Below are 144179 nucleotides of genomic sequence, written 5' to 3'. Positions count from 1 at the left end.
TTGATGAGAATGAAGATTTTCAACTTAAAGGGCCAGCAAATAGCTTCAACAAAATTATAGAAGAAAACTTCCCAAACCTAAAGAATGATATGCCCATGAACATACAAGAAGCCTACAGAACTCCAAATAGACTGGACCAGAAAAGAAATTCCTCCCGACACATAATAATCAGAACAACAAATACACTAAATAAAGAGAGAATATTAAAAGCAGTAAGGGAGAAAGGTCAAGTAACATATAAAGGCAAGCCTATCAGAATTACACCAGACTCTTCACCAGAGACTATGAAAGCCAGAAGAGCCTGGACAGATGTTCTACAGACACTAAGAGAAAACAAATGCCAGCCCAGGCTACTATACTCGGCCAAACTCTCAATTAGCATAGATTGAGAAACCAAAGTATTCCACGATAAAACCAAATTCACACATTATCTTTCCACGAATCCAGCTTTTCAAAGGATAATAACAGAAAAAAAAAAACAATACAAGGACAGAAATCACACCCTAGAAAAAGCAAGAAAGTAATTCCTCAACAAACTAAAAAGAAGACAGCCACAAGAACAGAATGCCAACTCTAAAAACAAAAATAAAAGGAAGCAACAATTACTTTTCCTTAATATCTCTTAATATCAATGGACTCAATTTCCCAATAAAAAGACATAGACTAACAGACTGGCTACACAAACAGGACCTAACATTCTGCTGCTTACAGGAAACCCATCTCAGGGAAAAAGACAGACACTACCTCAGAGTGAGAGGCTGGAAAACAATTTTCCAAGCAAATGGTCTGAAGAAACAAGCTGGAGTAGCCATTCTAATATCGAATAAAATCGACTTCCAACCCAAAGTTATCAAAAAAGACGAGGGACACTTCATACTCATCAAAGGTAAAATCTTCCAAGAGGAACTCTCAATTCTGAATATCTATGCTCCAAATGCAAGGGCAGCCACATTCATTAAAGACACTTTAGTAAAGCTCAAAGCAGACATTGCACCTCACACAATAATAGTGGGAGACTTCAACATACCACTTTCATCAATGGACAGATCGTGGAAACAGAAACTAAACAGGGACACAGTGAAACTAACAGAAGTGATGAAACGAATGGACTTAACAGATATCTACAGAACATTTTATCCTAAAACAAAAGGATATACCTTCTTCTCAGCACCTCACGGGGCCTTCTCCAAAATTGACCATATACTTGGTCACAAAACAGGCCTTAACAGATACAAAAATATTGAAATTGTCCCATGCATCCTATCAGATCACCATGTACTAAGGCTGATCTTCAATAACAACATAAATAATGGAAAGCCAACATTCACGTGGAAACTGAACAACACTCTTCTCAATGATACCTTGGTCAAGAAAGGAATAAACAAAGAAATTAAAGACTTTTTAGAGTTTAATGAAAATGAAGCCACAACATACCAAACCTATGGGACACAATGAAAGCATTTCTAAGACGGAAACTCATAGCTCTGAGTGCCTCCAAAAAGAAACTAGAGAGAGCACACACTAGCAGCTTGACAACACATCTAAATGCTCTAGAAAAAAAAAGGAAGAAAATTCACCCAAGAGGAGTAGACGGCAGGAAATAATCAAACTCAGGGGTGAAATCAACCAAGTGGAAACAAGAAGAACTATTCAAAGAATTAACCAAACGAGGAGTTGGTTCTTTGAGAAAATCAACAACATAGATATACCCTTAGCTAGACTCACTAGAGGGCACAGGGACAGCATCCTAATTAACAAAATCAGAAATGAAAAGGGAGACATAACAACAGATCCTGAAGAAATCCAAAACACCATCACATCCTTCTACAAAAGGCTATACTCCACAAAACTGGAAATCCTGGACAAAATGGACAAATTTCTAGACAGATACCAGGTACCAAAGTTAAATCAGGATCAACTTAATGATCTAAACAGTCTCATATCCCCTAAAGAAATAGAAGCAGTCATTAATAGTCTCCCAGCCAAAAAAAGCCCAGGAACAGATGGGTTTAGTGGAGAGTTCTATCAGACCTTCAAAGAAGATATAATTCCAATTCTGCACAAACAATTCCACAGAATAGAAGCAGAAGGTACTCTCCCCAACTCATTCTATGAAGCCACAATTACTCTGATACCTAAACCACAGAAAGATCCAACAAAGATAGAGAACTTCAGACCAATTTCTTTTATGAATATCGATGCAAAAATGCTCAATAAAATTCTCGCTAACCGAATCCAAGAACACATTAAAACAATCATCCATCCTGACCAAGTAGGTTTTATTCCAGGGATGCAGGGATGGTTTAAAATACAGAACTCCATCAACATAATCCATTATATAAACAAACTCAAAGACAAAAACCACATGATCATCCCCTTAGATGTGGAGAAAGCATTTGACAAAATCCAACACCCATTCATGATAAAAGTCTTGGAAAGATCAGGATTCAAGGCCCATACCTAAACACGATAAAAGCAATCTACAGCACACAAGTAGCCAACATCAAAGTAAATGGTGAGAAGCTGGAAGCAATCCCACTAAAATCAGGGATTAGACAAGGCTGCCCACCTTCTCCCTACCTATTCAACATAGTACTTGAAGTCCTAGCCAGAGCAATTCGACAACAAAAGGAGATCAAGGGGATATAAATTGGAAAAGATGAAGTCAAACTATCACTTTTGGCAGATGATATGATAGTATATTTAAGTGACCCTAAAAATTCCACCAGAGAACTCCTAATAAACAGCCTCGGTGAAGTAGCTGGATATAAAATTAACTCAAACAAGTCAATGGCCTTTCTCTACACAAAGAATAAACAGGCTGAGAAAGAAATTAGGGAAACAACACCCTTCTCAATAGTCACAAATAATATAAAATATCTTGGCGTGACTCTAAGTAAGGAAGTGAAAGATCTGTATGATAAGAACTTCAAGTCTCTGAAGAAAGAAATTAAAGAAGATCTCAGAAGATGGAAAGATCTCCCATGCTCATGGATTGGAAGGATCAACATAGTAAAAATGGCTATCTTGCCAAAAGCAATCTACAGATTCAATGCAATCCCCATCAAAATTCCAAATCAATTCTTCAACGAATTAGAAAGAGCAATCTGCAAATTCATCTGGAAAAACAAAAAAACCTAGCATAGCAAAAACTCTTCTCAAGGATACAAGAACCTCTGGTGGAATCACCATGCCTGACCTAAAGCTTTACTACAGAGCAATTGTGATAAAAACTGCATAGTACTGGTGTAGTGACAGACAAGTAGACCAATGGAATAGAATTGAAGACCCAGAAATGAACCCATGCACCTATGGTCACGTGATCTTCGACAAGGGAGCTAAAACCATCCAGTGGAAGAAAGACAGCATTTTCAACAAATGGTGCTGGCACAACTGGTGGTTATCATGTAGAAAAATGCGAATTGATCCATTCCTATCTCCTTGTACTAAGGTCAAATCTAAGTGGATCAAGGAACTTCACATAAAACCAGAGACACTGAAACTTATAGAGGAGAAAGTGGGGAAAAGCCTCGAAGATATGGGCACAGGGGAAAAATTCCTGAATAGAACAGCAATGGCTTGTGCTGTAAGATCGAGAATTGACAAATGGGACCTCATGAAACTGCAAAGCTTCTGCAAGGTAAAAGACACACCATCAATAAGACAAAAGGCCACCAACAGATTGGGAAAGGATCTTTACCTATCCTAAATCAGATAGGGGACTAATATCCAATATATATAAAGAACTCAAAAGGTGGACTCCAGAAAATCAAATAACCCCATAAAAAATGGGTCTCAGAGCTAAACAAAGAATTCTCACCTGAGGAATACCAGATGGCTGAGAAGCACCTGAAAAAATGTTCAACATCCTTGATCATCAGAGAGATGCAAATCAAAACAACCCTCAGATTTCATCTCACACCAGTCAGAATGGCTAAGATCAAAAATTCAGGTAACAGCAGATGTTGGCGAGAATGTGTAGAAACAGGAAAACTCCTTCATTGTTGGTGGGATTGCAAGCTTGTACAACCACTCTGGAAATCAGTCTGGCGGTTCCTCAGAAAATTGGACATAGTACTACCGGAGGATCCCGCAATACCTTTCCTGGGCATATATCCAGAAGATGTCCCAACCGGTAAGAAGGACACTTGCTCCACTATGTTCATAGCAGCCTTATTTATAATAGCCAGAAGCTGGAAAGAACCCAGATGCCCCTCAACAGAGGAATGGATACAAAAACTGTGGTACATTTACACAATGGAGTACTACTCAGCTATTAAAAAGAATGAATTAATGAAATTCCTAGGCAAATGGATGGACCTGGAGGGCATCATCCTGAGTGAGATAATACAATCACAAAAGAACTCAAATGATATGTACTCACTGATAAGTGGATATTAGCCCAGAAACTTAGTATGCCCGAGATATAAGAGACAATTTGTAAAACACATGAAACTGAAGAACGAAGACCAAAGTGTGAATTGGAAACAATCACCCACGGAAGGAGTTACAGAGACAAAGTTTGGAGCTGAGAAAAAAGGATGAACCATCTAGAGACTGCCATATCCAGGGATCCATCCCATAATTAGCCTCCAAACAATAACACCAATGCATACACTAGCAAGCATCTGCTGAAAGGAGGCTGATATAGCTGTCTCTTGTGAGAATAGGCCGGGAAACTAGGCAAACACAGAAGTGGATGCTCACAGTCAGCTATTGGATGGATCACAGGGCCCCCAATGGAGGAGCTAGAGAAAGTATCTAAGGAGCTAAAGATATCTGCAACCCTATAGGTGCAACAACATTATGAACTAACCAGTACCCCAGAGCTCTTGACTCTAGCTGCATATGTATCAAAAGATGGCCTAGTCAGCCATCACTGGAAAGAGAGGCCCATTGGACACGCAAACTTTTTATGCCCCAGTACAGGGGAACGCCAGGGCCAAAAAGTGGGAATGGGTGGGTAGGGGAGTGGGGGGGGAGGCTATGGGGGACTTTTGGGATAGCATTGGAAATGTAATTGAGGAAAATACATAATAAAAAAAAAGCTGCTATTACAAGTTGTTCAGGATAATTAAGTAATACAAAATAATAGTCAATCAAACTTATCGTCATGTTAGATACCAGACTGGTTTATCATAAAATCATTTCCAAGGTTAAACAGATAGCAAATAGTTAGAAACAAAGTTTGCCTATTTACATAAACTATAGATAGATGGTCTTCAAACACCTCAGAAACTTACAGAATATGGTATTCAAAGTTGTTTTTATCAATTTAAGCCTTTTTTTTTTCTGGACAATGAGACAGTTCTGCTCTTGGCAGTATCCTCATTTCAAAGAAGATGGTAAGCATCAGGAAACATTCTTCTGGAGTTTGCTTCAAATATGTCAAGCTACCATTGTGCAAAAACTGCCCTTGCTTCAACTGTAGACAGAATGCTGTCTGAAATGGACAAACATGGATGTAATTCAAACATAAATTGACTGCCAAGCTTTGCAAGGAAAAGATAAACTAGTCCTTCATAATTGCTGCTCCACAGATAATATGTCAAATATTCTGGGCCAGAAGGCTGAATCTCCAACATAGATGCTCCAATGCTTTAGAAAAATTCTGAGGCAGCCAACTTTCTCTGTCATCTTTATAATTTTGGAAGCTACTTCTCTACACTTACTACATACACAGGTAATATTTATTTCCTCTCAGGTCTCTGATGGAGTTAAAGACTACATAGTTATAGTGTCATAATTAAGCTTAAGTTTTTCAGCATTTAAGAAACTGTTTTTAGAGCTGGGTGCTGGTGGTGCACGCCTTTAATCTCAGCACTTGGGAGGCAGAGGCAGGGGGATTTCTGAATTTGAGGCCAGCCTGGTCTACAAAGTGAGTTCCAGGACAGCCAGGGCTACACAGAGAAACCCTGTCTCGACAAAAACAAACAAACAAACAAACAAAAGATGTTTTTAGGTCTAAGAAAATATTTTAGGTTAGTATTACAAATTATAATAGAAAATGACTTAAGTACAAAACTTTGAATTCATTGTGATAAGATAGATAATAGAATACTTTATCCAAAGTTGCCAAATGTAAATCTTACCTAATAGTTTTCACAGTTGTTTCATAATTGTTCTTACTGTATCTCATTTATTATTGTAAGAGAAAGAACCTTTTATTTAGGAAAAAAAATGGGGAAATGTTGGGAGTGGGTCTGGTGCTGCTATGTATTCAAATGCTAAATACAGCCCACCCCCGCCCCCCAGTTATCCTCTTTCCTCTTTCCTGCTCCTCTCACACTCAGTCTTCTTCTTCCCTCTCTTCTCCTTCCCTTCCCATTCTCCCTCTTTCTCTATTCTTTCTTCTTCTCACTCCTCATCTTCATTACTCTTCCCTTTTCCCCTTTCCTTTTGTTAGTCTGCAGACCAACAGATACTGAGCTATTCAATAAATGCTGCAGTCTTTCTGTGTGAGAGGGAGGACTTTCATTCTGTAAGAATGATTGCATTCAGATCTGCAGCAACCCTAAGAGGTAGTCTTCATCACTCCTGCTTTACAGAAGGAAATATAGGAAGCAGCTAACCTAAATCACAGGGGTTAGAAACTGAGCATGGTAAGATTCTAATCCAGGCAATTTGGTGTCATTGCCTGCGTTTGTTGTACTTAAACTACACAATAGCTACCCTGACATTCACAATCAATGTTTCTGCAAATAAGTGAGTAAACTAGAATGTCAGGCATAGATTGTTCTTATAAGTCTGTTTGGGAAAAGGAGAGGGGTTTTATTAAGTGCTGAGGTCTCCAAACTGACACATGAAAGAGTACATGTGCTAAGCACACAAATGTGGATGCAAAGATACAGAGGCAGGAAAAGGTGGTACTTTGTCAGGAAGTGCGTTCGGTGCATTCAGAGTATAAAAAGAAGGGTGAGGTAAGTATATTGGTAAATTAAAGTTCATAAAAACCAAGTAGAAAACAAAATGTTTATAAACCATGAGAAACAGTTTTAGTATAAACTTTTTTATAACAAAACAGTTATAACAAATTGTTTAAAAGTTGGGAAGCTACGGGCACCTTTACAAGCAGAAAAGCAAAGGAACGGGTTCTCTGCATGATGCTGGGCTGTCACCTCAGACTAGATCAGGTCTTAGACTAGATCATAAAGCTTGTCCTACCTACAGCTACTTTCACGGGAGAAATGTTTAGATAACTACAGATACATAGATGTGATGAGTACACACGTCAAACGTGCACTGTTAATATATTGTAAAGAAATGTATTTTGAAAGAATTAAAAAAAATTGGGAAGTTACTGAAATTTAATCAAAATGAAGACACATTGTATTTATGATGAAGAAAGTGCCACCTGGCTGTGATGTAAAGTAATGCTTCTTTCTTTCTTTTTTAATATTTTATTTGAGTGTCCACATAGTCCCTGGGAAAGCAGAGTTCAACCAGCTGGAGTGTTCAGATCAGCAGACTGGGTGGCAAAGGATTCATGATCTTGCAGGACCCAAGGCAGTGCTTCTTAAAGTCAAGCAGGCTGTATCCGTTCTGAAGAAAACCCTTGTATGTCTCAGTTTATGATGACATTTTTATTACAAAGTTAGTTAAGTGTCCGCAAATGTACAACAAGATGTAGACTCATAATTCTAGCAGTGTTTGGACAGCTACCTGTCTCAAAAAAAGGAAAAATAAAAAATTAAAATAAATGAATTATAATTTTAAACCAAACAACAAACCAAATTATACTTCATTTCGCAATGGCATTATTTTGATGCCGTTTAAATTCTGTCTCTATGCTAACCTAAAACTGACTTGCATACACATATGATTGGGGGGTGGCGGGGAGGGGGAGGGGAAGCTCAGACTTCAATGCTTTTATTTCCTTTTGATTTATGACTCAAAATTACTACTATTCTAATTATTTTAGATTGACATTAGGAAACAGACTCCTTCCCATTTTAATATACCTCTCCAAAACGTACAACTGAATGAATGGTAAATTATTCAAGGGGTTCTCAAAAAAAAAAGTTTTTTCTTGTTTTTTGTTGTTTTGCTTTGCTTTGTTTATGTTTGTGTCTAAGTGTATGCGAGTTTGCATGCGTGTGGATACACCAGTTGTGTGCAGGTGACTGGGCGTGTGTGTGCGTGTGTGTGTGTGTGTGTGTGTGTGTGTGTGTGTGTGTGTGTGTATACGTTAAGAACGTGTGGAAGCCAGAGGTTAAAGTACGGTGCCTTGCTTGATAGCTACTTATTTTTTGAGGTAGGGTCTCTTGCTGAACCTGGAGCCCTCAGGAAAGTCTAACAAGCCAGGATGATTCATGGATTCATTCTCAGCCTCTGAACGTTGGAATTACAGGTGGCCTTCCATAGACACAAACCTAGATCTTTAGGTAAGAACCAAATAATCATGAGTTGTTCAGTATTTATTTACTGTTACATTTATTAAACACATTGTTCTAAGACTTTCTTTCAAACCGTGATAACACTAGCGCGCACACACACACACACACACACACACACACACACGGCGCGGGAAGTATTAAAGAGCTTTCTTTAAATCTATATAATTTTTTAAGGTAGTATTTATTTTTTCACCGATAAGGGTAGGGGAATAAAAGCTGACTGAAAAAAAAAAAAACGCATTCTGGTGGTTTGACTCTGGCAATTACAGAAAGCCTGCAAGGATTGCTTTCCCGGCAGTTTCCAGGCTCCACGGAAACGAAACTGCGTCCGACTCCGCCCACAGGAGTGCTGGCCAATGAGGCGCTGCCCAGGCCTTCCACGCTCTGGGTGTCATGGCGGCCTGCAGGCTGTGCTGCTTGTGCCTGTGCCTCCGACCGCTGGGCTGCGGCCCCCTCGGCCGGCCCGGGCGGAATCGGGCACTCAGCTATTTGCAGATGCGAGCGCTGTGGAGCAGCACCGGATCCAGAGCGGTGACTGTAGACCTGGGACACAGGTGAGCAACGGTGTGAGTTCGCGGTTTTCACGCGGCGTCTGTCTTGTCCATGCAGCCCTAGTAGTCAAATCCCCCCAGGGTAGGAATCAAGCAGCCTAAGTCTCTTAGATTCTCTACTCCAAACCTAAGGTCGAGATTTTCTTTTCCGGATTTAAAGTCTGTCTCCCTTTCCCAAGCTGGCCGCTGCCTTTTGCCTCTGCATCTTCCTCCTAGCCCTGCGGTGAACTTCCTGAGTCCTATTGCCTGTGCCCCTGACATCCTTTCTCTTATTTTCTGAGACCTCGAGCTCTGAAGTAGGAAACGTACCACTACCACCTCTAGGTAATGCGTTGTCGTTCCGTGCCCCAGGTCCACTGATGGCCAGTGTGAGCCGGAGATGAATGCCAGTTATAAGATGCACATAGTCCTGTTAAACCTGTAGTGAAAGTACAGTTACCATCCAACAAAAGGTCAAAAAGGTAAATTTCTCAGTTAACAAGACACACGGCGGGGGTGTGTATGTGGATATTTTAAATAATAGGTTTTTTAAAAGCTTTCCCCTAAAGCTCTACTTTTGTGGCAGGCCGCTGCCCCGTGTCCTCCCATGGCATCCGTTTACTCTTCCCATCACTGTGTTCTGCTTGTTCATTCTATCAAATCTTCTTGTATATGTTCATAGAGTAGGCATTCACTCACATGGTTTGGCATATGGAAACTTCAGAACTCTTCCACTTATTCCCAAGTGCCTACTTCCAAACCCCAGAGACTAGCTATGCTATGGGTCCACTATGTATTTGGAGGTATTTTATACAATATAATATTGAAAAGTAAATTGTTATGAGACAAAGTAAACAACAACAACAAAACACCATAAATTTAATAGCTTTCTTGGAACAATCAAAATTACATGTACTTCCTACCCTCCAAAATCTTTCTGACTTTCTGCATTATTAGAACTCATTGAATAACATACTGTATCAGTTCTGTTATGGCAATTTGTCAGGTCGTTCAAATTTCCTTTGATATAATCTGGTTGTTGACAAACATGCTTTTATTCCACCATCAATTGCTAACTAATACCAACTCTCTGATTGCACATTATACTTTGTACACTAGTAATATTTGTGTATTTCTATATATTTCTGTGTATATTAAAGATGCTGCATAGTTCAAAGATTTGAAAGACTTACTAGACTAGAGGCAAAGACCTAAGACACAAACTGAGAGACTACAGCTGGTAGTCCCATTCGGAGAGCAGCTGGAGGCCCATAGGGCCAAGCCAGAGGGTAGAGCTCAGCTGAAGATTGAGGGTCAGAACTGGGTCAAGATGGATGGACATATGAGTCTATTTTGAGTTTTTATTTTTGTATGAAGTATGTGACCATCTCAACACCTTTGTTATTAAGTTTTTAAGCATTCTAAATGTTATTTATCAGAAGATAGTCTTTATTATTTTTAACTTAGCATACAAAACACTGTTATATATCAGAACATGAAAGTCTTTGTAGTCGATATTCAAAAGTTTGGTTTTTTTTTCCATAAAGTAATAGAGAAATTTTAAAATTATTTTAACAGGGAAGAGAACATTTTGTGTGTTAGGTTTATACAGCCAACAAAGCAAGGGACAATAAGAGACTGAGCTGAGTCATAAGATGGGAGTTAATAGTTAGGAATCCCATTTTCTCCCTAACATACTTCCTTCTCCAGATGCATCTTTTGCCTTGGTTCTCATTGTCTTTAAGCTGTACTTAAATCTCTTGTGCTTTTGATGGTCACAACTCCTACTTACTTATGCTTCTTTTTCCTGACAATTGGGAGCATTTAATTCTTTTTTTCCCCTAGATTCTCCAATTATTTTTACTTAGCAAAGACTTGTACTGGTATCTTGTATTAAATTTTTCCTTTTAAACAGAAAATTAGAAATATCCTCTGGGAAACTGGCAAGATTTGCTGATGGCTGTGCTGTGGTACAGGTAGGAAACCAGTTTTTGCTTTAATCATGGTGACTGGGTATCTATGTAGCATCATAAGTAATCATTGTGGTATTGGGAACTAGTTCAGACACTACTAAGGGTATTTCTTTTCTTTTTTTTTAAGATTTATTCATTTATGTATGCAAGTACACTGTCACTTTCTTCAGACACACCAGAAGAGGGCATCAGATCCCATCATTAAAGATGGTTGTAAGCCACCATGTGGTTGCTGGGAATTGAACTCAGGACCTCTGGAAGAGCAGTCAGTGCTCTTAACCTCTGAGCCATCTCCTCAACCCCTACTAAGGGTATTTCTAGTGTCAGAACCTCACTAGGCCATCAAAGTCAGTGTTGTGTGTATTAAATACCCTTAAGTTCTCTTCTAAATTGTGGGCAGTATTGTAGTCTGTTAATAAAATCCATTATGTGTTTCTAGAAAAAGCGTTCTCACTATTCTTTTCATTGTAATCCTTGGAAATTTTTCTTTATAGTCTAAATTTCTTCTTAAAGAGTAAAAAATATGATTCAGTCCGTTGATGTGACTAAGCTGTTAGCCATTTCTTCATGTGAAAACATCAGTGAATATTCTAATATTGACCTTGGTCAGATAGAAAGGGTCACGATTGGACTAGTTGTGGTCATATGAAATAAGAGGTCTTTTGTTGAACCAGGCTTGCTGGTGTAAGAATTTAAACCCAGTGTTCTGGACCTCTATTGGTAGAAGTAAGTAGATCTCTGTGAGATTGAGGTCAACATAGTGAATTCCAGGCTAACCAGGGATACATAATGAGACATTATTGAGAGAGAAAGAAAGGGAGAAAGACAGACAGAGAGATGTCTTCCATTGAGTTTATTTGGAGCAGAGAGTCATTCAATTACTGTTTACACATTAATGTCTGATTTCAAAGAAATTTACTGATTTTTTTTTTATATATATATATACACATATCTTCAATCAAGTCAGGTGATACTGCAGTAATGGTCACAGCAGTCAGCAAAATAAAACCTTCACCTTCCCAATTCATGCCATTGGTGGTAAGTATTTGCTTACTTATATGAGCCTCTAGAATAGTATATATGTAGAATTTTCACTACCCTGTTCAAGTGTCTGAAGTTAAAATTAAAATATATGAGAAATGACGGCCTGCAGTGTTTGAGACTATGTGTCAGTTAAGAGAATGAAGTGACTGCTAAGAGTGAGCTTACTTCAGAACATCCAGCTTGATGAGGTCAGTGGGAGTACAGGAGTCCTTTGGTGTTAAGGAAGCAATTAATTCATTGTTTTTGTGGGGTCTGCAACTATATGCTAAGAATTCATTAGGATGTTTGTGCCTGTCTAATATGATAAGCAGAAGGCAGTTATGTCACACAGAGTTGATGCACAGAAAGCAGGGGAAGGGGCACTATTTGACGTGGTTAAGGTAAGCTACTGTAGCCAGTCATGAGACTCGTCAGTCATCTGACTGTTACGTGAAAGGCTTTTTTAAATTAGTTGGTTGAAGTACTCTTTATACTTTTCTTCCTGTGAGCATTTCAAGAGAATGCTAAAAGCAAATAAAATATTATCTACTTGCAGTCTAAAATATGTTGTTGGCAACCTCAGGAAAATTAATACTTCTATAGCAGTTCTTGGGATATACTTTGTTACTTAAAAAAGGAATTGTGTTAACTTTAATTCTTCTTTGCTACTTCAGGTGGACTACCGACAGAAGGCTGCTGCAGCAGGCAGAATCCCCACAAACTACCTTAGAAGGGAGATTGGCTCTTCTGACAAAGAGGTTCTTACAAGTCGAGTAATAGGTAAGCTCTTCGCAGAGGTACTCCCCTTCTGGCACAGTGCTTCTCCAGTCAGCTCAGCTACCTTTCATTGTATGACGGTTACCAGATGTTATTTACTATCTGCTCCCTCAGATGAATGCTTCATGAGAAGGAAAAACTTGTTTTGTCACTGCCAAATCCCAGTACATTGTATAGCCTGATGAAGAGGCAGTCAGTAAACACTGGCTAAATGAATCTACAGAATGTGTGAATCCCGTGCCCATGCCTGTTCTGTTGTTTATTCTTTGTGTTTCTTCATTTTTATGTTCAACTTAGTAACTCCTAAAAGCATTGTATTTATCAGTTATTGAAGTGTATCTATCATCTTCTAGGTCTTTTTTGTGAAAGAAGAGGTACATGTGGAGGAGCAAGAAGAGGAGAGGGTGGTGGTGGTGGTAGTAGTAGTGGTGGTGTTGGTGGTGGTGAAGAAACCCATAGCTATGTAATACTAAGTTATATCACCAGCCAATATTTCAAATCTTTGACATCTGCAAATACTGTGGGATCATTTGTAGTTTATAGCTTTTCCTATCCAATAATTGCTAGCTTATATATATTTACATGTATCCCTCAATCACAGTAAACCAAAGAAATATGTTCTTTTTGTCTGCTGTTAGTATTCAGTCTCTTCCTTGACTTTTTTTTAGATAATGGTCCATATTAATGAAAGTATTAATTAATGCTTTTCTTAACACCTGTTTGTGTCTGTGACATATTCAACAGCTATCTTATTATTTCAATAGGTTTTTGTTCTAAAGCAGCTCTGTCAGGACCATTTAATATCTTTGTCTTGTTTTGACAGATCGTTCAATTCGCCCTCTCTTTCCAGCCGGTTATTTTTATGATACTCAGGTAAATGCTGCTTTGTTTATTACCAGATATTATATTTTTTAAGTTAATTACGTTTTATAATTCTTTCTAGAGAAAGCTAAATTCTAAAGAATTCTGATCATCTTATGCATTCTATTTTAAGTCATTTTAAAAAGCATTACTTTAAAAAACCATGTGATTGGTATCATTTTGAGCTGACACCTGAATATGAATAACAGTAAGTGACTGTTGGGAACTCTGTAGGAAGTTTGAATGAGAATCTAAAAAGCCCTGCATTAAGAAATAAATGAGTAGCCGGGTGTGGTGGCACACGCCTTTAATCCCAGCACTCAGGAGGCAAAGGCAGGCGGATCTCTGAGTTCGAGGCCAGCCTGGTCTACTGAGTGAGTTCCAGGGCTACACAGAGAAACCCTGTCTAACCAGTACCCCCGGAGCTCGTGTCTCTAGCTGCATATGTATCAGAAGATTGCCTAGTTGGCCATCAGTGGAAAGAGAAGCCCATTGGTCTTGCAAACTTTATATGCCTCAGTACAGAGGAACGCCAGGGCCAAGAAGGGGGAGGGGGTAGGGGAGTGGGGGGTATGGGGGACTTTTAGGATAGCATTTGAAATGTAAATGAAGAAAATACCTAATTAAAAAATAATAGAAAGAAAAAAGGAAGAAAGAAAGAAAGAAAGAAAGAAAGAAAGGAGTATACATAAAAGATAGTGTGATAGTCATGAGTAGCCAGATTAGGTGTCTTGGCTTTGTAGGTCAAGTTTATAATAGCCCACTAAGACAATTAACATAACCAATAGTTTGGATTTGGTAAACAAGATCTAACTATATAGCTCAGGCTGGCTTTGAAGTCTATGCCTATCCTAGGCTAGCCTCAAATAAGTGGCAGTCTGTCTGCCTTTGTCTTGCAAGTGTTGAAATTACAGCAGTGAGCCATTATGACCAGCTTGTCACAACTAATTTTTTATAACATGTTTATTTCTAGGCCATGTAAACTTCTGTGGTGATCATATGCTTTAGTCAGGCATACTCACATAACCATTTTATTTAACTGCACTAACTAAGTATACCTTTGAGAGGATATCAGAGCCTCGAGGAAAGAGTTCTTTAAGAATTTAGCATAGGTATCTTTGTAATGTGAACTGATAATAATACAAATTAATAGCTGACATTTACAGGATTCTTGCAGCATACTATGTTTATAGTTCTCAAGTAAGCCCCTTAAGAAGATGCTAAATTTTTTTCTCTCTAAAGGTGAAGAAACAGAGCCAGGGCTTGGTAGTAAAAGCCCTGGGTTCAACAATACCTGGTAAGCCTATACCCTTCAGAAAAAAAAAAAAAAAAAAAAAAAAAAAGGAGGAAACTCAAGTTTTAAATGCCTAGTGTCAAGGATTTAGTTAAATGATAGCCAACTCTAAAGGATTTAGATACTGGATGTTGAGCATATAGGTATTATATTTTAAGTCATTGCCAATTTAAATTATAATCTTATAATATCCTGGGCTTTTTGATGTTCTTGTCTGAATGTCAAAGTTGTTTCCTTTTTTGCCAGGTTCTCTGTAATCTGCTAGCAGTAGATGGCATCAATGAACCTGATATCCTAGCAGTTAATGGTGGTAAGTGTAACACCAACTAAAATGATCACTGCTGATTTTTTTAAAGCAATGACATATTATAACTTCAGTTTTTTATTTTTCTCCGTTTTAAAGCTTCTGTAGCCCTGTCCTTGTCAGATATCCCTTGGAATGGACCTGTTGGTAAGTTGCAGTTTGAAAGCATGAGCCACTGTTCTTTCGGTGACAATGAACTTGTTATTGGGGCTGACTTATTCTAAGATTTCTTGTAGGTCTTTCAGGCATTTTCATCCTTGCTTCGGGTTCTGTTACCAGTGACCCTGTTACAGTGTTATTGATTTTATACCTCTAGATTTCTTGTTCCATGTCTATCTTTCCGTTCTTCACAGTGAGGAATTACCAGAGTCCATACTCTTTCGAGATAAAACAAACATGTTTGTAACTTATAACTCTTGTAAGCAGATAATTCAGGGCAACCATATAGTCTGCAAAGGATTATCGTTTGTAATTATGAAGTGTGCTCAGTGTTAACAATTGGGTTAAGCACTGAGGGAAAAGGCCGTCTGAGTACTAGCAACAGAAAGATTAAAGAGGCTCTTGCTTTTAGCATGGATAAGGGAAAAAGACTAGTATTTATTTACAAACAATACTATTATAATGACATAGACAAGGAGCTTAGAAGAAGATACAGAAGGGCGGGTTGTCAGGAAGGGTTTCCCAGAGTAGCCAGTGTGTAAGTGTAACATTAGTGGGAGGGCTGCAGGCATTTGCTTCGGGCAGAATAGTCTCTATATAGAGGGGAGCAAGAGCATAAACAGGTGTGCAAGTGGTGGCAGTGAGTGATTCAGAGCATCCCACTGAGCCCACAGAGTAGGGTGGAATAGGGTATTTGCTGGACCTTAACTTAACCAGGGGAGAAGTAGAAACTTCATTCTTTTGTCAGAAAGTGGCTTGACCCCTGTATTAGAATAATAATGTGGATGCTGCAAGTTTTAAACAGCTGCCAACATTTTAATATGTTTTAGGGGCAGTACGAATAGGAATGATTGATGGAGAATGTGTCGTTAACCCAACAAGGAAAGAAATGTCTTCTAGCACTTTAAATTTAGTAGTTGCCGGAGCACCTAAAAGCCAAATTGGTAAATAATTTAAATATATTCATTCTGGATTTTACTTGCAAGTTTGCTTTTGTTATTTGTGTCTTTGTTTTTCATTTAAAAAATACTATATCGGTGAAAGGTTCTAAAACAATAACCATCCTCTTACTTTCTCTAACTAGTTATGTTGGAAGCCTCTGCAGAAAATATTCTACAGCAGGACTTTTGCCATGCTATCAAAGTTGGGGTGAAGTATACACAGCAGATAATTCAGGGCATCCAGCAGTTGGTAAAAGAAATCGGTGTTGCCAAGAGGACACCGCAGAAGATATTTACTCCTTCTGCAGAGATTGTGAAGTACACGAAGATGTAAGAACCCCTGTGCAGATGGACAAAGTCACTGGGTTCCGGTTCCTCTAAGGCAATGCGCTTGGTATTGCTTCACATGCAGTGCTTTCCTGCTTTAAGTTATTATCATAAATATCCATCTGATTCGTAAAGGAAGTTGAAGGCCAGTTATAGCATAAACCAAGTCCAAGATAAAAGTTTAAATCTTAAATGAAGAGACATTTGTTGTTTAAAAATCAGATCCTTTATCTCTCCATGTCCAGAGAAAATAAAATCTAGGAAACAGTGGATTTCTCATAAAGATGGGTTTGAACCAACCCTACACCCAGTACTTAGATGGTGCCTAGTAATGCTTAGAACAAACGGAGGCACTGAGCAAATATGAGTGAATCGAAGTTGGAATTACACGAGCAATGAAGAGTAAGGGGCGCATAGAGCCATGTGACTGATTTGCCAGAAAGGCGGAAAGAAATCTGTTCTGTGTAATATTAAGCACATTAGCACTGATATACAACAACATTTGATCTTTGTGAAGTGCTTATTATTTAATTTGTAGTTCACTGCTATTTAATATATTTCAGTTATAAAAACTTCATGGTTCAAATATTGTTTTGCTAACATTTATTTTATACTTAATAGAATTGCCATGGAGAAACTCTATGCCGTTTTTACAGATTATGAACATGACAAAGTAGGTATATCTTAGATTTTGTTTTAAGATCACTTTTGCTGTAATTCATACAACTTTATGCTATTAGTCCTTTGGGGGGTGGGACATGTCCGGGGGCAGAGGAGGTTGGGGGGAATGAGGTGAAGAACTTGGGGAGGAGGGGCCAGGAAGGGAGGCAACTTTTGGAATGTAAATAAATACAATAATTTATTAAAGATTTAAAAAATAAAGATAAATATCACTGAAAAACAAACAAACAAATCTCTTTGGCCATGCCTGGGGATCTGGCTCAGTGGTAGATCAGTTTTCCAGCATTCATGAAGCCCTGTGGCAAATTAGCAGCACTGCAGTAATTAAATAAATCTCTAACCAAACGCTGAATAAAGCAATTCTCTTTTGAGAGCTCACACCCACATTCCCATGTGTATCTTGCTTTCTCCAGTGCCTTTCTTCTTGTTAGCCCTAATGTCTTATCTCCAACTGGACTTTTCTTTATAAAGTTAAGTCTAAGCCTACTTGTTTGCTATTCTTTTGTTGATACACATTTTAAGCAATGTACAAATACATATTTGAATTATTTAAGTCAGGTTTTAATCTTTCAGGAATTGGGTTTTGTTCTTACAGTGTATTATCATGTAACATAGAAAACAAAAATGTGAATGTCATGTTTATGTCTAATGTCAGTGCTGTTTTAGGTTTCCAGGGATGAAGCTGTTAACAAGATAAGATTAGATACAGAGGAGCATCTAAAGGGTAAATTCTGTTTTCATTTTTAAAGGTGTTAAAGAAAGACAGATTTGTTTTTTAAAAACGCATAGATTTGTTTTCAAATTTCAGTGGTAAGACTTTGAAAAACTCAGTTATTCTCATAGTTCATCAGTTTTATCTTAAATTTGTTACGTTAAATCATGGGTGACTGTCACATTATCTTCTAAAAGTATAGTTAACACTTTGCCTGACTAGGCACCTAGGGAATAATGAATGTAAAAGTGTTCTTTTCTTATTTGCATCAGGATCTTAAGGTGCTAGTCCTGTAGCCTATCATTTGAAAATTTAAAAATACCCTTTAGAATTCTTGAGTCAAAAATAAAAGAACAGCCAGGCATTGCAGCACATACACTTTTAATCCCAACACCCAGGAGGCAGAGACAGGAGGGTCTGTTACTTCCATGTCAGCCTGGTCTAAATTCCAGGATAACCAGGGTTATGTAGAGAGACCCTGTCTCGAAACTCAAGAAAAAAATCCCATTGGTTAAGGATACAGCTCAGTGGTAGAGTGTTTTGCCCACCATGCATGAGGCCTATGTGCAGTTTCTAATACTAAAAACAAAAAACATTTACAAGAAATTCTTGAGTCTTATCATCTGTGAGATTATAATACCAATAATACCTGGCTTATGGAGGAGATTAAATGAGTAAGTCATGTAATCTGTACCTGCTACACAGTTATCATTCAGCATGATGCTATTGTTACTAACATTGTCTGGAATCATAAGGGGTAGATTGTTAGAGTAACTCCACACAGTCACTAAGCAGAGTATCTTACTCTACGATTCTTGTAACAAGGAAAGCTTGACATACAGTTCTTGTTCATTTTTCCACCAACAGTAAAGTGCCCTCTTGTGGGAAGGTTTATCAGATTTTAAAATATAAATTCTTTTTGCTGCATTTAATGCCATTACCTGTGATTGTCTCTAAAATAGCTTAGGGTTTTTTCTACCCCTTTTACCAAGAATTTATTGAATAAGCTTGGAATCCTGAGTTTGATATATTGTTTAAATAAACAAAAAGAGCAAGCCAAATGGCTATAACTGGCTTAAGAACATATAATGTAAATGCTTTGTCTGAAGACTAAATGTTTGACTGTCTCCATTGGCTTATCTGCACAATACTTGATTTGATGCTGTGAACATTGGAGAACTTATCTTCCAAAAAGATAAAGCCTTTGTTTTGATTTGCCTCTTTTCTGTAGAAAAATTTCCAGAGGTTGACCAATTTGAAATAATAGAATCCTTCAACATTGTTGCAAAGGAGGTTTTCCGAAGTATTATTTTGAATGAATACAAAAGGTAAATATATCGTCCTGTGGTCAAAGTGAAGCAGCTGCAAGATCCCTTGAAAGTAGCAGTTTGCTTCAAGGAAGGGACTGGTTTCAATTGAAGAATAAGGAATAATAATTTTATAAATGAGCACCTATTGGCAAGTATATGGATTTGTGTGGCGGTAGCGCTCTCAGGTGATGTATAAATTACACACCTCCAGACATGGGTTCTGTGGGACTTAGAGTGGAACCCAAGTATTTATATTACTGTTTAAGAGTCTAACAAGTTACTGTAGGCAGCTGGTGTTTAGAAATTAATGGTAGAGATAAAGAGATCTAATTTTTCTGACTTCACATATGACTTTATTTCTTTATTCCAGGTGTGATGGAAGGGATCTGACTTCACTTAGGAATATAAGTTGTGAGGTAGATATGTTTAAGACACTTCATGGATCAGCATTATTTCAGAGAGGACAAACACAGGTAGTAAATGTTAGAAAACTATTTGTTTAATCATTTCCGCTATGTAGATGCTGTAAGTGTGTGTGTGTGTCCATCCCCATATTTGAAATCAGGGAATCTCTCGTTGTTTACAGCTATATTTGCCATGAAAGCTGGCCTGTAAGTTTATTGTGATTCTGTTGTGTCTGCCCCCTCTCCCCCCATAGATGCACCAGAAGTATAGATGCATACCACTGTGCCCCCTATCTCTCCATAGGTACAACAGAAGTATAGATGCATACCACTGAGCCCAACTTTCTTTCTCTCTCTTTTCTTTTCTTTTCTTTTCTTTTCTTTTCTTTTCTTTTCTTTTCTTTTCTTTTCTTTTCTTTTCTTTTCTTCTCTCTCTCTCTCTCTCTCTCTCTCTCTCTCTCTCTCTCTCTCTCTCTCTCTCTCTCTCTCTCTCTCTCCTTCCTTCCTTCCTTCCTTCCTTCCTTCCTCCCTTCCTCCCTCCCTCCCTCCCTCCCTCCCTCCCTCCCTCCCTCCCTCCTTCCTTCCTTCCTTCCTTCCTTCCTTCCTTTCTGAGACAGGGTATCACTGATGTGTTGTGTTGTGTTGTGTTGTGATGGTTATCACTATGTAACCCAAGCTGGTCTGGAACTCATGAGCTGCCTGCCTTTGAATTCTGAATGCCCAGAGTACCAGCATGCATCACTATACAAAGCCTTAATGTGTTTATTAATATAATTTAAATACTGTTAAGGCATAATTTAATGGAGTAAAGTATATAGTTTAACATGTATGTAATTTTTGTATGTAGTTTTTGTTGTTTTGTTTTTGGAGTCCCATGATGTAGTTCAGGCTGGCGTGGAGCTCTCTGCAGCACAGGCTGGACTCACACTTGTTCTCCTACCTCACTAGTCTGAGTGCACTGCTTAACCTGATGCCTAAAACGTATGATTTGATGTGTTTAAATTTATACACCTGGAAAACATTTGCCATAATTAAAAGAACATCATATTGGTTCAGGGCTGTAGCTCAGTGCTAGAGACTTAACTGGCATGTCAGAAGCCCTGGGTTCAATCCACGGCACCACAAAAAGAAAGCTCACAAACATAATAAGACTCCAGTCAGCTCCTAAAGTATCAGTATGTCTTTGTAGCTCCTTCTTCCTGATATCTCTCTCCAGGAAATGGCTTTTGTTTCCATAAGTTCATTTCATTTTCTAAGACTGTTGGGTATTTTAATTTTTTGTTTTAATATTAAAAGCACCACGTTCAGTTACTTATTCTCCTTGTTTTAGGGTGTATTGTCATTGGTCATCCATTCATGGTCCTTGTTTGTTTTCTACATTTCTGTATTACTGCAAACCTGTCATACTCTTTTTCTTTATGTAGTTCTGGGGTACTTACATTGGTTTCAGTATCCATTTGCTCATTTACCTCTATGTATACCCACTGTTTCTGTACAGTATAATGCTTTATGCCGCTTTTTCTTACATTAATCACTACTTAATTTTTCTAACCTAATAAGTACAAAGTTGTATCTTACTGCTTTAGTTTGTACTTCCCTGCTTCCTGGTGAGACTCTCCTGATGTAATAACCAGTAACTGGGATCACTCTATGAAACACAGCCAGGAAGGGCTGTACACCCTTATTTTCATGTAGGTCATTTCACCTCAAGTTGGGTGACTTGAGGCATTAGTTCAAGATAATTTTTTTCTTCCTGTCCAGATTTCTTGATCAGCATTTGTTTCTTTTTCTATTTTTAACATTGCTTATATTACTATACCTGCTACTTTGCAATAATTTCTTAGAAACTTTAGATATTAATCCCTTTCAGTAACAAACCCCAGTTTATACACATGACTTCATCTTTATCTGCATTTGAACTTTATTAGCCTCTGAAATCTTGAGTTCTGATGTGGTTAGTCCATCTCCTTTTTACTTTTTATTGCGCATCACTCCTTAGTACCAGAGTCAGAAAGGTAGCTACCTATTATTTTCCTTCCGTTAGCTTTCTAGTATTAGCTGTTAAATTTGGACAAGTAATATATCTTGAAACATGTATATGATATGTAGTGAAAGTAATTCACTAATATAACAACTTATATTTATAGTTTATAAGTACATCTTTAAACTATACTCTCTTCATTGTTTTGTGGATTTTTTTCTGGGCCAGTATCATTTTCATTATTAAGCTTTCAGGGTGCATCTTAAAGTCTATGAAGTACATCTTTGCTCTATATATACCCTTCCCCACAAAGCTGTTTTAGCTTTCCATGGTACGTTGGTTTCTTCATTTGAATGTTAGAAGTATGACAGTTCTTAATTGGTATTTCACTGAATTAAATATATTCATTTGAAAAAGCAATGGTATTTTTACAATTTGAATTAGTGCTTACAGTGAATATAGTGTCTCCCACCATTGACTCATTTCCTCTGTGCCTTTCAATAAAGCATTAAAAACATGTCATTAGATGTTCAGGATACTCTCGTCACCTTTTCTCACAGTCTCTACCTTTTAACTGGAGTGCATGATCTATTTATACTTAATTTAATGACTAAAACGTGTGTGTTGGAGGGGCAGTTCCTTTGGGATTTTTGTTGTTATTGTTTGTTTGTTTTTGAGCACTTAAAGATGATGTGGTATTTCTTGTTTTTATTTTTTATCTGATAGGAATCATTTAAATCATTCCCTATATATTGTATTTTTTTTTTTATGCAAGTGATGTTAGGTGTCTGGATTTTAGCATACGACTCTGAAAAGGGTGATTTTCTTGGAATATATCATATTTAGAATTTCAAACTTGGATCACAAATGTGTCTTTTCATTAAGCTTGAGAATTTTCAGTCACTGTTTTTCCAACTTTTCCTCAATCTTCTTTCCTGGCATATGCCAGTCTCTTTCATATTCTCTTACAGGACCATGTGAATATGTTTGTTCCCTTCAGAGTGGGTGACTCCATTTTCCATTTCTTTTCAAATTTCTCTGCCCTCATTCCCATGCTTAAGATCAAACCCAGACCATATTAATAATTAAGTGCTCTGCCAATGAGCTTCCTCTGATCTCTGGATAATTTATAATTTCTGTCTTTTTCTTGACACAATGACTTGTGTCATTGTGCAGTGTCCTCAGTTATAAACCTATAGCTATAAGAAATCCTTGACTGTTAATCTAGACTTCTATTAAAGACCATTCTCTCCCATTCCTTGCCTTTTCTCTTGAGAATGTGGCCTAGTTGCTGCTGATGCCAAACCTTATGAACAGTGAGTGCATTGATGAGTCTCTAGGCTGTGTTTTAAATCTAGAAAGATTAACTTTGTTTTACACAGGAAAGTTTTTATTCTGTTTTATGAAAATGTGAGGAAGCTGCGTTTATGGAATTAATATTGTTAATCTTCCCTCCACTCTCTCACCCCTCGGTCCCACTAGTGAGATGTACTGAGGCCTTTTGGATTGCTGAGATTTATAGTCAGCTTTAGTACTTCAGAGTAAATGTATATTTACTGTAGTAACTGCCATGGCTAGCACTGTGTAATATATATTTACATATTACACTTTTTTTTAGGAAGAGTTAGATAAGTTTATCAAGTATTTTTAGTTTGGGCTGGGAGTGTAGCTCTGTAGTAAAACACATGCTTAGTATTCAAGGCCCTTGGATCAATCCCCAACACACACACACACACACACACACACACACACACACACTCTCTCTAAAACAAAACAATGAAAAAAACAACTAATTACCAAATGAACAAACCAACAAACTATAGTGTGTGTGTGTACACATACACACATATTTCCTTTTTTATTTAATCTTTATTGTTAGAATTTTAAAGCTTAAAGAATAATTTTTTTCTTTTTTTTTTTAAGGTACTCTGTACTGTTACATTTGATTCATTAGAATCCAGTATTAAGTCAGATCAAATTATAACAGCTATAAAGTAAGTTATATTTTTGTTATATTTTGTGTTATTTCACTAAATGGCCTTTTTTTTTTTTTTGTATCCTGGTACTTTATTCTAGTCTTATCAGTAACAAACTCTTAAAGGGCATTGCTATTCTGTTTGTTTGTTCTTTTAAGATAATGCCTCACTGTGTAGTCTAGGCTAACCTCTGATTTACAAAGTGCTGGAATTATAGATCTGAGCCATCATAACCAACTTCATTATTACTTTTATAGCCTTTATAGCCTTTTATAGTTTACACAGAAAATCTTGGATTGCAGAGAACACTTTTCTGTTGGTAAACCATATTTTCTTCTAAATTGTTGTTTTAGAATACATTTAGAAGACATTTGTTCTATAATGTGATTACTTAGCTTATGTTCCTAGAAACACTCCTCAGGACTAACTTCTAAGGTAATCTTGAATAAATTTTGTATTACAAAAGAGAGAACAAATATATGAGTGAAGTCCAGGTGCTAAAAATAAGCCAGAGACTATTAATAAAAAAACTTGTCTCAAATGATATTGTAATTTTGTGCTCAGAAATACTTGGTTTTCTTCCTCTTCCTAAAAATTCAGCAGTAAAACTCTGTCCATCTGGTTAAGATAATGTTTTCTCTACTCCACTACATCATGGTCCTAAAACTTACAGGCTTACTGCCAAACTGATGGTAATAACTCCTGATTGTTTTCAGGATTGCTACCTAACACCCCCCACCCCATTTTTTATGTACATAATTAACAGTTCAGGGACTGGGGATGTATGTATCTCAGTTGGTAGTGTTGCCTAACATATAAAAGATCCTGGATTCAGTCTCCATCACCACCTAAATCGGTCTTAGTGGTATGTATACACCTGCAGTTACAGCACCGAGAAGGTAGAAGCAGGAAGATCAGTAGACTAAGCTATCCTTGACTACATAGCAAATTAGAGGGCAGCCCAGATACATGTTGTATCTAAAACGCAACAACAAAAGATCATTTGGTGGTGGGGGGGGGGAAGGAAAATTATTTTCCTCAATCAGTCTAGAATTCAGGTGTAAGCACCAGCTGTTGGAAGACATCTCTCAGTTTCTCATGGGGCTGAAGCAGGAGCATTACCTAAATAAGGGGTTTGAAACCAACCTGGACAAGCATATATAAAGAGACTATCTCAAAAAAAAAAAATTCCTATTCACCCTCTCTTCTTCAAGTTTTGTGTTTCCAACCAACTTATTAATACTCAACTATTTTTATAAAATCATAATAAATCATTTATAGAAGTAAGTTTGTTTATGCCCTTATAATGGTTTTGGTATTCCTTTTTCTTGTAGTGGGGTAAAAGATAAAAATTTTATGCTGCACTATGAGGTAAGATACATTTTCTCCCCAACATTTTTATTGTGAAAATGTTCTAGGACAGCAAAATTAAAAGAACTTGATAGTGGATCTCTGTGTCTACTCCCTTGGTCCTCCTATAACATTTTATTATGTATCTGTCATATATCAGCCCTAACTCCAGATCCAATACCTTCTGGCTTCCACATGCACCAGCCACACACACATTTACATAGACATACAGACAGACAAAACACATACACAAATAAAATAAAAATAAATCTTTAAGTGAAATAAATTTTCATAACCTTTCCTACCCTCTAATCTACTTACACAAACAAATAGCTAATTTTACTAATCTGATAGATATATGCTTGGGTTTTTTCAATCACCTACCAAATATAAATTAAATGCATATGTAGATAGATTATAGACAGATGGGCAGACTGATGGACGTGCAGGCAGATAGATAATAGGCTTTTTAGAACCAGAGTGGGGTTGTGTTATACTGTAATGTGTTGTACTGTTGCTAATGTATCTGTGGCCTTTCCATGTCACTAACGTGTGTGTGTGTGTGTGTTTATTTTCAAGTTCCCTCCTTATGCAACCAATGAAACCGGCAAAGTTACTGGTGTGAATCGAAGAGAACTTGGACATGGTGAGTACAATTCTAAGCTTGTGTTATAGTCTTAGAGAGACTTATGCTTTTTGCTTACTGTTTCCTATTCTGATTCAGGTGCTCTTGCTGAGAAAGCTTTGTGTCCTGTTATTCCCAAAGATTTTCCTTTTACCATAAGAGTTACATCTGAAGTCCTCGAATCAAATGGTATGATACTGCAATATTTCTTTCTTAGTAGAAAAGACTAGATTCCCTGATGCAGTCTTAACTTTTCTAAAGTTATGTTATGTCATGTTTACTACCACAGGCTCCCAAGCCTTCTGCAGGAAAGAACGTTAAGTTGATCTGTTCTTAGGTACTAAGTTATTGTGAAAGCACTGTAAAGCAAGCATTTCTCCTTTTGCATTTATTATAGTACATCTAGTTTTGGTTACTATTTATTTTTTTCAAACAAGCAACAGAGCAAGTTAAGATTGGAGAGAGTAGCAGCCAAAACAAATGGATCCATCAAACAATCCTCATATCAGAGATAAATAATAAGTGGACGACCCCCAAGAGAGAGACAGAGCTAATAGGTCAATATTAAATAAAATAAATTAGTTCATGAGTCAAGACTAGGTTTTATCACTGAGGCAGAATGGGCACAGAGTTCTTCAGTATCTAGCAGTCATATCAGGTGGTCACAAATTTTAAAGCAACACATTAAAGTAGTTCAAAATCTAAACTAAAGACTTTTCTGTTCTCCACTAATTAAGACTGAACTTCTGGTCCAATGAGAGCTAGGGCTCCTGTATTTATACATTCTGATTCAGGCAACAGAAGTATTGCTAGGCCTTCTGAGGGTTTCATGGGTTCAGAATCTCTGCAGCAAAAGTGCACAATAGCTGGGCGTGGTGGCGCATGCTTTTAATCCCAGCATTCGGGAGGCAGAGGCAAGCGGATTTCTGAGTTTGAGGCCAGCCTAGTCTACAAAGTGAGTCCCAGGACAGCCAGAGCTATACAGAGAAACCCTGTCTCCAAAAACCAAAAAAACAAAAACAAAAAACAAAAAAACAAAAAAACTGCACAATAAAATTCTTTGTAATAATGGGAATTCTGTACATTAGTGGAGAAAATAAATTTATATCAAAGAAAATAAACTTATTTCAATTAATTTAAGTAACTACTTGTTCTCTGTAGCCTTGTCCTTTGTAACTTAAGGAAGATTGACTTAATGCTTTTATATCTTTATTTGTTTGTTTATATATTGGTGTATATTGTTTATATATTAGTGAGTGCTGGGATTGCAAGTGAGAAAAACTTACATCTACAGACACACAGAAGGCAGGGAGAAAATCAGATGTCCTACTCTATCAGTCTCCCCTTGTTCCTGTGATACAAGGTTTCTCACTGAGCTTAGAACGAGGCTGGCAGCCAGCAAGCCTTAGTGATCTCCCTGCCTCTGTACCTGGTTGTTGGGGATCCATGTACGTTTGGCCACACACCCAACTTTTTTTTCTTTTTAAAATGGGTGCTAAGAATTCAAACTCAGCTTCTCATACTGTACAGCATGCACTTTTACCCACTTAGTCATCTCCAGCCCATCAAGTTTGTTATAAAGAAGGATGAGAAGACTGTTGACTGTGTTTAAGAATAGCATTTATAAGGAAATAAGCAATGCTAACATTAAGAAATTAATATATTACAATATAAGTGGTTCTCCTTTTTTATTTTTCCTATCCAATAGGGTCATCTTCTATGGCATCTGCATGTGGTGGAAGTTTGGCATTAATGGATGCAGGTAAAGATTATGTCTCAAAACTTAGTATTTTACATATATATTCATTAGTACAGAATATAAAATTTGTTTAGATTGGATTTAATAAAAGTCAAAACTGTAGGCTAGATACAATATAACTACATCAGAAAGATATTAGCTGAAGTTCTTATTTTCAGCTAAAAGACACTGGAAATTTATAATATACTGAAAATTATAAACACTTGCCTTGGTGACCAAATGCACTTTCTCACCTTCCAAAAGTGGAGACTTCCAGAATTGATTCTAGTCAATAAAGAAGTTTAACTAGTAAACAAAAGCATTAGAATCCATGAGAGAGTGTAACCATGTAGTGTGTGAATAGGTTTATAGTAGCCACTATATTGGAGAGAGCAGCACTCTAAAAGTACCCACAGAATCGTGTCGGAAGGTAAACGGGAAGTAGTTTGATGCAACCCTTGAGTCTGTGACACGAAAAGAGAAAGAGCTCATGTTTTAGGCGATCATGAACTGTTTCTGGTAGTTACAGTGCTACTCAAAAGAGAGAGAGAGAGAGAGAGAGAGAGAGAGAGAGAGAGAGAGAGAGAGAGAGAGAGAGGGCACCCAAAGGTACTACAGAGGACACACAATGATTTCTCTGTTAAGCTTGAACATTTACAACACAGATATAAAATCTAGAAGGGAGCATAACCCAAAGAGGAAGTGAAACAGTCATGTGAGTAGATTTTAATGTTACTTAGAAACAGTAAAGCTTCAATCAGGCCAAAGCGAAAACTGCTAATGATCTTTTCCCAGTTCTATTCACCAGAGGTACATGTATTAAATTTTCTATTGTTTGTCTTCATTCATTTTACAAATCTTCACCTAGAAATCAAACAGTGATCTAAGTCCTTGGGACATAGTGATGAGCAAATAAGTCATTTCTTTAAAAAAAAGTTAATTTCTCAGCCAAGTCTCATATTTAAAAAGAAAAAAAAAAAAAGCAGCCAAGAATCATGGTTTAATTCCAGCACTCCAGAAGTAGAAACAGGCAGATCTCTGAGTTCAAGGCTGACCAGAGTGACTTAATAAGATTCTATCTCAGAAGAACGCTGAGAAAAGATTAACTGAAAGGTAAAAGACTTTTTCCCTAGCTTCAGAGATAGTGTTGTGTAGTTCAGGCTGGCCTAGAACTCCTGATTCTCTGGTCTCTACTTCCCAAGTGGCTGGGATTACAGGACAAAGATCTGTCTAAGGAAATGTAAGGGGATTCTAGGTGTAGACTAATATTGCCAGTGGTGATGCACTGACATGAGGCATAGGCAATTGTTGATTTTACAAGACTACACTTTCTATAAGATAGAACTATAGGACTTCCTAAGACTCTCAAGTACTTCATAAAAGACAGGTGTAGGGCTGGACACATGTAAGAGCACTGGTTACTCTTAGAAAGGACCTTGATATGGTTGGTGCCCAGTACTTATGGAGTGGCTTAAACCCATCTGTAACTCCAGTTCTAGAATATCTTATGCCCTCTAGCCTCCTGGGCACTGGGCCTACATGTGCTGCTCAGACATAAATGCAAGCAAAACACCCATACACATACAGTAATGAAATAAAACTCTCTTTAAAAGGGAATGGGGTGAATATATTTTAGAATGAAAAGTGGCTATAGAAAGGAGCTAGAAGATAATAAAGAGAAATAAATAATGTCTATAACTGACTTTGTTGTTATTTCTGGGTGGAACAAAACCCTAAATTCCAAATGAGGTGGAGGAATACTGTTATCTAGAAATCTGTCTTATCAGGGTAGGTATCTTTTATGTAAATGGTACAGAATTTTATACTAAATAATAGATACATCATCTATGACTACTAATCAGTGTATAAGAGAAAGGTTCCACGGAGAGAGGTACCAGGTAGAATACTTAAAAGATGCTTCATCATCAGCCCATTTCCTTTCCATAACAATAGTGACCTCCCAATATAAGGATGTTAGTAAAAAGGAATAAGGGTAGCTGTAATCCCAGCTCCTGGTGGCAAGATAGCAACTTTGGGACCAGCCAAAGCCACACAGCAAGGCTCTGTCTCAAAAAGAGAAAAAAGAAAAAGAAATGGTAACTAATGTATTAAATGATAAAAGCTATTCATTTCTGACAGAGTCTCACTATGTAACCCTGGCTGTCCTGCAGATCAGTCTGGCCTTGATCTCACAGAGATATGCCTGCCTCTGCTCCACTTCTAGAGTCCTGGGATTAAAAGAGTACACCACCACACCTGCTAAAGTTTATGTCTCTTTTTTAAAAAAAGATGAAAAAATATAGACACATGTAAAAATAATGAATTTGATAAGAATTAAAATCAAGTACTGTAGAAAGGGCCAAGAAAAAGTATGCAGTTTATTTCAAAGAAATGAGTGCTTCTAAGCCCTTTGCCAAGCCTACACACTGGTGACACAAATGGAATGTATTTTTTAAAAAGCTTACAGGTGCCGGGCGTGGTGGCGCACGCCTTTAGTCCCAGCACTGGGGAGGCAGAGGCAGGTGGATTTCTGAGTTCGAGGCCAGTCTTGTCTACAAAGTGAGTTCCAGGACAGCCAGGGCTATCAGAGAAACCCTGTCTCGAAAAACCAAAAACAAAACAAAAAAAAAAAAAAAAAAAAAAAAAGCTTACAGGTACAGAAATTAACATAAAATACCAATGAGCAAATTGATAAGTATGTGTATTGCACAGTGGAAAATAATAAATTAGGTTGAGAGTAACTGAGTTAGAAGCCATGATATTTTACCTAATTTAAAGGTTGAATAGTTAGGTTAGAATGAGGCACATTGAAAACATGGACTGAGTAGCCTGTGCAAAATGATGAAGTTATAAAATAGCATTGTGTGTCTGAATGTATTCAAAGGAACCATTAAGTAATAAGTGAACCAGATTTTGAAGGCCACTTGAGCAGCTTAAACAGGTTTGTTTGTTTTGTTTTACTTCCTCTTTTTTAAAAGATGTTTATTTCTATGTGTGAGTATGTGTATGTGTATATATGAACATCACATACCTGCCTAATATCCTCAAAAGTCAAAAGAAATAGTTGGGTCTCCTGGAACTATCCTTTCAGGTGGTTATTAGCTGCCTGATGTAGGTGTTGGGAATTAAACCCAAATTAGGTCCTCCACAAGAGCAGCAAATGCTCTTAACCACTGAGCCATTTCTTCAACCCTTTGTTTATTCATGTTTATTCATTTATTTATTTGAGATAGGTTTTTGTTTTGTATTTTGAGACAGGGTATGTAGCCTAGGCTGGCCTCAAATTGAGTTTATACAGCTGAGGATGACTTTGAACTCCTGATTCTCTTGCCTTCACTTCCCAAGTGCTGGGATTATAGGCATGAGCCATTATGTCCACCTTAAGCAATTTGTTTAATATAAGTTGAGTAGATTCATTAAGAGCACTGAATCTCTAGGAACAGAATGTATACTATCTATATTAGTTACTTTTCTATTGCTATGATAAAACACCATGACCAAAGCAACTTGTGCAAACTAGAGAATTCCCTTTAGCCTATGATTCCAGACAGATAAAAGAAAGTCCATCGTGACGCATGAAGAAGCATGGCTGCAGAAACAGGAAGCTGAGAGATCACATGTTCAATGGTAGAAACAAAAGAGAAAGAACAAACTGGAAGTGGGGCCAGTCTGTAGACTCTAAACGCCTGCCTCCATTGATATACTTCCTGCAGCATAGTCTAATCAGCTCCCCAGACAGCACCACAAACTGGGGGTGCGGTGTTCAAATACTGAGCGTATGAGGGACATTCTCATTCTAACCACCTCAGTGTCCAGAACATTTTAGGACCCCCACCTTGGAGCTAGAACCTAATTTTGGTTCCCAGCACTCTGAGTGTAACAATCATCTCCAAAGGATTTGATGCCCTCTTATGCTCCCCAAGCCTGCACACTCATACTTACAATTTAAAAGTCTTTTAAAATAACAGTTCTCCAGCTTGAGGGTATAATAGTGAAACAGTGCTTGCTTAGCATGCAGGAGCATTCGCTCTAATCATCCCATCACCACAACCAACACAAATACAAAATTAGGTTATGGAGAACTTAAAGGGTTTTATATTTTATTATTTACTTAACTAGATTCTGTTTTGATAGAAACAAAGTTTCCAGCAAAGTTTGTCTAAGCAAATCTAGGCCTTGGCCAAAAGATCCAGGTGGAAGGACTAGGCAGTTAAGATACAATTGTAGGAGCTGGTGAGATGGCCACTGGTGCTCATTCAGAGGACCTGGATTTGGTCCCAAAACCCATATAGTGGTTTATAACCATCTGTAACTACTTCCAGGGAATCCATTGCCCTCTTATGGCATCTGCATGCAGAGGCAGACACATCTCTGTGAGTTCAAGGCCAGCTAGGACTACACAGAGACATCCTGTCTTTGTTTAAATTGGTTTGTAGCCATACATAGTAGTACATACCTGTGACCATAGCACTTTGAGAGGCTAAGGCAAGAAGCATGTGAGTTTGAGACAACCCAATACCAAGCTATACAGTAAAATCTTATCTCAAAATAACAAAGGAAAGATAGATACGTACTTTTTAATGTTTATTTGTTTATTACATATATGGGGATTAGTGTGCTGTAGGTTTGTTATGAATTAAAAAGGGCAAGATATCAGATAATGTACATAACATGTTTCTCATAAATACGAATTTAAAAATTATGATTACATTTATAGTTGTATACAAAAATTTCCCAGAAGGCTGCTATGGGGAGGTGAACTGAAAGGTTCAGACTTAGAAAATTTAACAAGTATAGAGTCAGAAGAAGGAACCAAAAGCAAAGTAGCAGAGCACAGATAAAAGTCTGCTCCATTGGGATTTTGCCAAGTATAGATAATTACCTGTTGTTTTACAGGTATTGTTTTTATTTATTATTTACGGTAGGTATTTACATTATTAAAGGATCAAAATGAACTGAGATAGAGCCTTTTCAATTCAATTTGATGATTTAGAGAACACCATCTTCTTATATTAAATAAAGTCAACAGAATTTCAGACTGTCTTATGCTACTACATACATAACTTACAAACCTTTTTTTTTATTGTTATTAATTATAGGGGTCCCAATTTCATCTGCTGTTGCAGGTGTAGCAGTGGGATTGGTTACCAAAACCAATCCAGAGAAAGGTGAAATAGAAGACTACCGTTTGCTAACAGATATTCTGGCAAGTATATTCCCAGTTTAAAATATTTACAAGTATATCTAAAAGTACATGCTTAGACCAGGCACATACCTTCATTGGCTGAGGCAGAAAGATGACTAGTCCTAGTCTAACTTAAGACTATATAACAAGTCCCAGGCCAACCTGAGTCATGTGAGGAGACCCTGTCTCAAAAAAAAAAAATTAAAATAATGGTAATAATAATAATAATAAAGACATATAGAAGCCTCAGACTAGAACAGTGGTTCTCATTCTGTATGTCACAATCCCTTTGAGGGGTTAAACATTCCTTTTATAGACCATCAAAAGGCACAAGACCATCAGAAAACACAAATATTTACATTATGATTCATAATAGTAACAAAATTACAGTTATATATAAAGTAGCAATGAAAATGATTTTATGGTTGGGGACCACCACAATAAGGAACTAGCTGTATTAAATAAAGGCTTACAGCATTTGGAAGGTTGAGAACCACTTCGTTTCAGGAATGCAGGAGCAGTGTTTGTTTCCTCTGTTTGCCTTGGATTTTAAAGGATATGTATTGCTACATACTTATCCAGAATGGATCCCTTAGGGTTAATTCTAAAATAATTTTTTATGTATTTTTAGAAGCAGGCATGACTAACCATAAAGTGATATTTGCAGTGACAAGCTTTGTGCGATTGAACAGCAATCAAGCGACAGAGGTGGCTCTTTGCATTTAACGCTAAAGGACACAGCTTACTTCCAGAGCTAGAATTTGAAATTCTTCTACAGTGACTATGGGTGAATTTTGTTTTGTTTAAAACTTTACTGTAATTTCTTAAATTGTTGAAGGGAATTGAAGATTATAATGGTGACATGGATTTCAAAATAGCCGGTACAAATAAAGGAATAACTGCATTACAGGTATTTTTGAAAACCATCCTGTTTCATGTTTTAAATATCTAAATAATGGCATGGGCCACTATTTATTTTTGGCTTTTCTATATTAGGCTGATATTAAGTTACCTGGAGTACCAATTAAAATTATAATGGAAGCCATCCAACAAGCGTCAGGTAAGTCAGTGTGCCTTGTTCCTCTCTTGTTTCTGTCTGTTAATGCTACCTACAATTCCCACTAAGCTTACTATTCAATATTTGCTTTCAAAATCCAGTGTAGCTGACTGGCAGAATGTTGACCTATGATGTATAAAGAATTGGGTTTGCTCCACAGCACCATTAAAACTAGAAGAGTTGCAGCAATGTAACGTAACATGATCAAGTATTAATTATTGATCACATTGACTACTCAAATGAAAGAATATTGAAAGTTTATTATTTACAAAGTAAGCAACTTTCTGAGTCTGGAGAAGTAAGGAAGGAATAGAAGTAACTTTTTAAGATAATTGGAATATAAAGAACTTTCATTAGTGAGCTAGAGTCTGGATTGTACACCAGAGAAACTATTTCAGATCATACTTACTTGAGCAGTTACATTCTTATTGTGTTGCTTTTTCTTCTAGTGGCAAAGAAGGAGATACTGCAGATAATGAACAAAACGATTTCAAAACCTCGAGCATCAAGAAAAGAAAATGGACCAGTTGTAGGTAAGACATTAAAATTATTACCGATAGTTTGATAGTATTAATATTTAAAGATTTACTACTATTTTAAAACATTTTTCTCCTATCAAAATAAGCCTATTTTATTTTATTATTGATAAATATCTTCAAAGAAAAATTTCTTTTACAATTACTCGTCTATTTGTGTGTATATGTAGGTGGGGCATGCATGTGCCATATTGTATGTCCCGAGTCCAACTTGTGGGACTTGACTATATCCTTCCACCATATGAGTCCTGGGGATTGAACTTAGGCTATTAGGCTTAGAAGCACATGCCTTTTCTGACTTTAGCTATTTTCCCAGTCCTAGAAAAAAGATTTTTAAATATTCTTTCCATAAAAATATGGAAAGTGAGAACAGATATATTTACACATGTATACATGTATCAAAAATCACAATACATAAAATTTCTGTGTTCTTATATATTTTTAAAAACATTGTGTATATTGAAAGAAGAGCAAACTTTAAATTTGAGAACATACTCTTTTTTTTTTTAGATTTATTTATTTATTTATTATATATAAGTACACTGTAACTGTCTTTAGACACACCAGAAAAGGGCATCAGATCTCATTACAGATGGTTGTGAGCCACCATGTGGTTGCTGGAATTTGAACTCATAACCTTTGGAAGAGCCATCAGTGCTCTTAACCGCTGAGCCATCTCTCCAGCCCAAGAACATACTCTTGTATATTTTTCATTAATATTACTTAAACAAATTTATCCTAGTTCATAATGAAAGATTTGTACATATGTTTAGGTTCATATATCTTTGCCTTTTTTACATATTTGTCTGCACTGCATTTCAGAAACAGTAAAGGTTCCATTATCAAAACGAGCAAAATTCGTTGGGCCTGGTGGATATCACTTAAAAAAACTCCAGGCTGAGACAGGTAAGAGTTATCTCTAGTTTGAGGGTATTATTAAATCCAAACCATGTAGTTTGCTATTTTATCTCTACTGTGCTATTCTTAATCCTCAACCATATTCAAGAAGGACAAAGCAGCATGTATTGGGATATGCCTGTGATCCAGATATATTTGATGGAGGACAAACATAGCAAGACCCTGCTTCAGATGAAAGAGAAAGTATGACAAAAATTCATCATACTCCTTTCACATTTAAAATTGGAAATTCCCAAACAAATTTTAGTTTCTCACTTGAAAGGGTTATTACACTTTCTTACTTCTACTGCTTTGACTTAGTTTCATTCAGGATCTTTTGTTTAAAGAGTATATATACAGAGGCCAGGTGTGGTCATGTACACCTTAATCCTGCATTCAGGGGCAGAGACAAGTGGATCTCTATGAGTTCAAGGCTAGCCAGAGTTCAAAGACAGACAGTCAAGGCTACATTTATTGAAGGCTGTCTCAAAAAATTCAAAACAAAACAACAAAGAATATATGCAGAGATAGTTATGTTTTGTTTCTTCTAGAGGCGATGTTGTAGATGGCCTAATACTCACTTGGGCGTATAAAGGACAAGAAGCAGCAGAGTTGCCTTAGCCCGTGTTAAGAGTGAGAAACTAACATGATTCATCTATTCATTCTAAAGGATGAAAATGATAAAGCAAGATAATGAAAGTATTCTGGTGTAATTTCTAGTCATAGAGCAAAACGAAAGCCCTAAAAATTGGCCTTAGAAATATGTTAGGACATGGTTTACTGAGCCTGGTAAAACGGCAGGTACCTGGCAGCAGAGCAGCGTATGCTTCATGGTGAGCAGTTCCCTTCACTAAGGAACGAACATTAAGCATACAAAGAACTCAGTCCAATTGCTTTGAGGCCCCTCCCCTATTCTCATATTTGCCTTTTAGATTAGTCACCTTTGGCAATGAGATTGTTAATTTTAATGTATTAAGTTACCTCTTTTTTGTCCCTCCCACTCCTCACCATGACGCTGTTTATTCTAAAGGTGTAACAATTAGTCAGGTTGATGAAGAAACCTTCTCCATATTTGCACCAACACCTACTGCAATGCATGAAGCAAGAGATTTCATTACAGAAATTTGCAGAGATGATGTAAGTGTACATCTCATGATAGTTTTTCCCTATTTTTCCTGGTATCTTTATTAGTCTAATGGTTTATTTTACATTTTACAGCAAGAGCAACAATTAGAATTTGGAGCAGTTTATACCGCGACAATAACTGAAATCAGGTAATTACAAGTAAACAATGGGCTCACTTTTAAAAAACTTTTACTGCAAGCCCAGTTTCACTTTATATTTAGATATATGCCAGTAGCTGGGGGGAGGGAGGGATGGATTTATTTATATATCAAGGTCTCTAGCCCAGACTGGATTAAAAGTCATTATGTAGCTGAGAATGACTCTGAACTATTTTTGCTCTTTATTCTTTTATTATTATTATTATTAGATATTTTCTTCATTTACATTTCAAATGCTTTCCCGAAAGTCCCCTATACCCCCCCCCCGCCCTGCTCCCCTACCCACCCACTCCCGCTTCCTGGCCCTGGCATTGCCCTGTACTGAGGCATATGATCTTCACAAGACCAAGGGCCTCTTTATTAAGTGTATGTATGTTTTGCCTGCGTGTATGTCTATTCACCATGCAGTGCCTGAAGAGGGAAGAGGGTGTTAAATTCCCTGACTGGCGTTAGATGGTTGTGAGCCACCAGGCAGGTGCTAGGAATTTAAACCTAAGTTCTCTGGAAGACCAGGAAGTACACTTAGCCACTGAACTGTGCCTCCAGCCCACACCTTTTTTGTTTTGTTGTGCTTATCATTTGTTTTATATATATGGGGATTTTGCTTACATGTATTTCTTGCGAGTGTGTGTGTGTGTGTGTGAGAGAGAGAGAGAGGGAGGGAGGGAGGGAGACAGACAAAGACAGAGACAGATCTGCAGAGGCCTGAAGAGGGCATCAGAGTCTTTTGAACTAGAGTTACAGACCAATGTGAGTAGCCATGTGGGTGCTGAGACTCAAACCCAGGTCCTCTAGAAAAGCAGCAATACTCTTAATTCCTGAGCCATCTCTCAAACTGACTCTGAACTTCCGATCTTTCTGCTTCTACCACCTTGACTTGTTTATGTAGTGCTGGGAATCAAACTCTGGGCCTTGAGTATATGAGTACTATACCAATTGAAGCTACATCCCTAGCCTCACGCAATTCTTTTTTTTTTTTTTAAGCTAATTTTTTTCTATGCTATTATGTATGTTTTCAGTAACCTGGTTCTATAGTAATAGATTCTTCTGCCAGAATTTTTTCCTTAAACCAAAGTTTCTACCATATTTTATTTTCACAGCACATATTCTGCCAATTTAATTTTCTCTGAAAACAGCCTAAAACATAGATACTATTCCCTTTTCACTATTATTGTTTCTACAGATATTGATAATTAATACATATTTTCAAGTCCATTTCAACCTCAAAGTATTTTTAGCAGCTGAAATTACCTCAGAGTACTATTTCAGGGTGAGGAGGCATAGAATGGGAATGGGACAATTTATTTAACATTACAGGTGAAAAATAAGCAATATAGTTAGTTGCTTTCAGACTAGAGAAAAAAGAAAGAGAACTAACCAGCCATCTGTATATAACTGCAGGTCCAGGATATCTAATGTCCTCTCTGACCTCCACAGGCACTAGGCACACATGTGGTACACAGACTTACCTGTGTGTGTGTGTATATATATACACACACACATGCAAACATTAACACATAAAAAATAAATCTAAAATAATAAAATTTCAAAAATTTTGAAGAGAAACACAGGTTTCTCTTTTTCTCTATCCTTCTTGGCCATTTGATTCACAAATGATTCATAACTATAGGGCATAATTTTCTATTGCAAAATAAGGATTTGGGCTCAGGATATGTAGCTTATTAGAGGTCTTATGTATGAGGTCTTGGGTTCAATCCCAAGCACTGTGAAGACAGGAAAAGGAGGGACAGAGACTAAAAGACAGAGGGAGAGAGGGATGAGAAAAATATATTTGTTACATAGTCATAATTTTTATAATCATGAGCATATATCCTAGAAGCCATGCATGGTGGCACACACCTTTAGTCCCAGCACTTGGATGGCAGAGGCAGGTGGATTTCTTTGAGTTTGAGGCCAGCCTGTTCTACAGAGTGATTTCAAGGACTAGAGAGAGAAACCCTGTCACCAGAAAGAAAAAAAAAAGAAAAATATATCCAAGAATATGGTCAGGGATTTGTTTGATACTCTTCTTTAAGACCATAGATTCTATTTGTTGGTACACATACTACTGTTTTAACCAAGCTGCTATCTTTTTACAGAGACACTGGAGTGATGGTAAAACTATATCCAAACATGACTGCAGTGCTGCTTCATAATTCACAACTTGACCAACGAAAGGTAAAAGGAAAGTCTAATTAATCTGTGTGTGTGGTGGATGTGCACTGAGTGAGTAGAGTACATGCATGTGTGCATGGAGATCAGAAGAAGATATCAAGTATCCTCCTCTGGGTCTCCCCACTTTATTCCCTGGAGACTTGATCTCTCATAACCTGCAGTTTGCCATTTCTCATCTAGTCTGGTGGCTAGCAAGCTCCAACGATCTTGTCTCTCCTCATTCCCCACAGCACTGGTGTCACAGGCACATGCATAACTGTCCCTAGCTTTTTAGAAATGCTGGGGATCTGAACTCAGGTCCTCATTTTTGTGCAACAAGTGTTCTCATCTTCTCAGCTATCTCCTCAGCCCAGATCTCACTATTTCTAATTGTTAAAAACAATTCATATTAAAATCAACCGAATTGTTGAGAATTGTGTATTTTGCCCATTAATAGGTTCAGTATACAGAATACACATAGGCTTTCACTTAGATTCTTCTATTCACTTATAATGTTTCAGTTATTCATTCTTACCATTGAGTGAGCTGCTTCCCTAGTCCATGTTTATCAATGCACACTAAGTAGACATTTGAAAGGCTAGACATTGAAGCAGTAACAATACTTATCTACGAAGAGTTTTGTGTAGCTTTCATTTTCTTCTGACTACTTTGATATTTTTGATTTTGCAGAAAAACAAATACAGCTATTCACTTAGGGAAAGATGTTTACTTCTGTAGTTATTAATTATATAAAACTAATGTATTAACTTTTTTTTCAGATTAAACATCCCACTGCCCTAGGACTAGAGGTTGGCCAAGAAATTCAGGTACCTATGTTCTATATATTATCTTTAAAGGTGTAAATTGTACTTCAAGTTCCATTTAGTCTTTTTGAAAGAGTAGAATAAACACTTTTAACTTGTATCTCTGCACAGTGCTTTTATAAGCTAGGGTGCCTTAACCAGACTTTCTAAGTAAGGATTTAAAATAAGACTCTTTCCCTCAAGGAGATCACAAAAAAAAAGAAAGAAAGAAGGAGAGAGAGGAGATAGAGACAGAGACACTACCATTTGGTGATAGACTTGATAACATGGTTGAAAGCCTTGTCAAGTTTGAGTGGCTGAGCCTTTGTACTTGACATGTTTTTGAACTTACCTAAGAGTAATGTTGCTGGGGCCTAGAATTCTGATAATAAAATTGACCTTGTCCTCTATTAGTGAATAGAAGTTGTTCATAACCTGGTGTGTTGGGTGCACCACATTCTGTTCTGGGTATACCTGAGTAACTAAGACCACGAGTTTATTCCCAATCTGTGCTCCTATCGTTTAAGCAGCTTTGGGGAAAGATGAGACCCAATACAGCATCCATCCATTTCATCCTTGTTTGCCTTTTCCATGGAAAAATATACTCTACTGTAATAGTCCCTGAGTCATAGAGAAAGTATGAGTATGTAAGCACCCTACAGAATTTGTAGAACTGGGTTTAGAATGCCCTTATATAAATCATAACTGTAACTTCTGTCTTATAGTATAGAGATCTAGAGACCATTAAAAGGCACAGCTAGTTTACCAGGAGACTCTAAATTTTTGCTGGTTAGTTAATTGACTTTGGGTTTTCTTTAAATAAGATCTTACTTTAACCAAGTGAGCCATTGTTTGGTAGCTCAGGCTATCCTTGCAAATTCAGCAAGCCTCCTGCCAACAAATGTTAGGATAACAAGCATAGGGAAGTACACATTGATTCTTTTTAATTTTTATAACAGTACTTAACCAGATTATATTTATTGAGTGTATCTCTACATAGAACTAAGCTGTGCTTTTATTAGACACACACAAATATTAATTACTGCCTTATTTGGACAGCGTAAATCTAAACCTATGAAATTACATGTCAACTTTAATCTGTTTCTTTAACATAGGTCAAATACTTTGGCCGTGATCCAGCTGATGGAAGAATGAGGCTTTCTCGTAAAGTACTTCAGTCTCCAGCTACAACTGTTCTCAAAACTCTAAATGATAGAAGCAGCATTGTAATGGGAGAGCCTGTTTCAGAGTCATCATCTAACTCTAACCCTTGACTCCTTTTTGAAATAGTATTCAATGGCGATATTCTGTGGAGCAAATTTTAATAGTCCTGCTTACTGTGTAGATTTATATATAATTTGAATATAATTATTTGTATTAAAATGATCATGTGCCTTTTTTATTTCAGGAGTAACCTATATTTGCTTATTCTTATTTGGATTAAATCAATAAATATTTATTATTAAAAGTAAGCTATTTTTATATCTTAGGAAAGGTTACCTTTCTGTTCCTATAATTGTAAACTATTGAAAAATAATAGATCATTTATGCCTTCCTAAGGATCTTTTTTATACCTTCCTTCTCTTCGTATATAGTAATGGCCACTCTCATTAGTCCAACAACTGTGCTTGTCTACTACTATTTTACACACTAGAAGTTGGCATTTTGAAAGCCAGAACCTAGTTCTTCAAAGCAATTACACGTTTAATTGGGAGGAGCTGATCTGATTCAGTTGCTAATGATTCGTCTTTCAAATTGGTCACAAGATCATAAATACAGTGAAATGAATCCTATAAATGGAATTCTTGCTAGAGTAACTTGGTTTTTTTAATTACCTAATATAAAAATTACACACTCATCAGACAGAACTAAGTCATTCTTCATATTATGTAATTGTCAGTGTGTGAATATTTTTTGTGTAAGAATGGGAGGAATCAGTCAGTATAAAGATTATTGATGTAATGTCTAGAAATAACCTTTGCCATTTTTTTTTTCCCAAGATAGGGTCCCTAGAACCCATTGGATCAGGCAGGCCTTGAACTGAAATCCACCTGTCTGACACCACATCACTCAAAGGAGTGAGCCACCATACCCAGCTAATTGCTGTCATTTAAAACATGCTAATAGACCAGAAAAAGTAAATACTATATAATTTAGATTGTGTTCCTTCTATAAATCTTATAAAAAATATATGTGAATTTTTTATTTGGGATTTATATTAAATATGTACTTGTTCAAGCCAAAGATTTTTAAGGTAGGTTTATACTTAAGTCAGTAAACATTATTCTGTGTAAAACACCATTTTAGACAATATTGATACATGTTAGAAATATTGAAGTAACTGAAAATTAACAATTATTTCTATAATTAATATTATTTAGTAGTAGTGACCACCACCATAATCCTTAATTTAAGGGACAGTAACCTTTAGTGGTAGGATTTTTTAATTTAAATTTGGTTTTCTTAAATTTGCTCTTAATTTCAAAGGCATCAAATGTATGCTAAACTACTAACAATTTGGAAAAAACAAAGCCAATTCTTGGGAGTGCTACAGAATTAAACAGACAGCTCACTAATACCAACAATTGAAGCACCATCACTTCTGCTTAAGACAGGAGCCTACCACTCGTGCCAGCCAGAGCGTCTGCTCATCTTTATTTAAATCATGGTAGTTTTCCATAATTTCTAAGTGTTTAATCTTGGATTATCATATGCCAAAAACATTTATAGTACTTACAGGTTGTTCCTTTATGACCTTTATTTTGACATAAGTTAGTGTTCAATTGTTTTTACATTTATTTATTTTGTGTACTTACAAACTACTGTGCATGGGTGGGAATCAGTACAACTTGTAAGAGTTGGTTTTCTCCTTCCACTTTGTGGGTTCCAAGAAACACATTCAGGTCATCAAACTTACAACAAGCACCTTTACCTGCCAAGCCATCTTCCTCGCTCAAACTATGGGTTTTATTTGACTATTTTCCTTCCCTTCCTAAATATCTTAAATTTCTAGATCTAAGAAGCATGAACATCAGCAGCTGTTCCATTCAGCTTACTTAGCCAAACTGAATTCATTCATTTAACATTTACTATGGACTGAGCACTATGACATGTGCAGTGATGTCAGCAAGCAAAGCTAAACGTTCTAACATGCATGCTTAGTAAACAAGCATGTAACACATGATGGTGTAGTGGCAGATGCTTTAAATTAGACAGACATTTGGGTAAGGGGTTGGACTGATCTGTCCTATATAGTTCGTGATGAACAAAATCACCTTCAGGAAGAAAGGATTTGTTTAGTGGCTTGCTCTCATGCATTCCTCAGCTTATTTTCTTAAGCCATCCAGGATCACCTGTCCAGGGGTGGTACTAATGAGAGAATGCTTCCATCTGATTAGCCTATAGACAAGTCTGTTGGGGCATTTTATTGGTTGATGCTTGATATGCAAGTCTTAGAAGTCAACTAAAACAGTGCTACTTGATTATCTCACGGGGAAGTAGAATATAAAGTTGAAAGAGGAGGAAGCAGTCACACTGCTAACTTTAGCCTGCAGGTTGTAAAGATAATAGATCTGATATCAGTGGACAACTAGCTAATTAAGAGTGAAAGTTATAGAAAGCAGGATTTTTTATGACCTCTTGAGATCTATCCTCCCCCGAGAAAGGATGCCTATGAACCAAAGTAACCAATCCAAGTCAAGTTCATCAGCAAGTGAATTGACTGGGTCTGTGTATGGAAACAATGGCAACAGACATTAAGATACCCCAAAAGAAATTTCCACCCCAGTGGTGAATCTTGTGACGCTTTCCTTTTCAGTTGGAAAATATTAAGAGGCCTTGGCAAAACATAACACACACCCACACCCCAAACAAACATTTTTTAAAAAATTAAAAAGAGTCTTTTATGAGCACAGTGCTACAGTATGTTGTTCTTTGTTTCCTTTGGAAACTTAATGTTTAATATAGTTACTAATTAAGTTGAATTAAGTTGATAGGCACTATAACTAAGACTTCTTATAACCATAACTTCCCTGGAGTTTACTGTAAAACAGGCTGACCTAAATTGAAGCTATCTTTCTGCCTCTACCTCCCAAATGTTGAGAGTTGCTTATATGCATCTTGGCTCTGGTGTTTTTTAAAGTCATGGTAGGAGCTAATAAGATGGCTCAGCAGATACAGATACTTGCCACCAAGTCTTGACAATCTAGGGCCATGTAATAGAAGGAAAGAACTGATTTCCCCTAAGTTGTCCTCTGACCTCATACATACTGTCAAAAAAAGTATAAACATGCACAATAAATATTAAAAGGAAAAAAAGTTTTCAAAAAAAAAATATTGGCCAGCAAGATCCCTCTGTGGATGAAGGCACTTGCCGTCAAGCCTGACTTTAATCTGAGAGACTCACATAGTACAAGGAGAGTATTAACTCATACAAGTCCTGACCTCCACATGTATGTCATGGCATATATATATATATATATATATATATATATATGCATATACACATACTAAATGAATAACAATGTATTTTTATTATGGGCATAACAGTTCAATCCCCAGAACACACATTAAAAAAATCCAAACATGAAGGCTTGAACTTGTAATCCCAATACCAGGGAGATGAAGACAGGTAGAACCTTGGGGCTCACTGGCCAAATTCCAAGCCAGTGAAGAGACCCTATCTCCAAATGAATGATCCCTGAGGTTTAATTGTGTCTGCACATTGATACACAAAGTCATTTTATAGTGATAAGAGTTGATCATAGTGGCAGGCACCTGCAATACCCAAGCTCCAGAGGAGGCTAAAGCAGAAGAATCTCTTAAACACAGATATTTAACCCTTGTCTGGGTAACATAGTACAACCTAATCTTTCCAAAGGGGGCGGGGGGGGGGGGAGGGGAAGCTGGATAGAGAAAACAAGTTATTAACTAGAAGGGGGAAAAAAAAAGTGTAACTTTCTAAGCAGTGGAATTTGAATTGCTTCTTAATATAGAGCGGCCACTAGGTGAGCCTGGCTTTAAGGAATGATGGCAGGAGAGAGGCTCTGTTGAGTAGTAGTAGTTTCATAATCAGATGAAGATAAGAGAATATACAGTAAAGCAGTTTAGAGTTAAGACTGAACTTTATTCAACATGTGCTAGGAGTACTGAAAAACACCATGTTTCATGAAAACTACATTAGCAGTTGCCTACTAATATTTTTAAATTGTGCCTATAAAATTACCATAATTCTCAAGAATTCATAAACTAGAAAGTGATACTAAAAAACAAAGCATAAAGTATGTAGGTAATTATCATAAAATATAAAATAACAAAAATATTGAGGGGAACACATATCACCAGTTCCCAGAGAAGTAACTTACAAAATTCAATGTATACAATGTCAATAATTGGCAAATATCAGTCAAAACTTAGAAATGGGCTGGAGAGACAGCTCAGCAGTTAGGACTGGGTTCCCAGCACCCACATGATGGCTTACAGGGGTAGCTTCTATCAACCACCAGTAAACTACAGTTCCAAGGGATCTGACAACCTCTTCTGCCCTCAGCAGGATCTGAATGCACATGATATATATATATATATATATATATATATATATATATATATATATATATATATATATTAGAAGTATTAGAAACACACACACACACACATATATATATATTAGCTTAAGTATTAGAAACATAACACTATGTCAAAGTCAGGAACAAAACAAGCACCACTATTATTCAACACTTCTGGTGGTTATGAAATTAAAAGGTGTATCAGAGAAAAACACTTTGAGACAACCACCTAAACCACTTAACAAAACAAGTAGGATTCACAAGTGAGCACATCAGAGGAACAAGCTGTCTTCTTCAGGAGTCCAAGGTGCTATGTGGAGAACTCATTTCCACTTTTCTCAGCAAAACCTTTCCAAGCCTTGAAGAGCTAAACCTGCAATGACTTTGTCCTATGCCTGTAGTCTATTTTATGGTTAAATACCTGCTCCCAAAGAGTGCAAGTCAATGAAGCCTCTTAACTGCACACTGAAAATCTAATACCAGGTGTAATCTGACTTCCCAATTCAACATTCTAGCTGATTTTAGTTCCTTTGGTGTGTAATCTTCCCAGCAGTTCCCATAGATTTAAACCTAGTTACCATGGTTTCAGAGCTAGAGAGAAAATAAGCAAGTAGTAAAGGACTTTCAACAGGAAAGAAAGTGCTTGCTTTTATAAGGCTTCATGAGCTGCATCTACAAGGTCTGAGGGTCCAAAAGTCTACAATCCCAAAATCACTAAGGGGCTCTCAACCACATTTTAAGGCTTTGGGTTTTCCCAACAAGAGCCTTGGTTACAAGGCCATGACTAGGCTGAGCATTCAGATATCTTTAAAATATAAAATGGAGCTCCATGTACCTCAAATCCTATATCTACCCTTAAAATTACAAGAAATAAGCTCAAGTCTATCACTTGGGACCTAGATTTAGTCTCTGAAATATCCTAAATACCTCAATTGCAGTCTCTAGCTATTTCCTCCATATTTTTAGGTGCCTGAAATTTTGCACAGGCAACATGGTTATTGTCAGCAAAAAGAGGCCACATTGTGTCAGACACTAAAACCATTCTGCAAAAACAATCTTACTGCTTGTTTTCTTGCCTTAGTATACAACCTGTGATGGCCATTCATGGTTGTCAGCTTGACTACATCTGGAATTAACTAAAACCCAACCAATTGGATAGGTTCCTGTGCTGCTTTGAATGAAAATGGCCCCCATAGGCTAACAGGGAGTGGCACTATTTGAAAATAGTAGGACTTGTCCCCTTGTTGGAATAGGCATGGCCTTGGGGTTGGGCTTTGGAGTTTCAAAAGCCCAAGCTAGGCCCAGTGGCACATTCTCTCTCCCTGCTGCCTGTGAATCAAGATGTAGAACACTCAGCTACCTTTCCAGCACCATGTATACTTGTGTGCTGCCAGGCTTCTGCCATGTTGATAATGGACTGAACTTCTAAGCTGTAAGCCAACCCCAATGAATGTTTTCCCCAAGTATTGTTGTGGTGTTGGTGTTTCTTCACAGCAATAAAACTCCAACTAAGACAGTAACCTGGGTACACAGGGATTTTTTTTTCCTTAATGAAATTATTTGAAGTGGGAAGATCACCTTTAATTTGGGCCACACCTTGCCTGGCAGCTTATGTAAAGGACATGGAAGAAGGAAGTTTGCTCTCTTTGCTTGTTCCTACTCTTGATCTCACTGGCAAGTCCATTCCTTCACTGGAGCCTACTTCTTCAGGATTCTGCCATATACTGAAGACCAGCAGAGTCATAGAGACATACAGCCTCATAGACTAAATTACTAGATTTTTGGGCCTTCCATTCATAGAGAGCCATTGGACTAGCTAGACCATAGGCTGTAAGCCTTTCTATAAATACACACACACACACACACACACACACAAAATCATTCTCAGAGAAGGTCCTCAGAGAACTGAAAGCGGTAACAGCATACATACATACATACATACATACATATTATATACACATTCTACCGAACTCATATGGCTTAGGGGAGGGTTTTTTGGTTTGTTTTTTGTTCCGCATTTTTTTCCTCCTGCAAAAATACCTGTGTGAGGCAGGAGAAAGGGTTCTATGGGCAAATGTGCTTGCCACCAAGACTGACAACCTGACTTTGACTTCCAGGACTGACTTCCACACTATGTTGTAGCACAGCCCCTCCCTTCACCAAATGAATAAATCTCATTTTTTAAAAGCCTCCATGGCAGGGATGAGATGTTTCAGCAGTTAAAGAATTCTGGCGGAGAACCCATCTGGCTATTCACAACTATAACTCTGGTTCTAGAGCATCCAAAACCTTCTGGGAACCACACACATACACATACACACACACACACACACACACACACACACACACACACACGCAATGAAAATCTCTTTTAAAAACGTGTTGCATTTGTATTGTAATATAACTACATAAAGTATTATAGTAATATAATCCAAAAGGATACAAATTATTCTGCAGGACCTTATAGGTTATAAGCAAAACATATGCCATTTTATATGAAAGACTTCATCATACAGATATTGGGATGGATTTGAGTCCCGGAAACAGTCATTTAAATTATCAAAAGACAACTACAGTATATTCACACACACATTTGCACATGCTAAACTATTTCTAAAACAAAGTACAGCATAAAACCTAGTGAAAAGAAAACAATGTTCAAAAATTATTTAACATTTTTAGATGATGATAGCAGCATTAAATCAAATGTACAAATGTATAGGACACACACCAAGGAACTGCCCCCAGTCTAACCTCACACACAGTGAGAATGAGAGGGGAATCTAGTGAGGAGTGATATAGTCACTGTTTTCTGGAGAATAGCTGGAAGCAGGAACTGAAGAGACTTACCTTGCATTGCAGAAGTTCTTTGCCATTTTAATTTTTTTACATATAAAGGTATTACTTGTAAAGATCAAGGACATCAGGGGCTCATTTGGGCTACAACCTTTTGGGGTTGTAGTTTCCTTGTAAAAGACTCTGGGGGAAGGTATGGCTATGGCACGGTGATGCTTCCCGACTACAGCATAAGCTGGATGGACCCTGACCAAAACATTCTACAGAGAATGCTCTGGGCATCTGAAATTTCTGTCCTAAAGGCTGAGTGGGCTTCCAGGATCTATCCAGTGCTCTTGCCAACGTTCTTTTCTCCTTTAGAGTGGGCAATGAAAAGGATGCTTAGACATAATCCTTGGGTGTCCTCTAACATTGGACTAAAACACTGACTGTGGAAAGCTTTCTATGGCCTTCCCAAAACAAGTCATATTTTCCCTGGTTCAAAGTACATTTTGTCCATATCAGTCACAGATTATCGGGAAATTATGTATAGTGATTCAAGTCCTTTTATCATAGGCAGAATCCTGTTACATACCATAGGCTGGCATTTCCATATGCAGTCGTTACAGGCAAATGACAGCAGACCAGGTTAATTTTCGTGGTCCCTCATACATTTAAAGAATAGCAATGATAGTTCAAAATTCGAAATCCTTTTTAATCAAGCGACTATGTACATAAGACACCCTTTTAAACATGAGTTGCCGCCTAACCTCGTCAAATCATAAGCACACTTTGACAAGCATGGTGATGACTACAACTCCCGAAATACACCGCGGGATCAACATGTGCACCTGCCCCGTGTTCACCTTTCAGGTTAGAGCCAAGAGTTGAGGGACCGTATAAGAGAACGGAGAGGCGGCTGAACTACACTGGGAGCGGATGCCTTCGGGCGAGCGTCACGCTCTGAGCGACGTTAACTTAACGCTGGAAACCGTTCTTGAGGCACATGAGGCCGAGAGCTCCCCGAGGATTGTGAGGCTGCACGCCTGTGCTTGCCTCGTCGCTGCCGCCAGTCTCTCTGAACCTTTTAAATGGTCCGTGCTACTAGGCTAACGGAAGAACGCTTCGGCGGGAAATAGGAACTGTCAACGCGTTTGTGGAACATTCGATCGCCCACTGCTCATCGTGGCCATGGAACACCTTCCCGGCAGAAGCCTCGCAGATTCTATAACGGATTTTAGTGGGTGAAGGCTCGATCTCCCATCGTCTTCACGAATGACTCGAACGACCCCCACCCCGCCCCCAGTCCTTTTCGGGCTGACAGCCTACACTTGGCTTCACCTTAGTCCTGTCCACGCATTCCGACTTCTCAGCCTGGCTCTGTTCTGTTGAGAGCAAGTCCAAAGTTGACAACCCGCCACATGACCAACATCAGCCCTACAAATCCCGAAGAACAACTCGGCAACACCATCGCCAAGGCAACCTTCTACACACGCTTCCTCCAGGCGCAGGTAGAAAAGCTCGCGGGACTTCCCCACCCAACTGAGATTTCCCGAATCAGGAGGCGGGGCCGAAAGAGGAGGAAGTCCCTCCTAGGCCGGCTCACCTCGGCGGCGCACTCCTCGCGAGATCGCCGAGGTCTGACTCTCCGGAAGTGTGTTCGGAGGTAAAGGTACTGTGCGTTGGACTCGTCGGCCGCCGTAGCCCCTGCTAGGGCAGCCCGTACGAACCTGCTGGAAGAGGAAGAGAAAGGCAGAGAGTCGGGTTACAAGATGGCGGATCTGTAGTAGTAACCGCGGCGGGCGGCGGCAGCGGGAGAGCGAGAGAGCTCCGGGGCGCAAAAGGAAGGGAGAGTGGTTGTGCGCCGCGGTGAAGGGAGGGGTAGCGGAGACCACGAGCGGAGGGCTCTCGGTGGCTCTGGTCACCCCTTCTCGCGGCTAAACCTTTAGAGCCATGGTAACCTCGGGCCTCTCCAGAGTCGCTGCCACCACCGCCGCTGCCGCCACTACCGGCTCTCAAGAGTGAGGGATACGGGCGAGGTGAGCGAGGAGGTGGCGGCTGGAACGGTGGGGCCAGTAGCCACCATGTCGGATACACGGAGGCGAGTGAAGGTCTATACCCTTAACGAAGACCGGCAATGGGACGACCGAGGCACCGGGCACGTCTCCTCCACTTACGTAGAGGAGCTCAAAGGGATGTCGCTGCTGGTTCGTGCCGAGTCCGACGGTAAGGTTATTGGAACGGTGGGGCAGGGGATAGTGCATCGGTTGCGGCACAACCTGAGGGTTAAGCACTGGCCTCCAGTACTGTATTCTGACTAGCACCACTAGGGACAGCGCATTGGTCTTGAGCCTGCCCTCCTTTACGATAAAAACAAACTGCTGGGCCTGGATTTACTCTCTGTCAGACGTGAACTCGCAGTTCTCCGCCTCCATCCCTATTGAGGATTTGACTCCTTCCCCCTACCCCCCAATCCCAGCCCGGTTGCTGAGGTTTAGAATGTATGAGTGGGAAGTCAGTAGAAGATCAGGTAGGAATATCGCCCATGAGATGACCCCCACTTCCGAGCCGCTAATTTAGGTACAGTCCTGTCGGTTGTACCTATGTAGTATAAAAGGTTTAGAGAAACTCTGCCTTAAAAACAAGTTTCAGTTGTTCCAATCGCCAGGTGCTGGGGAAAACTAAAACGGACTTTCTCTTGGAGTTAGTACAGACCGTTGCCACGAAACACACAAGCACGTACATATTTATTTATTGATCCCTCCAAGGCTGCCATTGTAGGGAGTGAAAAAGTGGGTTCCACAATCTCAGCAAGTTAGAAAACTAAAGCGAACTGTGAAGTTGTATTTGTTGATTGCAGAATTCATAGAAACCATTTTAATATTAAAAACTGACAGCCATAATAAAACAGCTACCACCTATACTCAAGAGCTGCCCAATTGGAGCAGCTAATGCATGCAAGAAATAAAAGAATAGCAATCTTAGATTATTCTGGGCAAATGTTGTACTAGTGCAGAGTCCCCTTTTAGGAGTTAAGAGGCATGTATTTCTACATTATGAGGAGGAGAGTTTGTCAAAGGAAAAGGATAAATATAATTTGTATGGTAAGTCTCTCTGGGGTCCTTGTAATTTGTTTTGTTGGACAGGAAATTCAGTGAAATAGCTTTTGTTAAAGTTTAGTCTTCAAATGGTCAATTAGACCTTAAAGGTTTTAGTTACCACATAGTCTGAATATTGATTTCACATTTCCTTCCTTCTGAGGACATATGGAGGTAGGATGAAACAGTCTAAGTTAACCATGTAGTCTATATTTAGAAACTATGAATTAAAATGCATTTGTAGCTTCAGATGTTCATCTGGTGAGAAGACATGAAATGCTTACTAGATGTGTGCTACTGAAGGTTTTATAATTTCAGACATTTTTTTTTTACTCTTTCAGGATCGCTACTCTTAGAGTCAAAGATAAATCCAAACACTGCATATCAGAAACAGCAGGCAAGTAGTTGTTTATCTTTAATTTGAAAACTTCGTCTGTGATCCAGGATGTATTTATGTGACAAAGATGGGAATACTTTCCAGACAAGAGAAAAAGTTTGGTAACTAAAATTAGGAACCATATATATTTTCCTTCAGTTTGAGAGTTTCAGACTGAAAAGCAGTTTTTATATTGGTGATTTAATGTTGGTTTTTAATTGAGCCACTGTTTGTATTGCAATACAATGTATTCTTCGCGATCTAGAACAGGTCTGTTCTATATGCTCTACACTAAACCTTTTGTTCTAAGTCACATTTGAAAGAAATGGCTTAAAAGAAAATTCAGAGTGTTCACTTACTACCATTAAGAAATAATTCAAAGAGATGTTTTTAAAGCAAGGAGAGCCTGTTTGTGGTATGAAGTTAGATCCTTTGACCAAAGAGAAGAATTTTTTTAAGTAGTATTTAAGTCTGCTTCTAATTGTATGCATATTTTAAAATAATAAATGGGTACTTAATAAATATACACATTGGTAATTATGCAACATTTTCTGTTAATATTGTCACTTTGGGAAAGGAAATCTGTTTTAGTATTTCTAATTAGTTAACATGAAGTCATCTTTTCTTATCTGTGGATGTTTTCACTTTTATTATGAAATACTAACAATATTAAATAGTTTAGAGAATAATATAATAGACTCCATTATATGATAACACCATCAGATTTAATAATATTAACATAATATTTTTTTTCAACCTTTTGTAATGTTTAACATGGATAGAGGTAAAATCTCCTTTGTATCTATCTCATTTTCTCTATTCTCCCTGTGGTAACCCTATTATGAAATTGCTCTGTATTCTGTATACATGCTTTTTATACCCTTCCTGCATATGTATATAGTCATAAATAATATGTAGTCTTTGTGTTTTTAAACTTTTTACAATACACTATTGATAACATACTTTACATGTATTCTAAAAATTTGTGTTTTCACACTTCTTTGAAGATTTATTTGTGTTAGCATAGGGAGTTTTTTTAAATACTGTATTATAATTTTAATATATATAACTGTGAGTCATTTGATTTTTGTGTGGGTGTAGTGTGTTGTGTTTTGTAAATAAAGTCACTATGACAGGCTTTGGAAGGGAAAGACATTTTAGGTTTGTATTTATAGCATCAGGTCTATCTTTTTTTCAAGGTCTATGAGAATTTGGATTCTATAAACACTTCACAGAAGAGATAAAATTACATCTTTTGTAAAGCTTATTAATGGTAAAAATATGAATGTAAATTGTTGATGCATGCAATACATTCTTAGTTCTTCAATATATTAGTATTCAACTGGTGGGTTTTTTCTTGGAAATTTTTTATATGTGTCTATCTTTTTGGTGAAGAATTCAATTAAAACATTTGCCTTAAACTTTTGAGTGTTTCTCTGTATCTTAGATATATTTAAGGACATTTAAATAAATTTAATTTCTAATTCAACTAGGCAGTTAGGTATTCTGTGTTTGCGTTGACTTGGGAGTCTTTGTTTGTGAAGAAATAATAATATTTTGTCATTTTTTTTTCTCCTACCTCTGAATATAAATGATGATGAAGACATTTGCTCGTGTAAGTGTGGGTGCATATTCATGAGCAATTAGCTACACATTTAGTTAAAATAACTTTTCTTGATGTGTTGTGATATTTTAGCTACTATTCCTATTGAAAAGACCATATTGTGCAGAGGCTTATTTGTAAAACAGTATTCCAACACTTTAAAGATATACAGTGGTTCTTCAAATACTTAAAAATTTTAAAGCATACTTTCATGTATAATGATGCTTTCTAAAACACTAGTTCGAAGCCAGGCAGTGGTTGTGCACCCCTTTAATCCCAGGACTCAGGAGTCAGAGGTTAGGTGGATCTCTTGAGTTCCAGGATAGGCAAGGCTATATTGAGAAACCCTGTCTCAGAGAGAGAGAGAGAGAGAGAGAGATACACACACACACACACACACATACATACATACATACACACACACACACACACACACTCACACACAAACACTAAGTGTCTAAAACAGTGGAAAAATATATTTTAAAGATTTATGGCATCTGAAAATGTTTTCTGCAACTGGTCCCATCTAAGTTCAAGTTCAGGGCTACATATCTTTATAGATTACACACACATGAGGGGAATAGTGAAAAGCATGCTGTGAATACTGTCTAGAGTCACCTGTTTTATTTACTTGAAGTTTACTTAAATTAAGAGGACCTTTCTAGTGGAAGTCAGAGCCATTTAAAGTTTTAAGTTTAATTTCTTTGTAATATATACAGGTTTTTTTCCTATTTTAACCAAAGTCGTATTCAATTTGCAGTTTTTACTAAGTCGCACAAGTAAGAATTCTTGAATACAACATTATTTTTATGTTTATTAGAATTATCACATCAGCATTTGTCAACACTTGAGATTTTAGATTATGCTAGAAAGTTATTTCCAAAATTAAAAGAAATATATCATTAACAGATAGATTTTTAAATTAAAATGTGAATGGATGGCTTGTTTATAGAATAATTTACTAAATTAAAATATGTTGAATAGATTCAGAGTAACTAATAGTCACAGTTTCAGTCCTAAAATGACTGCTAAATTGTCTGCTCAGAATAGATGGGTTTTTCTCTCCCAAAATATATTAGAATAAGTACAATTAAGTATCAAATAACTGAATTGTAGAAGGTTATCAGTAATTTACAGTACTTTCCCACCATGTCTAGTTCTGGAAAGGGTGAGAGATGGGAAGGAAGTATACTTTCTCAGTACATTTAAGTATTTAAGGAAACTCATTGGGAAGAAAAGAAAATGATTATCCAGTACAGCGTGAAACAAAGTGTCTGATACATGTTTAAGTAACTTAAAGTCAGTCCTACCATTTTTGAGTAAATCAAAAGTCAAAATCATAGGGATAGAGAGAACTTAGCATATTTAACATAGTTATGTTTTCCTGGGTTTAAAAGATCAGTCCTCACTTCAGTGAAACAATAGTAGACTGATAAGATAGCTAGTGAAAATGGTTTCAGTAAGCCTAGATCTTACTGAAAATGCATGAAAGTGTTTCCTGTGGAGGTAGCTGAGGTCCAGAAAGGGTATGAATGAAAATGCAAAGCAGGAATATTTCAACACAAAGTATTATAAACAGAAAACTTGTATTCCACAGGTGTGGGCAGTAGAAAATTAGAGATAGGAGAAAGCACCAAACAAAAGTGTGCCATTATAAATTCTTGTTGGAGACCCAAAATGATGAAAATGATACTGCCTTTAAGCAAACCAGTATGATAATATCATGAATACTAGATGAGAGGAACATGGAGGAACAAAAAGCTTTGGGTGGGAAACTCTTGTAATAATTGTGATAGACGAAATGAAAGTCTAGTAAATAGACTTGAAAAAATGTAACTCTGATATGTTTTCAAGAAGTTGCTAGAGGACATGGTGAATGATAAAACATCAAAGAAGAAATCAGGCTGCTGTCCTGTTGATTGTTTTGTATTATTACTACTAGTAGGTACTGTTACTATGACTGTAACTATTGCTATTACTATCTAGTGTTCGGGGCCCAGAAAGTCATAGTTCTTTCCAGAAAGTGCATGAAGTTGAGTAGGCTTACATTGAGCTTTTGGTTTGAGGCTTGGTTATCAAAATAAAGTTTTTTTTTTTTAATGTGCATGTGTTGGCATGGGTAATTCAAAAGTATTTATTGAAGTCTCTCCTACCTCTAGTCCATGTGGTTTGTATTACTAACAGTCACCCTCATTACCATTTTCTTTGTTTTTATTATTTTTGGTTGGCTGGGTTTTTTGAAACAGGGTCTCAAAATTTAGCTGTGGCAGTCCTGGAACTTACTATGTAGACTAAGCTGTCCTCAAACTCACAAAGATGGGCCTGTCTCTGCCTCCTAAGTGATACAGTTAAAAGTGTAGGCCACTATGCACATCACCTTTCCGTTTTCTTACAGGCCATCATCTCACATCTCCATTTCTTAAGCACACATAATAAATAGCATTCCATATGCTTCTGGGTCTTAACCCCCCCCCCCCATGTTTTATTTGTTTGTTTGTTTGTTTTAATTTAAGCTTGAAAGTGGGTGAAATAAATGAAGTCTTAACATTAAACATCTAGAGCTGGTGGTAAGGTTTGATTTGGAAAGCAGATCCTCATTTAAGAAACATAAAATGAACTTTTAGCTTCAGCACACCCCCTTCGTAGACAGAGAGTAAGAACAAAACTTAGACAGCATTGTAGAACTGTCCACATTTATTCATTGGACCAGTAGGATGTTGTTTATGGGCTGATCTGAGTCTTCTTTAGGGTTGTTTGTTTTTTTTAATTAAGTTTGAAATTTTTTGAAGACATAACTTATTCTGGGCTTTGTTTGTAGTACCATGGGGGTGGGGGGGTATCAAATCCAGCACTTTGCACATGCACTCTGCCACTGACCTACCTCCCAGTCCTAGAAAGAGTTTTTCAGTTACCTGACAGGGTAGATACCATCATCACAAAGGTGTCTTTCCCAAGATGAGACTTATCCATTGCACTCCAGATGTGCTGACCCCTGCATTTTCCTAATGCGGTAGTGGGGGACTTAGTTTGCACTTTCCTCTGAAACAAACAAACAAACAAGAAATGATCCAAAATCCATAACATCAGTTTGTGGGTGCTGGTGAATGCAATAAATGAAATAATATTTGGGGTTGGGGTCACTCTGTAATCGAAACCAATTAGGCAATCAAATTAGGCAATCATGGGGGTATTAGTATTAGACAGATGGGTTTAAATGATGCTTTTGTATTTTATGTGTATGGTGTTTTGACTTTATCTATCTCTGGGCACTATGTGTCTCCAGCATCCTCAGAAGCCAGGAGAAGGTTTCAGATCCCCTAGATCTGGAGAAGGTGATTGTGAGCTGCCATGTAGGTGTTGGGAATTGAACCCTGGTCCTCCAAAAGAGCAACCAGTGTAACGTCTCTCTAACTCCTAAAATGATTTTCTTTTTTTAAAATCTTAAAGGTTTTTCCTGTTTTGTACAAAGACTAGCATGATCTCCCAGTGGGTAGATGTCGGTGAATATACATCAAAGAAGCTCCGCGCATTACACAGAGAAACAGCTCTAAGGACAAACTATAGAAACGGTGCCTGCAATGATAGTTTTCCTAAGTGGATTTCCCCAATATTTTTTTAAATTAAAATTTTACTTTGTATCCAAAACAACCCTATTCATTTTGTTAGAATATTACATAGTGAATTTAATGTCTGATTGTTTATATGTGTTTAAACTAAAATCTTAACTTTAGTTTCTCCTTACAGAGTTTGACAACCTAACCTTTTTTAAAGTAGAAGCAAAATTGACGATACTCTATGAAGAATAGACCTTAGGTTATTCTTTCTGCAAATTGGTGATGGGCCATACTTCTAAGCCTCCCCATATAGCACCAATATTCAAATGTCAGAGACTAGAAGAGATTTACCACCACATTCTGCTCCCCAGCATCCGTAGTCTCTTGGCCGTGCCATAATGCAAAATGTGTTTAGTTCAACTTAAAAGTCCCTAGTCTTTCACAGTCTTAACACTGTTTAAAAGTTCAAAGTCTGTTCTGAAACTCAAAGCAATCTCTTAACTGCAACTTCCTATAAAACCAAAAACCAAATTACATACTTTGAACATAAAATGGCATAGACTATATAATGTCATTCCAAAAGGGAGGAATGAGAGCATAGTTAAAAAAAAAAAAAAAAAAAAAACCCTGGACCAAAGCAAACTCAGCAAGACAGACTCCAAAGTGCCATGTAGCTTATGTCTGAGCTCAAAAGGGACTAAGTGGCTTCTCCTCTCCAGCTTTGCTCCCTGCCTCTCTTTTGGGCTGTTTCCATTCTCTGTGTACAGCTTTCCTTGGCAGTTATCCCACACTTCTGGCATTTGGCATCTTCAACATTTGGGAGTCTCAACTCAGGCTTCATTTCCACAGCTTCATGCAGTGACCTCTCAGGGGTTCTGTACTATCCTCTGGGTCTGTGAGCCCTCGATTAAATACTTCCTTTTATAAGTTACCTTGGTTGTGTCTCTTCAAAGAAATAGAAAAGTAACTAACACAGCACCCTTTCCTTTATTTAGTGCAGATCAAGCCTCTCTTTAAGTAAGCTCATTTGTTTGTATTGGGTATAACAAGTTTCCTAGTGCTTTTTCTTGTCAAATACTACTACATTTTGTTTTTCTTTTTACTCCACTTACTCTCTTTCATTGTATTCCTGCATAAGAATGTTACTAATAACCATGCCACAGAATCAGTGTTAGGATTAGGTTTGAAATCTCGGGAAAAGAAATTAGTCCATTACCTTTTAATTTAGCCTCAGGCACAGGACAGAAAGCAGCCACCCTCTTACCAAATATCACAAGACCAGTCTCTAGCCCAAGTATTAATATTGTTCCCCTCTGAAACCTCTTTTTTTTTTGGGGGGGGTGGATTTTTGAGAAAGGGTTTCTCTGTGTAGCCCTGGCTATCCTGGAACTCACTCTGTAGACCAGGCTGGCCTCGAACTCAGAAATCCGCCTGCCTCTGCCTTCCGAGTGCTGGGATTAAAGGTGTGCGCCACCAACGCCCTCTGAAACCTCTTGAACCATTCCTCAACTACACCTGGCTCTCAGCATTACTCTGTCAGGCTTCTACTATGATGGTCCATAAAGCTCTGCTTACAATGTCAACTTATTTTTCTAGTCCATCTTCTGAAATTCTTGAGTTTTCTGAAAAAATATAGTCACATAATGAGGTTCTTCACAGCAGTAGTCCATTCCTTGTACCAGTGTCTGTATTACTTTCCTGTTTCTTCAATTAAACACCAGCAACTTACAGAAAGGTTTATTGGGGCTTACAGTTCCCAGTGTGATAAGAGTCCATCACTATTACTGTTAGGAATCATGGCAGCAGGATGCATGGAAAGAACAACTGAGAGCTCAAGGCTCATGTTTCATACCATGAACCAAAAATAGCAAACTGGGAATGATGCTGGTGTTGGGACTCTGAAAGCCTACCTCCACTGCCAGAAAGGCCAGACTTGTAAGCTTTCTGCACACCACCATTGGGCACCAAGTATTCATATGTCGGGCCATTCAAAACACCACACATGCAAACATTCACACATACAGTAAAAATAAGCAAAAAGGTAGGGATGTAAGTTATTGATGAATGGAATGGCTGACTTTCCAGATAACAGAAAATAGATGTTGGAGTATCTGCAATCTTGCTCAAGAAGGATTACCTAGAGCCTGCTAATCTATTTTAGCTTATTTAGAAAATTGTTCAGTGTCATCATTAATATCAAAGTTTCTCTTGCATTGAAAGTATATTACAAAATGTTAACGGCACAGCAGAATACTTTATAGATGTGCACTATCAGGTGAATGTACTTTAACTGTCAGTTCGCTCTTGACTTTTTGTTTATATTTTATAAATACATGTTTTTCCTGTATGGTATTGAGAAGTGTTTTCATTTTTTTTTAAAACAGGATACATTAATTGTTTGGTCAGAAGCTGAAAACTATGATCTGGCTCTAAGTTTTCAAGAAAAAGCTGGCTGTGATGAAATTTGGGAAAAAATTTGTCAAGTAAGGTTTTTTAATATATCTTTATAACTGTGATTATGTACATTATTCATTTTTTTCTTTTCACTTCGGAAGAATGTATTAAAGTATGGAAAGGTAACTGAGATTTTAATGCTCTAACATGGATATTTATATGTATATTTCTTCGGACCTTACTCAGGTCCTAATTCATACTAAAGAAGTGCTCTGACATTGACCTATATCCTCAGTCTTGGACTCTTTATTGCAACTAATTATTTCACTTAAAATTATTAGCAGCAGCAACATCATCATAATTTTTAGGGTTTTTATGTAAACAAAGCTATGAATGTAACTCACTGAGGTAGAGTGCTTACCTAGCATACAGGAGGCCCTGGGGTCAGCTTCAACACTGAGTAAGCCATAATCCCAACAGTCAGGAGGCAAAGTCAAGAGGATCAGAGGCAGAAGGATCAGCTTCATAGGAGGTTTGGTCAGCCTAAGCAGTGAAACCTCAGAAGGGGAATGGGGCTTGGGAAATGAACTAATAGTGTAGTCTTTCTGTATAGCAGACAACACCTGCACTCAGCTACCCCTCACATTGATATGGAACATTACTTGCAGTTGATTCAGTAATAGTAAGTAGTACTATTATCTAAAACCCATGCTTTGTTTACAACTAAGCTTTCCCTTAATGTCTGTTTACTTTTCTTATGCTGCCACATTGTACCACTCACATCTCCTTGTCTTAGATGTTTTTTGGCTATGATACTTGGTAATTGGAATTTTAAATTTTTTTTTATGACACATCAGTTTCAATGACGACCTAGTACAGGTCTTTATTTCCAATGGATTAATTTTATTGTTGTTTGACTGTTACCGTTCTCACTTGAGCTTTTCTCTGTGATTCTATTTGTGATCAAATTTCACTGCACTTTCAGACTGGTTTCCAACTCTCTGTGATCCTCAGTCTTAGCCTCCCAAGAACTGAGGTTACAGGAACCGTTATACCCAGACTCTTCTAGTGATTCTTAATTGAAATCTAATTTTCTTTGGCTATTTTAATTCGTGACACATACTTCAAGAAACTGTAGCCAGGGACACTGATGAAAACCAGAGAATCAAGAGTTTATGGTCATCTCAGGTCAGGGGAGGGGGTGGAGATGAGATTTGAGACCACTCTAGACTACATGAGAAGCTCAAAAAAAAAACAAAACAAAGTGAATGCTCCTATTACCAATGACGTGTAGCCCTTGATCAGTAAAATTTTAGCAGGAAGCTTTCTTTTCCAAAATCTTATTACATATTGTTACTGAACATTATTAATATATACTATTAAATAACAGAACTCTGGTATTCAAACATCCAATACAGTGTTCGTATATTCGTCAAAATATACATGGAATAAAATTGAAATTGTTACTTGTCTTTAAACCTGTGAATAATTTTTATTTTGTTTCTTTCATGTGTTCCTCTAAAAGGCAGCTGTATTTTTAGCATATGAGATTCTCTATAAATTACTATTTCAGACCTAAAAAATGATCAAAATTGTTTACCTGTAATGTATTTTCAGCAAATATTTGACACTCTGGTCTTAGTTTACACTTTAATCCATGAAGTGACATTTATCTATGTAAAAGCACACTTGAAATATAAAACTGTTAAAATCACTAAATTAACAAAAATAAGAGAATACTATGGAAATATTTATAAAGTTGTTTGGAATATAGATTATAACATATAAAAGTAACTTTGTAAAATGATAAGCTTCAAATATTAGAAAAGTATATACAACTTTATTTAGAATTGCAGTGTTGGCTTATCTATATAATACAACATAGATGTGCATAGTAGATAATATTTTTAGTAATCAGCATATTAGATTATACCTTTCCAACTCAACCCTTACTACTTAATATATGGTTTGGAAAAAATATGTATGTGTGTGTGTGTGTGTGTGTGTGTGTGTGTAAATATATATATATATGCGACTTAGAGTTCATACATTTGTACTAATATTTTTAATTATTTCAATTTTTTTTACTTGTCTTTGTATGTATTGTGTGGGCACACATGTGCCACAGAACGTGTATGGAGGTTAGAATACAACTTGGCAGGGATCTGTTCTCTCCTGTAGGTAACAGAGATTGAACTGATGTCATCAGACTTGGAATCAAGTGCCTTTCCCTGCTAAACTAATTTGCTGTCCCCGTCATAGGAATTTTTACTAAAATTTTGTCTTAATGTTTTGACTCAGATAGGTCTGAAGGTTCACAAGACCACTTTTAGGTACAATAGTTGATTGAAAAGATTCAGAAGAACTCAACTGTTTCAGTAACTTTTATTCGCCTAATGTAATTGTTGTCTTTGATGATTACTGCCTCAGTCTGCTAACCTAAGTCTAGTCCTGGAAGCTTCTACCCTCCATATAATGTTTTCAGGCTCTGAGACTTACTAAGCTCACCCTTTCTTTTGCTTTCTGAACTCTGGCTGGTCAACTCTGACATTTTGGCTCTGCTGTTTTCTTTCCAAGCTGATGGATTCAGTCTGACTTCTCTCTTGGCCTCTGACTTTTTGCTCTGTTTGGCCTCAAACGAGCTCTAGCAGTATGTTTTAACCTTTCTCCTCCTTATTCTCTGACTCGTTCTGTCTTCTCCTGTGTCTAGCTTGTTGTCTTTCTGCAGCCTGTCTCTGTAAAACTCTTCCAGTAAAACTGCCTCCTCTCTTTCTCTCTTTTCCTCTTTTCTATGGTGCTCTCTTAAGTAGCCTTTTCTTCTCTGTTCTCATGAGAGTTGAGTATATCCTATTCTGTTGAGTCTTTCTCTGATTCATCACTTTCTCCACAACTCAAGTAGACATCACTTTCAAACTATGGGTGCATCTTGAATTCCAGCCAGAAGGATTAAAGCTCTGTGCTAAGGGCTCAGCCAAACCAGTGGGGGTGGGGGTGGGGAGGTTCAGTAAATAACAGTCTTGTTTCTAATTACAGTTTACTACTATAATAGCACATACAGATTTAAATCACCAAATAGGAAGAAGCTCATAGGGCAAAAGATCCAGGAGACTTCTCTACTTGAGTTTCCAAGTCTTTCTTCTGAATGTCATACAGATAGCATTTAAATCTCTCAGTCCCAGTGTGCAATAGCACAGTGAGCGTTGTCAGCCAGAGCAGTTTACCGAAGCATTTGTGTCCAGGATTGTCACTGGAGATAAGTCACATAAGGTTGGTTGACCTTAGACTCCAGCTCCTTCAGAGGTCAGGATCCTCATAATCTATAGAAACCAAAATAAGATACATTGTATGCATAGAATGATGCCTAGACTGATTACTCCATGTAATCAGTTGCCTTTTTAAATAGGACATTGCAAGTACATAGAAGTTGCCCATCAGGAACTGGGCAAGGGACAAATTTTCCTTTGGGTAACAACATTCCCTTGGCCAGAGTGCTCTTCCACCTAAGTGACCACAGGTGAGGGCTGTGAGATGTCTCAGTGGATGAAGGTGCTTACCACCTTAGTTTCATTCCTCCAAACACATGTAGGAGGAAAGAATCAGCTTGCTCAAGTTATCCTCTGACCTCCACAATATCTCCCGACAGAGAAAAAGTAAAACAATTCTTTTGATGATTAATATGTGTATCATTATGTTTCCTACATCTATGACTCTGTACTATGGGCCTTCAGTGCCTAAGAAGGCCAGAAAGTGTTGGATCTCTTGACCTGGAGTTGGAGATGGTTCAAAAAAATTGCTTAATAAAAAGGCCAGAAATCATAGCACACATTTTAATTCAGTACTAAAGAGACGGGCAAGTGGATCTCTGTGAATTCAAGGCCAGCCAGGACTACAAAGAGAGGCTCTGTCTCAAAAATGAAAGAAAGAAGTGAATCCAGCCCCTGACAAATCTGTGTCTTCCCCAGGCCAAGTCATTTTCTTTTAATATTACATCCTCAGGAAGCTTTAGTTTAAATTTCCAATATATTTGATTATCAGTATCTATCGTACAATTTATGTACATAAAAGTTGAGTCAAGAATATCACTGTTGTATCGTAATAGTATGGTGATAAATGGACCTAAGATGTAAGAGTCACTAGATTTGTTCCAGTTCCTCACTGCTTTGTAGGATGAGATGTCTCAGAGCAGTGTCACTCAGAGTTTAAAGGCTTCCTTTTGCCAGGTTCTAGAAACCTTGATAAATAAGGTTTTTTCCCTTCAGGCATCTGGTATAATTGAGCCAGTGTTAGTTCTTGCTCTTAGCCTTAGAGATGCAACATTGAGTTTCTTACTATATCTTCACTACCCATTTCTTTGCCCTCTGTTGTTATTTCTCCTCTGCATTTTCTTCTCACCCACAGTGGGATTACAAACACATACCCTGCTGTGTCCTGGATTGTTGGTTTCTAGGGCTGCACTTGAGGAGTTAAGGGTCCTCAGGCTTGCGTGGCAAGGGTTTACCAACTGAGTCATTGCCCCAGTCCTGACAGTGTCATTTTCTTAACTAGACTGGCCTTGAATGCCTGAGTCTACTGCCTTAACCTGACAATCCCTGAGCTTACAGGTGAACAAGTGTGCTCAGTGTTCAAGGCATTTTTACTTAAATTCAGTAGTCACTGATACGTGGTTTGATTTCCAGTGTTAATTTACTTTGTATTGTAAGATAACCAGCTTTACTTGGGTATTTTTAGGTTCAAGGTAAGGACCCATCAGTAGAAGTCACACAGGACCTCATTGATGAATCTGAAGAAGAACGATTTGAAGAAATGCCAGAAACTAGTCATCTAATTGACCTGCCCACATGTGAACTCAGTAAACTTGAAGAGATTGCTGACTTAGTTACCTCAGTTCTCTCCTCACCTATCCGTAGGGAAAAGCTGGCTCTGGCCTTGGAAAATGAAGGCTATATCAAAAAACTACTACAGCTATTCCAAGCTTGTGAGAACCTAGAAAACACTGAAGGCTTACACCATCTGTATGAAATTATTAGAGGAATCTTATTCCTAAATAAGGCAACACTTTTTGAGGTAATGTTTTCTGATGAGTGTATCATGGATGTCGTGGGATGCCTTGAATATGATCCTGCTTTGGCTCAGCCAAAAAGACATAGAGAATTCTTAACTAAAACTGCAAAGTTTAAGGAAGTTATACCAATAACAGATTCGGAACTAAGGCAAAAAATACATCAGACTTACAGGGTACAGTACATTCAGGACATCATTTTGCCTACACCATCTGTTTTTGAAGAAAATTTCCTTTCTACTCTTACATCTTTTATTTTCTTCAACAAAGTTGAAATAGTCAGCATGCTGCAGGTAAGTAAATTATTTTTCACATATTTTCAAGTATTTTGCTCCTAATAATTTAATCAGGTGATAAAGATTTATTGTATTTAAATGTTCCACCAAATGTAGAAAAAGCATGGCTGACATGATTGTGTGTGTGTGTGTTTTAGTATAAGGTACTTTTCTATTTTTTAATTACATTTATTATGTATGTGCATGTATACTGCACTTTGTTGGTGGGCATGTCAGGACAGCTTTTAGGAGTTGGTTCTATCCTTCCAACATGAGGCTCCCAAGGATTGAATTTAGGTCATTAGGCCTAACAGCAAGTGCCTTTTTACTCACTGAGCCATCTCCCGGGCCCTGGGTCTAATGAAATCCAAGCTGATCTTGAACTCACAATGCATCTGAGAATAACTCCTAATTTCTGGGATTTCACACATGTACCACCACTCCTGGGCCCTACCTATCAATTTTTCATTATTCTTCAGTAATAGGTATAAGGAAAGTTAAATACATATATTAGGTTATTTTTATGGTAAATAGGATCTGGTATTTTTGTGGTTTCTCTGTGTGTTGTTGCGCTGGCCTCTAATTTTCCTCTCTTAGCTTCCTGAACACAATGATTTGTCATGTGACCTACTGTACATTTCAGGATACTATTTTACTTGCAGACAGAAAATCAGTCTCAGGAAGTTGGAAATAAAGTCATATTGTGGAGTTAATATAAAGGACATCAGATTCTCAAATATAGCTTTCAATTGATTGCCTGACTTTAGAAGTGTTTCCAGATCCACAATAGTAAATCACAACTTTTTTTATATTTGAAAAGTAAGATCTAGAAATGTAGCTGAATGGTAGAGAGTGCATGCCTATCATGTGTAAGGCCCTGATTCAGTTCCCAGTACTGCTAAAAATACGATAAATAGGTTATAGAAACTAAGCTATAAATATTTGTAAAAGTTTGCATGTCACTTTACATATTTAAAATTCTTATTTGTGAAATTTATGATATAAAGCAAAACTTTAAAGGAAGTTTTTTTTTTATTTTTGGTTTGGGGGTTTGTTTGTTTTTGTTAAGACTGGGTCTCACTAGTAGCTTTGACTGGCCTGAAATTCACTATGTAGACTTTGAACTCTTAGTGATTCTGCCTTCTGAGTGCTGGGATTAAAGGCTTATGCTACCTAGCCAAGAAATTTGTATTTATTTATGATCCATGAAATTGTTATTAATTATAAACTACCTGCTGTTTTTCTAAGATTTACCACTTAATTATCTTTTACTTGCCTACAGTGACACTGAAATCTAGTTCCAATAGTGTAGGAGGAAGAAAAAAATTAAGACTGAAGCCAGTTGTCTTTAAATGCTCTTTTTCCCCCTCTAAAATTGATTTCTATTATTTTTAATTGAACCTGTATGCACACACACACACACACATGTGTGCGCGCATGCTGGCACATACATGTAAGTGCTGAGTGCTTATTTTCTAAAGCCCACTTCCAAGGCTTCTATGAAGAAATGTTTCATTAGATACTAGATATTCCCAGATATCATTATAGCTATGTTGTTTGTATACCTATATCTTTTTTTAAGAGTGTTTTAATATGTTGTATGAGTTAAATAAGGGGAGATTGAACACACTATATCTCATTGAAGCAAAATGAGGTAGAGCAAAAGTACATAAGTAATAGCCTGTTAGGTTAGTTATCCAAAACGTAGTTTAAAAAAGTTATATAAACTTAGTATATGTGTGTGTGCGCTCGCGGCCGCGCGCGCGTGTGTGTGTGTGTGTGTGTGTGTGTGTGTGTGTGTGTGCGCGCTCGCGGCCACGCGTGTGTGTGTGTGTGTGTGTGTGTGTGTGTGTGTGTGTGTGTTCGTGTGTGTGTGTATAAAGGAAATATATTAATGAAATGTAAATGCAACAAAGCTGCTCCAGGGTAAGACCACTTTCAGAACAAGAACGTTTCTCTTCCTCCCAGGGATGATACAGGATAGCAATCTTAACTGTTTAATATATACATTTATGAAAGCACTAGTGCACTGGTTTCAACTTCCCTAATGCTATAACCCTCTAAGACTGTTCCTCATGTTGTGGTGACCCTCAACTACAAAATTATTTTTGTTACTACATCATAACTAATTTTGCTACTGTCATGAATCATATATTAAATATCTGATATGCGGCATATGTGACCTGTTAAAGGGTCATTGACCCCCAGAGGGGTCAGGAGCCACAGATTGAGAACCTCTGCACTAGTGTGATTATGAGCTCCTGGTACGTATTGTAATACCTATTGACCTCTCAGCTCATAAGAGGAATATAAGAATTTTCTCTTTTTCTATTTTAGTTTTTCAAGACAGGGTTTCTCAGTGTAGCCCTGGGTGTCCTGAAACTCACTCTGTAGACCAGGCTAACCTTGAACTTAGACAGAGAGATCTGCCTCTTGCTGCCTCCTTTTTTTTTTATTTATTTATTTATTATTATATGTAAGTACACTGTAGCTGTCTTCAGACACTCCAGAAGAGGGCGCCAGAGGGCACCAGATCTCGTTACGGATGGTTGTGAGCCACCATGTGGTTGCTGGGATTTGAACTCTGGACCTTCGGAAGAGCAGTCGGGTGCTCTTACCCACTGAGCCATCTCACCAGCCCTCTTGCTGCCTCCTTATTTGCTCAGATTGAAGGCATATGACACCTCTACCCAGCAGATAAGAATTTTCTTAATGTGAAAATTTTGGCTACAAATGAAAAACCCCAAGGCCCACACTTGAAAAATATACTTCAAACATATTTCATAAATTGCTAACAGCCAGTAAAATAAGGTTATTTTATAAGCAGCTACAAGATAAGATCACTTTCAGAACAGGAAGTTTAAATTTCTCTTTCTCCCAGAAATGATAGAGGACAGCAGTCTTCAAGTGTGACATTTTAACAAATGTCACATATATTCCCAATGTCCACAGGTAAGAGTTGAACTTAATGCCAACCCATCAGAATCTCTGGCCTACACCCTCATTATAGAAAATGAGGTTTCAGCCCTGAGATGTCTCTAATTTTTGATTTTGCTTTCTAGTTAAATATATAAGGTTTTTAAGTGCCTTCTTAAAAACTGATGTGTAAGGTTGTGTCCTTGCATCCAGGGAGTGCTTTAGACCCATTTCATGTTCTTTCCCATATTGACTGATCCTGCTTCTCTTCAGCTCTTATGCTTCAATTTAAGAGCATAGACAAGGAACTTTTATTTTTAAGATGTTCTTTTTATAATCAAGTGGGTCTATATGGGTTTGTGCACATGATAGTAGTGTTCATAGAGACCAGAGTAGGGTATAGGATTCTCTAGAATAAGTCATTGTGAGTTACCTGAGGTAGATGGGAGTTATACTGTTGTCTCTGCAATTGCAATGTGTGTCCTCCCACCAGTTCCAGGAGTAGGTTCTAACTCCATTTCTACCACTCACTAGATCCTATCTCCTGGAATCTAAAATTGGACTGAGCACCTTCAAAGTAGTGTTATTTTTACAACACTGACCACATTTAAAGATGGTTGTTTGTTTGTTTGTTCTACCTGCATTTACATTATTCTAACAAAAGTGGTGCTAAGGATCAATTTCACTGCTAGACAAGCACTCTGAGCTACGTACCAGCCCTGGTCTAGAACTGTTTCCCCACAGGTTTTGTTGTCTAGAAAAGTACCCACATATACTGTGACACTTATGTCTTACAAAAACAAAAGCTTTTAAGACTTACAGAAAAGAAAATTTTAAATGACCTAAAGTGATAATTTTAACAACTTAGAGAAGAAAGGATTTAGGAAAAAGCAGTCAGTTACATGCTTCCTAATAATGAACCCTGAAACATGCTTTGTAATTTAATGAAATCAGAAAAATTATGCCTTATTATAAACTGGAAACATAGACTAGGATTCAACATTCTCCCAGTGAACATATTTGAGATTGCATTTATGAATAGTTCCTGCACTTTTGGCTGTCACCTCATAAGTGCCGAGTTGTTTACAAAGAATTTAGGGAGAAGATTGCATTTACTGAGACATGGGAACTTTCTCCTCTGAAAATATACTGAAACACTAAACACCCTTTAGGAGGAAAGAATGAAAATTTAGTCTAAGATACGTGGCAAAACATAAAGGATGTGAATGGGGGAATACAAACTTGATAGATACTACAATTATATTTTTAGAACAGGCCACTTGAAATGATAGAAATTACATTTCATAGAAGTGGGTTTTAAATTATGCTTGTTCTCTAAATGTATCAAGCCATAATATATAATGTCTAAAAGGATTCTATGAAATACATAAAGAAGCATCATTCTGAGTCAGACTGATTTTAAAATCCTATTTATCTCTTTATACTTTGTCTTTGAGTACTTCCCATTGATGCTTTCTGTGGTACTTGCAAACTACTCGCTTTGTCTTCAAATCATGTCTAAATGTTGTTTTTAATACAAATATGTGTAGTAAATTAGTACAGCTGCTGTTTCTTTATCCTAGCTAGTTCCCAGTAACAACGCAGAGACACAAAGATTTATTTTCAGGCTTTGCCTTAATACCTGGGCAGTTAAATGACCTATCTTAAATCCCCTAAGATAATCTGGTTACCTCCCAGCCAACATACCCACAGTAGGGTCTCCTGTTCTCAAGCTGAACTCTCATGAACTCCTTCCTTCCTCCTCATGACCAATCTGAATTTCTATTCCTCCCCTCCTTCTGTCCTTCCCTCCTTCCCTTCCTCCCTTCTTCTCTCTCTCCCTCCCTCCCCTCTTTTTCTCTCTCCCTCCCTCCCCTCCCTCTCTTCACCCTCCTCCTTCCCCTAGCTGGCAGAAGTCCCTCCCTATTCTCTCTTCTGCCCAGCCATTGGGTGATCAGTTTGTATTGACAAGGCAGAGAATCGATGATAAGAATTGTTTACACAAACTTGAGACATAAGCATTGCAATGTCTTGTCTAATTGAAAAAGATATGAGGGCAGAGAAATCAGTATTTGAACAGATATGTCCTCTACCTAATTTCAGAAACAGTTTAAGGGATCCTTAGTTAATTAATGATCCATATTTTTAAAGGACAAATTCTTGAAATACATCTTTTATATCTGGTAATTTGATTTTACTATTTGTCAGAAATATTACTATTAGAAGTATTTTAAAACATGTTAATTTAACTTAAATTTATAGAAATTACATTTCACAGGGAAGGGTTTTGAGAATATAATGAAAGCTTAAAAGCTTTATTTTTATAAAATAAAATGTTTTATAAAAACATTTCAAAAGTTGTTTTTAGCAAATATCTAAAGTGAATTTCAACATTATATGATTTTACTTCATATTTTTTTATTGTGAAAAATATAGGCAAACTGAAGAAAATTACTTGCCTAACTAAAACAAGCACAATTATGATGTAAATATCACTCCCACAGTTTAGACATATAAATTTATATTAAAAAGTTATCATGCTGGGCAGTGGTGGCGCACGCCTTTAGTCCTAGCACTTGGGAGGCAGACAGGTTTCTGACTTCAAGGCCAGCCTGGCAGTCTGGTCTACAGAATGAGTTCCAGGATAGCTAGGGCTACACAGAGAAACCCTGTCTCAAAAAAAAAAAAAAAAAAAAAAGTCATCAAAATTAATTTTATAATGAAAATAAAAAGGGTGTGTGCGTGTGTGTGTGTGTGTGTATATATATGTACACACACACGCACACATACTTGGTCTGGATCTGTAGGTCAGTGGTAGATTGCTTGCCTAGCATGCACAATGCCATGGGTTTGATCCCATGCTCTATGTATTCTTTTAATGAGCACTTAGAGAAATTAACACCTGTCATCAAAAGACAGACAGATCGGAGTCATCAAAATACAATTACCATAGTGATTTGTCATTTTAGTTTATCCTAGGCCGTGGATTAAAGTGCTCTGTAAATTCCCACCTTAAGACTTTGTACCTGCTGCCATAGTCCAGCTTCCTTCACTGATACACTTAAGCCCCATCGTGTTATTTTCTTTTTTTCTGGTACTATATGAACTGACAGTGAGATCCTCAGATTTATTTGAGATATGTTCAAATTAAGAGTAAGTAAAGATTGAGTTAGAAGTTAGAAAAGTGCTCCAAATGAAAAGTAAATGAATTCACTGTCTACCTCCTGTTGGCCTGGTGTAGCCCTGTGGTAGTATTTCTAGCTGAGTGTGTATTAGCAGGGAACTTAAGTAGCAGTTCTCAGAAAACATTACCTATATTCTCACACTTCAGGTTTCATACTGAAAATGCTTTTGAATTTTAGTCTGTTTGCTATACTTTGTGTAAGGCATATGCATAATGTAACTATTCTTCTGTTGATATTTCATAGTGATTATTTCTTCTCATGTAGGAAGATGAGAAGTTTTTGTCTGAAGTTTTTGCACAATTAACAGATGAAGCTACAGATGATGATAAACGGCGCGAGTTGGTAAGTTCCTTGTTCAAAGTTTCTAAAACTTGTTTTTACATGTTTCAGTAAACTCTTTGAGATATATGTGCTTCATTGTCCCTCCTCAGGGAAATTTGAATACCTTATATCATGACAGAACTACAGATTTTTTTTTATAGTAGTAGGTATTTACATAATGGAGAAGGAAAATACTTCTAAAATAAATGAATGGTAAATTTTTTGGTTCCTTAGAAATATTTAGCTTTTTGATACATTTATAAAGAGGTTTTAGGAGGCATCAAGTTTGTTTTGCCTTTCTTTTAAGAGGTAACTATTTTAGAGGTGAAAGTAACAATTACTGTTAACCAGATGTTGCCTTCTTTGAAATGTAATCAAATTGCAGATTTTACAAAATAATGCAAGACAATTAAAATTGGTGTTGGTGTGATGGTGCACACATTGAATCCTAGCACTTGAAAGGCAAAGGCATTCAGATCTCTGAGTTCAAGGCCAGCTTGATCTACAGAGTGAGTTCCAAGACTGGGCTATACAGAGAAACACTTTGTCCTGAAAAACCAAGACTAAATTTAAAAATTTTAATTATCTTTGGTAGTTATTGAGAGGACTACTAAGTTTTCTGGTTGTAAAATTAGTATTTTGAAGTAGAGAATCATCTGTTCTTGTCAGTACTTAAATCTTCGTTGTGCTTTTTGTAGTACCCTTGGTAAACCAGGCACTGTTTTTTGTAGGATTTTTTTATGCAAATGCCTTACATAACAGTCATATGTTTAGAGCAGATCAATGTTTGACAAATAAAGCTAAGTTTACTTTAAATGTGATGCTTGTTTTGTGAGTATGTATATACACATGCATATATGTGTGATATATGTATATATATATATATATATATCGAGAGAGAGACTTAGACTTATATTTTACAGTTGGAGGAGTAGCGTGCACACCTTCATGCATGAGTGGAAATCAGAGGACAACTTATGGGAGTTGGCCTCTCTTCCTATCATGTGGGTTCTAGGGATTGATAGCAAAAAACTAACCTCTGAGCCATCTGGTCTACCCTGTGCTTTGCTTTTAAAAAGACACAGTTTATCAACTGTTGTCTAGACTCAAACTACTAATTCTTCCACCTCAGTGCTGGGAATATATATAGTATAAGACACTATACTCAGATTAGCTTTTAATATATTTCTTAAATGTAGATTTTGAGGAACCAGTATATGTGAAAAGATAAGATGCTTCAGAATAATGAATTCTGTACTATGCTAGCTAATCTTTTAGTGTGCTTGATTTTATTTTCATGTTTATTGATTTCTTACTTTATTTTACTTTACAGGTTAATTTCTTCAAAGAATTTTGTGCATTTTCTCAGACATTGCAACCTCAGAACAGGGATGCTTTTTTCAAAACCTTAGCAAAATTGGGAATTCTTCCAGCTCTTGAAATTGTAATGGTAATTGTGGTTTCTTCTGTGCTTTTGAAGCAGTAAATTTGTCATAGATTCATATTTTGGATGGTAAAATACTTAACATAGTCCTAACTTATCATTTAGTTATTGATCTGATACTGAGTCATCACAAGAATGATTTCATTTACCAGATTTGTACCATCAGTGTTTGTGTTGGTTTTTCAAAGACTATTGTCTTTCCTTGAGTGACACTATTTCATAGAATTGGGTAAGTTGTCCTCCATTTTCAGTCCAGTTAGCAGAGTGAGGAAGGACTGAACCAATGGGCTTAAGCTTCCATATAAGAGTAGGCTGTAGTTCTCTGATTTCAGTTTGATGGATTTGATTCATAGATGTTCATATGAAAACTTAAATAATAACCTTAAATATTCATTTTAAAATAAGTGTTTTGTTTCTTCATATATGTGTCTATTTACATAAACATATGTTGCATGTGTGCCAGTGCCAGTGGATTACAGGTGTGCACCACTATATTCAGCTCCATGCTGACTTAGGTATAAAGTCTATTTCTTTTGGATGGCAAAACTTATTAAAATTTGTACTGAGCTGCTCCCAAATGCTAACATTTATAGAAAGAAAGGAAGAAAAAGATATTTTGATTCAGTTTAGTGTGTTAGTCTAAAAATTGGGAGATAATAAATCCATTTAGAGAAGGAAACAGATTGTAAATTGAAGTTTATTTTTAATCTAAAAATCTGAGAGGTTATTCATGGATTAGAGAGAGAAGAGGGGAATGCAAGAATAACCTTTGTTAACAGTCTCTAACCTGGTTTTCCTTTTACTAGGGCATGGATGACTTGCAAGTCAGATCAGCTGCTACAGATATATTTTCTTATCTGGTGGAGTTTAGTCCATCCATGGTCCGAGAATTTGTGATGCAAGAAGCCCAGCAGAGTGATGATGTGAGTAACAACCCTGCAGTTTTGTTTTTTTTGTTTTGGTTTTTCGAGACAGGGTTTCTCTGTATAGTCCTGGCTGTCCTGGAACTCACTTTGTAGACCAGGCTGGCCTCGAACTCAGAAATCCGCCTGCCTCTGCCTCCCAAGTGCTGGGATTAAAGGCGTGCGCCACCACGCCCAGCTAACCCTGCAGTTTTACATGTGTTACCATGGAGAAGTGCCTAACTGTTGCAAAAAATTCGTAACCATAATCTTAAATTTCTTAATATACTGATGACTGACATTTTAATCCCTAAGGAAATGTGCAGACCTTGTATAACTAAGAATTTGTTTTTATTTACTCATTTCCTATTTTTAAATAGACTAAAAGTTGAATAATAAGAAAAATGTTATATCTTCCCACTATAAAAATGTTTAAAAATTTGCCCTTAAACTATAGCAGGAACCAAGTGAACATTTAGCTGAAGGTATAAATCTGCCTGCCTCTACGTCCAGAGTGCTGGGATTAAAGGCATGTGCACAGTAATCAGCTAGGTATATTACAGTTTTACATGTTATGTCTTAATATCTGTTAACATTTTTACTTTGTCTTTTCTTGGTTGTTTCCTATGTTTCTTGGTTGGGGAGTGATGTTTGTTTGTTGTTTTTCTGATAGTTGTTTTAAGGTTTGTCTGTATATGTCAAGCAGGTACCACTCTGTGGCCAAGAGATGTCCTTAGATCCTTTGAGTCTAGAATTACAAACAGCTGTCAGCTACCCAGCTTTGGTGCTGGGAAACAAACTTGAGCCCTCTGCTTTTACTTTGAGCCACTTAACATGTGCACCAGATTGTCTGAATTCACAGCCCTGCCTGCTTCAGCCTCTCAAGTGCTGTGATGCAGACATGTGTCACCATTACTGCTTCCATCTTTTTACAAAGTTTGTAGTAGTGCTATAATTTAGACAATAAAGAAGTCATATTTTGGGCATTGCGTCCCATACTTCAGCATTTCTTGGGGCTGAAACAAAAGGATTACCACAAGCTGAGGGCCAGCCCACGCTTTCTAACATCCTCTGTAGAGTAAGACAAGACCCTGTGTGAATCCACCCCGAAAAGACTTTTTAGAAGTATGTTACTGTGGTGGGGGTTTTATGTTTTGTTTGGGGATGTTTGTTTGTTTGTTTGTTTGTTTTTTGGAGGGTTCCATCCTCAGAACCCATATAAAGGTGGAAAGCAATCATCATCCTTGATCTCCGTGATTTACACACACATACACACACCAGAACAAAAAGGCTTTCAAACACACATACACTGCACACAGATATGCTAAGAACATAACACACTTGTATTGCAGTAAAGGTAGTAGTAAGTCACTTGATGACACTGTCCTCAAATCTTGTAAAAAGTCTCGAGCTGAGTTGCTGCTAGTCCTTTTTCTAGGAAGAGTTTTCTGTTTAAAGATTGAAATGAAAGGTTTTAGGGTCACATATTCTGTGATCATAAATGTTTGATCAACCTCTTGATTTATACTGGAGCTAAAACCTAGAATGCTAACAGTAAACAGTCTCTCTCTCCCTCCCTCCGTCCCTCCGTGTGTGTGTGTGTGTGTGTGTGTGTGTTTTCACTCTAAATATTTTCAGAACATTGGAAAATGAAGAAAACTTCTAAGAAGCTATTCGATGCTTTGTTTTTTCTATGCTCTGGTTTTATTCTTTGAGTTGGTGTGTTTGTCTTATATCAAGGTCTTATGGAAGCATATTTTCTTTCAGGATGTACTTCTTATTAATGTGGTGATTGAACAGATGATTTGTGATACTGACCCTGAGCTAGGAGGTGCTGTTCAGTTAATGGGACTTCTTCGTACTCTCATTGATCCAGAGAACATGTTGGCTACAACTAATGTAAGAACTCATACCGAGATTAAAAATGTTCTGGCCCAATCAGTCTTAAAGAGTTCTAAAATAAGATTTTTAGAAACAGCACATACTTTGATAAGTATTTGTATTTAAAAAGCAATGATATCTTTATAACAATTTTTAGTAAATACAGCATTGTTATCTGTTTAATTCCTTTTTTCTTGTTAACTTTTTCCTTTATTTACTCGGGGTAGAAGGCATGCCGTGAGATATGCATGCAGGTTCAAGGATAACTTGCAGGCATTAGCTCTGTACTTCTTCTACCAAACTCAGACTTGATCATGCTTGCCAGCAAATGCTATTTTTTTTTTCAACCTGCTGAGCCACCTCACTGGCCCAGAAATGTTAATTGGATTAATTTAGTTTTTGTTTCTTGTCTTTTGTATGCTAACTAGTTTTTAAAACTTGTGCATAGCAGTGTGAACATATTAATACTGCATTGTATTTTAAGCAGATAAGGTGGCAGCTTTATGTTATCACAATAAAAAGCAAGAAAATTGATATAAACCCAGTGTGGTTAATTAAATAAATCATGAAAAGTTCAAGGATTCCAGAATATTAGTAGTGTGGCTATTTCAGTATAAAAGACCATTTTTCCTTAGTAAAATTTCCTCATAATTAAAAAATATGTATATTATTTTTAAATTGCTATAAATTAAGAGGCCCAGTTATTTAATAAAATAGTGATAGAAATTAGGAATTGTTTTCTAAATTAAAACTTTTAGTCTTTAAGGAACAGATTTGAATTTCATCTTTTCTAAGATGATAAATTGCTTCAGTAGGTTTTCAGATTCAGATAGGTAAAGCAGCAGTGCCTCTTCTCTATCACTCACACACACACTCACGTCTTGGGGAATGAACCCTCAAGACCTACACATTGTATGTAGTCAAATGCTTAAGCATCAAAGTACATTCACCAGTTGTCATGCTCCAATTTTTAATCATCCAAAATATTTAAAATTTGTATTTCCCAGTTTTAGAAAGGTGACTCGGCAGATTTAAATATTTGGTACTCTTGCAGAAAAGTACAGTTCAGTTCCCTGAAGCCATGTTAGGCAGTTGAAAACCACCAGAGAAACCAGTCCCCCTTCCGGCCTTTATAGGCATCCACATACATGTGTACACATGCAACAACCTGAATGAAAATACAATTTTAAAATCATGACCCTCACAGCTTCCAAGTCCCAGTGCATTGCTATTAGTTGTGATCACTATGCTGTTCAGGAAGTTGGTGTCTTCTTCATTACACTTAAGATCTCCAGCATTTTTGAAAAAACAGTTGTTCTGAATTTCCTTGGAAAAACTTTCTACTGTTGTATGGGTTTCTTTCACCGTTAATGTCTATCTAATTTGAGTTATTAGACTTCATATCTGTGGGATTGAGATTGAAGTCTATGTATCTAAGTTTGCTTCTATCACTCTAGGTAGTTAAAGTACTGTTGTTAGAGTCTGACCTTCACTGCGAACTCTTGAAGATGTCTTTTAAATGCAAAGGTAATGAAGTACTCTACTAAACTTTTTTTTTTTTCCAGAAAACTGAAAAGAGTGAGTTCTTAAATTTCTTCTACAACCATTGTATGCATGTTCTCACAGCTCCACTTTTGACCAATACGTCAGAAGACAAATGCGAGAAAGGTAAGTTCTCCTGTTTATTTCCTTATAATGGCCATCAAGTATTACTTGGTACTTTATATTATAGGGAAATTATTACTGAGAGATTTAATGTGCATTATGAAGTCATGGTTGTCCTTGTTTCTGGGTATCTTTGGTAAGAACTATCAGTGCATAATATGTGGAACAGGGTTTTCTTCTTACGTGTTTTTGTTGCTTCTCCATATTTGTTGCATAAGTTATACTCAAAGCTTACAAATGCCATTTTCTAGTTTATAAATCAAAGCGGAATAAAGACAAAGATAGTTTCAAAATAATCTGAAAACAGAACTATTTAGACATTTGTAGCTGTATGGATCTATTTAGGCAGCAATTATTAGTTTATTAGAATAAACAATGAAGGAAGCCCATGGCCAGATATGGTGGCAACAGCCTTATAATCTCAGTACTAAAAGGTGGAGGCAAGATCAGGAATTCAAAGCTAAGTAGCTTAGTAGCTAAGGCCAGTCTGGGCTCTGAGTCACTGTCTTAAAGGTGGTGAGTGAAGACAGTCAAGATAATGTTTATGAAATTAGTAAAAATTATAACTTAGGCATACCTTATTTAGTAATTCTCGTTGTTTTGCGATTATATTCCCTAAGGAGTATTTTTACATTTTCATGCTTAGTTCAGCACTGTTACTATATTACTTATGATATCAAAATGAACATAGTGTAGAATATGTAAAAACTGCCGTTAAAATAATTAAAATGAAGCTGGGCAGTGGCGGCGCACGCCTTTGATCCCAGCACTTGGGAGGCAGAGGCAGGCTGATTTCTGAGTTCAAGGCCAGCCTGGTGTACAGAGTGAGTTCCAGGACAGCCAAGGCTAAACAGAGAAACCCTGTCTCGAACAAAATAATAATAATAATAATAATAATAATAATAAAATGAATTTTGATGTAGCAGCTTATTAAAAACCACCAAATTAAGTAAGAAAAAGCATATGCATATACCAGATTTTTGGTGCAGTATGTAAGTTAAAATAATGCATTTTAATGTTCATTTTAACAATTCTACCACATACAAAATATAGCTAATTCTATTAATAGATATGTATGTACAACCTTTATCTCAAAACTAACTTAACATACTTCTTTTCTGATTCAGAAAAAAAATCTATAGAGTTAGAGTTGGCCCTTGAACTTCTCGGTCCTACTGCAGCACAGTGGAGTTTCTAAGGATATACTCAAGAGTTTTGTCTCTTGTGCTGGTTTATGTTCTTGTGGCATGCGCAATGTATTGTTTTTCAGTTTCAATTTTGATTTACATTTATTTCTATTTTAGGTATAACTCTGTTTTTAAGATCTATTCATGGTGATGTCTAGGATTCTGAGATGCTTTAAATCTTGCTTAGTATTCTTTGCCTATTAGTATTCTTCTTCCTGTACATTGTTTCAACCTTTCTTCAGTTGTAAACAATGCCCCTGTATATGTTCCTTCACTTCCCTGTGCAAATGAGCTTATAGGGCTCTAGGAACTATCCTTTTGCCAGACACATATTTTTAAGCATAAACACATTGTTAATGTATGTGTTGCTCTGAAGTTTTAAACTTACAGTATTTTGTGGTTTTTTTATTTTGTGATATGGAAACATATCCTAATTGTTAAATGTTGAGTAAAAGGAAGCAAAATAATCTTAATATTTTTAACCACACATTTTTGTCAGAGTGCTTCATTCTTTTTTACTTTTTCACTTTTTTTCTGGTATTTGTAATGTGCTCCTTCCTTGCTGTCCTGAAATTCACTGTGTAGACCAGGCTGGCCTCAAACTAACAAAAAAGCTGCCTGCAACTGCCACCCAAGGGCTGAGATTGAATGTGTGCACCACTATACCATGCTCACTGTTACTATATTTTAATAATCTACCTCTCGGTACCAAATTCTGTAAAAGGTACATAATATTTGACCAAACAAACTACTCAATAATTATTATGAAATTAAAAAGAAATTATGATTGAATGTGTTTGTATACTTTAAAACATTAAGTAAATATAAGATACTGTTAATCAAAGTAGTTGATTTCAATTTTTTTTTTTTTTTAAAGATAATATGCTTGGATCTAACAAAACCAATACAATTTGCCCTGGTAAGTATAAATCCATAATTTAAGAGTATAATAAGGTTTTTTTTTGTCTTAATCAGTATATATTTATGAAGAGACAAGCAAAACATTTTTAACATAAAAATAAAATAAAGGCATGGATTTGCTTCATTATTATAAAGAAGTTCTAACCCTCCAACTATAAAAGATGAGAAACAGATTGTTTTCTCTGTAAATTTGTTGTTGTTTGACATTGTTTTGAGAAATCATTATCTGTAGTTCTTGTATGTTATAGGTAATTGACTATGATCAGTTAGGATCCATACTTTAGCACACGAGTATACTTGTTTATGAGCCTACATCTTTTGTTTTGTTTTGTTTTTTGTTTTTCAAGACAGGGTTTCTCTGTGTAGCCCTTGCTGTCCTGGAACTCATTTTGTAGACCAGGCTAGATTAAACTCAGAAATCTGCCTGCCTCTGCCTGGGATTGAGTGCTGGGATTAAAGACGTGTGCCACCACGCCCAGCTGAGCCTACATCTTTTACCACCTGCTTCTCCATAGAATATGCATTCAATGCATGGCCCTGTGATATTGAAGCTATTGTGTACCATTACATTCTTTCTACCAAGCTTATCAAAGGAAACAATAGAATCCTCTAGGTGAGCTTACACAGAAGAATGCTAAGAATTTTAATTAAAGTGATAGATCACTATTAAAAAATTTCTTTTGTCCTTAGCTGGGAAGATGGCTTAGCACATGAAGATGTTTGCCATATAAACTTGATGACCTGAATTCTATCTCCAGAGCGTACATAAATGGGAACAGGAGGCATTATCCTTTGACCCACATGTAATTTACACACATACAATAGTGTTTAAAACTTTTTGTAGAGCTGTAGAGATAGATCGGCAGTTAAGATCATCCTGCTCTTGCAGAAGATCTGAGTTCACTTTCCAGCCTTCATTCCTCAAACTTCCTGTAATCATTTCCATAGTACGAGATACCCTCTTCTGGCCTTCAAAGGTACTACACTCCTGTGTACAAATTGACACAGATATACACATATTTAAAAATAAAATAAATCTTACATAAATAAATTTGAAAAATATGAAAAAGTCTAATGGTTTCTAGTTCCAGGGCCTAGAGAGATGGCTTACCAGTTAAAAGCACTGGCTGCTCTTCCAGAGGATGCAGCTTCAACTCCTAGCACTCCCATGGCAGCTCACCACTGTCTGTAACTTCAGCCCCACCTTCACGTAGATACACATGTAGGCACATAAAATTGTATATATATGTGTGTGTGTGTGTGTGTATTAATTTTAAAAGATTCTAATTTTGGCTCTGATATTTTTCTTTCACTTGATGTAAAATCAGTGTCTGAAGCACTAGTTTTATTTTCATGTGAAGACCACTTTGTTAAATAAAAGAATGCTGCATTATTTCCAGTAGGATCCTAGAACCTCAAAAAACATTTTTTAAAAAGATTTATTTTATTATTTATTTTATGTATGTGAGTTCATTGTCACTTTCTTCAGACACACCAGAAGAGGGCATTGGATCCCATTACAGATGGTTGTGAGCCACCATGTGGGTGCTGGGAATTGAACTCTGGAAGAGCAGTCAGTGCTCTAAACCGCTGAGCCATCTCCAGCCCCACAAAAATATTTAACCATGAACTAGAGAGACTCTTCTCTTCCAGAGAAACAGTTCAATTCCTAGCACCCACATTGGACAGGTCACAGCTGCCTGTACTCCAGTCCCTTATCTGGCCTTCATGGGCACCTGTACACATGCGGCATGATGTTGAGCAGGGGGCGTATTTTTAGTGTTCCTGTTCATGTAAAATAGTTACACTAGATGGTAGTTTACTATTAACTCTTTATGAGGCTGTGATTCTGTAATTTCCTCTCAGAGTAGGCTTATTTAAAAAAAAAAAACATATCTATATTACGTCCTTGGTGGACATCAAAATATGATATACAAATTGAAGTCATTTCATGAAGCAGAATGTCTAGAAGACTAACCAAGAAGTAATTTCAGGTATCCGAATGTCAAGAGTTGGTGTATTCAAGATTATTACTAATAAAATCTCAATGAAATAGTTTTTGCTTGGTACTTAAACAGCACAAATAGCATTTTTTAAAAGATGGATATCTTAATGTTAATTCACACTGGGGGCTTCTATGCGGGCTCAGTTGGTAGAGTAGCTTACATGTAGGTCTATGCTCTTGTCCCCAGATCCCATGGGAGAGAACCCACTTGCAAATACTATTCTCTGCAACCATGTTTGTACTCCTACACACATGCAGAAACAAGTTTAAAAGAAATTCGTATTGAGACACTTCAGGCAAGAGCTTTGAGGCTTGTTGTCCTTGACCTCTCTGTTGTGCCATTTCATGGATTGGCTCATATTTGCATATTTGTGACAAAAGCTTTATTATCACATTTGTAGATTGCTTTTTTCTTTCTGTTATTACATTTTTCACACAAGAACCTTAAAATGTAATATTTTGAGACTCTACATATATAAAAGTAATATATATTTATGTACATACCCTTTTTAAATAATATAAAATATACTTTTGCCCTAAGATGCAGGATATATTTATTCTATTTAGATGTATTATATTTATTCTCACAAAATACCTTTCTTTTGTAGACAATTATCAAACAGCACAGCTGCTTGCCTTAATTTTAGAGTTACTCACATTTTGTGTGGAACATCACACATACCACATAAAAAACTACATCATGAACAAGGACTTGCTAAGAAGAGTCTTGGTGTTGATGAATTCAAAGCACACTTTTCTGGCCTTGTGTAAGTAACCATTTAAATGAACATTTTTGTAAAAATGGTTTAAGAAATACTTTTAGTACAGGTAAAAGCCAGTTAACCATATGAAGTCATCTGCTTATTAACAACATGTGTGATGTTAATAAGATAGCTGAGAAACGAAAGTATTTCACTTTCATATTCTTTTATTTTTAAAGGAGCAAGAGCATGTGAAGTAGAAGCAGTGGATTCCAATATACATGTTGCTAACATTTAGATTGAGTTGAATTAACCTAGGTTTTGTTGGAATACAATACCATGTACAATAACAGCATTGTGTCATAGAACTGTTGTGCTGTGTTGGAACTTTATCAAACTATCATGTTTTGCATGTGCATGCATGTATGCATGTGCTGATCTCAAACTCATTATTTAGCCAAGGTGGCCTTGATTTTTTCAATATCCTTCATCCCTGGGACATGAGATCTAATCTCAAAAGAACAAAACAAACAAGCAAAAACTTAAAACAGTGTTATTAACAGCCTGTTAATGTTTATTTTGTTTCTGTCCCTGTACTAATGTACATAAGCATATCCGTATGCACATACAGGTTTTTACTTTTGTCTTTATGAAAATTAGAGCATACTAGTATATTTCTCTGCCCTTCAGCACTACTATAAATCATTTGGTCTTATTTTTTTCTTTTTAAGGTTAAATAACATTTCATAGTATGATTTCCACAGATGTTTTATCATTCTCTAAAGCAAAGATTACTGAGTTTCTACTTTTTCACTACTCCAATCTACACTGTCTAGTACAAGAATGTTTTATATGCTAATGTATTTTTATAAGATCCATAATAGAATTGGCAGACAAAATGTTTGTCTCTTTTATATATTCTTTTTAAATTTTAACATCTGCTTATCTACCTGGTTACTTTCCAAAAGCACTTGGCGTGCTCGCTTCGGCAGCACATATACTAAAATTGGAACGATACAGAGAAGATTAGCATGGCCCCTGTGCAAGGATGACACCCAAAAGCACTTGGCATTTTCCCAGCACCCTGTAATGCCATACTAATAAATAAACGGGAAAAACACAGAACTTCGCTCAGTCCTAAGCTAGCTTGGTATACATTACATAGCTCAGGCTTATGTGAACCCTTCTACCTCAGCCCCGTGCTATGTCAAGCCACTACACTCAGCTATTTTGCTAATTTAAAAATTGTCCAGTGATAAAAATGTGTTACAGGTTTATTCTTTTTTTTCCCTTATAGGATATTTTCATATATTAATATAATTTATTAATTTTTTGAGACAGTAACCCATCAGACCTCAGATTTGCTATTGTAGGTCTGGATGATCCTTACACTTCTGCCTTTACCCCCAAAATGATGGGATTTAGGTCCAAGTCAACATGTTCATCCTAATTTACATTTTCATCTGATGTGAACTACAGGTTTTCTTTTTCATAGAACCTTTGTGTACTAAATTTATTTCTTAGGAAGAGGTGTCGTAGTCTTGCTTCCCTTCTGTTTATAATGTTTTCCATGTAACTTTTTTTAAAAGATCTTTACCAGAGCTGGAGAATGGCTCAGTTGAGATTTTTAAGAACAAAGACCTTAATTTGATTCCCAGAACCCATGGGCAGGGCTGGTCGTATGCACACTTACACTACCTCAAGGGAGGCAGAAGCAAAAGGATCTCTGAGGTTTGTTGGCTGGCCAGTCTCTACGAACTTGTGGGCTTCAGGCCAATGAGAGATCATATCCCAAAGAAGGTAGATGACACCTGAGATTCTCCTTCAGATGTTCCATGAACACTTCACACACACAAACATAACATACCTATTATGGTACATATACATTTTAAAATGCTTCATGAATTTTTACAAATTCATTTTACCTTTTATTTACTTTTGGAGGAGTTGTCTTGCTTAGGAATATTTCTGTGTTCTAAGATTACACAAATATGCTCTTCAATAGTTTCCAGTATTTTTATTATTTGTTTTATGTTTAATATGTAATATATATGAAATGTATTTTAGGATATAGTCTAACATGATAGTCTAGGTAGCTAGCCGCCTATTACTAACACCTTCATTAACTACCATAGGATGAAAATGCTATTTTTGCTACACAGTAAACTAAGAAGACACTTGTACTTTATTTCTTTAATATCTATTTCGTAATCTCATCAGATTAAATAGTAACAATGTTTTCTTTTCATTTCATATTTTTGTAAAAGATTTAAATGCCTTCCTTTTGAGTTTGCCCCTATTTTTCATAATTTTCTTGGTTATTTATAGCCATTATTCAGTTCATCTTATTTGGCATTACATTTCTGTAATAATTTTGGAAGGATTTGTGTTCTCTTGATAGATTTTTCATAAATAATCCCTAAATAGGATTGTAGACTAAATAGGATTGTGGATCATACCCACTGATCTCTATATCCTGAGTAGATGTAGATAGTAAGCCTTGCCTTGTTGCAGGCTCTCTATCATAATAAAGCCAGGTTGTCGTAGCTGTAGCTTATAAGTCTTTAGATTCATTTATCATTAGCAGCAACAGCGTATGACTCTTTATACTCGGACCTTCCCAGTGCTTCATTCTGCTTCATTTTTTTTTTTTAATTTTTACATGTGTATATGATGTGAGTGTGTGTGTGTATGAGAGAGAGAGAGAGAGAAAGAATGTTTTACACTAGGTACAGTTTCTCATTTATGGAGTTATGTCTTAATTAAAATAAGAGATACATAAAATTTGAAAATTAGTGATATCTATTAAAAAATTAAGCTAAAGGGGAAGTTATATTAAAGTACCAACACATAAAAATAAAGGATTAAAGTTGAAGTGTTGGTATTTTATAACCATTTTAACAATAATATTACTAATTTTTTTATCTAGTAAAAGCTAGTTAAAGAAGAGAATGCCTTTTTAAAAATATTTTAAAATATGAAATGCCATTCAGTACATAGTTCTTACTCTGGTATTTTTGTTAGCAAATGCAATCTGATCTACTAGATTCATACATAATTGATAATCAAAGAAATAGTGTCATAATGTGAATGTAGTATTGATTCAGAAGTGATATTTCTAAAGCAAGAGCAGAGGAATAGTAGGAGATCTATGGCCTCCATTCAAACCATTTAAAAGGTTAGATCTGCTCTTTAAGCTCTCACTTTTCTTACTCTCTAGCCCTCCTCTCTCTCCCTTCTCCCCTCTCTCCACGTGGCCATGGCCGATCTCTCTCTCTCTTTCTACAGTCTCTCTTTCTCCCTACCATTCTACAATAAAGCACTAAAACCATTTAAAAAAAAAAAACAAAGTTAGGTCTGTTATGTTACTGAGAGCTCCTTTGTATTTGAAGAAAGCTAAACACAAATATCTGCCTCCATAGATTCCTACCTTAGAAATAGCCCCGAATTCTAAGCTTCCTCTACTGCAACACTTAACTTTGCTCCAAGTGTTACTAGCAGGAGATTTTATAGATACTGATTTCTTTAATTATCACTATTTTGTGTGTGCATGATGTTAGAGAATTAACTTTGTGGAGTCAGCTCTTTCCACCTTCATGTGGGTTCTAGGTATTGAATTTGGTTACCAAGCCCTTATCCACTGAGCCAAGCCAGTTGTCATTCCTAAACTTTTTGTTTTCAAAGTCCTCTTCTTTTTTTAATATACCATCTTTTTATTTTAGAAAGACTTAAACATTGTTTATCTGTAAAATAATTTTAGTAGATTCATTAACCTCTTCTTTTTTTTAATTAGGTGCTCTTCGCTTTATGAGGCGAATAATTGGCCTGAAAGATGAATTTTATAATCGTTACATTACCAAAGGAAATCTTTTTGAGCCAGTTATAAATGCCCTTTTGGATAATGGAACTCGGTACAATCTTTTAAATTCAGCTGTTATTGAATTGTTTGAATTTATAAGAGTGGTAAGTTTATGATTTACTAAGATCTCTTAGTAATCATATATAAACAATTTTATGTAATTTTATATAAAAGTAAAACAATTGTATGTAATCAGATTGATTTCTTCATTCCTATTTTCCTGAAATTGTTCATTCCATGTGTCTTAGAGTCTATTTCTAATAAACTGAAATTTTAAAAATCACTTTTTTTTTATTCTTACTTATACATGGTTGATGGTTGAATGATAGTAGTTTCTTTTATTTGTGGGATTATATGGATCCTTCTGTGTGGTAGGTGAGCTGTACCAAGTCAGTCCCCAAACCACTATTGAAAATTGTGAAGTTCAAGGAGTTGGTAACACATAAGAGTAATAATAAAAAATGAATACAAAAATTAAAATTTTTCTTTCTTAGAATTTTATACAAGATACCTAAGCAGTAGGATGGAATTTTAAATTTTTAAGTATGAAAAGAATTGGGAGGTTAAAAGTAGGCCAACTGCCTTTTATTACAGGCAAAGGAACTGAGACAGCAGAAATGATTCAGTAGCCTGTTACAGCATCCACAGTTTGCAGCACATTCAGTGCCTGCTGCTACACCCTAGCACTTTCATACAAACTTTTCTCATAAGACGGGTTGGAGACAGCAAGCACAAATAACAGAGATAGCTGATTACTATAATCAGCAGAACACATTTACCTCTTATGCATGCATATATATACTCAAATAATTTCCTCAAGGAAACGGCCATGTGAAAAGAATGTGAAAGAGGAAAACTAAAAAATCATTTTTTGTTTGTTTCTGACCAGTCAGATTTCTGAGAGTCACCATTTGCCAAGACTATGATTTTTTAATAGGTGAAGAGGATAGACATGAGGTTTTAGCTTAGACAAGTGGCAGTGTTGGTTACCTCCATCACTGTCTGTTTTGATGACTCAGAGCCTTTCATAGGCTTTCTTATGGACTTAGATGTCTTTTCCTTTAACAGTTACATAAGATGAATTGGGTTCACACCTCTATCCCAACTCCTTTGTTAGAATTTTCTTTCTTTTTTTTTTTTTTTTGAAAATTGGTAAGCTTAGTACACTAAATCTTCAACCTTAACATGTCTTTATTCCATGTACAACAGTCTACTGCCAAAGTACAAAATACAGACTTCCAGTTAAGTAGTTCACCCAATCTGTATGTACAGTATAATCAAAGGAATCTCTTCTTATGTACTTAGATAAGACTGTTTTGACAGCATTAAATAGGAAATCATTAACATTTACTGAATATATGGGCTTAATACTGTTCTATAATAAGCTTTCAAGGCCTAAATTTTGTCTTTTGGTAAAATGGTAAAATATTCATAGGATTATGATAATTATATATAAAACTATAAAAGTTTTCTTAAAATTATGAAGTACTGTATAAAGCACTAAGACATAAACTAAATCCATTGCTTTTCAAATGTTCCTTATAGCCCCCTAAAGGGCTCCAGTGAATTGCCTCTCCTTGTTCCAAGTTTTCTGTGGAGTCCTGTCCTGGCTCATGTATAAGGAATCTAGGACATTTATTTTTAGAAGGTGATTTTGAAAAACCTTTTTTGATCAATTTTGGAACTATACAAGTTTTTGTTTTTGTTTTTCTCAACAAGTATTATATTGTTTTATAATGTGAATTTTGTGCCTATACAGGAAGATATCAAGTCTCTTACTGCACATATAGTTGAAAACTTTTATAAAGCACTTGAATCGATTGAATATGTTCAGACATTCAAAGGATTGAAGACTAAATATGAACAAGAAAAAGACAGACAAAATCAGAAACTGAACAGGTATTGTCTAAGTGTATTATAACATTTGTAGCAAGCAAAATTAAGTATAAAATTGTACACAGTTTAGATCTTACCCAGTGAAATTTTCTCTATTAGCAGAGCATAGAGTAAACTGTCTTTCTGCCACATCAATTAATTATATGACGACTTGATACTGCATATAGTAATTTCGATAGAGTCTTAATTTGCAACATACAAAAACATTTGAAGATTTCTCTAGCTACATCTTATTTGATATGCTGTACATGCTAAGTTAAACTACATTAGTTCATCTTGGTTAGTCATTCTTCCCAAAGTTTATCTAGTTATGACCTTGTAGTCATTACTCAGCATCTGACATATTTCTTACAGTGTACCATCTATATTGCGTAGTAACCGATTTCGCAGAGATGCAAAAGCCTTGGAAGAGGATGAAGAAATGTGGTTTAATGAAGATGATGATGAAGAAGGAAAGGCAGTCATAACACCAGTTGAAAAATCTAAGACTGAAGATGATTTTCCAGATAGTTATGAAAAATTTATGGAAACTAAAAAAGGTACTAATGTTCGTAATTTTCATATATCACCACTTAGTAAAACAATTATACAGCCTGAGTTTGATCCTTAACACTGTACACACACACACAAACACATATAAAATAATAACATTTTACTGATTTAAAAAAATCTGGCCAAGGTTTGTAAAACAAGAAGCACGGAATTTTATGCTGAATCATACCCTTTTAAAGTTATTTTGGATATTCATATTTAAAAAGTTTCCTTGAAACTTAAATGTTTTTAATGCTGTTCATTTTGAGTTTAGAAATGTTCAGTTTATAATATTTAAAACAGGGTCACGTCAGCGAACCCCAGCTTCTCAAATGCTGTGGTTACGGTGTGTGCAGCACACCTGACAACTGTTTAGAAGTTTGTTGTGTACTGTACTTTTGAACACATCCAGCCTGACTTTGTTTCTTTGCTAAAATTTCATTGAAGATTTCTATTATAATTAAATTTTTTCAAAGCTTTTATTATTGAGTAACTATAACTATAGAAGCTTAGAACACTCTACCTCTGATATTTACAGCCTGAGCAATGTGAACTCAAAGACATGATTTTCCTCTTTGAAATTTCAACTATTACTTAAGGGGGTGCAGTTAGGCATGGTGGCAGCACCTTTAATCCCACCATTCTTGGGCTGAGGTGGTAGAAGCACTACGAGCTTGAGGCCAGTCCATGTTACATAGGAAGACCCTGTCTTCAAAAAAGGCAAAACAAACCCAGGCATGGTGGCACCTTCTCATGACCCAGCACTAAAAGAGTTAGAGGCAGGAAGACTAGAAACTGAAAGTGATCCTCAGCGACAAACCAAGTTTGGGACCAGTCTGAGATACATTAGACACTGCCTCAACAAGGGAAGGGATAAGTGTTCCTACTTACGTAGAACTAAGATATAGCTAGTATCTTTCAAGAAAATTAATCACTGTAATTTTATGCCCTAAAGAATACTGGCCTGCAAATACTATTTGACTATTTAATAGAAATTTATATGTTGGAAGGCAAAATTATCTCTTGCATGACTTATTCTTCAGGCATTTCTTCTTAGAATCTCATTCAGGTGACTTAGTACCTTTTCTTTCAGCTATTCTCTCACTAACTCATTTCCTATTTATTAGTACCATGAAGACCACTTAAAGCTAACAAAAAGCCTACTGGTGTTCTAAGGAACATTATTTACTTTTCATTTGTATAATTGCTAGCTCTTGAACCCAGGGCCTGGCTAGTGCTCTGCCACTGAGCTGTCTATCTCCATTCCAGAACAGGTGCCGTTTAGCAGACAAGTTCATTTCTTTCAGTCAGTAGAGATGTTGCCCTCAATATTACTATAAAAAAGAAACAAAGGCCATGCATAAGTATTGTATCCATAATTGCATGCATGCTGTTAGGAAATGTGTCAAAATAAAATTAACCAGACTTTAAAGGAGTTTGGGCACTTATGCTATAAAGAAATCAAGTAAAGAAACTTGGAGTTTTTAGGGAGTAAATGACTAGGATACTTAAGAGTTATCCTTAGGAATTTTCAGTGGTGACTTGTGAAGGAAGATTTGTAGAGGGGAGTCAGTGAATGGAAGACAGTAACAGAAATCATACTGCTAAGAGCTTCTTTACAGGCAAACACTGAGAACGATCTACTGTAAGATGGTTGGTTCTGTTCATTGAAGTTCCTAAGAGTCTGACCAAAAAGAACATGTACTTATCTTAATGTGTACTGTTAGAAAGCATAGGCATAGGCAAAGTTGTATGTTGTCACTTCAACAAATGCTTCGACTTAGCAGTATTTAATGCAGGCTCATTTTACTTTTGCTCTAGCAAAAGAAAGTGAAGACAAGGAAAACCTTCCCAAAAGGGCATCATCTGGTGGCTTCAAATTTACTTTCTCCCATTCCCCCAGTGCTACTAATGGAACAAACAGTACAAACAGTAAGTCTGTAGTGAGTCAGACAACACCAGCAAGTTCTAATGTGTCCTCTTCCAAAACTACAAACTTGGCTACATCAGTGACAGCCACAAAGGTATGTAAAATAAAAACTCCATACAAACTCTGCCTTTTCCATCTGTAAAACTACTTTGTGTGTGCTGATGATTTAGATAAAAGTTTCAAAGAATGAAAAGGTTTTGTTATCATCAGAACCTGACTCCCAACATTGAATGCAAACACGTGGTTATCTTGCATATTATGTAAATTTTAGGTTAAACATTTTTTTCTTTTAGAACTTTTATTAAAGAACTGTTGACCATTTTATTTAGCTATATATGAGCCTATTATTGAAAATTACCAGTTTGTTGCCGTTTTAAACATAATAGCAATGTGAACTTTACATATATCATTTCAGATCTATGTGTAAGTCTGTATAGAATGTGCATTGTACCCTATTTCCAAATGCAAATGCTCAATAAAATAGGAACAAATGGATAATTTCTTAACATACTACTTGTATAACACCAAAAGTTAGTTTTGTATTTAAGAAATATTAGGGATATTCCCACTTAATCATGAATAAGACAGCATGTTGTTATTACTGCTATTATTTAACCATGACTGTAAAATATTGGTTAGCACATTTAGTGAAACAACCAAAATTACTACTGTATAATCTCCTATTAGAGAGTAAAAAGTCCTTGTGTGCTTGAAACTACACTTGGTTATAATTTACTCTGTTGCAGAGAGGGGAAAAAAAATCCTCTCCTACAGTTAATTTAGTCATTAGTTTTGATCCTTAATGATCATTGAATTTTCATATATTAAAAAAAAAGGAAGTTTGCCAGTCATGAATTGCTTATGCCTATAATCCCAGGAGTTGAGAGTCTGTGCTGCATAGTTAGTTATCATCTACAAGCTCTTGTCTCAAAACAAGAAAACACACCGCAAAAGCTGGATACGATTACCTGCTTTCTGCCGTTAATGCTTTTCAGGAGGCTGCAAGACAGAGGTATCATGAGTCCTGAAGTTCTTAGGAATTTGCAGTTTCTCAAAAAAAGTATGAGATAGTTCAATAATGAAAATTCTTTTCAGAGCTAGACGGATGACTCAGTGGTCAAGAGCACTGACTGCTCTTCCATGGGACCCAGGTTCAATTCCCAGCAACCACGTGGCAATTCACAACTGACTATATATAACTCCAATTCCCAAGTATCTGACACCCTCACACACACATGTAAGCAAACCACCCATGCATATAAAATAAAAATAACTCAATAAAATTTTTTAAAAAGGTTCTTTTCAACAAATAATAGATAATAGATAACTACATTCAAGAGAGATGTTGGACTTACATGATATAAAACTTTTAAAAGGCCTAAACATGAATACAAAGCTCTCAGAAAGCAGGAATATTGATGGGCTAGAATTGGGACAATATAACACCCAAGGCATAAATGACAAAAGAAAAAAAAAACCTATATAGCATGGTGATCAGAAATGATACTAGTATAAAATTTAAAAAAATAAATAGGGGCTGGATAGATGGCTCAGCAGTTAAGAGCACTAACTGCTTTTCCAAAGGTCCTGAGTTCAAATCCCAGCAACCACATGGTGGCTCACAACCATCTGTAACAAGATCTGACTCCCTCTTCTGGAGTGTCAGAAGATAGCTATAGTGTATTTACATATAATAAATAAATAAATCTTTAAAAAAATAAACAAGCAACCCACAAAATGGGGTCCTGCTTTGGAAACCCTCTAACAAGTGGGGTCAAGAGCATGTGAAGGACTATTACCAGTAACATCAAACCCCAAAGGACATTCACAGACATTTCTCCAAAGAAACAAAATATTATAGCCTAAATAAGCACATAATAGAATGTTTGACATCATTACTATAACAAACACAAAACCACAGCAAAGAGCTGAAGAGATGGTTCCATGGGTGAAGCACTTGCTGTGAAAGCATGAAGATGCAGGTTCAGAGCCCAGGAACCCACATAAGGGGCTTGTGTCTATTATCACAGCACTCATACTGAAGATGGGAGGAGCCATGAGAATGCCCACAAGTTTGCAAGCCCCAGAGTCTCTGACTAAGAACAAGCTAGAATGTGAGGACCAACGCTCAAAAGTTGTCCTCAGCTCTCCTCACCCAACACTGCACATGGCCACGGCAGACGTGCTCATACTCATACACAAAAGATTTTATAAATAACACAGTAACAACAGTTCACACCTACTAGAGTGGCTATAGTATTTTTAACAGACAAATGTTGGCTAGGATATGGAGAAATTACAATCCATGTTCATTGCTGATGGGGAATTAATATGAAATAGCATTTTTTAGAACACAACCTATTAGACCCAATTCCCATTCCCTTCCAAGGCTAAACACATTAACTATATGACACAGCAGTTAGTTTCATTCCTATGTATACACTCTGGAAAATTGAAACAAGCTGTGCATGGCCCGCATTCTGAAGGCTGAGAACAGATTGTAAGTTCAAGACCAGCATGGCTTACACATCACTCCTGTCTCAGAGAAACATTGAAAACATATATTGACTCAAAAAGTAGTATGTGATTGTTGAGAGCATTATTCATAATGGCAAAAGATGGAACCACACAAATGTCCGCCAACTTGTGAATTGGGCAAATAATGTTAGTAGCAGGAAAGGTGTGAAAGAGTGGTGTGTGTTATAACGTAGATTAGCAGTCCATAGTGTATGTTACACGAACTGATAAGAAATAGCTCCTTCAGTAGTGGAGGGGAGTGGACAGCAAGTAGATCAGTGCCTGCCTGTACCCTAGAAAGTGGGGGTTATGCGGAAATGCAGGGAAGTATGGGGCAAGAAATGTTAAGGACTTTTCTGGGAAGGAAGAAGAAGATGTTACAGAATTAGGAGGGATAATACATAATGTTGTGGGGCTGGAGAGATGGCTCAGTGGTTAAGAGCACTGACTGCTCTTTCAGAGGTCCTGAGTTCAATTCCCAGCACCCACATGGTGGCTCACAACCATCTGTAATGGGATCCGATGCCCTGTCTAGTGTGTCTGAAGAGAGCCACAGTGTACTCACATACATAAAATCCTAAAAACATTCAGTTCGTGTGTGTGTGTGTGTGTGTGTATGTTGTGACACTAGGAACACTGAATTGTACACTGCAGAGGGTGACTTAACTGTATTTAAAGCAAGACTTGATTCAGACAGAGCAGTTTATGTTTCATTCCTCCCCACTCACCTCTAGGACCCCACCTACTCCCACCAGCATCCTCCCTTGGCCTCACCATGGTGTTAATCTTATAGCATAACTAGTCTATTATATCAGGGAAGTATACAGGGGAAGACGTGGGGTCATAGGGGAGCAGTAGCTGTTCAGTTTCAACTCTTACTCTTTGCTTTGCCTAAGTTCCAGCCTTTTTCTCTCTTGAAATTCATATCATTCATCATTTCATGATGACAGAGGAATGAGGATTTCCTGGCAATGGAGAGTTCCCAATGGTTGTCTTGTTTTGCCAGCTTGTTTTCCTCTTTTCCTCTTTTTAAATACTATTTTGATGTATTTACTGCCTGTTATGTTGTGGATAAATCAGTCTCATTCACATTTCTTTATCCATTCCATTCTTGCTCTCTTCCAGTTTTCATCTTTATTTTTCTTCTCATTTTCCTTATAGATCTGTATCTTTTCAATTTACTTTCATTTTTGATAATTTAAGGAGACAGTAAAGTAAATGTATTATCAGACTTCAAACTGCTTCAGTCACTGCAGATTCTTCTATACAGAACATAACAGCTTTGAACTGAAATCAGACAATGAATGGAATCAGTACGTCCTAACACTTAAGCTAATTTCTGATTTCAACTTAACATGTATGATTTAGCAAACAAGAATTAGGAATTTTCCAAATATATCCCTTCTTTAGTTCACACACTGGTAACTGCTTATAGATGCTCAGTCTATTTCTGACAGATTACAGTGTTTTGCTCATTCTTTGTTATTCCAGGTATTTGTTTACATATGGAGCCACTCAGGTATAAAGGACAAGTTACTGAGATTGTATTTGTTTAGCTACTTGAGGTACAAAGGATTTGAACTAAACCTTTTTGTAGGGCACTCATAACCTTCATAGAATTGGTTCAAAATGAGGCAATCCTGAGGATAACTACCATTTTCTTTAGAGTTCCAAAGCTTTCCTAGGATTTCAAAAGGGGAGTGTGTTACTCATAAAAGGCCAAACCCTGAATTACCTCATCCTTATATTTAAGTACTAGCTTTTACAAACCATTTCTTGTTTTTATTATCTATCTTCAGCCATTTAAATTATTCTTTAAACGTAGAATGAAAGAAATAGTGTATACTTTATAATGAAATAAATTCATATAAAAACTAGAGATTTCTCAGATGACGTGAGAGAAATGAAATAGTTCTTGTTAGACATCGTCCATCTTCCAGTTGGTGTAGGTCCTACTGTTTGAAGTTGGAGGAGGTGGGAGGAGTCATTTTCCTAGTGACTTTTTGTTAAATTGGATTCTGAAGTTTCATTAAAAACCCAAGAAACAATAGAAGAGCTGAGGGTGAGACTGCCAGCAGTAGCACTCAGTAAATGGATTATAATTTAAGTAATTACATTCTAAAATTCAATATCCTGTCTTAATCTCAGATATGCTATTTAGAAAAATGGCTTCAAATATCTTAGTGATAATATTTGTACCATGCTGTTTTCATGATAATCTGTTTTTATTTTCCTTTATATAAAAATGTTTTGCATTTTTCAATAGGGAAATTTGGTTGGCTTGGTAGACTATCCAGATGATGAAGAGGAAGATGAGGAAGAAGAATCATCTCCTAGGAAAAGACCTCGCCTGGGCTCATAGAACCCTTGCTGGGGGATTCCCACCACATGGTCTTACTAACTGCTGCAGCTGCTCACGCACGGAGCTTGAGTCTGAATGGGAAAGCTTTCATATGGAACTTAACACACGGAGTAGCAGAGACTCTTGGTTGCCAGGTAGGAAAGTGTAGTTGTGTAAGAACCGGGCTTCCCAAAAACTTAATTCCTAGTAACTAAAGGGTTTGCCTTTTGGGCTGTCCAAAAAAGAAGAATGATAATTAGATCCTGGGTGAAAGCTTCCCAACAAGGAAAGTCTCATATTTGGGATAAGAAGGGTTAATTGTTCCCAGAGTCCAACCTAGAGAAAATTGTGAGACTTCAGTACCCAATAACATTGCTTGTATAATGGTGCTGGCCACGTTGTTTTAATCAGTTGCCTTTTTTTAAAAGACATTTTTTATGTAAAGCAAATTGAACTGTCATCAGAAATGAAGTTACACTGTTGGGACCATTTCTTTAAAGATTTCACAGAAGTTAGCCTTTGGCATTTGACAGGACATACACCCTAGGTAACAAACAGCACATACCAATTTCTCTACACCAAGAACTTCTAATACACTGAAAAAGAGAGAAAAGAAAGCTGGGTTCCAAATGGATAGTATTCTTAAAGAACTTTAAAGTCAGCATTTTTAGAGGTAACAGCAGCCAAGAAATGCAGCAGCAATGTTCTGAAATACTCCTCTTCCACCAACCTGGGAGTGGCTAGAATAGGGGGTTTCCACTATGGTCACTTTCTGCTTTCTCAGTAAAGTTAGGTCTGGGTGTTCTAAGAGCTGCTGGTAAATATATAAAGACCAACAAAGAATGGTGCTGAGTTAAGTGGCACTTAATATCTACAGGTCATTCTAGCCTAGAGGTTACTTAAATATCACAGTCACATGCAGCCTAGGAAGCTCTTCCACAGACAAGAGGGTAATGTGAAAGCTGCTTTTTTAAGAGATTTAAAAAGCACATTCCATGTATGTAAATGAACTTAAAATAATTGAAGCAAGCTGTTAAGAGCTTTTATTTTTTAGAACAAGTTAACTGTAAATATTTTAATGTTAGTTTGCTCATCTATGATCTAAGATCATTGCTGAGATGAGAAAAATGACCCCAAACTACAATTTAATGCATTGAGGGAAAAAAAAAAAAAAAAAAAGATCTAAAAATAATAATTCTAGCTCCAGTCTTTTAGATCAGCTCTATAATATGTTATGGGTCCATTTTTCCTGGAATAGCTTAAAAGCAGTTTCCTGTGTTGGAAATTTTGGAGTTAATTTTAATTTTGGCTATTGTTTGGAAAAGATGGGCTGTCCGTGTAGATATGAAGTATAGTTTTTCCATAAAACAGATGTTTATTTTGTATTAAAAATACCACTGTACTTGTTTTACACCATTTGTATACATGTGGTGATATTACTGCTAAACTGTAAAATTCAGGAATTAAAATGTGACCCTATAATTCCATGATTGAGGCTTCTGTTTGTTTTATTATAAAATAAGTGAATAAGTGAACTATTTTTGAGATATGTCCAGTTTACATTGTCTTTTAAAGGCTGATAAAATCCATAAAGATATGTTATAAGCCACTAGGTCATAAAGTCTTAAATGCAAGACTCAACCATTCTTTAAATATCACTTACAAGAGGTAGACCTTGAGCAAACCTAACAGCATAAAGCCATTCTCACCTCTAAACAAAGGTGCACATACAACAAGCATTCATCTTGTATCACAAGTGAACTGGGATTCTTTCAGCCAACATCAATAAGTTACTGTATGAGTAGGCATTCTTTCAAGCAAGTTTTATGAAGCCTCTACCATCTTAGTGCTTAGAATCTAAGCAGCCCTGATCTATAAACTGTTCTGTTAACTCTTTTGTTATGTTAACTAAAGTACTGTACCATATAAAGACTTCCTTTAATTTTCCTTTCTGAGGAACTTCAAACTTTTAAGACATTATTATGGGAAGTGTTTCTTACAATGGAAATATGAATGTTTTCTTAAAGTCCAAGGGCAACAGTTGTGTAATGCATATGCTCACCCACATGATGAAAGGATCCTTGGAAGGCACAACTAGGAAGATTCCACAGTAGCTGCTGTCCTGAATGACGACCCTCATGCAGGCTGGGGTGCTTACAGCATTATCTCCACTCAGCTAGTTCAAGTCAGAGCACACATTTGTATGCCTTAGGTCCTAAAAATTATCTGTAAACATGTACCTAATAAAAAACTATTTTTAATAAAAAGTTATGTGAAACAGATTCACGTGTTTTAATCACTAGTTTTTCTGCAGGTGGAAGGTTGGAACTTAAAGTATAATTTTACATTCAAACAGATTAGATGAAATTTTAGTAAAATCCCAGTTGAGGCCAGCAAGATCACTAAGTGGGTAAAGGAGCTTGCTGCTAAGCCTGATTTGATGTTTATAAAGACCAGCACTCTATGGTAGGTAGCATTTTCCTCAACAGGTTCAGTCAGGGAATCCTTAACAACTTTCGCAGAAAAGGTAATTATTTCCTACATTTCTCACATTTATTTTCCAAATGTCCTGCTTCAAATATAAAACTCTCTTACCATGTCCAAGATACCACCTTTGGATTGTCTCATAACTGATAAATCCAAAACTACTAACACAGCTGTCTGCCTTGTAACCACACCTTTAAAAAATGAAAGTTCCTCCATTTCCTGTCAGGCTCTACATTACCCAAACCCACTCTCACTTTTCCTATGCTAACCCTCCTCCTAGTCACACATGTTTAGTTCAGCATGTGCTTCCTTCCTAAGCTACTCTACACCTCTCTTCTCCATGCAGCCACTTGCCATGTTACCACTTTCTAACACTGCTCTGTGGGCCCTGTCAGAATCATTGACTGCCATACCCTCGGTATGTGTCATGCTTAACACAAACAGTGTCTACATAACATGAATGCGTGCACTATCAACTAATTTCTTTGAAGAGAAAACATCCAAAATTTTGTTTTATTTGTAAGTTTATTTATTGTGGTTATTTGAGACAGACTCGTCATGTAACCTCGGCTGGCCTCCAATTAGCTCTGACTTGGAGAGGACCAGGAGTTCTCCTGACCCTTCTCCTTCATTCAGCATCCTGGGTGCTAGGACTATAGGCATGCATCATCATACCTGGGTTTCTGTAGACGTTTTTTAAATTGCCTTCCCTCTTGCCCTTTACCTGTTTAAAATAATAGTAGTCAGTTCACAGTTGCATTTAGAAAAGCAAGTATTTGCTTGAAACTAACAGTCTTTGTTTAGGGATTAAATAATTTATTTTTAAGAAAGTTTGGGTTTCTGTTTTGCTAATTTTTCATATTACTTATTAATAACTTCTTCTTTAAGTTTCTCTGCAAGCAATCGCCTCTTTAGTAATGTTTGTTTCTCCTCTGCTGTCATTTCTGGCTTCTCTGTCATTTCCTTGAAGACAAAAAAATTGCTAAAATTAGCTTCAAATGTCTAAAATTCTCGACATATTTCAAAACAGCAAAGATTAAGGGCATTTTCAGTAAAACTAAGTCAACAGCCAAGTTACTTCAAGTTTCTTGAATCTTTTCCTGGAGAAGCATTGAGAAGGTGATGGATGGGGTATGGACAGACCATTGCAAACATTTCAGATGGCTGAAATAAGACACACATACTGACCCTAAGGAACTCAGCAAGAGAAGTCAATAAAAATGTATAATGAAATGATTATTTCTACCTCACAAAATTCTCATCTAAACTTCCCTGAGAGAAGACTTAGTTGTTGACTGGCTCATGGTTAATTTGAGTACATCAACCAAACAAAATTCATTGGAGGCTTTTTTGCACAAACAAAAACCTCTTCCCATGGCCTTTATACTTGATATACCAAAACTAGCCGTACCTCTGCCTCCCTGGTAGGCTTTCCTTTTTGCTCAGTATTCTGGATCTGCTTTGCCCTCATATCCTTTCTCATGGACAGCAGCTGATCTCTCTTCTGCTTGAGATAATGCTCTCGTTGACGCAACTCTTCTGTTCCGAGTGCTGACAAATTCTGGTTCAGATAAGAGAAGGATTGTCTATTCATTCACACAACACGTGGCCAAGATACCTAGTGAATCAGTTCTAAGTTCCACGATCATAACAAAGACAAGGGTATGACTTTGCATGGTTCCAAGTGCCTTGTTCATAGTAAATTAGCTTTCACTTACTGCTATTGGTCCTTCCATGCTTGCATGCTCTAAGCCAGGTATCTTCAAACCTTTTTGTGTGAAGGAGGAAGTTTCAGGCAACAACTCCATCTTTCTTGCCAAGGGTTGTGCTGACTGATTAGCAAAGTGCACTTTAACTTCTAGTGGTAAACAATGAGACCAATTAAGATATTATAACCTGTAATTCTTATAATTAAGATACAAGAACTACACTATTATACAATATATAGGCACTTCACAATTCAAACAACACACTGATCCCTTACAAATAACATCTTTGGTTTCCAAGCTTGTTTCCAAGTAATGCGACTCTACACTTCAAGAACTACTTTAAAACAGGTTTTCTTTTACATAAGGTGCCAACAACAATAGCTTGAATGTGATAACATACTAAAAGTAACTACCAATGCACTAAAAAATTATAAACATTTCTAAAGCAAGCAGAACCTTCAAAGCATTTGTAATATAAGCATTCCATACCGTGAGATCTGTACTACGAGGTATGATTAACAGTCTCATTGCTTCTGTAGTCTATTTTCTATTAGAAAATTAGGTGATTAAAGAAGACTGGCAAGAGGACACACTGGCCACTCAGCATGATGATCTCAGGATGCTTGTTCATATCCTGCAACTTGTTCTCTGCCCACGTGAACAGTGGCACATACACACATACACAGAGCACGCGCTCTCTCTCTCTCTCTCTCTCTCTCTCTCTCACACACACACACACACACACACACACACAAACACAAGTAAATCATTTTTAAGGGCCTAGGGCTTAGGAGATGGTTTAGTGAGAAAAGTTCTTGCTGTAAGTAAATCATTTTTAAGGGCCTAGGGCTTAGGAGATGGTTTAGTGAGAAAAGTTCTTGCTGTGAGCCATGAAAACTCTATTTTAGATCCACTACACATTTAAAAAGCTAAGCTTGGCTGAAGACATCAACCACAGAGACAAATGGATCTCAGGAGCTTGCTGGTCTGAGACACTGCTTCAAACAAGGTGAGAAGCAACAGAGGAAGACACCTGACATCAACCTCTGCCTTCTACATGTACAGGAATGAATGAGCATTCACGTGTGTGCACACAGACATACATAAGCCACACATGCACACCAAAAAATAAAATTAAAAACATTTTTAATTTAAGTACATGATCTGCAGAAGGAAACAGTGAGACATGGAAAGACTAAAAATGATACAAATAAGTAAAACCATGAAGGAAGGCCATGGTACACACCTCAAAGGATTAATAATCCTGCCAGATGTGTAAAACCAGAAAAGAAACTTGACAAGGACCACTGCTGCACACAGAACAGATTGGCTGCACTGCAAGGAGACTGGAGAAAACCGTTGCAGGCAGAGGACCAAAGGACCTATTGAGTTTAAATAATATTGTTGTTGCTAATATTCAAACTAAGTTAAAATGGCCATTCTTAGTAGAGACTATCTGACTCTAAGTGCTCATGGAACTACAGAACTGGAGAATGTGTTCATGCATGTAAGCTTATCTACTCAACTCATGCACTTACACACCCAGGCTTTGAATATGTTAGATATGTGGACATACATGCTCTCAAACCTAGAAAAGGAAGTCAAAACACCTTAATTTTCCTGGTTTTTAAAGAAATTGTCAGCCTAACCCATTTCTGGCAACTTCATCAGAGAACAAATTTTTGTATTAATTTTAGTAGGATCCAAGGGAAGACATGAAAAGGCAAGTCAAACACTTTGATTCTTTTAAAATTAGGACTTCTCACTAAGGTGCCATCACTTTGCATGAAGTGATCTGCAGAACATCAGATATGCCAGTTTTACAAAGTACTGAAAAATTAAGAGATTACTTTTGAAATTATTTGCTATTCGTTTTGCTTTTGATATATAAACTATTTTATGTAGTCTGTGATGAAATTTTGTTTTTTCTTGTTTTTATGTATTTAGAGGCTTGAGATGTAACCTTGCCAGGCCTGGAACTCACAATGTAGACCCCACTGGCCTCAAACTCTGAGAGACTGCCTTCCCTCTGCCTGGGGAGTGCTAGAATTAGAGTACACTACCACATCTGGTTGTTTTATTTTTCAGGCACAGTTGTCATGTAACCTATACTAGTCATGAACTCTCTATGTGACCCAGGATGGCTTTGCCTCCACAGACATGTGTTACCATGCTCACTTGAAATTCTCACTTAGGCACTACAGAGCAAATTTACTCAAATTATTTCAGATACAAGCTTTAAACAGTACATGCAAGCCTGTATAAACACAAAATTAAATCTGGGTCACACATTAAAGCACCGAAAAATATCTAAAGCAGGAAGTGTTACATACATGATTCAGATGAACTCATTTCTACTTACAAACTAGAACATGAGAAACAAATGATCAGACATAATAAAAGCACAGAAAGGAACTTTATAAACCGTTTATATTATATCTGTTAAACCTGTTCCATATTCCTGGCAAGTTTAAACTAAGATTACAGTTCCTTCAAAACGAAGGAATTCTATAAGAAAACTGAGATCAGAGGGAAACTTTCACAAATGTCTCTACAATTTAAAAAGCCAGGTGTGGTGGCCTGTGCCTTTAATTCCAGCACCTCACCAAGCTAAGGCAGGTGGATCTGAGTTCAAGACCAGCCAGTATAGAAGAAAATAGTATTTATGGTCTGAAGTCACAATTTCACCACTTTAAGGGCTCAGAAATCTTGTAAAGTCACGTTCTTGAATTTCTAATTTAGATAAAAAGAAAAAGTAAGAAAAAGTAAAAAGATGTATACATATTGAACAAGTTCATCTGCTAGCATTTCCTTTACTTACATATTTTCTAACTAAACATCTAGAAAAATGGCTGCCTCTTATCTAGTCCTACCTTAATTTTTAAAGTAATTTTTAATAATATCCCACACCAAGTTGCGCTTCCAGCACACAATATTATATGCTATTGGCATTGTACAGAAGCTGGTGGCTCCCTCAAAGAGAGTGTTTATTACTCTCTAGATTCCAAACTTCACTTAGAAATGTGGAAATGACATTTACTTCAAGCTGTGTATTTCCTACCTAACAAGTAAAACTTGGAAAGAACTTTAAGTACAAACAAACACGTTCTGGAGCATAGCGTTCTCAGCGTATAGGTGTCAGTGCACATTACACCTCAAGCTTACCTGAGGGTGGCTGTACAAAGTGTTCACCATCCCCTTGGGAATTACTCATTTTTTCAGCTTCACTAGTGTATACTGGCAGTTCTTCCATCTTAGCCTCTGATGACTTCCAGATTCCATAACATAATTTAAAAAGGAAAAAAATTAATGTTGATTAATTCAGTAGTTAAAGGACCCAAAGATTTTATTTAAAACATTACTATCACTGAACTAGATAATGAACAGGAGATTCTATTTTCCCGTTTTAAAGATGTTAACATTTTATAGCTCCTACTTAATTTTTTTAGATTTATTTTTATGTGTAATTTTCGTATGTATATGTTATATATACTACATGTGTGTCTAGTGCCCACAGAGATCAGAAGAGGGCATCAAACAACTTGGAACTGAAAATTCAGATAATTGTGAGCCACTGTGTGGGTGGTGCAAATTGAATTTGGGCCCTCTGGAAGAACAAGTACTCTTAACTGCTGAAACATCTCTCCACCCCTATACCTATTTTTTGAGGCAAGTAATACCCTGTTTCAAGTCATGCAATACTAATAGCAGTAGAATTTGGTAGTTAGAAGGAACTAGGTAGTCATGTGATTCAAAGCAAGCCATCAAAATATACAGAAAAATAAAACCACTGATTTAAATTTTTTTCTAAATAAAATGTCATGAATTTTGTGGCTTAGAAATTTTAATTCCTTTTTCATTAAAAATAGAAGAAAAATCATTTTTAGCTCTTTAGGTGACTCACAGATTTGTTTTCTTTTTTTGTTGTGTTTGTTTTTTTGGTTTCGAGACAGGGTTTCTCTGTGTAGCCCTGGCTGTCCTGGAACTCACTGTAGACCAGGCTGGCCTTGAACTCAGAAATCCACCTGCCTCTGCCTGGGATTAAAGGTGTGCGCCACCACTCCCGGCAAGTCAGATTTCTAAATCTGGTTACTGAGTGACAGATAATTGGAGTTCATTATATCAGGATATGTATTTTCATGCTTTTAAATTTCATAATGTTCTCAAATGAAAACAATTGTGCATCCCTAAAGTGTGATATTCAAGAAATAATATTTGCATATAAAATGAAAGTTAAAACCGTGTCCTCTCATAATTTTATACTCATTTCCCTTGACAATTTTACATTTAAAAATCATTAATATTCCAGGCATTTTCTTCATCTTTTACTAAAAAGTATTAAAAAAAAACATAACTCTCTTAACACCCTATAAGCATCCATTCTCTCTACATCAGGTACAGTGGGGTAAGGCAGGTTTTTGTAAGACTATGGAATACAAGGATAGATCATGGTTTTAGGGGACAGAGAAAAGGGAATGACTTTTCAGTGGTTTGTGTTGGGTTTCCTTCTCCCTTCTGAGAAATAGGGAGAAATTAGAGGCAGAGAACCAGAAAGCAGGAGCACAGAATGCGCTGTGTTCTCCTTCACTAGAGTCATTCTTAACCTATCCTTGGACAGAATAGACACAGAAATGGTTCTGAACGGACGCATATAGACCAAGCACTGTGATCCTGCTTCATAATGAAGCCTGTGCTGAAAGCCATGCATGCACTTTCAATAAAATAAAAGGAAAGTAAAAATCTCCTAATTTTCTTTCCATACAGGAAACTACAGGATTTGTTTAGTTTTCTTTGGTAGAGTGAACATAGATAAGTCAGAGCTCCAAAGAGTAGTAGGAGCTTTGTGGTGGTTTGAGTACTAATGGCCTCCATAGGCTCTTTGAATGCTTGGTTCCCATTTGCTGGCTTTGCTAGAGGAGATGTCACTTTGGGATTTTGAAAGCCCACACCAGGTCCAGTCTTATTCCTTGCCTGCTGCCTATGGAAAAGATGGAAGTTCAGCTTTTGCTTGGGCACTGTACCAATCTGCCTGCCTGCTGCCATGCTCCCCTCCATGATGGTCATAGACTCACCCTCTGAGACTGTAAACAAAGCCCCAGTTGATGCTTTCTTTATAAGTTGCCTTAGTCACGGTTGTCTCCTCACAGCAATAGAATAGTAGTAAAGACAAGCTGTAGTGGAGGACTACAATGAACTTTAAACAGAATTCTCTAATATAGTATATGAGTGATATTACTATTTTTGACATGATACTCTGGGCGTTTACTATGAAATGCAACCAATATGTTGCTCAACTACTATATAATTACTTTCTTTTTCCTTCCCCCTCCCCTTTTTATTTTTTATTTATTTATTTATTTATTTTTGGTTTTTTGAGACAGGGTTTCTCTGTGTAGCCCTGGCTGTCCTGGAACTCACTCTGTAGACCAGGCTGGCCTCAAATTCAGAAATCCGCCTGCTTCTGCCTCCCAAGTGCTGGGATTAAAGGCGTGTGCCACCACTGCCAGGCTCAGTAATTACTTTCTAAGAATGTATAAAGTATACTCTTGTAAGAAATTATGTATTGAGCCAGACATGGTGGTAAACACCTCTAATCCCCGCACTTGGGAGGCAGGGGCATGCAGATCTGTGAGTTAAGGGCCATCTAGGACTACATATTAAGACCCTGTCTCAAAAAAACATAAACAAAACAAAGTATCATTTTCTTACTCTGTGTCTGCAATACTGACCTGCCAGTCAAGATAAGCACTCTGGTGAAAGAGAGGCATGACTGTTCTGGTTGGATCTGAACCTACTCCACTGGGAATTCATGCCTGATAAAATAATCCTCTTCAAAAGCCCACAGCTAGGGAACCTACTCGTATCTTCCTGGTAAAACGGACAAGTTCTCAAATACAGCACTGGTTAAAGCTGCTCTCAGTCACAAAAGTGTTTTGGTTTTTGTTTTATTAAGGATTTATCTTGATTTTACATGTATGAGCATTTTGCCTGTATGTATGTATGTATGTATGTATGTATATATGTATGTATGTATGTATGTATGTATATATGTATGTATGTATGTATGTATACTCCATGCCTAGTATCCATGGAGGCCAGGAAAGGATGCCAGAAGAGATTCCCTAAAACTGGAGTCACAGTTATGAGCCACGGATGGTGCTGGGTACTGAACTTGGGAAGTCTGTCAGAGGAACAAGTGTTCTTGCCACTGAGCCATCTCTCATGCCCTGGGGTTCTTTCTGCAAATAGACAGTACTTAATGTAGAAGCATATGGCTAGTCCTAGTACTGAGAATAAGTGACTATTCAGTGTTCAACCTGAAACAGGATACCTGTATCATACTGCCAACCCCATCCCAAGGCTCAGAATGTAACAATTGGAGAACAGGGAGGAGTGCTGTGAAACTGTCTTCTAGATATAATGCGGCTGCTGCACGCAGGAACTCTCAGCAAGTGTGGTCATCTCAGCAAGTCTTGCACAAGAACAAATCAATATTCCAGCATGCAAAAGTGGAAGGCTCATGAGGACCTAGCCCTAAGTGAGGAGCTAAGGACAGTTAATGATTACTGGGTGTCATTTTCCCCCATTGGTGTAGAAGCCCATGATGCTCATGTAAGCAGTCCTAATTAAAGTCAGGAAATAGGGGGCTTGTTAAGAAGAAGGGGTTAGAGGGAGGAGGTCAAAGAAGATAAGGAGGTGAACATGATCAAAGGACATTCATGGGGGAAATTGTCAAAAAAAAAAAAAAAAAAAAAACAACTTTTTAAAAATGGACTGGGAAGACTGCCCAGTGCATAGTTCTCCCCACATAGCATGAGGACCACAGCTTTCATCCCCAAAACAGCACATATAAGGCAGATGTGCATGGCAGCTAACCTTCAATCCCTGAATAGAAGATGGAAGTTGTATTCGGATCTGGGCTCAGCAAGAGACCATGTTTCAATGTAATGTAAAGATCAACACACACACACGCACGTGTGCAGATACAAACATGTGTGCTCACATATGTAAACATTCATACATGCACACAAAACACACAACCTGCACAGACCAAAAGTTAAAAGGATAAAAATTTAAATATAAACTCTGACTTTCCAAGAAAATCTGACTACTCTGAGTTCTCTAAAAACTTAGATGTTAACAGTAAAAGACAGATGTAAACTTAGAGAGTGGCAATGGCAGTGAGATGCACTTCTGCATTTACATCCCCAGAAGCACCTGCTTTTTTCGTTTCCTTTCTTCCTCCTGGTCGTATTCTTCTTTTGATTTTCTGAAATATAAAAAAAAATTAAAAAGTAAATCTGTTTGGCCCTGGCTGTCCTAGAACTCCCTATGTAGATCAGCTTACCCTTGAACTCACATTGATCCACCTGTTTCTGCTGCCCAAATGCTGGGAATAAAGGTTTGCACCCCCACTGGCTGGCTAAAAAGTAAATTTTCTTCTTCATCAAAGAATAAATATGCAGCATGTTAACCTGACATTATAGTATAGGCAAGGAGTTATCCACTGGACTGATCCAGGATAGGTGATATGAAAATACTTTTCTCTTAATTAAATATAATACAAATTGGACATCAAACATGAAAATCTAAAATGTTCTAAAACAAACTTTGGCTCATCAGCAGAACATTCAAAATTTTGTAATATTTGAATTCCAAATTTTCTGGTTAGGGTTGCTCATCTGTGATCTGGGAACAGCCCATCTGTACAACCCTACTGTACAGTTACCTGCAACAGACAGCAGAATATCAATAGACTGTACAGTTTACCTTAGGAATTCTAGCTGAACAACGACCGACAGTTTTAAATCCTGAACGCTTTTTCTTAACGTTAGCATATAAATGAATGGTGTAAACCCACATTTTCATGGCTAACTCCACTAGGAAAGACTCATTATGGCCAGAAGTAGTAGGGACATGCCTATAAATCCCAATACTTGGGAGGCAGAGGTAGGAGGTTCCGGAATTTAAGGTTATCCTCAGCTATAGTAAGTTCAAGGTCAGCCTGGTCTATAGTCAGGCAATGCAATGAATCAAAACTTTACCAGTCCTCTAGACAAATAAATACCCTTCCCTTTGCACACCTGGAAACTCAAGCTACCATCTGCCCCTGCCACAGGGCAGGATCTGGCTGGAAAGGGTTATGTCACCCAAACCAGTCACATTCCCTAAAATTAAGCACTGAGCCTTGGAGCTGTCATGCATTCCCACTAGCTCAGTCTTTCTGACTATAGGCATCCTCTTCCTCTAAGCCAAACACATTCTCACAGATTTAAAAGTTACATGCTACTATGACTCTTCCCTTCCAAAATCCCAAAGTGACTGCAAGGGGAGATTATGCTCACTAGCCTTTCTTGATTAAAGAGTGGTACACTCCACGCCAAGCATCTGCTTGAGATGAAGAAATGATTGACAAGTACTTCTCTGAGCTCAATCCTTGGAGTCACTCCTCAGCTGCAGGTGGGGCAGTTAGGCCGGATGCCCAGCCTCCTTCTTGGCAACACCAGCATGAGTGGCCTCTAATATTGAGAAATAGCAGACAGGGAGAGCTCTGCTCTGCTCAGCTCAGCTCCGATCACACTTTACCCTTCCCCATCAATCATAGACTCTATTAAAGTAGTTTTTTTTTTTTTCCCCATTGGTGGCTAGTCCCTAAATCCTATGATAAAGGAAGGTTATGTGGGGTAAGGATTGGGAAATCCTCTACACTGGACTTATCCAGGATAAGTGATAAGATATTTTCCTCTTAATTAAATATAATACAAACTGGACATCAACCATGAAAATATAAAATGTTCTAAAACAAAACTTTGGCACATCAGCAGAACATTCAAAATGTAATGTGTAATGTTTGAATTCCAAATTTTCTGGTTAGGGTTGCTCATCTGTGATCTGTGCAAGTATTCCAAAATCTGAAACATTCATTCCTAAGCATTTGGTAAGAGTCACTCACTCAAGCTGTGTATACATGGCCCCTCCCAAAAAAAATCATTTTGTCGGTAGTATTTTCTAGGGAAAAGTTCAAATACATTCAGATCATATACAACACTAACATTTCATTCAAAAACAGTTGAAAACGCATACCTGAGGACCTCTCTTAGAATTTTCATCTCTTCCTGTTCAAGGTCACTGACCACATCTGCACCATCAGTTAAGCAGTCAGGTAACACACCTGTTCAAACACCACATGGAAGACCATCAACTCAACTGAAAACACTCTTCACACTGCTATGGTCCATGGGTACAAATTAGTTTACAATGTATCATTTTTAAAAATTCCAAGCCTTATTAGTTATCTTCTGCTTAACTTCCTTACATTTTAGGGATTAAGCCCAACAAAAACCAGTCTTGATTTTAGGTATAACTATCTCTCAGTGATAACTTGTGTTTACTATCTAAAATAGCAATGATTGGAACCAATATGTATAGCTCAGTGGTTGAGCCCTTAAAAAGCATGCATGGGCTCAATTCCCAGGACCAAAAAAAGTAAGTTTTCTTTGACCTCTACATCCTGGAGGCACTCATGTTTTCTCTATCTAGAGATTGACCTATTTCTGTCTCTCACACACTATTAATTTTTAAGAAAATAACTTGAAAAAACTGTATGCCAATAAAAATGATATAGACATTATGGTCTTCCATTGTCACACTCCATCTGAGGATATCCTACTGATACCACTTAGCCAGAGTTAACAGTGTGCTTTTAAAGGTGAGCCTTAAGTGAGGTTACAAAACAAAATGGTGCTTTGTTAGAGGGAGTTTCATGTTCTCCATTTGAACTGTGATGCTAGTGAAAAGGCCCTGCTTACTATGTGCAGTGACAGCATGTGCTAAACTTGTGAAGATCAATGATACTATCTCTGCCCTTGAAGCATGTTCAGTATAGACAACAGCTTTAAATCACAATTGTGCCAACCTCCACCCCACATTCCCCTCAACCCAGAAAACACAGATTCACGGGAAGTAATTTTAATTGTTGATTTAACTGACTTCTACCTCCCTGATAAGGCAGGCTCATTACAAGTGTCCATCTCTGTGTACTACAGCATGAAAAGAGTGCACCTTTATTTTACCCTCCATTTCTTTATGCAAATACATATACAATAGGATTCTAGATTAGCTCTAAAGTAGTTTTATCATTGCAGTTCCCTTGATGTTCATCTGCATTTGGGGCTAAACACTGTACTGAGTTAATAGCAGTCATTTGTAAAGAAGAAGCAGAAAAATGCATGTACTCTTCACCTGGAACCCACAGCACAGCATCACACCAGAAAAGTCACACCTGCACACTCATCACTCTGAAGCATAATTTTGCACAGCCAAAAGGTATAAAATCATTTTCCTCCTAGCAACCTTCCTATGGAGAATTAAAAGCAGTAAGTAACAACGCACTGTACGAAAGAAATCCTTTAAACCATCAAAATGCATTTTCTCCAAATTATTTGAGAACAAAAATCCAGAAAGCCTTTGAATTTTTCTTACAAAACATAAAATTTCCAAACATTCTGTTTTGAATACAATCAACACTGATCTACTACTCAGCCCTGGATGCAAATGTTAATTTAAATTTAGACATAGGGCAAACTGCCCGTATTGTGGGCTGACAGCAGTAATTATCCCACATCATCCATCCCTTCTCCAATAAAGCCTGAAACTATGCAGCCATCACTGAGAGATCAAACCCTCTCTCACCTCAGAAGAGTAGCACTTGATAGCTTAAGTCAAGCTGTCACAATGGTCCCAACTCCTTCCAGTTTAAGGCAAGTAACTTGACCCTGAGCAATAGGGCCTGAGCAAAGACTCTTGGAGGGCTCTCATGAAATGTTATCTTTCTTACAAAAGAAATTCACACAGGAAAACATCCCTTTCCTCACAAAACACTGAGTTTGCATTGGAAGCAGAAGAGGCTGGTAATGTCAGAGTATAAATATGGCAAGTGTCAGAGGCCTTGAAAACATCACTGAGCACTAGAGTGAACAATTCTGAACTTGTCTTCCTCATTTGAACTTCATCTGAGAGACTGTGCTACATAGTTTTATAGCAACTTGACACAGGCTAGAGTTAACTGAGAGGAGGGAATCTCAGTTGAGAAAATGCTAAGATCTGGCTGTAGGACATTTTCTTAATTAGTGATTGATGACGGAGGTACCAGCCCATTGTGGGTGGTACCATCCCTGGGTTCTATAAGAAAGCAGGCTGAATAAGCCATGAAGAGCAAGCCAGTAACCCCTCCATGGCCTCTGCCTCCAACCCATGTTTGAGTTCCTGTCCTGACATCCCTTGATGGTGAACAGTATTTGGAAGTATAAGCTGAATAAACCCTTTTTCCTCCTCAACTTGCTTTGTTCATGTGTCTCATCGCAGCAATAGAAATCCTAAGTAACAAGACAGAGACTGGTGTCTAACTGCTCACACCATTCTCACTGGCGTTCACTATTACTGGTGGTCTGAAGCATGAAGCTAATACAACTGCAGAAGTATTTGTTCTCTGTTTAAAAAATCAAGTTTCCTTAACTGCCAAACTGGAAAACTACAGTCCACTGGTCAAGTGCACTGTTTCTTTTATTAAACCTTGTCCTCTCAAAACAAGCCTTACAAATGTAAAGAGTTATCCCACAGAACAAATTAAAGCATAGTTTTGGGAGTATTGAGCATAGAGGACTTCACAAAACAAAGAATGGAAGAACAACAAAAAAGACACTCTTCCAAATGATTTACTTCAAAGTAACCACACTGTATCACACTCTTCCCGGTCAGGTCTCTTCACAACAGACAACAGCTCTAGGACCCACTGTGAAATGGAGCTTAACTTTAAGGCACAGCTAAAGTAGTGGCTGGCTTCAAAGGTTAAGGCGCACATGGTCACAAATCTACCACACTCTGATGTCTGTCTCATATCCACAGAATCCCTATTTGTTGGGGCTGGTGAGACAGCTTGTGACCTAAGTTTTATTCCTAGGACCCATTCCTGGAAGCTATCCTCTGAGCAACACATGTGCACCATGGCAGAGATGTTCCTCCCCCAAAATAAAAACAGGCCTCAGTTATTGCACATTCCACACCCTTAAAAGCAAACTTCACAACTAAATATAGCTCCCATACCTTCACAAAAACATCAAAGAAACAATCTTGCTGCCAGACTTGTAAAGTGCTGGCCTCTGCTGTGGCCAGGATCAACAGCTCCAGTAACATCTGGAAAACTGTTAAAGATACAGGTGACTAGGTCTCACCCTAGACCCGTAACAGCTGACCCAGTGCTTACTGACACCTGAGAAGCATTTCCTACTAAGGTCTTACTAATGACAAGCAGAAGAGTAGTCACCTGCTCCTAACAGTAACAGCCACTCGAGACATTAAACTTAACACCATGGCTGGGCAGAAAAGCAAGCGCTCACAAAACTAAAGCATTAGTAAATCAAATTGTCTTCTTTCTTTGAGATGCCACATGCTAAATTAGGAAACTTATTTTCTTAAATCCTCTTTTTAAAAACCTTTTTCTTTTTTCTTTTTCAAGATTTATTTATTTTATAAGTATACTGTAGCTGTCTTCAGACACACCAGAAGAAGGCATTGGATCCTATTACAGATGGTTGTGAGCCACTATGTGGTTGCTGGGAACTCAGGACCTCTAGAAGAGCAGTCAGTGCTCTTAACCGCTGAGCCATCCCTCCAGCCCTTCTTAAATCCTTTACAAAAACTTTCACGTTTGAAATAAATGGATAAAAGGTAGCTAACTATGTTTAAGACTGTTAGAATTAAAAAAAAAAACAAAACCACTTCAAAAACAAATTCAGTTAGTATTTAGATGCCTAACTCCAGCATTTTACCATTCCTCTCCTGGATTATTCGGATGGCTTGAAGCTGCATTTCAATGTTCTTCTGGACCATCATTGCTTTAAAGATAGTAAAATCTTCTGCTGCCAACACAGGCTGCAAAATGGCCTGTGGGAGGAAGTCTAGAGGTTAAATGAAGATTTAAGTTTGGAAACTATTTAACCCACATTGAAATCATCATTTCCATTGAAAAGCAGCATATTAATTCATGAATGTTACATTATTATTATGGTTAGGTGACTCAAGTAGACAATCTTAAGATTAAAAACCACAACAATAGGGTTTCATTATGTAGCTCTGGTTGGCCTTAAACTCCTAATTCTCCTGCCTTGGCTTTCTGTGGGGATCTGTTGAGATCACAGGGTATACAGCTATACCCTGCTAAGACTTTTGTTGGTTTTGTTTTGTTTTTTTTTAAGCCTTTAAAATAGGGTTCTCTAGAGCTACCTCATTCAACCTGCAAGCTTCCAGGAGTCAGATAGCAGACTCCTTTTCCAAACCAGCTAGTGTTAAATGGAACACACAACCATCTGGTTTACATTTCTAACGCTGTCATCTCAGTATCCAAGTGTGATTGTCACACAAAATATTTGGCTTATATCCTATCTCCTGAAATTTACTTTGGGTTTAATTCAGGAAATAAACAAATAAATGAAGTCTTATAAGCAAAAAAAAAATATGTATGTTAGATAATATATTACAATAGATTAGGAATTATGAAAAGTATAATAAATGAAGAATAAAAGTGAGGCTGGAGCAATGGCTCAATTATAAAGAGCACTACTGCCCTTGCAGAGGACCCAGGTTCAATTCCCAGCACCCACATGGTGGCTCACAGCATCTGTAACTCCAATCTTAGGGGATCTGATACCCTGTTCTGAGGGCAGCAGGTACATATGTGGTATAGACATACATACAGGCAAAACACCCTTACGTGTAAAATAAAAATAAATAAATCTAAAAAAATAATAAGAATATCTATCATTAAATTACATATATAAGTATTTCCTTAACTGTTAGCAATGTTACATATTGCCAAGAACAAAATAATTTCCAAGCTAATTAATAAGCAGAGTAAGCTTTGAAATGCATGGAAACATCCAAAGGAAGCACTCAGAAGGTCTTAGCAGAATTTAATTTTCAGTTCTACCTGAGATGAATGGAAAAGCTGACCACACAAAATCATGCAGAGGTAACTCAGAGTGTACTGCTTACTACAAGGCAAAGGCAGTGTTCTCACAAAGAGTACCAGACCAGACACTTCACCAAAGAATAACACTTGAAACAGATGAGCCTTTCCCCTAGCAACCAGGCTAACACATTCTAGATGTGCAGTGTAACAAAGATAAAAGCAGAGTGGTTCTCAGTGGCATCTACAAGGAGCACACTATGAATAAAAAATTAAAATGTTCCCTTAAATCTGCCTGGGTTTTCATGGATCTCAAGGCAGGGAATGGCAAACATGAGCTGAGACTGCTAAAACCAATATGGGCAGCTTCTGTCTGAGTCCCCTTTTGGGGGTTGGGCTTCCTATTACTAACAACAAGTACTTTATCCAACTTTAAAAATGGCAATGCTATTTCATTTAATTTTTGGCCTTTTGAGACAGGGTCTCACTCTGTAGCCTAACTTGGCCTCAAACTCGATTATAATTAAACTCCTGAGACAAAGTATTGGGATTACAGGTCTGAGCCACCACACCCAGCTATGGGCACTGCTATTGATAGCAATGTATCAAACAAATTTTCTAGTAGCTAGTTAGAGATTGAACTTGTCATCGTGACCTTTGACCTTACTTAATAAATCCAAGAAAAAAAAAGATTGTTAATAATGCATATTCCTGAGCCCTGTTTATCAGACATTAAAAACTATAATCTTTATAGGATGAGTGTCCACGTATCTCCAGATTAATTCTTAAAACATTAAGGTTTCCGAAACATTGGCATAGTAAGGAAGGAAAAGAATCTTGATATCAAAAGCCTACATCCAATGAAACTATAGGCACTAGTGGCTCTATGACGCTGGATATTATTTAATCCTTAGTATCAATAAAAATAACATAGCATTTATATAGTGTTTCATGAACTCTAAGATTCTGAAAAGTAGTAAAATAGGACACTGTTTTGTGTGTCACTTAGAAAAAACCTACCAATTAAATAAAACTTTTAATTATACAAAACAATCTCATTTTAAATATATTATGATATAAGAAATGTGTCTCTGGGGCCTAGAGAGATGGCTCCACAGTTAAGAGTACCCAGATTCAATTCCAAGCACCCATATTATGGCTGATAACCATCTGTGAGTCCAGTTCCAGCAACAGCCAATGCCCTCTTCTAGCCTCTGCAGGCACTGCACTCATGGGACACACATACACATAAAATCTTTCTTAAAACTTTTACTTCTGAATAAAACAAATATAGTAACAACTGTCTCACAAAATATTAAATGAATTAAGTAACATTTTATAATCTGAAAAGTAAACATAAAAGTAATTGTTCTGGTCTTTCTTAAAGTTTTATTTTTATTATTTGTAATAATGTGTCTGTGTATGCAAGTACAGTTATCCCTAGAGGCTAGAAAAGTGAGAGCCCCCTGGAGCTGGAATTACAGTTGTTGTAAGCCACCTAATGTGAATGCTGGGAATGAAATTTGGGTCTTCTAGAAGAGGTCTCCATTGAACCAGTGTTCTGATCCTTTAAATGCTTGTTGAAATTGACAGGCCCAGCTAAGAAAAAGCCAATCTGGGCTACATAGTGAGTTTGAGACCAGCCTAGACTACTCAAGACCCTATCTCAAGAAGACAAAAATAAAAAATAAAAACCACAGCTAACACTATACTTAAGAATTCCCACTAGGATCAGATATAAAAAAAAATGTAAGGAAGGCTATCATGTCACTATTGAACAATAAACATTAAAAGAATAATGAAGAAAGATGCAAACAACTCTGTGCCCAAACTTGTTGACCACAGTTTGCCAAACTCACACTATGACATAAGGTGATATGAACAGGTAAGTTTATTCATTATGCCTACGTAAAAGGTTAATCAGCCAGAGAGCAGTGGCACATGGCTCTATCCCAGCACCCAGGAGTCAGAGGCAAGAGGATTTCTGTGAGTTAGATGCCAGCCTGGTTTACAGGATAAGTTATAGGACAGCCAGGGCTACACAGAGAAACCCCATCTTGAAAAACCAAAATGAAGAAAGAAAAAGAAAGGAGGAGGAGGAGAAAAGGGAAGAGGAGAAAGAAGAAAAGGAGGAGGAAGGGGAAGGGGAGAAAGAAAAAATAACTGGTAACTGTACAAAACAGAAAAAGTCACGATGAGTTTAAAAACCAATTCCACCTAACATGTGAGCAGATTATACTGCCTCTCTCCAGTCTCTTCTCGAACACTGAGGCAGAGATAATACATATCAACTCATTACCTGAGGCAACAGTGCCCAACCCTAAAATCAGACAAAGACTTTACAAGAAAGGAAAAACTAAATGTCAGAGAATTTTAGCAAACTGAATTCAACAATGTATAAAAAGAATTACATAGCATAACAACCTGGGATTCTTTTCTCATTATTCAAAGTAGATCAACATTTAAAAATAAGTCACTATATCAGAGATTAACAGACTGGAGACTGCTATTGATCTTATCAATGAACATAGAGAAGAGCTTTGGTAGTTGGGGAGATGGCTCAGTGGTTAAGAACACTGGCTGTTCTTCCAGAGGTCCTGAGTTCACTTCTTAGCCCACCATGGTGGCTTAGGACCATCTATCAAGGGATCTGCTGCCCTCTCCGGCAAGTAGGTGTACATGCAGACACAGCATTCCTACATTTAAAAAATAAATGTGTAAATAATTTTTAAAAAAAAAGCTTCTGATAAAATTTGACCACCACTCATGTATTTAAAACATAGCAAACCCTTCTCAGCAAATGGAAATAGGCAAAAGTTTCCTCACCCTTGTAAAGATCATCTATTTTCAAAAAAAAAAAAAAAGTGTATGTGTGTATAAACTTGTATAAGTTCATTTTCAGCTACACAGTGAATTGGAGACTAGCCAGGGACACATGAGACATTCTAGGTCATTCAGGAGCCTGGAAAGACAACTCAATGAGTAAGAGCACTGTCTGGATTCCGATTTGGTTCCCAGAACCCACATGGCACCTCACAATTTATCACTCCAGTCCCAGAGGATCTGATGCCCTCTTCTGGACTCCATGGACACAAAGATACATGCAGGTAAAACAGACACTTGAAAAGAAATTCAAAAGCAAAAAGGACATTTGCCATGCATATAATTTTCCATTTGTTACACACTAGAGCAGATTTGCATACTAAGATGGGTGTGCTTATTTTACAAAAAGAATCATTGCTGAATGTTTGATACTAGAGGACATACAACTTCAGGATTTTTCAGAATTGGTGAACATTTTGATTTTATAATCATCAATGCTGAGAATACCACTCCACATAAATAAGTAGTACAAATGGCCCAAGGACCATTAGGGCCTATTTCAGAAGTTGTTGAAAATTCTGCCCTAATTTCAAGCCAAAATTCATTCAACAATATTTTTTATGAAATGTGAAACTGCAACTCTAAAGCAATCTTTAAAGTCAAACATTTTAAAACAATAAAATCTGACAATAGACTAATTTGATATGCTGAGAAATGACAATAAAAATATTATCTTTTCTTTCTATAAACTATTATATTTCTGTAAGTGCAGTGAGCATCTATTGACAGTAAAGATACTGCAATTCATAACATACAATAGTCTTCAATTTGGCCAAGGTGTTTGAAGCAGTGTTCTATGATGGTGCACAGCCTCATCCAAAGTGCAAAGTAAGCACTTTCAGGTTTAGAATCCTGGCTATAGTAAAGCCTTGTTCTATAGCTCAGCTTCACACAGCCATAAACACTTCAGTTCAGAAAACTTTAATATTGCCAACATTTCAAGACCCTCCACAATCAGTTACATAGGTCTCAACTCACTGCTGGGAAGCAGCGTGGCCAAACAGAACACAAGCCTTGAATACATACTGTAACTAATGAAAAAGCTTCTAAAAAGTCTACAGACCACAGACTATGGCTTCCACTTTAGTGGTTTTATGGGACTCCTGAGTGTGTGAACAAGTGAGTCTCTGATTTTTGTGCCAATTCTTGGGCTCTTTTCAAAACTTCTGTTGATTTTTCTTGTCCAACTTTGATGTGATAGTTTTTGTTTTCTTATTACGTTTTATTTTGTTATTTTTTTTTTAAAAGGAAGGGAGGCAGGCAGGCAGGCAGGCAGGCAGGCCGGCCCAGCCACTAGGGTGGATGTGAACAACTGAACTGTCTCTTAGACCTGCTAGGAGAGGGAACATCAGTTTCCTCCAATAGATCAACTAACAATGGACCAGCCACACCAGGACAGGCTCACCCATGTTCAGGAGTAGCTGGCCAACACATAATGAACTCCACAGATTTTTTTTTTGTGTGCTTTTATTTGGTTACAGTTTGGTAGAGGTTTTGTTGGTTTGTTTTCTTTCTTGGTGTAGTTTTATTTTGTTTTCTTGGTTTGGGGGGGCAGGGGGTTGTTGGTTTTTGATAAAGAACTTAAAGATGGGTGGATAGGAGGGGAGAAAAACTGGAAGGACTTGGGAGAGGGGAAGAATAGGATTCAAATATATGTAAATTTAAAATTGCCTTAAATTATAAAAAAATAATTTTAAAATGCTATGAAATAGAAGAAAGAAAGAAAGAAAGAAAGAAAGAAAGAAAGAAAGAAAGAAAGAAAGAAAGAAAGAAAGAAAGAAAGACAGGAAGAAAGAAAGACAGGAAGAAAGAAAGACAGGAAGAAAGAAAGAGAGAGAGAGAAAGAGAGACAGAGACAGAGAAGAAAAGTTATTGTCAAAAGACAGGGACTAGGTCAGGAGGAAAAAAATATGTGAAGCCAAAAAATGTTATTTTCTATGATAATGTGATTGTGGATATATGAACAGTATATGGCAAAACGACAATTACAGAACACAAAGTGTGAAATAATGTATCAATCTTGGTTCCATAGTATGTCAAACATATTACACTAATATAAGATCTTAAGAAATGAAACATCCATTCAATTTTCTATAAACATAAAATTGCTCTAAAAATAGTCTAATTTTACATTAATTAGCACTCATATATAATAGTGTTTGTTATGTATGCTTTTGGAAATTAAATGGAAATACTATATATACTATTATGTGTGTATATATATATATATTATATTATATATATTCTTTTTTTTTAAAGATTTATTTATTTATTATTATATGTAAGTACACTGTAGCTGTCTTCAGACACACCAGAAGAGGGCGTCAGATCTCATTACGGATGGTTGTGAGCCACCATGTGGTTGCTGGGATTTGAACTCTGGACCTTTGGAAGAGCAGTCGGGTGCTCTTACCCACTGAGCCATCTCACCAGCCCCTATTATATATATTCTTAATAATGTCAGTCACTAAAATTAAGCATGACTTTCCCAAATTATACTGAAATGCTTTTGCAACTATTAGTTTCCATCTGACAAAAGTAAAGTAAATCCACTAAAACATGAAAACAAAACAAACTTCTATTCTTTGCTATATAGAAGTCCCTGGCTTTTGCTATACTAAACCTGTTTATAACCTTTATATGCACACACACACACACACACACACACAATCACAAAATCACAAGTTTTTACAAGTTACACATAACAGAAAAGCAAGCTGTTAAAGGTGAGCTGGATAAAGCACTCTGGCAGAACCTGATGGCCTAAGTTCAATCCCTAGGGCCCACGTGGTAGGAGGACTGACTCCACCAAATGGTTCTCTGACTTCCACTTATATGTGAGCACGTACAAAATAAATGCAAATATATATAAAGAGGGGTGCTGTTTTCTTTTATTTTTTTTATTATTATTATTATTTTTTTTTTTTTGGTTTTTGGTTTTCAAGACAGGGTTTCTCTGTGTACCCCTCACTGTCCTGGGACTTGTTCTCCAGACCATGCTGGCCTCAAATTCAGAGACTCACCTGCCTCTGCCTCCAGAGTGTTGGGATTAAAGTTGTGAGCCATCACTTTCTGCCTGTTTGGGTTTTGTTTTTTTTTTTTTTAAGGCAAGTTGTTTTTTTTTTGTTTTAGTTTTTGTTGGGGAGGGGCATGTATTGTGTGCATGTGCATGCGCATGCAAGCTTTTGTTTTACTATTGTACCACCTCACTGGTATAATGCTTACCACACTTGCATGCCAGGACCAGTGTTCCAGGCCTAATGATGTTTGAAATGAGCCAAAAGCACTCTTCAGCAATGCACCCTTAGCAGTGCAATTCAATGAAAGCAGCAGCTAGTTTAGAAAATCAACACCAGATCAAGAAAACACAAAATACCTCCTAAACTACTCATGTTCCTTAAGCTGGATTTTAGGCACCCAGATTGGTGTACTAGAACCCACTTTCTGATTTCATGTGTGAAAATGCTGACTGGGAAGCACTCATCACAGTGCTCCAAGATGTATTTCAGGAGTACTGACAGTCCAGCGCTGAGTCACTGCTGCTGGTCAGCAGCAGGTGGCTGAGCTTGTTCTATAGAGGACAGTGCTGACCAGTCCACAGAAGATTGAACCCATGACCCTAGCTTGTCAGCACACTGCTAATCAACCACCAAAATAGCCACAGCTAATTAAGAAGTACTTCAATTTACTTAGAGACCACTTAACACACAATAGGCATTATATTAAAAGTTTGACATACATAATCCCTTAAGGTTCACAAAAACTCTTCAAAGGAAATACTACTGCAAATGTTGTATCCTGAATCTCTCAATATTTGCTGAAAGATGATGGGGAAAGACAGTATTGCAGTTATACCCTTCTAATTCCTTTGGGCTAAGAAAGGGATAGTAGTGTACTGAGAGGGTTGTACATTTTAGAGTAAGGGGTGGCATGGTGGTTTGAATATGCTTGGTCCAGGGAGTGGCACTATTAGGAGGTGTGGCCTTGTTGGGATAGGTATGGCCTTGTTGCAAGAAGTGTGTCACTGTGGGGATGAGCTTAGAGAGAGCTTCCTGCCTGAAGATGCCAGTCTCTTCCTCATTACCTTCAGATCAAGGTATAGAACTCTTGGCTCCTCCAGCACTATGTATGCCATGCTGCCATGTTTCCTGCCATGATGATAATGGACTCAACCTCTGAAAGTGTAAGCCAACTCCAATTAAATGTTGTCCTTTACTTATAAAGTTGCCTTGGCCATGGTGTCTCTTCACAGCAATGGAAACCCTAATTAAAACAGTTAGTATAAGCAAAGCCAGGTGCACGCATACTTATGAGGGGCCTGGATGGATGACAGTACATGACATATTAAAGAATTATAAAAGGACAAAGCTGAAAACAGAGCCTAAGGTAGCAAACTAGGCAATCCACATTGACATCTTACTAAACAAATGTAGTCCATTTACTAGAAGACAGGAAACAAAGCGAGCAAGGACATGAAGGTGGACTGCCTAGGATGTATGTTCACTCTCCTACAGCAGTGCCTGCTTCTATTTCTCTGATTTAGTTTCTTCAGTAATAGGTTGAAGCTAAGTAGTGCCAAGAAGATAAAGTGAGATAACACCAAGAGACGTCTAAAGTGTCAACTAGGAAACTGAGCAAGGTGATTGACCCTTGTAATCTAAAACCTCCGAGGGTAAAACGGGAAAAGTATGAGTTCAGGACCAACCCTAGCTACACAATGGGTTTGGAGCTGATCTGAATTACACAGCAAGTCCCTGTCTCCACTCCAAATAAATAAATAAATAAATAAATGTTTTAAAAGCATTTTCTTTAATGTACCTACTAGCCACTCGCCCAGTACTGCAATCTAAAGAGATAAGAAACCCAGTTTTATGAAGAAGTGGAGAGATGGTTCAGTTAAGAGCACTTGCTGCTCCTGCAGAGTCAGCACCCAGATGGCAGCTCACAGCTAGCCCTAACTTTCAGGGGGACCAAATCCCCCTTCTGGCCTTCACAGGCACCAGGCATGCACAGCTGTGTGCATACATACATGTAGGTAAAATGCCAATTCACATAAAAAGAAACAAAAATAGTTCCACAAGGAGGCTCCAGAACTAGAGACTGCACATTTGTTACACATAGAAAAAGGGCAACAACAGAATCATCAGGGTCCTACAGAAATGAAACCACACATGGATAAACTTTGTGATCTCAGAACTCTGGGATCAGAAAGCTTATTTTTAATTCCATCAGATCATATTATTTCTTAAAGTGGTTACGAGTGAACATGTCAGGTGATTGCCTCCACCTCACACAATGTCTAATTTGCTTAATGTCTAACAGTTCTTATATCTCCTCAATCAAACATATTTTACTTAAAGAAAGCTGTGGACTCCTTGTTACATCCCCATTTTAGCAGAGTAGCACAAAGCTGACACCTGTGATGTGCGCGTCTTCGCCAGAGGGGAAGTGCATGCTTCTTGAAACTGATCTTCATTAATTCCAATCTCTTTGAGGTAACTTTCTAACAGCTTTTCAACCTAAAAGGAAATGAATTCACCTTTATAATGTGCATAGGAAAATTCTAAATGTCATTCTGCCTGTTTAGAATGCTCTTTGGAATTACCATTATACAAGACACAGAACTAATAATGTCTTTCACCAATAAATTAACAACGAGAAGGTTCTTTTTTTTTTCTTGAAAAAAAAAATCACATAAAGTTTAATTTCCTCTCTAGAGGACAGCCAGAATTATGAAGGTGAACAGGGTACGACTCCTCTACCCATTGTCTTCTTTTTAAAATATGCAGAGGCTCTTAAAACTCCCAAGACAACTATAAATCACGGAGCACAGGCACTGGCCTAGAGGCCCCAGCTTAATAAAAATGTAAAAGTGAGACATCCCCACAGCTACGATAAATCATTACTTACGTCTAAAACAGAAGAGACAGAAAATCATTTGAAAAGATGCTCATGGAAATGACAAGGTTGAGAAAACTGTTAGTACTGTTGCGGGAGGAAGAACTCCTATAATGAAGGCTGCAGGGATGGTGTGGCAAGTAAGAGCACCTGTGCAGGTCCAGAAGACCCAGGTTCGATTCTCAGCACTCACACAGTGGCTCACAACCATCCATAACTCTAGTTACCAGGAACCCAAGCCCCTCTTTTGACTACCGTGAGAACAGGTACATACATAGTGCACATACATACAGAAAAAAAACACCCATGCACAAAAAATAAATAAATCTTAAAAACAATTTCAAAGAATTTTAACTTAAAAAAGCAGTTTTTTCACGATCTTAAAATCAATGAAAAGAGCCAGTGTGTTTGTTGGCACACACCTTTAGTCCCAGCACTGGGGAGGCAGAGACACAGAGATCTCCATGTGATCTAGGCCAGCCTGGTCTACATAGTGAGTTCCAGGCCAGTGATGACTGCATAATGAGGCCCCATCTCAAACAACAAAAATCAGGGGGAAAATACTCACCAGCTCTTTGTATTCTTGATGGATTTCTGTGTAGGTCAATTTGCTTTCTTCTTCATCATCAAAAACTAGATTTATAAGAAAATAATAAAACAGTATAAAAGAACAAATCATTTAATTAAGTACAAATATAGAAATCTTATAAATGTCCTTGCAGGCACCTGTTCTCTCTCCCCTTCCACCATGTGGGTTGTGGGTTGACTCAACTCATCAAGTTTACCAACACTCTTGCCCCTAAGCCATCTTCTCAGTGCCTTTATTTTTAACACTTATGTACTTGCACTTGACACTTTATATTTTACTGTTTACTTGTGCACCTTCTATGGTAGACTGTAAACTTTTTAAGGATAGCATATCTATCCCCAGTGTCTGCTCTAAGATAACTCAGTGAATACTAAAAGGTTGATATCACAGAGCTGTCCAAACTAATCGTTGAGCATTCTGAGGCAGAGAACAGCACATTGGCAGCCCCACATCAGTGAGGGATAAAGTTATTCCAAGTGTTCTGACTTCAATTCTCTTTACATTGCATTTGGTCTCTGTGACACTTCTCATGCATTCAATACAAGTGCTAATTAAATTCTTTTCAGTTCTAAAACTACATCATTGTGGTGTGTTTGTAAGTCCTAGCTTTGCTTCTATGTAAAAATGCACAATTAGCTGTTAGAGATGTAGCCACTCTTGACACCTGTGGATAGAAGGCATACCATACCCCACACAATTTCTATTAAGGATTTAGTCTCAAAAATAAATGAAAATCAGTGGGAGTCATAATCCCTCCTGCAGGAGGTCAGGCTATCCCCATGCTTCATCAACCTTTTAACAGCACTCTAAATTCTACAGAGGAACACAAGTCAATTGCTTTGCTTTCTGAACCTTCATAAAAGTTGCCTACCAAAACACTTAACTAGTGTTTGAATTTAACAGGTAGAATAAACTAAAAGGTTCAGTGATCAAACAAAATTCTTTCTTTACTAGATTCATAGAATCTTGGGTTTGAGAGAAGTCTTGCAAGACAATTCAGGATAAGAACCCTCTGTTAGCTGAATCTCAAACAAGCTGCATTGCAGTACAGTCACTGTCAGGTGTATGCAGATACTTCAAATGCCAGGGAACCCATTACCTTTTCAAGCAGGCTACCTCATCCTAGAAAAGTGTATAAAAGATTTCCTTCACTGAAATGTGTTCTCTGCTGCTTGTATTCACTCACCCCAGCTCTATTGCACCGATCTTTACAAACAAGTCTGTCCCTCTAACCTAAGACACAAGTTCACACGATGTATATTGCTACCCTCCAAGTATTGCCTAGGCAAAAAAAGAAAAAGAAAAAAAAAAGATAAAGGTTGAATAGGACATCGTTTGTGATTGCTTCTCTATGAACAGAGTCCAATTCGTCTTATGAACTCGGATATGAGCATGATATGAACCGATCAGAAAGCACTGATGCTGGTCCTTCAAAAGAATGCCATATTTGTCTTTCTCGTTTGTTAGAAAGCTCTTCCTCCCCATCTCCTGCTTTGGTCCTGCCGGAGTAATCGAATGCCCCCCTTTGCAGATAAAATGGCCAGAGTGAATTTGTCATTTCGTAGACTGAGTCCACAGGGCGACATCTCAGGGGTCAGAAGCAACTCGAAGAAAAACGACGTTTTTCCCAAATAACTGGGGAAGATGCTGGTTACCCAAACGGTCCACTTGCACGGGGTAGAAAGATGCGGGGTGAAGTGACAGGCCGAACATGGGATTAAAGTCTAATGTGTTCAAGACAGGCGCTCGGGCAGAGTGGGTGAGAAGTCTTGGTGAGCAATTTCACGGCTGCAAACAAACGAGCCACTCGGGAAGGGATGTACGTAATTCCTTCTACAAAACTGTCCTAGGCCCGGCAGGCAGAGACAGTAATATTTGGCTTGTTCAGGGTCCGGTTCTTACCTTCGCATTTCTGCTCCACAAAGTCCAAGATGGGGATAGACCAATCCGGGCCCCGCAGGAACCCAGCGATGCTCTCCACCACCCATTCCACTTCGTCCTCTTCTTCCGCAGCCATCCCGCTCGCACCCGGCGACGCGGACGCCTAGGCCGGATTCCCCCAGCCCTGTCTGGCCTTTCGGCCGCAGGAAGCGACGGAGAATGCGGGCAGCAAGGTCCCCGCAATCGCCGGGCCCCCGGGTTAGACACTACAAACCAGTTAACGTAAAATGGTCGCTATGACAACGTACGCAGCAGCCCGGAAGTGAGGCCTGAGTCCTGAGCTCCTGGAGGGGGCTGGGTTAGGAACGCTTCCTATTGGCTAGAAGAGAACGGGGCAAACGATAGCCCTCCACTCATTGGCCCGTAGTTGCTAGGCTGAGAGCAGACGCGCGGGCATTGACTACTGCGCCTAGAGACGGCGTTCGCGCTCCCGTGTGCGCGCGCGGCCCGTCTCAAAATGGCGTTCTGAAGGCGTGGCTTCCCTGAGGACCTCCTCCCATCTCATCCCTAGCGGTTTTCAGACCCCCTTGCCCTTGAAAACAAAACTGAGAGAAATATGCTCTGTGAAGTTTACTGATTGGTTCTGCAAGCCGTTTGCTTGCTGTCTAAGGATAGGTCTAAGCTTAGTTAACAACAACTAAAATTAGGACAAGTATAAAATCAGTTAATCTCCATTTAAATAGGCTTTCATAGACAGTATTTAGAAAGTATCAAGGTTGCTCTCTTCCTACTTAAAAGCCAGAGGACTCCCAAGAATCTTATAACTAGATATGGTGGCCTACACCTTTAATCCCAATACTCCTGATAGCCACAGGCAGACAGACCTGTGAGTCCCAGGCCCACCAAGGCTATATAATGAGAATCTATCTCAAATAAATCTTGACAGCAAACTTGCATTCAAAAAGCCAAGGCCGGTGAACCTTAGAAAGTGCCCTCACCCACTTTAAGGTCTAGAGGAGCACAATTTCCAATCTAGCAGTTAGAAGTCTCTGCCCTCGGCACACCACTCTGAGAGCGGCGAGGAGCTGGAGAAGCGGAGTCTACAACTTCAGTTTCATGAAAGTGGAAGAGGAGGACTCAGTGAGAACCAGAGGTGACTGTGTGTTGGGCCGGCAGCACAGTACCAGGTCTGGTTGGGGGCAGGAGCTACAGCAAATGTTAATGGAAAGCTCAGGAGGAACTAAGAGGGTATTAGAGGCAGAGGACCCTGAAGATCTTAACGTTTCAGTGGTTCTCGACCTTCCTAATGCTGCAGCCTTTTAATACAGTTTCTCGTATTGTGGTGATGCCCAACCATAGAATTATTGCATTGCTACTCCATATTGTAACTTACAACTGTTGTAAATCTGGTGTGCAGGATTTCTGATCCGTGGCCCACAGGTTGAGAACTAGTACAATATATACTAAAGTTGTTGATAGAGAGAGGACCCAGCTCTCAAGTCAGCAATTAGTATGTTAACCAGTTAATCTTATCTTCTGTCCAAGAATTTTCTTATGGACAGAAAGGTCATTTCTGTGGGGATTTGTCTGGTTGCCCTGTCTCATCATTGAAGTCTCTGAGGACCACAAAAGCTGCTGAGCCACAAAAGTCATCAAAGGGGCTCCAGGCCCCTCCTTGCCGCCCTGCCTATGGCTCCTCAGGAGCTGTCCAAAATGGCGGCTTCTCTCAAAAATGGCGGCATCACAACAACTCAGCCTACAGCCATCATAAGAGCTGTAGGAGCGGTCCACAGTGGCACACTGCTTTTCTCACCTCATCGGGAGCTGCCCCTCAGGAGCTGTTCACAATGGCCACACTTTTCATGCCTCAGCCTACAACTTTCATGAAACACCACTGCAGGAGCTATGCCACAGAAGCTGTCCACCGTGGCAGCACCTCCTCTCTAGACACACACACATACACACACACACACACACACACACACACACACACACACACACACACACCAGCCCCACAGAGATTGAGCCTCAGGTAAAGCCAGCTACATCCAGGAAGGACTTCTCACCCTAACCCATGGGCCCGATGCAGGGAAATGGGGTGAAAAAAAGCCACCAATTCCTGAGCCACCCCATATTCAAGACTTGAAATTCCACCAATTCTCACACTGGAAATCTCTGCCATGAGAAGTTCTGCCCTTCAGAAATCCTATATAAGCACTGCCTCCTTTGTCCAGGGCTCCTGGGTGCAGAGGGCAGCCATCCCTAGATTGTCACTCCATATCCTGGACCTTCCAATAAATCTCTTTCATAAGATTTCCTGCCTGCTGTAACTCACCAGTCTGAAGAATCCAAGAAGAAGGGAAGCAATGAAGAGAAGATTCTAAGAAAAGGAGCTGGGCTGAGGCTCCTGAGCCCCTCAGGTCACCTGGGGATCCCCTGCGCTGAGAGCTGCAATGTCTCTGATGAGGAGGCTTCCTCGCAAAGCTGTAAGGTTCCATCCACTAGGATGATACCCTTCCACTGGAACACTGTCCCACCTCAGAGCTGTGTGGTTCCTGGGCTTCTGAATCCGAGAATACCCTTCCATCCAAGCAGAAACACTTACAGTAATCCTTCACAATTTTACTGTGTCATGGAGATGTGGAGTCTAAAGAGATCTATCCCAACCAAACATAAGTTGGTAATAAGGTCACCACCTAGCCTCAGTATTCACGAGGGAAACCATTCATCTTCAGACACTGGTCAGGAGTGAGCACTGAGACCCATGTGCAAGGGTTCCAAAAGTCACCTACTGTGGTCTTATGAGTGAGATTGTCCTCCATAAAGTCAAATGTTTGAATACTTAGTCCCTAGTTCTTGGCACAATTTGAGAGGATTAGAAGGTATAATGTTGGAGGGAATATGTCACCAGAGATGGGTTTTGTGAGTTTAAAGAGCCATTTCAAGTCAGTACTGTTTTCTGCTTGCAGTTTGCGATGTGAGCCCTCAGTTTCTGCTTCATCTATCAAGTCTGCTGCTTAGCCCATGCTTCTGAAGCACGGCAGACAATTATCCCTCTGGGACTGACTGTACACCAAACAGACCCTTCCTTTTATAAGATGCATTGACCATAGTATTTCATCATGGCAAAAACAGCTGACACACCTACATTAGGTTATGCTTATTTTCTGGCAGAAAATCCATATGACGCAAGAACTGGTAGTCCCACTCCATCTCAAAAGGGATCTCAACACTAAGTAGTGTGGCCTTGTTAAATGTTCTATTTCCAGCCTGGGAGATGCCATGGATATTCAGTGTAAGCCATTGGTGTTGAAGGAGGAGATACAGCAAGCTTAGACAATGTTTCTGTTCAGAATGGAAGAGCACTAGTGCAATGGCTTCATACCTGCCTCTGCTTCCACCTGCTATTCAGCTGCACAGTCTTTGCTAGTGATGCCACTAAGTTCAAGTATGCAGACATGGGGCTTGCTGAGAAAGGAAATAGTAAGAGTATTGGTCCCTTATCTAAGACAAGCAGTTCATTAATCCCTTGGAAGTTCTAAAATAATAGATGCATTATGATGGCCAACTGAACACTGACAGGAAGGGTCAACCAACATGCAGTAGTTTTCAAACAGTCTCCACACACCCTGACTTAAAGTCAAAGGGTGGAGGAAGGAAGTTCTAAGTTTGAGCTATCCTTTCCAGACCTTAGAGGTGTTTAGGGCTTCCAGAGAGGAGAGATGCTAGTGTTATATAAAATTGGAAATATCACAGAAGAGAAGGATTCCAGGATTGCTTCCAGCATATTCACAGTGAATCTAGAGACCAGCTAGATTAGAAGTGGCCAAGGTGGACCAATCATCTGGTCTGTTTCCCATCATCACCATCACCTGACAGCCAGGCAGGCATCCAATAACCAAATTTTATGTCAAATAATTCCACTCAACTTTTGGATCAGAGTTCATTATACAATGGGTCTCCATCTTCAAAGATCATTCATTGTTAAGGTACCTGAAGCCACAAAGTACCCTGAAGCAAGCAATACATACTTACATAAATGGTGCCACTCTATGCACAGTTATGAATTTTTTCTCTTAATATATCTTTTGTTTGTTTGTAGTTTTGTCTTTAAGGAAGGGTCTCATGTAGTATAAACTGGTCTTGAACTCCGGATACACGTATACCTCCTAAGTGCTTGGATTACAAGTGTCTACCACCACACTTGGCTTTTTTTATATAAAAATATAAAACTGAATAGTATTCTAATAATCCAACCTTTATTTTGTAAATGTACACATAGTTGATATACATGGACATGACTGTTAACATGTAGATTTTATTTTACTCACTGTGTGATTTGTGTGTACCACAAATCATTTAACCAATCTTTGCCTGAAATCAGCACCTTTGTGTTTGTAAGAATAGTTGGTTTTATTTACAATGCTAGGGTATTGAGCAGAGTTGAGAGAGAGAGAGAGAGAGAGAGAGAGAGAGAGAGAGAGAGAGAGAGAGAGAGAGAGAGAGGCAGAGGCAGATAGGTCTTCATGAGTTTGAGGCCAGCCTAGTCTACAGAGCAAGTTCCAGGACAGCTAGAGCTACACAGAGAAACCATTTCTCAAAACAAAACAAAACAAAATTCATAACAAACATGAAATTTGCTGCATGGTATTTTTATTTTGAAGTTTGTTTTGTTTTCCTTTGATGTTTTAAGATTTCACATTGTATCAGATCCCTTGTATGAGAATTTAAAATAAGTTTTCTCCTCTCCTAAAGAATACAAACTCTAGCCTTAGTGAATCTCATCTTTCCCTATATGTGAGTTCCTGACCTCAGAAGACAATGCTTTGAAAGTGTAGATCATGTCAAGACTTGAGCCACTTCTCCACACCCTGCGAGCTCTACCCGAGCCTTTGAATTTTGACTCCAGCCTCAACACATCACTGCAGCCTGAAGAAACCTCTTGGGTTGTCACATCTATTTGGTCCTTCTGCTCATCTGCTCTAGTGGAAGCAAGAACAGGAGACACAATCTAATGCTTGCTACCTGTACTTGTCTGAATTGTTTTAAGATACTGTGATGGTTTGTATATCCTTGGACCAGGGAGTGGCACCATCTGAAGGTGTGGCCTTGTTGGAATAGGTGTGGCCTGGTTGGAATGGGTGTGTCACTGTGGGTGTGGGTATAAGATCCTCACCCTAGTTGCCTGGAAGTCAGTCTTCCACTATCAGCCTTTGGATGAAGACATAGAACTCTCAGCTTTTCCTGTGCCATGCCTGCCTGGATACTGACATGCTCTCACCTTGATGATAATGGACTGAACCTCTGAACCTGTAAGCCAGCTCCAAGTAAATATTGTTTTTTATAAGACTTGCCTTGGTCATGGTGTCTGTTCACAGCAGTAAAACCCTAACTAAAACAGAAGTTGGTACCAGGAGTGGGGTATTGCTGTGATAGGCTGACCATGCTTTTATTTGAAAGAATGTGGATTTGGGGACTTTGGATTTGGAAAGCAGTGGAATGCTTTAAATGGGGCTTAGTGGATCATCCTAGTAGGAATATGGAAGACTTTGTTGCCGGGAGTGATTTGAACTGTGTTGACCTGGTCCAAGAGATTTCAAAAGAGAAGAATTTCAGAATGTGGCATAAAGATGGTTTTTGTGGTATTTTGGTAAAAAATGTGGCTACTTTTTGCCCTTGTCTGAAAAGTCTGCCTGAGGCTAAGGTGAAGAGACTCAGATTAATTGCATTGACGAAGTTTCAAAAAAGCCCAGCAGAGACTTTGTTCTCTGGTTAAGTCTTATGAAGAGAAGTTTGAACAAGCATAGCAAGCTTAGAAAGGAAAAATATAAAATACATGTTTTGAGTATTAAAGGAGTACCAGGAAGTGAAATGGAGCAAAATCCTGTGTTCTAGGAGATAACAGATTAAGGGAGTGGGACTTTGGGACAAGACCCTACCCAGCTAAATTTAGATCCAGGCATGGTGGTATACACCTTTAATCCCAAAAGACAGGCATGCTGATCTCTGCATTCAAGGTCAATATCCAGAGCAAGAACCAGGATAGCCAAGCTTAGGCACTGAAGGATTTTGAAAACATAAAGCCAGTGATAATATAATAGTAAAAGGGAGTCATGTTCTAGTTCCTGCAAGCAGCAGAGCTCTGCAGCTTCAGCCATGTGGCTCTGGATCTAGAGTTAAGAATGGAAGGAACTACTGGGAAAATTGATGCTTGTTGGCAGGAGCTAAGGAATTAGCAGTGATTAAGAAGAGACCAGCATCACTGAGGTGAAATCTTCTGGAAACTGTTTTCTGGGAGCACAAAGAAGCTGTGTTCCAGACGTACCCAAGGTTGTACCTCATGCTGCGGCTGGACTTGGTAATGTGTAAGAGTCACTCAGGTGGTACTGCTTGTGAAGGAATGAAGGGATCATGGAGAGAAGCTGAGGCTTAGCACTGTGAGAGGCCAGGGAAGGCCATTGGAGAAGGTGAAGCCTCAGCTGTAGTTGATGGCCCAGGACTGAAGGGGTCATGCAAAGGATTTGAGGCTTGGCACCCTGAAGAGAGCCTATGAGAGGCTATTGGTGAAGCCTAGTTGGAGTGGAATACCCCAGTGTATTGGAGATGTCAGTACCATGGGATGATCACCAAGAACAGCAGCCATAGTGGAGTGGATCAACCTGAGCTTAGAGTGCTACAGAGGGCAGAGCTGGAAAAGTGATGCCAGCCCTTAGGAGGAGTCCAAAAGATCAAGTGGAATCCCAGACACTGAAACAAGAAGCTGTAACATTGAAATTGCCTTGGAGACTTAAAGATGTTAAAGATGCAAAAGCCATGGGATACATGCTGAGGAAAGCTGCTAACAGGGAGTGGAACCAGCCCAGGATTTGTTGCCGTCAATAAAGATGAAAAATGAGTGGAGATCTGAAGACTGCTTTGACATCAGTCATGGAGATGCAGAGTTTGGAGTTTGCCCAGCTGGTTTCCTGCCTTGCTTTGGGGATTACAGTTAATTAAGTTGAATGAATCTCAGAAGAGTCCTTGAACTTTGAACTTTTAACATTGTTGCGACTGCTAGAGACTATGAGGACTTTGAAAGTTGGACTAATTGCACTTTGTATTATGCTATGTTTAAGTATGGCCCCCATAGACTCATGTTTTTGAACAAGTCTATGGGGACCAGGAAGTGGAATGTGATGGTTTGTATATCCTTGGACCAGGGAGTGGCACCATCTGAAGGTGTGGCCTTGTTGGAATAGGTGTGGCCTGGTTGGAATGGGTGTGTCACTGTGGGTGTGGGTATAAGATCCTCACCCTAGTTGCCTGGAAGTCAGTCTTCCACTATCAGCCTTTGGATGAAGACATAGAACTCTCAGCTTTTCCTGTGCCATGCCTGCCTGGATACTGACATGCTCTCACCTTGATGATAATGGACTGAACCTCTGAACCTGTAAGCCAGCTCCAAGTAAATATTGTTTTTTATAAGACTTGCCTTGGTCATGGTGTCTGTTCACAGCAGTAAAACCCTAACTAAAACAGATACCTTTACTTGAATGAAGTTAGGATCTTCACTAGAAAAAAATTTTCAAGACAAATCAGTATGAAGTAAACTTTGAGCTTATTAAAAAACAGACTCGATATAGTCATTTAAATGTGGGTTTTATATAAGCAGGCACACATTCTACCACTAAGCTATATGCCAAATCCTTAGTTCAAGGTCAGCTATTGTAATTCTGACTTAAACAAAATTGAGAAAAGGATTTGGGATATAGCTTAACTTAACTCTGTACCCCAAGCCAGAATTTTTCTGGTCTTCTTTTTCTTGGAAGTCCTTCTTCTCAGACTTCAAAGCAGCTGACCAGATCTGTTCCATTAGGCCAAATTTGACGACTTCTGATGTGGCCTTGTTCAAAGGACCTTTAAGAAACTTTTTCTCCTTTTAGTAAATTAAATCACAATGTGGTTTTGAGGAGAATTGGGTGGGAGTCTGTTAGAGTCCGTCAAAAGAACTTCACTCACAAAGACCACAGAGATCACCATCGCTGCAAAACGCAAGAGGTTTTTTTTTTTTTTTTTATTAATCCAACGCATTGGGGGCCCTCCTCTCAGCATGCAGGCTAGAAGAGAGACCCAAAACAAACAAAGAACATACTTTTTATGCCTTGTAAGGGGCAGATTTAGAAAACAGGGCTATCTGGCTTATTCTCATTGGTGTAGCAAGTAACCTTTTCAGGCATTGGTTGGTTTGCATAGGGTGACTACCTTTGGCCTAGTGACTCACTCTGCCTGCCCTTATGGTGGATTATCAGCAAAGCAGCAGTATATCTTGAACTTATGGGTCAGCTATTAATATCACAGCTATTAATGTCACAGGGAATTCTAGCAACAAGATCTGGGCAGTTTGTAGTTTTTCTCAGAATTTAGTGGGGGGAGGGAGGGCAGGGAAATTTCTCTGGGAACTGCTATCTTGTTGTGGTTATTTTTATGAGAACAGCTCATTTTGTTTTGGCAGCTGTAGACTTAGTCATTTTGATCGCTATGTTTCTAAAGTCCCTTCAAAGCAGGGGGAGGAGGCTAAGTGGTCTTGAATTTATTTTGGCTTATACAAGTCCAGGACAATACGCTAAAAACATAGATCACAACACTCAAAGGCATTCTGGCTATCCATGCTCACAGAGAACCCAGGGTATATTTGTCACGTCAAGAAATGATGAGGTGGAGGTGTGAGGGAATGGACAAGTATTTGCCTCATTAAAAAAATGGTATTAAAAAGTTTATGCAGGGTATCTTTGGAGGACTCTTCAAGATATCATGGAGGTGGCCACCAGCACCTGTGAGGCTAAGGCCACTGCGAGGAGCCTGAGAGACCCACAGAGGTTTTGAGGAGAGGCTTGGCAGCCAAGGATGAACCTGCAGAGCATCAAGTATCTTTGGAACAACTGAAAAGTAAAGGTCTTATGGGAAGAATCTTTAAAAATAGGTTTATGGACTCGGAAAAAAAATGGCAGACTCAGCAGTGTAGAAGGCCAAGAGAAGCAGAACTAGAGATGCAGAGGCAGCAGCCGGGAAACAGTGATGGGTAGAGGAGTGTGTCTTTGACAGACAAATGAGCATGTTGTTGCCAAGTAGAGCATGTACTCTGGTGGCTGCGAAGCTTGGGACACTACCAAGTTCCTTCAGCTGCTCTCAGGGAAGGAGAGCATGGGGCTGCCTTACTGCCTGCAAGCTGGTCGAGCCCTGGGAACCAGGTTGGGGGCTGGAAGGTAAGCAGCAACCTGAACTCTGGAAGGTACTGCCCCATAAGAGATACCAATCAAATGATCACCTTGACTCAGAGCAACAAGATATTCACAATAAAGAAGGGTTCATTTTCTGACTCCCCAAAAGACTCCCACAGTCCATGCTGCCATCAGAGGCCATGTGGGTACCTGTAGTCCTGTAGTCTGCAGGAGGCAAGGTTGATGTCTGTGGCAGTGCTGCCAGTGGAATTCATGATCCGTGCTGCCACTGGTTGCTGTGGAGAAGGAAACTTATTTTGCAGTGGTATCCATGACTGCTGACTCATAACTGAGAATGACACTGAAGTTTCCTGTGACATGCCCACCACCACCACCACCACCATCACCACCACCACCACCAAAAGAAACAGTCTAGATAGGAAGCTATAGAAGAGAGTCCTTAAAAATTCCAATAAAGAGCCAGGCAGTGGTGGCACATGCCTTTAATCCCAGCACTTGGGAGACAGAGGCAGGTGGATTTCTGAGTTTGAGGCCAGCCTTTTTACAGAGTTCCAGGACAACTAGGGCTATACAGAGAAACCCTGTCTCGAAAAACAAACAAACAAACAAACAAACAAACAAACAAAAGTTGTGATAAAGATAATGGATTGTGGGTCTTCTCAGCTGAGGGCTTCTGTGTGGGAGTGGGGAAGAGGAAAGATATAACTCAGTTTTCTTTTAAGGAACTTGCCACTTGGAGTTTGACCATGCTCCATTGAGGCTACGGGCAATACTAATTGGACTTGGGTGGTTTTGTTTGTTTGGTTGGTTGGTTGGTTTTGGTTTTGGTTTTGGTTTTTTTTGTTGTTGTTGTTTTTTGTTGTTGTTTTGGCTTTTTGTTTGTTTGTTTGTTTTTGTGGGGAATGACAGATGGGGAAATAGAGTGAAGAAAGCAGACCAGGGAGGAATGGGAAGTAAGTGTGATAGAGGTGATCTTAGGGTCTCTATTGCTGTGAAGAGACACCATAACCACTGCAACTCCTATAAAGGAAAACATTTTATTGGGGCTGGCTTACAGTTCAGAGATTTAATCCATTATCATCATGATGGGAAACATGGTGATACACAGGCAGTCATGATACTAGAAAAGGAGCTGAAAGTGCTATATCTTGATCTGCAGGCAGCAGAAGTGAACTGTGAGCTACACTAGGTGTAGCTTGAACATAGGAGAACTTGAAACCTGCCTGCACAATGACACACTTTCTCCAACAAGGTCACACCTCCTAATAGTGTCACTCTGAATGGGCCAAGCATTCAAACACATGAGTATATGGGGGCCTAACCTATTCAAACCACCACAGATGTGTTGTATGAAATTCTCAAACAATCAATAAAAAGCTTGTGTTGGGGAAAATGTTTATGTAGAATGAACGCTAAGTCAGTGATATAGCTCAGTTGGTAAAAGGTTTCAGTTCAACCTGAGTTCAATACCCAGAATCCATGTGAAGGTATGAGGAGAACCAACTCCACAAAAGTCCTCTGACCTCCAAAGGCAATATGGCACATCTGTCCCTTCATGTGTGGGCTGTACCACACATGTATGTACATGCGCACTTGCATGCACACACCCACACACATCATATGTACACATAATAATAATGCATAACATTTTAAAAGTGTATGTGGTGTAGAAGAGACAGAAACACAGCAGGCAAATTCTCCAGGAAAATCATCACACCTTAATCCAGAGGGAATGGAGATAAGGAAGTTATTATCTTGAGTGACACTTGTATAGAGTCATACCTAGATAGATAAGTGAGCATTTCATTATCTTATTAAGAAGTGCACGTTATGCATTTGTCTTCCCTAATGCTGGCTGCTCTGAGTGAAGGCCACAGATCATTAGAAGTTAGAGTCTGAGTTAGTTACTTGTTATAGGAAAACATACATGACAAAGGCAACTTAAAGAAGGAAGAGTTTATTTTGGCTCTCAGCTTGAGTATATAGTCCAGCATGGTGGTAAGGCCATGGCAGCAGGAGCATGAGGCTACACTCAGAAGGCAGAGATTGCTGGATACTGATGCTGTCCTATTTTATTCAGTTGAACCTGGAGCCCTCTTGTGCTGGCTACACTCAGTGTTGGTCTTCTGGTCAGGCTGGCAATCAAGATTTACTATCACAGTATCTAAATATTTATACAGGAGCCAAGATGTTGTAGGATGTCCGATCCAGCCAACAGAATTCAGAAAGAACTAGAAAGAGTGAGCATATTGAATACTAAATCTCAGATGCTGAAAACATTCTAGGATGAGGAATGAAGGTCCTTTTTATTCTGGAGCTGCTTCAGGACTGAGAAGGAGCACCAAGGGCCTCTGGTTGGTGGTGCTGATCTGCCATAGAATGGTAGAACTGTAAGGCATAAAAAGCTTGAGTTGTACTTTGAGAGAGGATGAAATGCTTATCATAAGAGGTTGAAGGGCAAGTTTCGGCATCACTTGGATGTCAAGAGATCCTTGGTAAGAAGCAAGCACCAAGATGGGTGGTTGTGGTGCATGCTTTTAATCCCAGAATTTAGGAGGCAGAAGCAAGAGGATCTTTGTGAGTTTGAGACCAGTCTGATCTACAGAGTGAGTTTCACAACAGCCAGGACACAGAGAGAAACCTTGTCTCATAACAAACAAACAAACAAAGAAACCTTGTCTCATAACAAACAAACAAACAAAAACAAAAACAAAAACAAAACCCAACAGTGTTGAAAGTAATGTTTGTATCCCTGAGTGAATATTAGTTCAATGGTCTCTAATCTGAAAGAAGGCAAACCAAGTAAGAGATGAAAAGAGGGGAAAGAAATGTGCCAGGGAACAGGAAAGCCAGCTCCATGTGTGTGCCCTTCATAATCACCCACTGGAGGCACTCCAGTAGATGTCTGTTCTTTAGTCCTCTAGCTGTATTTTATACTACCCTCAGTTTGTTGGCATAGACACAACAGTCTGCTTCCAAGGACTTTTTCCTGTAGCCTGTAACCCTTAATTCAAACCTAGACCTGGATCAAGAGTCTGTCTTCTGACAAGACTGCATTCTTAACTGGTAGGCAAGGAAATATGAGAAAGCAAATCCGTGCTTATGTTTGGCAATGAGAGTGTGAGAAGGAGTAAATCCAGAGAGATGGGAGATCTATTTGAAATGTGAATGGAGGGAGATTTAATCAGATTCATTCAAATGGAGTCAAGGGGTAAGTGTTACCAGTCCAATTAGTGGTATACCCATACAAAGGCAAAGTGGTTTTATGACCTACAAAGTTCTCAGCAAGAAGTGAACTATGTTGTCAAAGAAGATTGTAGGCTGCTATAGAGGCTGGTAACAGGAATAGAAAAAAATCATGGAAGTCATAACATTTAAAAGTGACACCTTAGAGTGATTTTAGGAAAGCACATAAGAAATTGTATTGGCTAAGTTTCTGTTCCTGTGATACATCTCCCTGACCAAGGAAGGCACCTTACAGAAGAAACAGTTAATTTTGACTTATGGTTGCAAAGAATGGGAGTCCATCATGGCAGGGCAGAGGTAGTAGGCAGAGATGGTGGCTGTAGTAGAATATATGTACAAAGCAGAAAGAGTAAATTTAAATTAAGGCAAGGCTTTAAGTTCTTTTTTTCCTTTAATTTATTCACTTTACATCCTGATTGCAGCCGCCTCCCTCATCTCTTCCCAGTCCCACCTTTACATACTCCTCTCCCACTTCCCCTTCCCTTCTCCTCAGAGAAGAGGAAACCCCGATGGGTACCAACTTGCCCTAGCACAAGTCGCAGCAAGACTAAGTGCATCCTCTCCCACTAAGGCCAAACAAGGCAGCCCAGCTAGGGGAAGGGGAATCCAAAAGTAGGCAATAGTCAGAGACAGCCCACACTCCAATTGTTAGGGGACCAAGCTGCGTATTTGCTACAAATCTGTACAAGGCCCATGTATGCTCTTTGGTTGATGGTTTAGTCTCTATGAACTTTCATGGGCTCAGGTTAATTGATTCTGTAGGTCTTCTTGTATGTCTCCCTAAACTTTGCCTAGTGTTTGGCTGTGTATCTCTTCATCTGTTTCCATTAGCTGCTGGCTGAAGCCTCTCAATACAGTTATACTAGGCTCCTGTCTATAAGCATAGCAGAGTGTTGTTAACAGTGTCAGGGATTGAATCTCTCCCAATAGTTTTATCTCTGTTCCTCTTCTATCTCTTATCTTAATTACCCACTTATTTTATTCTAAGTCATGCCATGGATGGTTACCTTGTCCTCAGTTTCATACAACCATCTTCTTCTGTGTCTGAGGGAAATCTCCCATGCCTGACTATTTTCCCTGAACTCCTCTTTTTATCTCAGATGTCCTACCTTCTAATCTTTCCTCACCTCACTGGCCAACAAGCTTTTTATTCAGTACAAAAAAATGATCTCTACAGAGGAGTCCACTTATAAATGAATATTAGCTATAAAGTACAGGATAACATGATACAATCCACAGACCCAAAGAAGCTAAATAACAGGGAGGGTCCAAGGGAGGATGGTTGAATTCCACTCAAAAGGGGATATAAAATAGATATTAGAGGTGTGTGGAAGTAAGGAGCTGGGTGGAATCAGGGAAGTGGAACCGGGATGGAAATCAGGTGTGGAGAGAGCAGGGGTGGGGTATAGGAGTTGGAGAGGGCTAAAAGAGAAAACAGAAATAGATAGGAAGCATTTCTGGGACAAGCTTGAGACCTGTTCCCAGTAGTCTATGTGAGTGACCCTAGCTGAGACTCCTAGCTGCTGGGGATACAGAAATTTTAAGTTCTTGAAGCTCACCTCCAGTGACGCACTTCCTTCAGCAAGGCCATACCTTCTAAACCTCCACAAACAACACCGCCAACTGAGTACCCAAATGCTTGAGACTATGGGGCACCATCACAGAAATATAATACTAAAAATACTGCAAATGAGAAGAAATTCTGTCTGCTATGACAAAAATAGTCATGTTAGGCTAAGTGGGTAAAGATGGGGTCATAATTCTAGGTAAATGGCTTTGATCAGGAATAGTCTAAGAAGTCTTTACCACAGAGTTGAGTAATGGCCCTAGCTAGCATTCTCCTCTTTACTCAACCAAAGACCCATTCATGGAGTACTGCAACCCACACTTAGTGTGGAATCTCATTCCTCAATTACCTTGTATACAAACTCCTCCGGAGGCATGCACAGAGGTTGTCTCCTAGATGATCCTAGCTCCTCTCAACTTGACAATACAAACAATTTCAGGAACTATAGAGTGAATTGAGACACAGCTTCATTCCTGACCTTCAGACCTTGGACTAGTCTGTAGGGTCCATCTCATTTCTTTACTACCAAAATAGTTTTGCTGCACAGATTGTTCATAGCCATGAATTTCTCAATGATAGGCTATCAGCTTTTATGTCTTTCAGGACCATTGAAGAATGTCTTTAAGGACAATTGTAACCATTAGTGGAATTCCTAGCAAGATATGTATTCCAAGTTTTGGCAGAGTGGCGGCTTGTTAGGTAATTTAAGTGCCTATGAGAGAGAGAGAGAGAACATTTGAGGCTCTAAGACAGCTCCAGGCCTTTATAGGACAGAACATTTTGTATCAGAAATACCATAAAAGCCTGTGGAGTTAGCTGGTCCAGTGGCATATACACTTTAAGCCCAGCACTCTGATGGCAGAGGAAGATGAATCTCTGAGTTTGAGGACAGCCTGGTCTTCAGAGAAAGTTTCAGTACAGCTAGGCTACACAGAGAAACTTTGTCTTGGAAAACAAAAACAAAAAACCTCCAGAGTCTAAAAAAGCCTCAGCAACTCTGATGTTTAAATGTCATGTCCCGCCTAGGAGGGGAAGGGAACACCCATGTAGGTAGGGTAAAAAAAGAATGACTAAAAATATTTATCTAGTATACATATTAAGGAGGCTGTGGGCTAAAGTGATGGCTCTGTGGTTAAGAGTGCTTGCTGCTTCTTCCAGAGGTCCTAAGCTCAACTGTCAGCACACAGCCCTCAATAAGTCCAGTTCCAGGGGATCCAGTGCACTCTTCTGACCTCTTCTGACACTAGGCATGTATACATTGGCAAAACTGTCACACAAATAAAATAATTTTTTAAAAAAAACTTCAAAAAAGGAGGGTGTAAATTGAACTTATTGGGACTTGCTATTGATAGCAATGAGAAGGACCAGGGTTCAGAAGTTCTAACAAGAAGTGGTCAGGGCAGAAAAATCACTCCCATATTGATATGAAATATAATTGTGGTCCCTGCTATTCTGAGAGTCAGTAGGTGCTCATTCATAGAGATGGAAAATGCAAGAGCCTGTATGGCACCCGGGACCCATCAATTCTCAAAGCAGAGGGGCCTCTTTCCCTCTGGAGCATTTCACAGTCCAGGAACAAAGTTGGGAGCATTTGTTCTTTTTTCAGGGTTGAAGTGAGCATGAGGTCCTTGGATGGAGATTGGGAGAGTGGACATTCTCTTCCAGTATGTTCCCACTTTAACAGACTGGATATGGTTCTTGGATGGGGGCATCGAATCCAGTGGATTTGGGAATATCTTGGCTACTTAAAGATACCTTTGATTCAAGGCTAGCATGGTTCTGGTTCAGTGAACTAGACAGCCACTAGATGGAGCGCTAGGTTTTCCTGAGATGGCATGGAATTCGGCAAGGGTCCTGACCTTTTTCTCTTTCTAAACTGTCCTGGTCTTTTCTCTTTCCTTCTCTCCAATTTGCCCATTCTGACTCTTGAGGTTTCATCCCTGTTTTTAAGTACCTTGAGGCCACATCTAATAAAGTAGTGAAAATACCCTGGGGTTAGAGGGAGCACTTCATTTATCTTTGAAGTTTCTGCTTACTAGCTGGAGAGGCTTGTCTTTAAACATGTACAGCTAGGATTTTCCAGACTCACACAGTCTAGAGTATATGTGATCTTGGTTTGAGCCAGCCTAGAGAGCACTGTTTCCAGAAGCTCACTGTGTCTTTCCCATCACTTTAGCCCTTTCCATCTGATAGTTTTGGTAAGTCTTTCTCCCGTCATTACTTTTGTCAGTGTAATAAACAGAAGTCTGAGTGAGGCATGGGACAGAGCCTGGCCAGGCCATATTAAGTGTAGCCTCATCAGCCCAGGCTAAAGACCAATACACAACATGGAGGAGGTAGTAAGGATGGCACTCTTAATAGTGCCAGATTAGGTAAAATGCCAGAATGAGTTTTTATGAATCTTTAATGAAAGTGGAAGTATGCTGGCTAAGTGACCCTTGTGTGGATTATATTATGGGCAAGTTAGACATGGAGAAGAAGGTGTGTACTCAGATGATGTCCCTGTCTTAGGGCTTTACTCTTGTGAACAGACACCATGACCAAGGCAACTCGGCTTTTTTGTTTGTTTGTTTGTTTGTTTTTAAGATTTTTTTTTAATTTTTAATATTTTTATTACATATTTTCCTCAATTACATTTCCAATGCTATCCCAAAAGTCCCCCATAGCGCCCCCACTTCCCTACCCACCCATTCCCATTCTTTTGGCCCTGGCATTCCCCTGATTTATTTATTTCTTATATGTAAGCACACTGTAGCTGTCTTCAGACACTCCAGAAGAGGGCATCAGATTTCATTATGGATGGTTGTGAGCCACCATGTGGTTGCTGGGATTTGAACTCAGGACCTTCAGAAGAACAGTTGGCACTCTTAACTGCTGAGCCATCTCACCAGCCCCCCAAGGCAACTCTTATAAGGACAACATTTAATTGGGGTTGGCTTACAGATTCAGAGATTTGGTCCAGTATCATCAAGGCAGGAGCATGGCATTGTCCAGGCGTGCATGGTGAAGGAGAAGCTAAGAGGTCTACATCTTCATCTGCAAGCCTCTAAGAGAAGACTGACTTCCAGGCAGCTAGGACTGTTGTATTAAAGGCCACACCCACAGTGACACACCTACTCCAACAAGGCCACATCTAATAGTGCCACTCTCTGGCCCAAGCATATACAAACCACCACAGTCCCTATCCTCAGCACCTTGCAAAGGAAAAGGATGTTTTCTGAGGGAAAGGGGGTAGCTTGTTCCATACAAAGTTTGTGAGTGAGTATGTGAGGTAAAGTGCATAGCTGTGTGCTAAGGGAGTGTTGGGAGGGAAGAGGAAGAGAGAACAAAAATGAAGCAGGGAGAGGCACAGGTATTGGGTGCAGGAAGCTAGACCAGGGGCTAAGCAGAGATGGACCATGTCAGGAACATCAATAATAGGGCATCTCATGGTGTGTAAAGAGAGTCTAGTGGGGCACACATGCTATTCCTTTTACACCTAGGGGTGAGAAGTCCTGTGAAAGGCCATGAAGCTTTGATATGAGGAATCTGAGTCCTTTCCTAAATTATGACAAAGAAGTCTAATTGTAAGGTAAAATTATAGCTTGTGACATGAACTAATAGGCTATCTTGATCTGGAGTGGGTTTAAGAACAAATTCTATTACAAACAAAAAAATGAGTCTTTTCTTTTTGAGAATCTGAACATCAGATTTAAAGCCATAGGAATACATTCCAGGAGTCAGAGGAGACAGAGAGCATAAAACCATCAAGTGCATCCTGCCTAACATTGTTCCACCTCTGTTATTGGTCTTCCCTGCCTTACATGTACTTTAGTCTGGAAGCCTTCCTGGCTAGCCAAACCCACCTAGTTGGTCAGGCCAGACTAACCTGGAGGGGAAACCTTTCAAATAAAAACTGATGTAAGGTGGGGGAGAAGACCTCTTTGTTCTGGGGAAAGCAAAACCTGGCCATGTACAGATCTATGGGATTAGGAAGTGGATCTGTAAGGGAATTCCAGGCACAAAAACCATGTCTTGTGTTTTGCTTGCTCTCACTCTGGAGAGTCACACAAATGCTGGGCTAGAAAAAGAGAGTGAGCAGGAGAGAAAAATGCATCTGTACAGATGCATCCTGGACATGCTACCAAGGCCAGATCTTCAATGTTTCTAGTGGGGCTTCAAAAAGGAAGAAAAGTAACCCCTTTCCCTTTCAGCCCATATAATTGGGCATCTTCCCTTTACCTTGCTTCAGCCATGGGTAGAATTATCAGTTTCTAAAGGAAGGTAAGATTTTCTACAAGTGCTTAACTCCTTAGCATGTATTTTTCTGGTGACAAAGATCCAGAATCACAAACAAAAAAAACCTTTGTTATTAATGGAGAGCCACCATATCCAGGGGCTTCTGTTACCTGCCAGCCTCTTAAATTTTATTTTATGTGTATGGGTGTTTTGTCTTCATATATGTCTATGTACCACATGCATAGTGCCCTCAAAGGCCTCAGGAGAGGGTATTAGATCCCCTGAGACTGGAGTTACAGACAGTTGTGGTCAACAACATGATTGCTAGGAATTTAAATCCGGTTCTTTGGAAGAACACCCAGTGCTCTTAACCAATGAGCCATCTCTCTGGCCCATACCAGCCTCTTAGCCCACCACAAGTAGCAGAAAGAAAAGAAGCTAAGGAAAAGAGGTCAGGCAAAACAGAAAAAGTATTTACTAGACCAGACTGATATAAAAATTATAATAAAGAACATACAGGGGGGGGGGGCTGGAGAGAGGGTCAGTAGTTAAGAACACTCACTGCTCTTGCAGAGGATCTGGGGTTGTTTTAACACCCATGTGGTGACTCAGAGCACTTGAAACTGCTATCCAGGGGATCTCACACTCTTTTCTGACATCCACAGGCACTAGGTAGGCACATAGTACACATACAGGCATGCAAACATATATAAACATACAGATAAGCATTTTCTACCATGAGCACACTGGGGGCCAATGAGACTGCTTAGTGGGTAAGGGTGCTTGCTGTGTAAGCCTGGTGATTCAAGTTTGATGCAAGAACCACAATTAATGTGGAAAGAGAGAACTGACCCCACAAAGGTGCCTGATTTCATATGATCTGTTATCTCCTTGCAGAGTCCTGCATGGCTGTTGTGGAAGGGATGGTATGACATAGTTACCACACCTGGAGCAGAGCTAGTATACTTGGGGCTTCATGGGTGTTGACAGTTGCTAGGAGTGAGGCTTTCTTTGTATAATAATGTACATAATTTACTTTATGTTCCTCCTTCAGGATATATTCCTCCTGCCAAGGTATCTGGGAATGTTCTCCCTGCCAAGGTTAGTGATTCCACGATAATTAGAAGCAGCATAAGTCCAGAAGACAAGAATGCGTCTGTGTCCTTAGCAAAAATGGTAAATGCTGTAACCTCTAGGACAGCCCGTAAGGCTGTAGGAAAGAACTCTGAAAACATAAGTTCAAAATTATATAATTTCATAACTATGAAAATATAAGGATGCAATATGAATGTTATGAGTGGCTTCACAGACCTAAAAGAACAAAGACAGTTGCACTAATAAGGCAGCTAGTCATCACAACACAGAGATAGGCAGATTCCTGAGTTCAAGATCAGCCTTGGACAGAGTGAGTTTTAGGTCCAGGCATGGTTGGAATGGTAATTTCAGGACAGGATTCCACCTAGCTTGCTTATTGTCTGTTGCTGAAAAGGCAAGCATATCTCTGGATTAATTTGCTATGTTAAAAATCTACTTGCTGACTTTCCTAAGAATCATTTTACGGCTAAGGTCCATAAAATGCTGATTCATGGGATAATCAAAAAGGAAGCTGGAATGGATGATTGAAATGACATACAAATAAAAGACTGTGATGCAAGTGACCGTGCCTTCAGACAGAAAAACTGGTAAGGTTGAAACAGGTTCAAAAAGCCTGGGGTTTTAAATTTTAAAACATCATGTGTTGGAACCTGCTCCTGGCCAGGCTCTACCTGTCCTGGAACATGTAATCATGACACCCCAGTAAGATGACCATGAAAACCAGTCACATAGCATAAAAAACTAGAGTTCTACATGCTAATGAGGTATCTAGATAGGCCCTGAGTGTTTAGCCAAAGAGTGTCTCTTCCTGCAAAAGGTTTATCCTTAGTAAGATGTATACATTCACACCTACCATAAATAAAGCAGTTTGGACAAGCAAGGACCATCTCTTTCATCAAGGATTGCCTCAGGTGGAGACCTTCTTCATAAAGAGCCTCGCCTATATCTCCTAGAGAAGGTCTGCTCTCTTCCCTCAGTACTATCTGCACTCATTCTGAACCAGACTACATTCTTCCCAGTGCCAAGCTCAGCCATCCGCTTCCCACTAGGGGCATAGGGAAAGTGCTGACCAGCAGACCACTGGTCTCAACTCTGTATGGTCCCCAACAGCATCTGAGTAAAACAGAAGACTGAGAATCACTGCATCCATCTCAGCCCACACTGTTTCTCACCTGGGGAAACACGGGCTAGGACCGCTATTATGGATTAGAGTCTGCATTCCCAGAGCATCCCAGAGCTGTTCCAGAA

General features: G+C 38.1%; 3 protein-coding genes and 1 pseudogene across 6 annotated transcripts; 3 read left to right on the top strand and 1 right to left on the bottom strand.

Annotated features, from left to right (window-relative positions):
- Positions 1-8750: 8750 nt before the first annotated feature.
- On the top strand, positions 8751-40663 carry Pnpt1 (polyribonucleotide nucleotidyltransferase 1). 2 transcript variants are annotated; one of them, XM_029483735.2, is made up of 29 exons: positions 8795-8950; positions 9299-9408; positions 10842-10902; positions 11863-11937; positions 12597-12702; positions 13523-13572; positions 15101-15164; positions 15258-15305; positions 16148-16261; positions 16402-16588; positions 17207-17258; positions 17933-17990; positions 19210-19306; positions 19659-19761; positions 23597-23667; positions 24984-25020; positions 25579-25645; positions 25724-25813; positions 27333-27386; positions 32462-32568; positions 33386-33457; positions 33544-33607; positions 34054-34137; positions 34963-35046; positions 36068-36174; positions 36256-36311; positions 38420-38498; positions 39254-39301; positions 40393-40663. In XM_029483735.2, the coding sequence occupies exons 4-29, from the start codon at positions 11881-11883 to the stop codon at positions 40549-40551; spliced, it is 2115 nt and encodes a 704-aa protein (XP_029339595.1). In that variant the 5' UTR covers positions 8795-8950; positions 9299-9408; positions 10842-10902; positions 11863-11880; the 3' UTR covers positions 40552-40663. The 2 variants fall into 2 exon arrangements, with proteins under 2 accessions (XP_021032108.1, XP_029339595.1); XM_021176449.3 differs by lacking the exon at positions 9299-9408 and having other exon boundaries at positions 8751-8950.
- A 7863-nt stretch (positions 40664-48526) lies between these two features.
- On the top strand, positions 48527-95009 carry Ppp4r3b (protein phosphatase 4 regulatory subunit 3B). Of its 3 annotated transcripts, none has more exons than XM_021176119.3 (16): positions 48527-49842; positions 51056-51111; positions 58632-58730; positions 63370-63993; positions 70341-70418; positions 71731-71847; positions 72648-72764; positions 74511-74642; positions 76190-76292; positions 78354-78395; positions 81011-81169; positions 84897-85066; positions 86722-86861; positions 87234-87397; positions 89211-89413; positions 94103-95009. In XM_021176119.3, the coding sequence occupies exons 1-16, from the start codon at positions 49701-49703 to the stop codon at positions 94196-94198; spliced, it is 2442 nt and encodes an 813-aa protein (XP_021031778.1). In that variant the 5' UTR covers positions 48527-49700; the 3' UTR covers positions 94199-95009. The 3 variants fall into 3 exon arrangements, with proteins under 3 accessions (XP_021031778.1, XP_029339892.1, XP_021031777.1); XM_029484032.2 differs by having other exon boundaries at positions 48528-49842; positions 63370-63705; positions 87213-87397; XM_021176118.3 differs by having other exon boundaries at positions 48528-49842; positions 87213-87397.
- LOC115032598 (U6 spliceosomal RNA) lies at positions 82080-82179 on the top strand (annotated as a pseudogene).
- A 2161-nt stretch (positions 95010-97170) lies between the features above and the next one.
- Positions 97171-123934, bottom strand: Cfap36 (cilia and flagella associated protein 36). The gene is made up of 10 exons (XM_021177006.3): positions 123609-123934; positions 121686-121750; positions 120637-120738; positions 111201-111315; positions 107458-107545; positions 105592-105643; positions 101539-101641; positions 98383-98522; positions 98076-98225; positions 97171-97627 (listed from the first exon to the last, which is right to left on the bottom strand). The coding sequence occupies exons 1-10, from the start codon at positions 123721-123723 to the stop codon at positions 97526-97528; spliced, it is 1032 nt and encodes a 343-aa protein (XP_021032665.1). The 5' UTR covers positions 123724-123934; the 3' UTR covers positions 97171-97525.
- Between the last annotated feature and the right edge of the window lie 20245 nt (positions 123935-144179).

Source organism: Mus caroli, unplaced genomic scaffold, assembly GCF_978045245.1.
Source record: "Mus caroli unplaced genomic scaffold, Mus_caroli_1 scaffold_13, whole genome shotgun sequence".
In the NCBI taxonomy this organism is placed as follows: domain Eukaryota; kingdom Metazoa; phylum Chordata; class Mammalia; order Rodentia; family Muridae; genus Mus; species Mus caroli.
This window is presented reverse-complemented; position numbering and strand designations above follow the sequence as displayed.

Coding starts and splice junctions, on each gene's coding strand:
- Pnpt1 (XM_021176449.3), top strand. CDS start 8,790: ATGGCGGCCTGCAGGCTGTGCTGCTTGTGCCTGTGCCTCCGACCGCTG. Junction 13,573..15,100: donor GTTATTTTTATGATACTCAG/GTAAATGCTGCT, acceptor CTTTTTTGCCAG/GTTCTCTGTAATCTGCTAGC. Junction 19,307..19,658: donor ATTTTGAATGAATACAAAAG/GTAAATATATCG, acceptor TCTTTATTCCAG/GTGTGATGGAAGGGATCTGA.
- Ppp4r3b (XM_021176118.3), top strand. CDS start 49,701: ATGTCGGATACACGGAGGCGAGTGAAGGTCTATACCCTTAACGAAGAC. Junction 51,112..58,631: donor CTGCATATCAGAAACAGCAG/GCAAGTAGTTGT, acceptor TTTTTAAAACAG/GATACATTAATTGTTTGGTC. Junction 70,419..71,730: donor ATGATAAACGGCGCGAGTTG/GTAAGTTCCTTG, acceptor TTTACTTTACAG/GTTAATTTCTTCAAAGAATT.
- Cfap36 (XM_021177006.3), bottom strand. CDS start 123,723: ATGGCTGCGGAAGAAGAGGACGAAGTGGAATGGGTGGTGGAGAGCATC. Junction 121,751..123,608: donor TGTGGAGCAGAAATGCGAAG/GTAAGAACCGGA, acceptor TTATAAATCTAG/TTTTTGATGATGAAGAAGAA. Junction 120,739..121,685: donor ATCAAGAATACAAAGAGCTG/GTGAGTATTTTC, acceptor ATTTCCTTTTAG/GTTGAAAAGCTGTTAGAAAG.